Source organism: Salvelinus fontinalis, chromosome 36 (assembly GCF_029448725.1).
Source record: "Salvelinus fontinalis isolate EN_2023a chromosome 36, ASM2944872v1, whole genome shotgun sequence".
Classification (NCBI taxonomy): Eukaryota; Metazoa; Chordata; class Actinopteri; order Salmoniformes; family Salmonidae; genus Salvelinus; species Salvelinus fontinalis.
In genome coordinates this window covers 23,681,585-23,825,763 of record NC_074700.1, presented here as the reverse complement: position 1 = coordinate 23,825,763, position 144,179 = coordinate 23,681,585, and the positions used below count along the sequence as shown (strand labels likewise).

General features: G+C 42.4%; 5 protein-coding genes across 12 annotated transcripts in view; 2 read left to right on the top strand and 3 right to left on the bottom strand.

Annotated features, from left to right (window-relative positions):
* Window positions 1–4,040, top strand: part of LOC129835490 (polyunsaturated fatty acid lipoxygenase ALOX12-like) — a 19,610-nt gene extending 15,570 nt beyond the window's left edge. For all 4 annotated transcript variants that reach the window (XM_055901131.1, XM_055901132.1, XM_055901130.1 and 1 more), the window contains 6 exons: window positions 1,220–1,306; window positions 1,568–1,737; window positions 1,904–2,025; window positions 2,315–2,415; window positions 2,633–2,803; window positions 3,586–4,040. In XM_055901131.1, the coding sequence (XP_055757106.1) occupies window positions 1,220–1,306; window positions 1,568–1,737; window positions 1,904–2,025; window positions 2,315–2,415; window positions 2,633–2,803; window positions 3,586–3,765 (831 nt within the window). In that variant the 3' untranslated portion in view covers window positions 3,766–4,040. The remainder of the gene's footprint in view (window positions 1–1,219; window positions 1,307–1,567; window positions 1,738–1,903; window positions 2,026–2,314; window positions 2,416–2,632; window positions 2,804–3,585) is intronic.
* A 2,354-nt stretch (window positions 4,041–6,394) lies between these two features.
* On the bottom strand, window positions 6,395–9,062 carry LOC129835495 (ribonuclease kappa-A-like). Its single transcript, XM_055901146.1, has 3 exons — window positions 8,771–9,062; window positions 8,225–8,307; window positions 6,395–7,513 (listed from the first exon to the last, which is right to left on the bottom strand). Exons 1-3 carry the CDS (start codon window positions 8,846–8,848, stop codon window positions 7,369–7,371), a joined length of 306 nt encoding a protein of 101 aa, XP_055757121.1. The 5' UTR covers window positions 8,849–9,062; the 3' UTR covers window positions 6,395–7,368.
* A 681-nt stretch (window positions 9,063–9,743) lies between these two features.
* On the top strand, window positions 9,744–19,149 carry LOC129835493 (chromatin complexes subunit BAP18-like). 4 transcript variants are annotated; one of them, XM_055901142.1, is made up of 6 exons: window positions 9,749–10,105; window positions 10,814–10,908; window positions 11,883–11,984; window positions 12,524–12,747; window positions 13,515–13,610; window positions 18,062–19,149. In XM_055901142.1, exons 1-6 carry the CDS (start codon window positions 10,085–10,087, stop codon window positions 18,124–18,126), a joined length of 603 nt encoding a protein of 200 aa, XP_055757117.1. In that variant the 5' UTR covers window positions 9,749–10,084; the 3' UTR covers window positions 18,127–19,149. The 4 variants fall into 4 exon arrangements, with proteins under 4 accessions (XP_055757118.1, XP_055757117.1, XP_055757116.1 ...); XM_055901141.1 differs by having other exon boundaries at window positions 13,512–13,610; XM_055901143.1 differs by lacking the exon at window positions 11,883–11,984 and having other exon boundaries at window positions 9,744–10,105; window positions 13,512–13,610.
* Window positions 19,150–34,318: 15,169 nt separating this feature from the next.
* Window positions 34,319–43,136, bottom strand: LOC129835488 (schwannomin-interacting protein 1-like). The gene is made up of 7 exons (XM_055901127.1): window positions 42,607–43,136; window positions 39,435–39,756; window positions 38,693–38,832; window positions 36,724–36,817; window positions 36,432–36,587; window positions 35,237–35,354; window positions 34,319–34,931 (listed from the first exon to the last, which is right to left on the bottom strand). The coding sequence occupies exons 2-7, from the start codon at window positions 39,684–39,686 to the stop codon at window positions 34,831–34,833; spliced, it is 861 nt and encodes a 286-aa protein (XP_055757102.1). The 5' UTR covers window positions 39,687–39,756; window positions 42,607–43,136; the 3' UTR covers window positions 34,319–34,830.
* A 16,107-nt stretch (window positions 43,137–59,243) lies between these two features.
* LOC129835487 (acetylcholinesterase-like) lies at window positions 59,244–92,784 on the bottom strand. 2 transcript variants are annotated; one of them, XM_055901124.1, is made up of 11 exons: window positions 92,439–92,784; window positions 83,586–84,003; window positions 83,142–83,246; window positions 82,659–82,872; window positions 82,194–82,457; window positions 81,662–81,844; window positions 78,464–78,562; window positions 77,499–77,694; window positions 67,296–67,488; window positions 66,747–66,925; window positions 59,244–60,421 (listed from the first exon to the last, which is right to left on the bottom strand). In XM_055901124.1, the coding sequence occupies exons 2-11, from the start codon at window positions 83,909–83,911 to the stop codon at window positions 60,300–60,302; spliced, it is 1,881 nt and encodes a 626-aa protein (XP_055757099.1). In that variant the 5' UTR covers window positions 83,912–84,003; window positions 92,439–92,784; the 3' UTR covers window positions 59,244–60,299. The 2 variants fall into 2 exon arrangements, with proteins under 2 accessions (XP_055757099.1, XP_055757101.1); XM_055901126.1 differs by lacking the exon at window positions 92,439–92,784 and adding an exon at window positions 92,322–92,384.
* Between the last annotated feature and the right edge of the window lie 51,395 nt (window positions 92,785–144,179).

The window sequence follows — 144,179 nt, the reverse complement described above, 5'->3', positions numbered from 1 at the left end:
CTGTGGGTAACCCCTCTCTCCGTCTCTACTGTAGCTCCTGGTTCCTCACCTGGGGGTGGGGTGGTGTGTGCTGTGGGTAACCCCTCTCTCCGTCTCTACTGTAGCTCCTGGCTCCTCGCCTGGGGGTGGGGTGTGCTGTGGGTAACCCCTTTCTCTGTCTCTACTGTAGCTCCTGGTTCCTCACCTGGGGGTGGGGTGGTGTGTGCTGTGGGTAACCCCTCTCTCCGTCTCTACTGTAGCCCCTGGCTCTTCACCTGGGGGTAGGGTGGTGTGTGCTGTGGGTAACCCCTCTCTCCGTCTCTATTGTAGCTCCTGGCTCCTCACCTGGGGGTGGGGTGGTGTGTGCTGTGGGTAACCCCTCTCTCCGTCTTTACTGTAGCTCCTGGTTCCTCACCTGGGGGTGGGGTGGTGTGTGCTGTGGGTAACCCCTCTCTCCTTCTCTACTGTAGCTCCTGGTTCCTCACCTGGGGGTGGGGTGGTGTGTGCTGTGGCTAACCTCTCTCTCCGTCTCTACTGTAGCTCCTGGCTCCTCATCTGGGGGTGGGGTGGTGTGTGCTGTGGGTAACCCCTCTCTCCGTCTCTACTGTAGCTCCTGGCTCCTCACCTGGGGGTGGGGTGGTGTGTGCTGTGGGTAACCCCTCTCTCCGTCTCTACTGTAGCTCCTGGCTCCTCACCTGGGGGTGGGGTGGTGTGTGCTCTGGCTAACCCCTCTCTCCGTCTCTACTGTAGCTCCTGGTTCCTCACCTGGGGGTGGGGTGGTGTGTGCTGTGGGTAACACCTCTCTCCGTCTCTACTGTAGCTCCTGGCTCCTCACCTGGGGGTGGGGTGGTGTGTGCTGTGGGTAACCCCTCTCTCCGCCTCTACTGTAGCTCCTGGCTCCTCATCTGGGGGTGGGGTGGTGTGTGCTGTGGGTAACCCCTCTCTCCGCCTCTACTGTAGCTCCTGGCTCCTCACCTGGGGGTGGGGTGGTGTGTGCTGTGGCTAACCCCTCTCTCCGCCTCTACTGTAGCTCCTGGCTCCTCACCTGGGGGTGGGGTGGTGTGTGCTGTGGCTAACCCCTCTCTCCGTCTCTACTGTAGCTCCTGGCTCCTCACCTGGGGGTGGGGTGGTGTGTGCTGTGGCTAACCCCTCTCTCCGTCTCTACTGTAGCTCCTGGCTCCTCACCTGGGGGTGGGGTGGTGTGTGCTGTGGCTAACCCCTCTCTCCATCTCTACTGTAGCTCCTGGCTCCTCACCTGCGCTATACTCTGGAGATTAACTGCAGGGGGCGCACTCAGCTCCTCTCAGCCGACGGCATCTTCAAAAGGGTATGTCAGTCTTACCGTTCTATTCCTTGTTTACATTTTAGCAGACACTTACAGTAGAGTGCAAACATTTTTGTACAGGTCCCTCCCCCGTGGGAATTGAACCCATAACCCTGGTGCCACACAGGACCCCAGTATCTTGAGGGCTCAACTGACCCTATATTGTTGTATTGAGGCAGCTTCAGAAACAAACTGTTTTTAAAAACATAGAATAGTTTTGAAATAGACAAGAGTATAATTGATGATGAAATACTGTTCCTCCAGGTGGTGTCTACAGGAGGGGAGGGGCTTCTGATCCTAGCCCAGAATGAGTACAAAGTCCTGACCTACCGCTCTCTGCAGCCCTACCAGGACTTCCAGCAGCGCGGAGCCTCCAAGCTCAGAAACTACTTCTACAGGGAATACAGCCTGATGCTGTGGGACGCCATACACAGGTACATTACCCATCACCACTCCTTTGTGACCACAGAGATATTGTTTATACGCTTGTCGGAGGAAAGCAGGGAGAGAACATGGTCTTCAGGCCTGAAATATGGATATGTTGAAATGAACATTGGGAAAATAAGCTATTTCACTCCTCCCCCCTCTTTCCCTCCCCAGTTTTGTCTCAGGGATGGTGTCACTGTACTACCATTATGACAGTGATGTAGTGGAGGACACTGAGCTGCAGGCCTGGATAAAGGACATCGCTGAGGAGGGCTTCGTTGATGTGCCCAGATTTGGTCAGTCATCCACCACTACCCCCACCTCCTCAGACTCAGGACTGGATTCAATCCGGAAGCGTGGAAGATCTGCATGGCAGAGCGGTTGACATTTAAAGGCAACGGTACCGTGTTCGTGGAATTGCATTCTCAGAAAATGCTGCATATGTCGGCTGAACCCGAAATGACCTTTAAATGTCAACCGTGCTGCAACACAGATCTTCGGCGCTAGGGACGGACCCTTAGTTGATCATGATGATTTCTTACTGGGTAATTTTGACTGATGTGTGTGATGTTTCCTTCCTCTCAGGTCTGGCCAGGGAACTACACAACAAGACAGAACTGATCACACTGCTGAGTGTAGCTATCTTCACAAGCTCAGTACAGCATGCAGCCACCAATAATGGACAGGTACAGTACACACACACAGTCTTGTACAGCTAACCTTGTGGGGGCACACAATTCAGTCCCATTCCAAATCCTATTTTCCCTAACCAGTAATCCTAACCTAGCTCAAATTTTTGTTTGTTTACTATTCTTGTGGAGACTTCTGTCTGGTCCCCACAAGAATAGTAAAAAAAACACACACACACACACCTATTAAGTTACTCATCTCACTCTAACATAGTTTGACTGGTGTGCGTGGGTACCCAACACCCCGTGCACAATGCGCCACCCTCCCCCGACGGACAAGGACGCTGTTACCATGGAGATGATCATGGACACCCTCCCAGACGTCAGCCAAACATGTTTGGAGATGGCGATCACATGGCACTTGGGTCGGCCACAACCGGACGCAGTAAGTTAAAACAACAACAGTGGGTCACATTTATAGTATGAAATGGGATGAAACTAGAATGCAACGCTCGTCTCCCACCTCCTTTCATTTTTCTTTCCCACCTTTGATTATAAACATAGAAACTCTGATCACCAGGCGCAGTGAAAAAAGTAACACTCCTTGTACTTTCAATCATAAAATAAAACCAGAGAGATTCATGTAGCTAAATGTAAATATTTCAAGCTAGGATTCTTCACTTCTCCATTTTGCATTTTCTCTCTAGTCTTGGAATTCCCAGATGTAGGGCAACAGCTCATTGGTACATCTTCAGACAGACTATTTCCTCTCCACTCTCTTTTCATGCTTTTTAGTTCCCCCTCTCTCCCTCCAGGTCCCATTGGGTCAGTACCAGTACCAGTATAGAGCCTTACTCGTCCTCCTTTCGCCCATTTTTCTCATTGGGTCAGTACCAGGAGCAGTACTTTACTGAGCCCCAAGCCCATGCTAACCCTACACAACCTCCTTCTCCCCCTCCCTCCTTCCTTCTCCCCCTCTCTCTCCTTCCTTCTCTCCTCTCTTCCTTCCTTCTCCCCCTCTCTCTCCTTCCTTCTCCCCCTCTCTCCTCTCCTCTCTTCCTTCTCCCCCTCTCTCCTCCTTCCTTCTCCCCCTCTCTCTCCTTCCTTCTCTCCTCTCTTCCTTCTCCCCCTCTCTCTCCTTCCTTCTCTCCTTCTCTCCCTCCTTCCTTCTCCCCTTCTCTCTTCCTCCTTCCCTTCCACCTATCTCCTTCCTTCTCTCTCCCCCAGATCCCATTGGGTCAGTACCGGGAGCAGTACTTCACAGAGTCCCAGGCCCAGGAGGTGATTGGCAAGTTCAGACAGGAACTGAAGGAGATAGAGGAACACATCCTGACCCAGAACGAGGGACTAGAGCTGCCCTATCTTTTCCTCCTGCCCAGCCGCATCGAGAACAGCATCACTATATAATATACTGAACAAAAATATAAACACAACATATAACAATTTTAAAGATTTTACTGTGTTAGTTCATATAAGGAAATCAGTCAATTGAAATAAATGAATTAGGCCCTAATCTATGGATTTCACATGACTGGGAATACAGATATGCATCTGGACACATATATATATTATTTTAAATAGGGGCGTGGATCAGGAAACCAATGAGTATCTGGTGTGACCACCATTTGTCTCATGCAGCGCGACACATCTCCTTTGCATAAAGTTGATCAGGTTTGATTATGGCCTGTGGAATGTTGTCCAACTAATTTCAATGGCTGTGCGAAGTTGCTGGATATTGACAGGAACTGAAACACGATGTCGTACACATCGATCCAGAGCATCCCACACATGCTCATTGGGTTATATGTCTGGTGAGTATGCAGGCCATGGAGGAACTGGGACATTTTCAGCTTCCAGGAATTGTGTACAGATCCTTGCCACACGGGGCCGGGCATTATTATAGTGAAACATGAGGTGATGGTGGTGGATAAATGGCACGACAATGGGCCTCAGGATCTCGTCACGGTATCTCTGTGCATTAGAATTGCCATCGATAAAATGCAATTGTGTTGGATGTTCGTAGCTTATGCCTGCCCATACCATAACCTGTTTACAATGTTGACATCAGTAAACCGCTTGCCCACAACGTCATACGTGTGGTCTGCGGTTGTGAGGCCGGTTGGACGTACTGCCAAAATCTCTAAAATGACATTGGAGCCGGCTTATGGTAGAGAAATTAACATTAAATTCTCTGGCAACAACTCTGGTGGACATTCCTGCAGTCAGCATGCCAATTTCACGCTCCCTCAAAACTTGAGACATTTGTGGCATTGTGTTGTGTGACCTTTTATTGTCCCAAGCACAAGGTAATGATCATGCTGTTTAATCAGCTTCTTGATATGCCACACCTGTCAGGTGGATGAATTATCCTGGCGAAGGAAAAATACCCACTAACAGGGATGAAAACACATTTGTTTCTTTGTATGGAAAATTTCTAGGATCTTTTATTTCAGCTCATGAAAAATGGGACCAACACTTTACATGTTGCGTTTATATTTTTTTGTTCGATGTAATAACATAACCAAAAGCTTACCTTGACTAGGGAAGAGTTCCCGATGTTGAATAGTCATAGCCAGCTAGTTATCTTAGCAACCCTCTCTGTTTGAGCCGGGTGTTTGAGTAGGCTAAACAAGCTAACTGCATTCACTAGCTGTGAAAGTGAACAAAAAATACAACAAAATATAGCTCTCTCTCGCTCACTTGCGTCTCCTTAATTTTGAATAGAAATTAATTTGCTCAAAACTGTTCAACTATTGTCTACTCACCACATTTTAAGCACTGCCCTGCTGGCTAGCTGTAGTTAATGCTTTCAGCACTAGATTAATTCTCTGGTCCTTTGATTGGGTGGACAACATGTCAGTTCATGCTGCAAGACCTCTGATAGGTCGGAGGACATCCTCCGGAAGTTTTCATTATTACTGTGTAAATCTATGGAAGGGGGTGAGAACCACAATTCTCCTAGGTTTTGTATTGAAGTCAATTTACCCAAAGGACGGAAACTAGATGTCCACCAGCTACATCATGGTGCTACCCGGCAAAGTGCTGTTGAGGCTACTGTAGACCTTTATTGCAAAAGTGTGTTTTAATCAATTATTTGGAGGCATATGAATATATTTAGTATAGTTTTAACTTTAATGTTTCAATATTTTTCTTTTTCTGAAATTCACTAATGAGGATGGTCCACCCCTGTGAAGCCTTCACTGATACATACAGTGCAATAACATAGACCATACATACTATATAGATTAAAACCAGGGACTGGAGCTGCCTTACCTTTTCCTACTGCCCAGCTGCATCGAGAACAGCATCGCTATAGAAGAACAGCATCACTATAGAGAACAGCATCACTATAGAAGAACAGCATCACTATAGAGAACAGCATCACTATAGAGCAGGGATTCACAAACTCGGTCCTGCCCCCTCTCACCCCCCAGCTGCACGTTTAGTTTTTTTGCCATAGGACTACACGGCTGATTAAAATAATCAAAGCTTGATGAGTTGGTTATTTGAACCAGCTGTGTAGCGCTAGGGCAAACCCCAAAAAGTGCACCCGGGTTTGGGGGGGGGGGGGGGGGGGGGGGGCAGGACAGAGTTCAGGAAACCGTTGAGAACAGAATCACTTGACCTATTGGGTCTTATCACCATGACCACAAAAATGGACAATGGGTGACATCTCATTCCCAACAGTCTAAAGTGCCTTACCTCTTCCTACTGCCCAGCCGTATAGAGAAAAGCATGTAGACCTCTGTGTAGTCTTATCCTCTCTTTAATGTATGGGGCTCAAACTACACTGGTCGATAGGAGATACACTGTGATTATTACCTGTAACATTTAGAATAACGTAATAAGGTAATGTTCTGTAACTATGCTATTACACTTGGGGATTTTCTTGCCATGTTGCTGTCTATCCAGGGACGGCACTGTAAATTAGCGCAAGCTAATGTGTTATGGTGCAATGCATCTTACTGTTGTAAATTTCTACGTGTCAATGTTATTGCATTTGACCCTACGCAAATAAAACATTATTTTTTAAAACTACTCAACAATCAGGATTTATTACATCAAACTGTATCAAGGCTGGACAAAATTCAAAACTTTTGATTAGATTTCCAAAACTACAAAGCCAAGAGATCTGACTGAACAGTCCATGAGAAAGCAGAGAAATGAACATATTCTGTCCAATAAGTCACTAGATTAGAATAGAACATTCTGAGAAGCACTAGAACACACAAAGAACAGCTTCTGTCACATAACAAGGCACAACATTCTAGAAGTTCTAAAAAACACTAGAAGTTCAAACTTCTGTGCAGCTTCTAAAACAAGTTAAGGCTTCAAACAAATACAACTATAATTTGAGAAATTGCAAGATAATTTTTACCTGAGGGGAAGACAGGCACAGTGAATTAACAGAAAGCAGTTATTATTCCTAATTCTGTAGACACTAGCAAGGAAATAATACAACTCTGGTGATTTGATTTCAGTAGATAAATAATAGCACGGCGTTAGTGATTAACCTATGTATGTGAATGATCAATATATTTGTTAACTCCCAATTCTCCACCCTTCTTCCAAAGTGTGCACTTGCACAATCCCGCCCATGGATTTAAGAGTGCTGGAAACTCCCTCCAGCCAATGCTTACATCAATCCCATGCTTTAAGTCCATGATGGCGACTGTACAAGTGCACACTTGGGAGAAGTGTGGAGAATCAGGACACAAGCCAGACAATAACAATGCTACCATCAGGGCTTGGGTCAATTCCATTTCAATTAAAAAGGTCAACCAAATTCCAATTAAAAATGTTCCTCATTGCAATTTCAGGGTACTTCCTGAATTGTCTGGAATCAGCCCCAACCCTGGCTACCATTCATTCATATTTAAAACAGAACATGTATGGAAAAAGACACTTCTCCAGACAGTGTAAGGCGGTGGTGCTGCAGCCTGCAGTACCATGGCAAGTCCAGCAGGTGGTATCAGTCCTGCAGTACCATATCTAGTCCAGTAGGTGGTGCTAGCGCACCATGTACTCCTTGCGATGGTTGAGTTTAATCTGGCAAAAGGAGAGAGCGGCAACCAGCACATAGATACCCGCTGCGATGAAACAGTTGTATCCAATCTGGTTATAGACGCGGTAGATGGCGTGGGGAGGCTCTTGACTGAGAGAGAGAGGGAGAGAGAGAGAGGGGGACAGCGGTCAAGGTGTGAGAAAAGAAAGAGTGGGAAAGGGACACAGGTGACAAATTGGAAAAACCGAGACACTAAAAACACCGGAGATGCACTTTTGAAGCCCTCTACTCGACAAGGAGCTGAAAGTAATAAATCAAGTAAATCAAAACACAGAGGAAAATTCTACTCAAACTATATTTTAGTATCCGTTTCATTAGTCCACTGTTGACACAGTCACAACATGTTTTGCATGTCAGTCAAGTTTTGGACTTTCAAGAAGCAAAGTGTCTCTTGCCCCATCATCATGATGATGATGATGATGATGATGATGCAATATGTATCGATGTGGCAAGTGACACTTCTTGAAAATCGTACATCTTGAAAACTTGACATGCAAAACATTTTGGCACTGTATCAACCGTAGACTATTCCTTTAAAAAGAAGCAACAGCATCCAGCCTCCTATGGTCAGTTTTGAGTTTCCTCCCCTAATTAATAAGGATAGGATTGAGGGAGAGAAAGCTGACCCAAAACCATCCTGAACATATATACACACTACTCTACTGTGTATCCTCCCCTATGTTACATTAGAGCCACATTTGTGTGTCTCCTGAGTGTGTAACATTTCTGATGCTATTCTTCCACTGTGAGTCATGTGTCCAGAGACTGACTGTGTGACTGCATGTGTGTGTGTCGACTCACTCATTGTGCATGTCTTCCTCTTTGAAAGGGACATCGTCTATCAGCACTGCAGAGTGGGTGGTGAAGAAAATACCCAACATTGCCTAGAGACAGACAGACAGAGCAATTATTTGTAGGGAGCACATGACAGTAGTAGTATGTATGTCTTATGTTGCTTGTATCAGCAGTGCAGAGTGCATAATACTAGAACAAACACCCCGAAGTGAAACTGAACTTCTCAAATCTAGACAGTTTCTTTGACTACAAGAAACATATATAGTCGGTGGCTGTAGGATAACACTACAACCAACACCATCAGTACCTGTCTGTCTAGGTCGTAATGAGGCAAACCAAGCGATAGATGGCTATACAATTCAGCAATAATAAATTAGCTAGTTAACGTTATGTATACTGGGCTGGGGCTCACACATTGTCATATGCAATGCAAAAAAACATTACCATACTATCTCGGTTGTCTATCAATAACCTAGTCATTTAACAATCACTGTACACATTCTGATAATAAGCAACTAAAACCACTGTACTTTAAGTTACAAGTTATATTACCAGCATTATGACTCCCCAGATGCTGATGACAATACCGCAGGCGGCCAACTTGGGACCGCAAAATAAACACGAAACCATCGTTTAACGACTCAAACAACGACGTAAACTCAAAAATAGACTTATCACTACGGGAACTGTCGTAATTCCCAAGTTAAATAGTCGAAAAAAGGCACTTGGGCAGCTGTTTGTCGTCTAACCAGTTGTTCCGAGAAGCTCGAGCTCAGTCACAAGTGTGTCAGGTGACTTGTGGAAACCGGAACAAACGTTTTTCTATGGATATGTTCAAGAATAAAAAACGTTGCTAAAATTGACAGCGATGATGTTTATGGAAATATGTGTATTTAACTAAGAATATTTTTTAAATATTTTAAATTCCACTTATTATTTTTCCGATGAGATAACCACACAAAACAGTTCCAGCGATATGGCCAAATGCTTATGGTGTGTTCGTAAATTCCTTCTGGAGTCCCTGAGTGCACTCTGGCGTTCGTAAATTCAGAACGTTGTCAGATTGTCCGTTCTTAAATACGGAGCGTTTCGCTCTCTGAGTGTTCAGAGCGCACACAGTTAGCATCTCTAAACAGTGGAAAATCTAGAGTGTCGGTGACTGTAACTGTGTTGCTGGCAACAATTTAATAACGTTTTTTTTTGTTGCCGACATTGCATATACAACAGGTGTTGCGTGTTCATAAATTCCTCAATTATTCTTCCCTCTGGCGCACTCGGACGAGAGTGCTCTGAAATCAGAGTAGATTGCCAGAGTGCATTTACGAACGCACCCTTATTAACTGTGTCGAAATGTAGAAATAACGTTTTTGAAACCACACGTAATGTTATTATGTTGCCACTGCTATAAGATAACATGACATTACAATATTTATTTTCCTTTATTCGCTACAATGTTTAAAAGGGGATAAAGAAAATTGAAACATAGTTATGAATTTGGACCAATCGTGAACACATCGCGTGGATTTTGGACCAATCGTCGCTTGGAATTTACCAGCGCACGTTAGGACTTCCGTTTGTCTATTGATGTCGTTTGTGTGTGTTATTTATTTAATTGTACGTAAAAATAGCTGATTATTGCACACAAAACACATGGACTGTGTTACTAAAATGTAACGGGTCATTGAAACCATTAACACATTGCCAACACGAATATCAATATTGTAGGACGCGTCGCGGACGAAGTAGTCCTTTGTTTTGCCAGCCTGCAGTGCAAGCAAGCTAGCTAAACCTGAAACTAAACTAGCATCTCTAAATAGTGTTCTTTCTTGGAAAATCTGAGTCAGTTCAGCAACTACAAAAAGCAAAATGACTTCAGCCTCAACGAAGGTAGGTTGGTTTTAGCCCTAGTTATCTAACGTTATATTTGTTATTTAGCAAGATGCTGAAAAACAAATCTAGCTAACGTTCAAAATAGCAAGCTAACGTCGTTAATTTCAATGTGTAACGTTACCTGTGTAGAATAGCTAGATTTATTCCAAAGAGAAACGTAATGTATTTTACTGTCTTTGCTATACTAAGGAAACTCTTTTGAAAATGCATAATTCGTTTTATGATAAGTCAAGCACCAAGGACGTGGCTGAATGAAAGTTTTGGCAAAGTTGTCCTTTATGCGTGTATATAAGCCACCACATGGTGGCGCTGTCTACATGGTGCAAAAACCCCTCAATTATCTGCTCTTAGAATAAACATTTAATTCTGCATTAGAACAGTACAAAATACCAAATCTGTAAAAGATGGACAAGTCCTGTATTGCTATAATATGCCACCAGGCATTGCCTTGGAGTTGTTATACAGTTGGTCATACATACCAGGGTTGGGTTCGATGCTAGTCAAATCAGATAGTAAACCAAATTCCAATTCAAAATGTTCCTCATCCAAAATCATTGAAGAGAATTGGAATTTTAATGGAATTGACGCCAACCCTGATACATACTGTACACCAAACAACCTTAGCTACTGCATCAAAAATAACATAGGAGAGGATAATTGAAAGGTATTTGTGTTTTTGAGTTGTTTTCTGGGTTCATGTCTCAGGTTGGGGAGATCTTCTCAGCAGCAGGAGCAGCTTTCACTAAGCTGGGTGAGCTGACCATGCAGCTGCATCCCGTGGCTGACTCCAGCCCTGCAGGGTGAGGGGAACACACACAGTAGGGTTGGGCCGATATAGGATTAAACCGAATATTGTGATATTTGACATTGACAATATATTGTGAAGTGCAAGACTATACTCTATTTGAACTTTACAAATCAAAACTGTAGTTTTATCAGTTAGTATGTTGAAAGTTAATTAAGTCATATTTGTTCGCTATATGAAGATCATATATTGAGAATGCAACTATAATATCATAACTGTAGTCGGTATCATTTAGTCATTAGCGGCGCAGAATTATTATATCGGCTATCGCGATATTTGGAATAGCATGTCGTAGAAGAGGTCTCCCCAAATAATACCTAACACACACACATATACACACACACACACACCAAGTTGCATGTAGATAAAGAACTGTATCGATTGGCCTATGTGGCGTTCCATGTCTCTAGTCTACATTATAAGTCTGTCTACTGACCACGACTTGGTTATTTCTGGGCTTGTGTCACTGGTAGTAGACTCTCTGATTCATTTGCTGTGCTCTGTGGAATATTCCTGCCAAGAAAAACACAGAGGAAACATTGCTGCGTCATTACCACGAAGCACATGACACCCTCTCTTAGTCACTGGGCGGTGGAGGTGATCCTCTCAGTCTGAGAGGTTATGAATGCCCATGAGGAAATAGAGCATTAATTGCTGATCACCTACTGAGTGTTACTGGTGTGAAATGGCTAGCTAGTTAGCGGTGGTGATGTCACTCGCTCTGAGACCTTGAAGTAGTTGTTTCCCTTAGGTAACAATGCTTCGTAGGTGACTGTTGTCGATGTGTTCAGACGTTGGGGCAAAGAGAGGAATGGAAGCAACAGTGGTGAGCAGAATGACTGATCTATAATCATAATGGGTAGTTATTTAGGATGCAAGGTGATTTGTAGATCAGGGATTCTGCAATCTGTGCAATCCAACTGCAATGTAGCTTAGTGGATCTGAAACACGCCCTGTGTGTCGTTGCAGAGCTAAGTGGACGGACACTGAGATTGAGCAGCTGAGATCGACCGTGGTGAGATTTGGTGATGACCTGAACTCACTCAGCTCTGTCATCAAGGAGCGTACCGTGTAAGGACACACTCTCCCTCTTCTTCGTCTTTCCCCTTTCTCTCCCTGCCTTCTCATTCCTAATGGCCTCTTATCCAGTTATATTTGTCCCATTCACAAGTATAGTGAAGTGCTTAACTTGCAAGCTCTAGCCAACAGTGCAGTAATATCAAAGTAGTATAACAAATAATAATACAACAAAATAGATCTAATAATGTCTCTCTACGTGTCATTTATTCTCTTTCTCCTTCACCCGGTCTCACTGACTTACCCCTTGTATCTCTTTCTCTCATTGAACACTTCACGTCCAAGTGGTGTCCAGTCGTATCTTTTAAGAGGTAGCTAGCTCCAAAGCTAAGAAGATAGATAGACTATCAGTGACACAGGCCCTGATGAGATAAACCATCACTAGAAGATAATCTGTTGTACTGTCTGTCTACTAGTGCTAAAGATCTGTATCAAATTATGATGGTTTCCTTTTTTTAAAAAGTGTTTGATGACAGATTACTGGTTGAATCCCCACCACCACGCTAACCTCCCACCTTGTCTCTTCTCATCAGGGCTCAGATTAAAACCACAGTCAAGAGGAAGCTCTATGACGAGAGTGGGATGCCCATCTCCACCGACTCCCCAAAGAAGACCGTGAAGAAGACCGCTGTCACCATGGCCACCACGGCTACTCCAACTGTCATCGCTGTGCCAACTGCTCAGGTCGTCTTGCCGGCAGGTCTCCAGGGCAACGTGACCGTGGCTCCTCCCGCTATGAAGAAACAGAAGACCTCAGGTGAGTGGAGATGGATGGATGAAGGAATCATTCAGCTTTGTAGTTATAATCATCTTGGCAATGTTTTTTATTCACTCCACACACTGAAATCTACTTAGGGCACTTAATGAAGACATGAAGTGTGGGAACATCCATTTATTGGCATTTTATCAAAGTGTGATAACTGATGTATTGTTTTTCAACAAAATGTCCATCGGCCTCCCGGGTGGCGCAGTGGTCTAGGGCACTGCATCGCAGTGCTAACTGCGCCACCAGAGTCTCTGGGTTCGCGCCCAGGCTCTGTCGCAGCCGGCCGCGCCCGGGAGGTCCGTGGGGCAATGCACAATTGGGCTAGCGTCGTCCGGGTTAGCGAGGGTTTGGCCGGTAGGGATATCCTTGTCTCATCGCGCTCCAGCGACTCCTGTGGCGGGCCGGGCGCAGTGCGCGCTAACCAAGGGGGCCAGGTGCACGGTGTTTCCTCCGACACATTGGTGCGGCTGGCTTCCGGGTTGGAGGCGCGCTGTGTTAAAGAAGCAGTGCGGCTTGGTTGGGTTGTGCTTCGGAGGACGCATGGCTTTCGACCTTCGTCTCTCCCGAGCCCGTACGGGAGTTGTAGCGATGAGACAAGATAGTAATTACTAGCGATTGGATACCACGAAAATTGGGGAGAAAAGGGGATAAAATGTATATATAAAAAAAAATATCCATATCATATTTCAGAGGTTTTTACATGTAGCTAACCATCCCGTCCTCTCTTCCTGCCTGGGTGTTATAACGTGTTCCAGCAGACGTGACCCTGAGCGCTCTGAATGACTCTGATGTGAACTCTGACCTAGAGGGACTGGGAGAGGGATCCAACTCCAAGAAACTCAACTTCGATCAGGGTGAGAGACACAACGGCCTTCTTTACTACTAGGGATGCACCTATATGTTATTTTTGGCCGATACCGATATCCGATAATTTCCTTGCCAAAAACCCCTGATAGCGATAACCAATATTAAAACTGTTAGCAACATTTTAAGCATTCTAGTACAGTTAAATATTTAACACACACACGGACGCAGAGGTCTAAGGCACTGCATCTCAGTGCAAGAGGTGTCACTACAGTCCCTGGTTCGAATCCAGGCTGTATCACATCCGGCCGTGATTGGGAGTCCCATAGGGCTGCGCACAATTGGCCCAGCGTCATCCGGGTTTGGCCTGGGTAGGCCGTCATTGTAAATAGGAATTTGTTCTTAACTGACTTGCCTAGTTTAAATAAAGGTTACACACTACACTGACCAAAAAGTTATTTTGTTGGCATTTATGTATGTCCGCATTACCAGTAAAACATAATCAAAACCTATTTCTTTCACTTACTTGTTGTGCTGTTACATTGTTCATTTGTTCAGTCGTTTCATTCTCATCCAGGATTTCATCATTCAAGCAGTGAAGTTTCAGCTCTGTCTGTCCGTGGCCTCTTCTGTTGTGGGTCCTCTTCCTCGGTGCCCACTGTCACTGTGTCCGTTTCCATCTTGTCCAGCTGTGTCTGTAACATTTCATGTAAAACCAGTTTCTTGTCTGCATCGAAGTAGCGGTCCTTGTACATAGCATCCGGCATGGTGGCGACACGGTAAAGAGGCTCAGAGAGAATGCCACTGAATCGCATGTTCACAGCCTCTAGTACTTTTGCAAGTTTTAACCCCACGGTCTGCGTGGACAGTTTTGTTGAGCAGGCGTTTCAATGCAATGACAGAGGGTATCACGTCTGCTGCAGTCGATGAGCTTATTTCTCCAGTCAGTTGTTCGACTGGAGCTAGGAGTGTTTCCAAGTTTCAAACAGGTTGTCAAATGCCATTGAAATGGCAGCAGCGGTATGAGAACCAGCACATTCTTGAGCATGCAATACGGCTTTCCTCAGTACCAAATCCTCGACAACACACTGTGCTGTCAGACTCTGCATGCTCATGGGGCTGACATCGCTGGTCCAAATGTCAGCCGTGGAGCTAATAGCAGTGACGCCCATAGAAAGTAGCTCATGGATGTGTTTCAACAATACTGTGTAACTCCGGTAGGGCAACATCTGAAAATAGCGCATTTGGTAGTGTGCACCGGTGCTCGACCAGTCGGCGAAAGCCAACAACATCCATGACAGAGAACAGTGGATTGTCAAGGGCAATGAATTCCATTATCTTGGCTTTAATGGATTTCACCTTTGAGTTGTCTCACTGAAATGTTCTTACTCTTTCAAATGACTGCTGGACTTCAACTTGTTTAGTTGTTGGAAGTGTACACCTAGTATTTTTCTGCTTTTCTGTGTAGAGCTGTATTTTTCTGCTTTTGTTCTGTGTAGAGCTGTATTTTTCTGCTTTTGTTCTGTGTAGAGCTGTATTTTTCTACTTTTGTTCTGTGTAGAGCTGTATTTTTCTGCTTATGATCTGTGTAGAGCTGTATTTTTCTGCTTATGATCTGTGTAGAGCTGTATTTTTCTGCTTATGATCTGTGTAGAGCTGTATTTTTCTGCTTTTGTTCTGTGTAGAGCTGTATTTTTCTGCTTATGATCTGTGTAGAGCTGTATTTTTCTGCTTATGATCTGTGTAGAGCTGTATTTTTCTGCTTATGATCTGTGTAGAGCTGTATTTTTCTGCTTATGATCTGTGTAGAGCTGTATTTTTCTGCTTATGATCTGTGTAGAGCTGTATTTTTCTGCTTTTCTGTGTAGAGCTGTATTTTTCTGCTTATGATCTGTGTAGAGCTGTATTTTTCTGCTTATGATCTGTGTAGAGCTGTATTTTTCTGCTTATGATCTGTGTAGAGCTGTATTTTTCTGCTTATGATCTGTGTAGAGCTGTATTTTTCTGCTTATGATCTGTGTAGAGCTGTATTTTTCTGCTTTTGTTCTGTGTAGAGCTGTATTTTTCTGCTTATGATCTGTGTAGAGCTGTATTTTTCTGCTTATGATCTGTGTAGAGCTGTATATTTCTGCTGTTCTGTGTAGAGCTGTAGTTTTCGTGGCGTCATTACATCATCTACTTATGTTACATAGGAACGCACTTCAGCTTCCACATCGGTTTTGCACATCGGCGTTAAACTAGACCGACATCAGGCCGATGTTGGCATTTTTAGCTAATATCGTCCGATTCCGATATGCTCACCAATATATCGTGCATCCCTAGTTACTACTATTCACTACTGCTGATCGTGATAATACACAGCCTTTGCTATTGACCGATTGAGGGGAACCCAAGAATTAGGCTATTGTTCATTAAGATCAATCTATTTGGCCGGGGTAGGCCGTCATTGTAAATAAGAATTTGTTCTTAACTGACTTGCCTAGTTAAATAAAGGTTTAAAAAATACTGTATCTGAGAACTGTAGGGCAATTCCACGGTAAAGGAATTGTGCGGAGACTCCTGAATTTTCAGTTAAAATGTATGCCAAACAAAAAAACATTGATTTTCGAAATTTAACAAACCATTACAACTCTACGCGCAACGACTGAGCATTTTACAAACGCACGTTTACTGAAAGAACTGCGCAGGTGCCGCGTTTGGTAACAGAAAATCTCCCTCATTATGCGACCAGCGTTTTCCAAAAACTCAGTTACATAACCGCTCTGAATTTAAGATTCAACAAAATAATGGGGCATCAAAATAATGACACATTGACTTTGAAAAAGTTTTTTTTTAGTTATTGAACTACAGTAAGTGAAGTGGGTTTCACCCAGTTACGGAATTATCATGGTTCACTGATCTGTACTAGACAGAAATGCATAATTATAGATATGAATGTCATTGTTTTCATGGCGTTGTATCCTAAATAGGTATATAAATATGCAATATCCTCCTTTGCACAACTGGGGATTATTCTACACACTGGCTATTATTTTAATGAGTAAACAAGACCAAATTTGGTTGGTCCGGACCAAATCTGAACCAATCATAGACGTCTATGTTTCACAAGTTTGGACATCAAAGTTCAGCACAGTAGCGTACTCAACTGTACTGTACTTTTCTTTACTGTCCAAACTTGTGAACCCAACTGTAGTTTGTGACTATGATTTCCCCATTGTAGCTAATTCAATTGCAGAAATTCCATTACTGATTTGGTAATGGAATAAAGTTTTAATCACTTAATTCATAAACAACATTTAATATCATCAAAAACACTTTTTGATAGGTCTACCCATTCTTGTTACTTATGTGAACTTTCATAAAAAATATATGGGCTTAGATATAAACGCAACATGCAACAATCAGCGATTTTACCGAGTTACAGTTCATAAGGAAATCAGTCAATTGATATGAATTCATTAGGCCCTAATCTATGGATTTCACATGACTGGGCTGCAGCCTTAGGTGGGCCTGGGAGGGCATAGGCCAATCAGAATGAGTTTTTCCCCACAAAAAAGTGCTTTATTTCCTTGGTTTCATCAGCTGTCGGGGTGGCTTGTCTCAGAAGCCTGATGTGGAGGTCCTGGGCTGGCATGGTTACACGTGGTCTGTGGTTGAGGCCGGTTGGACGTACTGCCAAATTCTCTAAAACGGTGTTGGTAGAGAAATGAACATTACATTCTCTGGCAATAGCTCTGGTGGACATTCCTGCAGTCAACATGCTAATTGCAGGCTCCCTTAAAACTTGAGACATCTGTGGCATTGGGTTGTGTAACAAAACTGCACATTTTAGTGGCCTTTTGTCCCCAGCACAAGGTGCACATGTGCAATGACCATGCTGTTTAATCAGCTTCTTGATATGCCACACCTGTCAGATGGATGGATTATCTTGGCAAAGGAGAAATGCTCACTAAGAGGGATGTAAGAAAAATTGTGCACAACATTTTAGAGAAGCTTTTTGTGTATGGAAGATTTCTGGGATTTTTTATTGCAGCACATGAAACATGGGACCAACACTTTACATGTTGCGTATATATTTTTGTTCAGTGTTTTTGGTAACGGAATTAAAGCACAAGGCAATGTTTCTTAACTTACAGAAGGTAGAACATTTTCTCAAATGACAGTGGTATATGTTGGCAGGGGTCTGTACTTCACCATTGTTTTTATGTATTTTTCTGGAAGATGTTTAAGACCCCTTTTCCATCTGTTTGACCATAAAACAAAGCCTTGGCTTAAATCAAATGTTGGGGATGGAAAATGGTTGAATGTATATATGCTGTAATTTCCCCCCAAAATAGAGATCCTTAGTTTTCATTTAACATGTTCCTTTTCTTTATCTAGACTATACTTTTTACATCTTGCAGAAACTATACTGTATAAGAGTTTCTGGGGAAAAAGTAAATTCTATGATCTTCCACTATTTTTCAACTAAAGTGTTCCCCCCTGTCGTTTTTCTCTCCAGACAACCTGAACCTCGATTCCGGCCTCATCATGAACTCAAGTGACCTGCCGCTCCTCTCTCGTTGACCTCTCACCATTTGACCTTCAGAAGACCTCTTGGCTCCATCCCAAATGGCACCCTATTTCCTACAGTGTACTACTTTTGACCAGATTCCCATGTACCCTGGTCAAATGCAGTGCACTTAATAGGGTGCAATTTGAGCAGCCCAGGCATCTCTTCTACGAACAACAGCTGAGATCCTTCAGAAGATTTGCTTTGGCAGATCTCTATGGGTGTGTCTAAAAAGGCACCCTATTCCCTATTTAGTGCACCGCTTTTGGCCAGGACCTACGATGCTATTGCTCTGGCAAAATAATTATTTCAGACACAAATTTCTCTTGCATGAGGAATGTGTTGGTGGATGTAAATAGTGTTATTTTCTTGCATACCTAGTGTTTTTGTACCATGCAAAAAGCCACTGTGCAGTGAGTCTAGGGTCCAGGCCGATACGAGTGACCAAGGCCTGTAGTGTGTCAATTGCCACTCTTGGTTTATGGCTATACATGAATTATGATGTTGATACCCATCGTCAAAAATATTCGTTTATCTAGGCAGCCCTGCGAATGTCCCTTTGACAATGCCACAATTGTAAACTGTTGTATACTTAAGCAATAAGGCCTGGTATTTGGCCAATATACCACGGCTAAGGGTTGTTCTTATGCATGATGCAATGCGGAGTGCCTGGCTACAGCCCTTAGCTGTGGTATATTGGCCATATCACAAACCCCAGAAGAGCCTTGCTGCTATTATAAACTGGTTACCAATGTAATTAGAGCAGTAAAAATACATAGTCACCCCTGTGGTATATGGTCTGATATACCATGGCTTTCAGCCAATCAGAATTCAGGGCTCAAACCAGTTTATAATGGATCATTGAGTTATTCATGAAATCCACCACTAAAGACAACTGTTTGAAATTTCTACTGGATAATGTCGCTATGAACTCAGAATTGTTTAGTGTACAGTATTTTCCTTTCTATGAAACACTGTGGCAAATAACATTGATCAAAACATGACCCACCTTCATCCTTCAGTTTCCCCCCCCCCCCCCCCCCAAAAAACCTTTGTCCCTGCCAAACCTTTGTAGTTTTGTATAGAGGCCTCTCTAAAGACAGTGATGATAAAATTACTTGTGTGTCTTGCTGAATTATGGTGAATAAAGTTGAATTTAATACAACTAATGTAGTTGGCAGTAATATTTATCAGTAGTCTTTATTAAAATAAAATGCTTTACAATTGAAGATACTGGTGGACTATTTAAATATTTATTTAAGATAAAGGTGAAACTATTTGTCCATTTACACTGCCACACAATAGCCCCCATTTTTTTTCAAAAGCTATGAATCAAATTAAATATCAACCCTCAAATGAGGGACAGCCACAACATAAATAGTCCACCATGATACAACTAACACAGCGTCTGTTGATAACTCACACCATGATACCACTAACACAGCTTCTGTTGATAACTCACACCATGATACCACAGTGTCTGTTGATAACTCACACCATGATACCACTAACACAGCGTCTGTTGATAACTCACACCATGATACCACTAACACAGCTTCTGTTGATAACTCACACCATGATACCACAGCTTCTGCTGATAACTCACACCATGATACCACTAACACAGCTTCCGCTGATAACTCACACCATGATACCACTAACACAGCTTCCGCTGATAACTCACACCATGATACCACTAACACAGCTTCTGTTGATAACTCACACCATGATACTACTAACACAGCTTCTACTGATAACTCACACCATGATACCACTAACACAGCTTCTGCTGATAACTCACACCATGATACCACTAACACAGCTTCTGTTGATAACTCACACCATGATACCACTAACACAGCTTCCGCTGATAACTCACACCATGATACCACTAACACAGCTTCCGCTGATAACTCACACCATGATACCACTAACACAGCTTCTGCTGATAACTCACACCATGATACCACTAACACAGCGTCTGTTGATAACTCACACCATGATACCACTAACACAGCTTCTGCTGATAACTCACACCATGATACCACTAACACAGCTTCTGTTGATAACTCACACCATGATACCACTAACACACCTTCTGCTGATAACTCACACCATGATACCACTAACACAGCTTCTGTTGATAACTCACACCATGATACCACTAACAGAGCTTCTGTTGATAACTCACACCATGATACCACTAACACAGCTTCTGTTGATAACTCACACCATGATACCACTAACACAGTTTCTGCTGATAACTCACTACTGAGTAAAAGAATAGTGGTAAAGAATATGATCACAGCAATTGATGCCATTCCAGGCTGATGGGTGGATAAAGATGTATTGTAGACAAGTGTGTGTCTGGCGTTAGCAGCACAAGCCATACTGGTAGCCCAGAGACAGGCTAGCTACCAGTAATGATGTGCTGCTAACGCCAGACACACTGGAGACAGGGCAGCTAGCTACCAGTAATGATGTGCTGCTAACGCCAGACACACTGGAGAGAGGAAGAGAGACCAGCAGGCAGACCAAGGGAGAGCCCAAGAGCCAGGCCGACAGAGACGGATAGACCTCTCTTTGGAGCCAGAGACACTAAAAACCGAAGAGACCAGCCAAGTCGACTGTCAGACTGGAGGAAGAGAGTAGAGACCATCCGACCACCTGGCCTTAGTTTGGAGCGAGACGCCACAAGGCAGGTCGACAGGCCTCAGTCTCCAGACTAACTGAGGAGAGAGACCAGTAGCCAGGCCAACCAGCAGGACTACCAGGCCCCTCTGTCATTAGGAGTGTCAGACTGGGAGGGATCAACACTGAATCATGGTATTTTTAATGACTAGATAAATGTAACAATGGAGTGTGGCTTGATTCATTCCTAGAGTAGAAATAACTGGAACATTGTCTTTCCTTTGAGTAATATCGGATTATAAAAGGTCACACTGATAATCAAGTTGTGTTTAGATACATAAAAGTATTTTTTTCCAATGAGAGGAATAACCATTTCGTGCTGAAAAGCTAGCAACAAACTGAATGACAATCTAAAAAGGGGCAAAACACATGACATTGAGATAACAGTAAAACTGTCATGCTGACAACATTACAGATTATACAAACACCACTGACATCAACTGCCAGTGCAGATAAGGGGGGTCCTGCTTAGGAACAGAACAGTGATATCTGTCAGAATTGGAATTGCAGAACTCTTCTTTTGGAATGGGCGTGATTCCAAGGGCTCCCAGTGACAGCACATAATGATTTGGAGTTGCTTTTATATGCCTGCAAAACATGATGTGCTGCTAGAGGGTACCCTGGAGAGAGACAGAGAGAGGGGATTCTCCATGGTATGGAGCTGTGGAGACAAAAAAACAACTGATAAATTACATAACATTGACAAGATTTTCCCACTCATAGTTCAGTATAAGCTCATTCTAGCACTTTCTTTAAATTACACAGAACTGAACCAAGATATTACATATAGGCCTGTAACATAGTTGAAAGACATGTCATTTTTACACTCGTGGCAAATTGCTTCTAGAGTTATATCACAGGAACAGGAGTTGTGAGTAGTACAACAGTAGTTATGCTTTCTTAAATACAAAAATAAAGAGCAAAGAGATAGTGAAATGATTTTCTTGGCAAATGCAATACTGAGTAAATTCGATATAATTGATAGGAATTTAAATTATAACACAAATGTATTTACATAACTTCAATTATTTGAGACCACAAAATGGACGGTGGGAAAGTGGACAAAATGGTGGATGAAGATAACTAACGAGAAGTAGAGAAGACACTTTCTGAACAGTTCACTAACTACACCAAAGGTGCTTACATTCATCTATTCACATTTTACCAGAATGTAAAGAAACCTAGTCCGTAAAAATATATTTTTTAAAAACACAGTAAAAAAAACAACACTATTTGTATAATATTTAATCGTTACCATTTTTGCCTGTTTGACCCTTTTCTCTAGGTTTTTACAGAGGTTGTGTACTGAAAAGACTATTACAAGCAACAATAAAATACAAATACAAGCCAACAGGACCACATCCCCATACATTGAAAATAATTCTGATGACTTCATAATGATTATTGGTTGCAACAACAAAGATCACCTTTTGCCTAGAACATAGTCCAACATATTTACCCCCCCCTTCCCCCACCACCACACCGAAACAATAACATTATGTACTGCAGACTGCCGAACAGATCCACAAAAATAATGTGTTGAAATTAACACATTTAACTCGATATGTAGAATCATAGCTATAAAGTGTGCCAAGCAGTGCCTATTCTAAATGAGAGAGCACCTGAGGAGACAGTGATTCTCATCAAGACAAACTCCCCACCATCTATCCCAATAGTAAAAACAGGAATAGGACTTTTAACATGTCTATTTAAATAAATAAATATAGAGAGATATTTGAGAGAACAGAAAAAGGGCCTGATCATAGAAATGACAGACACCACAATGAAACCGGATTGAAAATGTTCCTGGAACACCCTTAGCAGCAAAGACCAATGGAACATGGTAGGGCCTCGTTGGACCTCACTGTCTTCAAGACAAGATCATCTTCAAATATGAGTAGACTGTGCATGTGTGTGAGGAAATGTGTGTGTGAGAGAGAGAGAGTTTGTGGATGGAAAAGGAGGGGGAGAGGAAAAGAAGGGAGAAAAAGAGAAGTGAAAAGGAGGGAGACATAGAGGGTGAAGAGAGAAATTGCCCCCACAGGTGTGAGCGTGACAATGAAATTGACTAGTGGCGATGCACCTGAGCTCCAACTATCGTAGCAACCACAAGACACCCACCTCAGAGAGAGGGAGGGTGAAAATCAGTGGGCAGAGGATGCACGACAGGCCTCTCTGACTGTGTGGCTACAAGGGGTCAGTTCTTGGCTCTAGCAGTTGAAATAGAACTGATGTGGCCCCCAAATCAGGCTAATCAAACACATAATTGAATATACATTTGAGACAAGTCATACATGCACTACAGTATTGTGTTATCAAGACACAGAAGACACTTGGCAGTTTAAACAGAACTGATGTGTCCCTCAAATCAGGCTAAGCTAACACGATTCCAGTTTAAGAATACAGATAAGAGACAACAAATTCATACATCTTTTGTTGTTTTATCAAGACACATATCTGGAATCCGTGTTGTGTTCCGTTGAAAAAAAGTCAGAGAGTCAACCTAGGAACAGTAATTAGCCAATGAAGCGAATTACTGAAATATGTAAAAATCTCTAAAAGCTACAAAAAGTATTACCTAAGTAGTGCTGGATTTAAAAAATTGTAATTGTAGTGATAGTCGTTGTATTAAGTAAGAAAAATATTTGGTTTTTAGGAAGGGGGGGGGGTAGAAAAAAAATATTGCACACACCACACCCTGTGGTGTGCTTAAACTTTTTACACTTAGAAAAGTTGGATTTCCAAGGCATAAAGTTTACCGAAATGAAACTTTTTCACAGAGATACTATTGATATGAATTCATTTTAACCAAATTAAACACTAATTAACCATACTTTTAGACTTTAAAACAAAATCACAATTTGAACCCTACAATGTGGAAGAGAGAAAACAACTTCAAGGTCAAATAGCAAGCATTTGTCCTAGTCGGGCCAGAGACTAAAACCAACACCTTTTCATTAACTGCAACCTAATTCACAACTTTCATGCAATTAGACATTCAAAACCATGTAAAGAGCAGAAGGGTATAAACTACTAGCTTATTTGAGACTAGTGCCACACGACCACATTCATAGTAGTATTGAAATCAGAAAAAGTAGGCTTATTAAACGACATTTAAACACGCCAGTGATCACATCAGAATGCAGTCATCAAGCATCCGTTTCTGTCTCTCCCTGTTGCCAGATAGGCTCATTCAAAAAGAGTAAGGACAGAAAGAGCAGGGTAGAGAGAGGAGGACTGACAGAGAACAAACGAGAATGAGCAGGGTAGAAGGAAAGGAAGAGAGAGGGAGGGCATGGGAGAGAGAGAGAGATGTACAGGGTAGTAGAAAGAACACATTTTTCAGTCTCTCCCTCTCTGGCCTATACTTGTCACTCTCCATTCAAACCAGAGACCATTTTAAAATACCTGAAACAGAGAGGAGAGGGAAAGAAAAGAAGGAGAAAAAGGGATTCACTTACCTCGGGGGAATGGTTGGGAGCCATAACAATCTGAACACCACCTTCAAATTCAATCCAGCTCACACCTTGTGTGTTAGCAGACTATTTCTCCTTATATTAATGCACCTCTTCAAAATGTCCTAAAGGCCAATTGTTCTCTCTACACACACACACAAGTAGCTTCAACTAAAACTTCACTAATAACACTGACTCTAAACGAGAAAAAAATAACATTTAGATTCTTAAAGAAATTTTGTTTCACTTGGGGAATTACCCAACCTAAAATAATAATACAATTTTTTTTTAAATAATAACGTAAAATAAGCTTTGGGGTCTCCCCTTTCTAATTGGGGGGCTTCCCTTTCTAATTGGGGACGCTTTCTGAACCAAGTCCTAGAATTTTGCCCAAAAACCTTTGGTCCTCTTACACCCCCCCCTCCCAACTACCCCTCCCTCTCTCCATACATCTCCCTTGTAAAAAAAGAGGTCTTCTGACCTCAAATGGGACTTCTTGGATAAATAAAGGTAAAAAATAAATAAATGAAATGCCCCCGTACTACACCCCAAAACATAGTCCCACTTACCCTCCCGCCCCCCCTCCCCTCCGCTTCACCCCCACCGGGCCCCAGGGCAGGCTCCTGTGCTGTGCTGTGTGCAGTCCCTCTCGGCTCTACGCTGAAGCTAGTGAGGAGGCTTGGGAACTTAGTAGGCATAAAAAGGCAAGGGGAGCTGTTACTCTTTTTCCCTCGGCATCACTTTCTACAATAAAAATTGACATTTTCGGAGCCGCAAAAAAATCAGAAAAAAAATCGGGGGGCCGACGAGGTATCGGGGGAGACCGGCGTGAAATTTGGGGGTCGTGGGGTGAAGCGTCCGGCTGGAAAAAATTAATTAGCGAGGGTAAGTTTTTGTCTAGTCTGGGCTACACTAGTGCAAGCTGCAGACGCCACTCGCTTCGATTTCTTGACGTCTTGCCAAGGCTTTCACTCTGCCAACGAAGGGAGAAAGAGAGAGGGAGGGAGAGAGAAGGGAGGGGGGACAAGAGGGAACAGGCTAGACTGCGGAAAAGCACATAGAGAGAGGGAAATAAAAATTAAGGAAAGTGTTGTTGCGCGTTTGTGTTTTTTTTGCCACTCAATGCTGAGTTTCGCAGCAAAAAGTCATTAAAAATAGTAATAAGCCACAAACCACAAATGAACGTCCCCGAGCTGAACAATAAAAATTTGAGATACGACTACTTTCCAAGATTGGCCCGAGTCCCATTTCGCATTTAACAGAAAAGAAAAGGACGAGCGAGCGAGTGAAAAGACGAGGAGAAAAATACAACAAATATTTAAAATTGCAATCGGAGTCTCACCGACCTTTGAGGTGTCCGGCATTGTCGATAGAACAGAAAAGCAGCATTGAAAAAATTTGACTAGGTTCAGTGAGCAGTGGAAGGAAGAGAGCAAGCACACAACGTGGAGAAAATGTAGTACTGGATCTACAGATAGTTTTACTGAGGACAGAGGGCCTCAAATGCACACACACACACACACACACACACACACACACACACACACACACACACACACACACACACACACACACACACACACACACACACACACACACACACACACACACACACACACACACACACACACACGAGTGCACGTACAAACACGCGCACACACAATACGAAAATAAAAGACAAAGGCCTAGAATGCCAGAATAATAAATAGAATGTTGAAACGTCACACACAAGTCTGATATTCTGACTCAAAAGTAAACCATATCATAGTTTGACTTGGCAGAATCCAAATACTTCTGAATAGGCACTGTCTGGTTATTCTGGTAACTGTTGGTAACCGGGACCAGTACAAAAGCTTAATCATTACATTCTAGATTTTTTTTTTAATGCCACAGCATTCAACTGGCAAGCACAAATGAATCCATTCACAGAAAATCATTATTTGCCTACCAGTATATGCCATGTGGTGTAAGCTAAGAAGACAGTCAATATATCCAACCTCAGAACTATCAATGAAATATCAAGTCTAAAATCTTACCCTCAGCAAGCCAAGCACACAACCCAAATCAACTCAGTTGTGAAAATAGCTTCAGATAATATACACACAAACCTCACAAAATGCACCGTGACGCAGAAGCATCAGAAAAAGACTCTACAACTAGCCAGTCAGTCACCTGGGAATAACGTAGCCATGCAAATAGGGCCCATGATACAGCAATGCTCTGTGTCTTACTGTCTGACGTTCTATACTCAAAATTAGGCCATGTTAAAGAAGAGATATATTTCACTCCACATATGGAATGTTGTATGCATTTAATCAACCTCGATTTGAAAGAACACCTGTTTCATAGTAGTGCCATATGATAGCCTGAATATATTGTGGTTCTGTAGAAGTCAAAAGTCTGAGCTGAGTTAGATTGTATATTTTTGTAGGGCTTGTGCTAAAATGGCGCACACGCACACACACGCAATGCACTAGAATAGAAGATACTAGTGGACGTTTTAGCAATAGTATACAGAATTCTGAACCTCAAACAAATAGTGACCAGACACTATATCATACTTTATATATATATACACAGTTTAGATTAAAAGGTTATGGTGTGGTATTCAGTAAAATCCGTGACATATTGTTTAGTACTGTAATGCCTTTTCAAAACCAAGGCAACTGTACACTATATTATTTTGGATTCATAGACACGCATACGTTTTCCTTTACCAGAAAATACATGCAAAGTAGATGAATGATTTGCTCCACGAAATATGAATCTATTCTAGAATGCAGTTGAATGAATGGGACTATTTGAAGTTATGAAAAGGACCAAAGGAAACAATATATTTGTATTGTACAAGTACAGTACGTGGCATCGACCGTGACGCAGTTACAAACGCACGCACCTAGAAGATTCGATATGGAGGTCTGTTTTTAACTAGTATCAATTCAATAATCCCTTCACATTGAGCTGACATTGACCTACCTATTCAATCTATCCTGTGCATTATTCTAAATATTTCATGAAACAAATGCAACTAAATGTACCTCTATCAACCAACAAATTCAAATCTTGAGAATGTGAAATGATGCACAGACTAAAACATTTACGGTTTAAATCTAAAACTTGATGCTTGAACGGGATCATTTATCAGAGGAAAATCTTAAGTAAGCAGGTGGCAACATAGCTACGGTCAAAGAGACAGACAGGCAACTGTCGTCAGCACACGTTACAGGGAACTAGATGGCTATTTAGTATCATTTGCACATCAAAGAAAGTAACAATGTTGCAAGCTAATTCAAATTAAGGGAGCACTGATCTGTTAGCTAGTCGGCCAATTCAACCTTGTAAAGACGTTAGGTAACATTGTATGATGTTAGCTATATCCATATATTCTGTTTAGTGTTTATATGGCACAGTACGGGGGTTGGGTCGAGAAGAAAAATGCTGATTCAGATCATGTCTTTGCGATTTGTTTTCCACTTGCCCCCCCCACCCCACATTTGATCGTTCATACTACACATTTAATTCATTTGAACGATGTATTCAACCCTTTTATAATATTTTGTAATTGAATGCAGTTTTTTTTTTTATGTTCTAGTTCAGCAAATATTTCAATTGAACATACGGAGGGGGGGGTGGAGTAGATTCTCGAGAGGGGTGTCATAAGCGGATTTTGGGGAGGGGTCCGCGAACCAAACCTTTGATACTCTAAAACGTGGGTGTGACAGCGAGGTAGTAAAATCTGTTCTGGAAATAAAATCATTATCCGTAACTTTTAATAAACGTATTTTAGCAACTACATCGACTGGCTTGCTTCCTTCCTTTGACAATGTAAAAAAAAAATCGTTTGCAATTCGCCTCAATCTAGTTTCGGTGTCAAACTAAAGCTTTCAACATCAACTAAACGTGGCTATCCCACCAAAGTCACATTAACGTAATAATAGCCGAATTGCTAGTCATCCTTGCTAGCTACAGTAGATTTAGATTGAAATACTAGGTTACAATTATTGTTGAAAATGTATATTTCATGGCTAACGAACATAAACTACAGTTAGCTTTTGTTTATTTTTAGTTAGTTACTATACTATTACTAACAATGCAACTAGCTAGCTATTTAGCCTGCTAAAATGCGTACCTTGAGAAAATAAATCCTCGTCCGATGAAGAAACGATCATTCTTGCAAAAAAACATAACCCTTCTAAATGCAATTCAAAAAATATAAATTAATTCGTTAAATATGTTTTTCAACCCAGACATTCATTCTCTTGCAGAAGAAGTTTGAAAATGGCGCCAATGCCGTGCATCTGCAGCTCTACACACACTGGTGACACGGAGAAAAAGGGGGAAAAAAATTAATATAAATGTAAACGGTAGAATTATATTTTTTTACAAAATGAATGAGGTGTGTAATCGTTGGCCTAATCCATATTGCTATTCACTTTTGCTTAAAATTGCTCCTATGATTTTATTTAATTTTTTTGTTCAATTGTAATAACCGTCAAAGCTTGTTCTAGTCGTAATGCAGCACGGGAAATGACATAATCGGTTTTGTTTTGAATTTCCAAGCCGGGAAAGGGTGAAATGGGAGGATTTGTCGCCCCCTCTAGCATGAGTTCATCAATGCATTTGTTCACCAACGTATGCCTATGAATTTCACTCCTCAATCGGGCCAGAAGATAGGCGTTGAGCTGTAGAGCAGGGTCCTGCCCCCCCCCCTGCACATTTTGGGGTTTGTCCAAGCACTACACAGCTGATTCAAATAACCAACTCATCATCAAGCTTTGATTATTTGAATCAGCTATGTAGTGCTGGGGGAAAAAACCAAACGTGGATGCAGGACCAAGTTTGGGAAACCCTGGCCTAGAGGACATAAAACGCCTTGACTAGTATGGTAAACTATTTGTTTAACCACCATGTAATATGCATTAGATGTATTTTCAGATAAGAATACGCTGTCTTCAAAATATGTACGCTACTATGTAGTTCTGTGTGTGTGTGTACAAAGATGGAACTCAGCCTTTCAGTTGGGATCCGGCCTGCTACATTCTCCTGTTTCTTAGATGCCTTGCTCAAATGATGAACAATAAATAGCTCTTCATCCAATGTTGATACTTGTTTTTCTGGAACAGAGAGTGAAGGGGGAGAGAGAGCCAGAAAGAGATGGGGAGACTGAGAGGGAAAGAGAGAGAAACTCACAACAGTGGAACTATTTTACTAGAAATTAAAGCATAAATGTCATACCATATCTCTGGTATGCTCCTGTACAAGGCCTCTAGTGGTTCAGAATGGTAGGCCTTATTTCTTCTTCTTTGGTGAGGTTTAACGGCGGTTGGCATACAATATGTTGCATTACCTCCCCCAACTGAACTATAGTATAAATCCATTACACTTTGTGATACAAAATGGTGAAGGGGAACCGGGAAAAATAAAACAATAAAATAAATGTATATTTGTATTTTATTATTGTTTTATTTTTCCCAGTTCCTCTTCCCCATTTTGATGCACAAAATACTAATTCAAACCCCTATACTCATTCAAACCCATTATCTTATTCTACTACTTTAACCCAAGTTGATCCTACCCCAGGCCAACGACCTGAGAAGACCGGGACACTACCACTCAACACACCCTGTGACTTTTCTGAAGTCAAATCTCGTACCCCCAAGTACTTCTATGCAGCTGCTACCACAACATCTATTTTCTGTGACTTACGCTGATTTACTTATGGGTTGTGACCATTGTGGATCAAGGGGATAGTCAGTCAACAACATATGAAATTCCAGAAGGAAACAGTGTGTTTATTTAAATTTTTTGTAGTTTTCCATTCAAACAGCAGATTATTATGTGTACTTACACAACCAAAATGACAGCTTGATCATTTACCCAGAGCTCAGAACTAAAAGCAACAACACCCTTAGCTAGGTCTTTACGGTCCACCAGTCTCACCTCACCTTCATTTGCGCAAACGGAAGGACAGAGTAGAGTAGGTCCCATTATCCATAGTTCCTGACAAGTGCTTGTGACATCACTATGGTCTCTAGATTGTAGAACGTAGATAATTAGATCATTGTTTTTAAATGTTTTTAATTTCTTGTTATAAATATGTGACATGTCTTTGGCTGCTCTCTACCCAGCATTGAAGTTTTCTGATATGTATGAACTGTAAAAAAAAAATATATATTCTAGAATGTATAACCCCATTCCATGTTCAGTCAAGTATATATGAACTGTAATATCTTTCCTGCTAAAATAAAGTATTATGAAAAAAAAACATGTGTGTTTTATATATATATATATATATATATATACAGTGAAGTCGGAAGTAAAAAAAAAAAAAATATATATATATATATATATATATATATATATATATACAGTTGAAGTCGGAAGTTTACATATACATTTAAACTCAGTTTTTCACAATTCCTGACATTTAATCCTAGTAAAAATGCCCTGTCTTGGTCAGTTAGGATCACCACTTTATTTTAAGATTGTGAAATGTCAGAATAATAGTAGAGAGAATGATTTATTTCAGCTTTTATTTTTTTCATCACATTCCCAGTGGGTCAGAAGTTTACATATGCTCAATTAATATTTGGTAGCATTGTCATTCCTCCTGACAGAGCTGGTGTAACTGAGTCAGGTTTGTAGGCCTCCTTTCCCGCACACGCTTTTTCAGTTCTGCGCACAAATTTTCTATAGGATTGAGGTCAGGGCTTTGTGATGGCCTCTCCAATACCTTGACTTTGTTGTCCTTAAGCCATTTTGACACAACCTTGGAAGTATGCTTGGGATCATTGTCCATTTGGAAGACCCATTTGCGACCAAGCTTTAACTTCCTGATTGTTGTCTTGAGATGCTGCTTCAATATATCCACATAATCTTCCTTCCTCATGATGCCATCTATTTTGTGAAGTGCACCAGGCCCTCCTGCCTCAAAGCCCCCCCACAATATGATGCCGCCACCCCCGTGCTTCACGGTTGGGATGGTGTTCTTCGGCTTGCAAGCTTCCCCCATTTTTCTCCAAACATAACGGTTCTATTTTTGTTTCATCAGACCAGAGGACATTTCTCCAAAAAGTACTTATCTTTGTCCCCATGTGCAGTTGCAAACCGTAGTCTGGCTTTTTTATGGCGGTTTTGGAGCAGTGGCTTCTTCCTTGCTGAGTAGCCTTTCAGGTCATGTCGATATAGGACTCGTTTTACTGTGGATATAGATACTTTTGTACCTGTTTCCTCCAGCATCTTCACAAGGTCCTTTGCTGTTGTTCTGGGATTGATTTGCACTTTTCGCACCAAAGTACGTTCATCTCTAAGAGACAGAACGCGTCTCCTTCCTGAGCGGTATGACGGCTGCGTGGTCCCATGGTGTTTATACTTGCGTACTATTGTTTGTACAGATGAACGTGGTACCTTCAGGCATTTGGAAATTGCTCCCAAGGATGAACAAGACTTGTGGAGGTCTACAAAAACATTTCTGAGGTCTTGCCTGATTTTGATATTCCCATGATGTCAAGCAAAGAGAAACTGAGTTTGAAGATAGGCCTTGAAATACATCCACAGGTACACCTCCAATTGACTCAAATGATGTCAGTTAGCCTATCAGAAGCTTCTAAAGCTATGACATAATTTTCGGGAATTTTCCAAGCTGTTTAAAGATACAGTCAACTTAGTGTATGTAAACTTCTGACCCACTGGAATTGTGATACAAGGAATTATAAGTGAAATAATCTGTCTGTAAACAATTGTTGGAAAAATTACTTGTGTCATGACAAAGTAGATGTCCTAACCGACTTGCCAAAACTATAGTTTGTAAACAAGAAATTTGTGGAGTGGTTGAAAAACGAGTTTTAATGACTCCAACCTAAGTGTATGTATACTTCCGACTTCAACTGTATATAGATATATATATTCTAGAATGTACAGTGCCTTGCAAAAGTATTCACCCCCTTGGAATTTTTCCTATTTTCTTGCATTGCAACCTGTAATTTAAATGGATTTTTATTTGGATTTCATGTAATGGACATACACAAAATAGTTCAAATTGGTGAAGTGAAAAAAATATATTTCAAAAAAATATATATTTTTTAAAAAACTGAATAGTGGTGCATATGTATTCACCCTTTTGCTATATATCTGTTATATCTGTTACATACTGTCACTGTCCCTTCCTCCCTCCCTCCTGTCTCCTGTCCCTACCCCTTCCTTCTATTTTGCTGATCTAGACATTTGGTTAAGGCAAACTCTGACTAGGGCAAATTACACACACGCACACGCACACCTCACAACAACCAGGCAATGTAAATAATTTACATCCGTGCTAAATACATTACGCAAATAGCTACTTATTTAATTAATCTACAGATACAGCTACATGCAAAATAGCACTAGCACAGCTACATATGTATGTATGACTGACAACCTGTTAATTCAATACAAAATGATTGTAGAATAGAACGTCAAAAGGAAGTGATATCAAACTCACTCCTGTGATGACGTGTAAACCAGCACACAATCCCAACGCTCCCTGTGTGTATATCACAGTATGTGTGTGCATATCTATGCATGTGTGTGTATATCTATGTGTGTATGTGTATATCTATCTATGTGTGTGTATGTGTGTTTGTGTATATCTGTGTGTGTGTGTGTTTGTGTATATCTATGTGAGTGTGTATATCTATGTGTGTGTGTGTTTGTGTATATCTGTGTGTGTGTGTGTATATCTATGTGAGTGTGTATATCTATGTGTGTGTGTGTGTATATATCTATGTGTGTGTATGTGTGTTTGTGTATATCTCTGTGTGTGTGTGTTTGTGTATATCTATGTGAGTGTGTGTGTGTATATCTATGTGTGTGTGTGTGTGTGTATATATCTATGTGAGTGTGTGTGTGTTTGTGTGTATATCTATGTCTGTGTGTACATCTATGTGTGTGTGTATATCTATGTGAGTGTGTGTGTGTTCGTGTGTATATCTATGTGTGTGTGTGTATATATCTATGTGAGTATGTGTATCTATGTGTGTGTGTGTATATCTATGTGAGTGTGTGTGTGTGTGTTTGTGTGTATATCTATGTGTGTGTGTATGTGTGTGTGTGTGTATATCTATGTGAGTGTGTGTGTGTGTTTGTGTGTATATCTATGTGTGTGTGTGTGTGTGTATATCTATGTGAGTGTGTGTGTGTGTGTGTTTATCTGTGTGTGTGTGTATGTGTTACTCCCTCACAGAACTGTATTATGCCAACAGTCCCAAACAGGAACCTTGTCGGTCGGCTGATCGGTAGATGTTGTTGTCATTACAACCACCATGTATGCAGGCTGATATAATCAACAGCCCCAAGTCATTGAGTTGAGCTGTGCTCACGCTACTTTGTTCTCCTGTTTGGTTTTAGTAATGTCCCTTTCTGTGACTCCTTTGATGATCATCATACATTAAAACATGCAGGAGACAGAACTGAACACAACGAAATGTTTACCGACAACGTTCATCTAAACAAACAATTAAACGTGTCCAAACAACAAGAATAAAAACTAATCGGTAACACTTTGTTTGAACTCTACGTCATAACACTCATTATTATTATTTTATTTAACAAGGCAAGTCAGTTAAGAACAAATTATTATTTACAATGATGGCCTAGGAACAGTGGGTTAACTGCCTTGTTCAGGGGCAAAATGACAGATTTTTACCTTGTCAGCTTGGGAATTCGATCTAGCAACCTTTCAGTTACTGGCCCTACGCTCTAACCACTAGTCTACCTGCCGCCCCTACACTCTAACCACTAGTCTACCTGCCGCCCTACACTCTAACCACTAGTCTACCTGCCGCCCTACACTCTAACCACTAGTCTACCTGCCGCCCCTACACTCTAACCACTAGTCTATCTGCCACCCCTACACTCTAACCAATAGTCTACCTGCCGCCCCGGTAGCCTAGTGATTAGATGATTATTATGCAATCAGAATCAACTTTATTTGGTGTTATATGACGCATAGTTCGAATAATGAGCTAGCAAACAACCATTACATTTCAACACTTGGATGACAATGACATTAGAGCAAGATCAATCGATGGGAAGCAATGGTAATTTATTAATCCCTTATAATATTCCAGTTATTTCCCCCTAAAACACTAAAACATTAACAGTCCAAAACTACACATTTAATTTCCCACAAACAAAAATGACACAGAGGGCAAACAAAACTGGTTGACGTGATGTCATAATGAATGTAAAACTGGGTGTAATGATGTCATTTCAACCAGTTTTGCTCACTGGGTATAAAAAGAAAAAGAAAACGCTGTGCAATTCAATTTAACAGTCTTTAGGAGTGATGCAGTCTCTTCACAGTGATTTGACTCATCCTTTCGTTTGAAGAAGCGGTGTCTAATCCGTCATCGATTAATTGTGACATCACCGACACCAGGATTCCATTTTATGTGATGACGACTCACCATAGAATTAGAATGATTAGAAGGATTCTATAGTGATGGGCCTTCTCATAGAGATAGAAACCTGGAGAGGAATTTCTAGTACGAAATCCGCGGCACAAACTGTCCCCCATCTTTGCCTGGGACTGGGTCAGAGTGATGTCATATCCTGTACCTCCAGCAGCATGGCGTCCTGTTCCATCCTCAGCTGGTCTCGAGCCTGGAGGTGAACCACCAGCTCAGTGCTCAGGTCTGATGACACACACACACACACACACACACACACACACACACACACACACACACACACACACACACACACACACACACACACACACACACACACACACACACACACACACGCACACACACACGCACACAAAATGTAAGGTCAAATGCAGTGTTTAACAGATCATTTGATAAAGGTGAAATTAAGGTAAAATAATGAGGTTGGTATAACTTAATGAAAAAGGTGAAATATACTGCATCTATTAAATATAATGTAGCCTATATCTAATATCAAAGTATATCAAGTGTATTAGCTGAGTGACCCTCACCTTGTATTGCCTTATTAAGAGAGTTTCTGTGAGTGTTGAGTTCTTTGAGACTGGTGGCCTGCAGGTCACTATGGTCTCGCTTTCTATTCTTCCACAGTGGATCATCACACGCTACGCTCTGAGACACAGGGGACAGAGTGAAGGGCAGAATAACTGGTTAGACCCTGAGACACAGGGGACATGGTGAAGGGCAGAATAACTAGTTAGACCCTGAGACACAGGGAACATGGTGAAGGACAGAATAACTGGTTAGACCCTGAGACACAGGGGACATGGTGAAGGGCAGAATAACTAGTTAGACCCTGAGACACAGGGAACATGGTGAAGGACAGAATAACTGGTTAGACCCTGAGACACAGGGGACAGAGTGAAGGGCAGAATAACTGGTTAGACCCTGAGACACAGGGGACATGGTGAAGGACAGAATAACTGGTTAGACCCTGAGACAGAGGGAACATGGTGAAGGGCAGAATAACTAGTTAGACCCTGAGACACAGGGCACATGGTGAAGGACAGAATAACTGGTTAGACCCTGAGACACAGGGCACATGGTGAAGGGCAGAATAACTGGTTAGACCCTGAGACACAGGGGACATGGTGAAGGGCAGAATAACTGGTTAGACCCTGAGACACAGGGGACAGAGTGAAGGGCAGAATAACTGGTTAGACCCTGAGACACAGGGCACATGGTGAAGGGCAGAATAACTGGTTAGACCCTGAGACACAGGGGACATGGTGAAGGGCAGAATAACTGGTTAGACCCTGAGACACAGGGGACAGAGTGAAGGGCAGAATAACTGGTTAGACCCTGAGACACAGGGAACATGGTGAAGGGCAGAATAACTGGTTAGACCCTGAGACACAGGGAACATGGTGAAGGACAGAATAACTGGTTAGACCCTGAGACACAGGGAACATGGTGAAGGGCAGAATAACTGGTTAGACCCTGAGACACAGGGGACATGGTGAAGGGCAGAATAACTGGTTAGACCCTGAGACACAGGGCACATGGTGAAGGGCAGAATATAAGATAACTGAGGATAAAACTGAAGAACCAAACACTGTGGGCCTCGAGGACAGTACGATGATCAGCCCTTAGTCCCTCCTTCCTAACCACTCCAGTAGATGCCAAGGGTTGTATCAGAAGGCAAGGGAAAGCAAGCACCATATTGCTTAAACCTATACTCTCTCTCACCTTCCGTTTCTGTTCTGTTCTCAGCTTGTTTTTGAGTGCACTCAGCGCAGCCTTGAAGCCTGAGGATTTGCTTTTGGTTGCAGCCAGGGACTGGGGCTGCTGGGACACTTGCACGCTGGAACCGTTGGAACCATTCTTTACCGCCATTTTGGAGTTCTGTAGTGGCCAAAACAATATGGTGACAGGGCTTTAAGATCAAGATCTGGAATAAAATAAAACTATTTTCTTTCTGATTGATATGAGTTGTAGCACTCTACCTATGACTGACCTTACCTTTTGAGTGTGTACTTACCTTTGTGCAAATAGTTACCCCAGAATCCTCCTCCTCTTCTTCGCTCCCGCTGTCATTGATGAAGCACAGCTGGAGGTTCATCTGATTTGAAAGACTGAGGAGGACGAACCATTTTTTTGTTGGTGTTAGAATCATAAACAAATCCCACTTGTGTGATGAAACGGAGGGAGAAGCGTAAAGGTCAAAGGTGAGACGCAAACTCACAAACCTTGTTGGCAAGAATCAGTCTAGACTGTAGTTTAATTTTAGTAATCGGTCTAGATGTAGTTTTAGTTTATTCATCGGTCTAGACTGTAGTTTTAGTTTATTAAATCTGTCCAGATGTAGTTTTAGTTTATTAAATCTGTCCAGATGTAGTTTTAGTTTATTAAATCTGTCTAGATGTAGTTTAGTTTATTTGTCACGGATCCCCCCGGTACTGCTGCTCATTCTGTTTACCAGTTCCGGAGGTCTACGTCACTAGCTTTCTAGGCTTCACTGAACGGGATTCATTATCATCAACCCCGGACTGTCTTGTCTAATTACACACACCTGGTTCCATTATCATCAACCCCGGAATGTCTTGTCTAATTACACACACACCTGGTTCCATTATCATCAACCCCGGACTGTCTTGTCTGATAACACACACCTGGTTCCATTATCATCAACCCCGGACTGTCTTGTCTGATAACACACACCTGGTTCCATTATCATCAACCCCGGACTGTCTTGTCTGATAACACACACCTGGTTCCATTATCATCAACCCCGGACTGTCTTGTCTGATAACACACACCTGGTTCCATTATCATCAACCCCGGACTGTCTTGTCTGATAACACACACCTGGTTCCATTATCATCAACCCCGGACTGTCTTGTCTGATAACACACACCTGGTTCCATTATCATCAACCCCGGACTGTCTTGTCTGATAACACACACCTGGTTCCATTATCATCAACCCCGGACTGTCTTGTCTGATAACACACACCTGGTTCCATTATCATCAACCCCGGACTGTCTTGTCTGATAACACACACCTGGTTCCATTATCATCAACCCTGGACTGTCTTGTCTGATAACACACACCTGGTTCCATTATCATCAACCCTGGACTGTCTTGTCTGATAACACACACCTGGTTCCCATTTCCCCTGATTAGTATGTTATATATGTGCCCTCTGCTCCCTCTGTCCTTGTCGGTTATTGTTCCCATGTTCATTGGTGGTGTGAGTACCTATGCAGTGGTGCAGTGGTTATACTGCGTGCTTTATATATATTGTGTATAACAGGTATTGTCCCGTGTCGTTCAACAAGGTTTACCCTCCTCTTCTGTTTGGGTACAGCCCAGTGTTTTTGTATACGTGTTTGTTTCGGGTGTTTTAAAAACCCTTATTGCGTATTCCTCCGCCTGTCTCCAAAATCCTTTATACCAGTGTGACATAGTTTTAGTTTATTCATCGGTCTAGATGTCGTTTTAGTTTATTCATCGGTAAAGATGTCGTTTTAGTTTATTCATCGGTAAAGATGTCGTTTTAGTTTATTCATCGGTCTAGATGTCGTTTTAGTTTATTCATCGGTAAAGATGTCGTTTTAGTTTATTCATCGGTCTAGATGTCGTTTTAGTTTATTCATCGGTCTAGATGTCGTTTTAGTTTATTCATCGGTCTAGATGTCGTTTTAGTTTATTCATCGGTAAAGATGTCGTTTTAGTTTATTCATCGGTCTAGATGTCGTTTTAGTTTATTCATCGGTCTAGATATAGTTTTAGTTTATTCATTGGTAAAGATATAGTTTTAGTTTATTCATCGGTCTAGATGTCGTTTTAGTTTATTCATTCAACCATTGTAAAAAAAACTATTTAAAGACATGTTTATCAATGCCAGGGTTGCTGCATTACTATCTGGCTGGGTACTGGACTTTTACTATACTGTTTAACAACACTATCATAACATTATGTTTCGTAGACAGCGTCATGCTTCGTACCGAGCGGTCAGGGCTGTCACGCGGCTATCGCAGTCCTCCGCCTCTCCTTCGTCCTCCCAGCTCTCTTTACTCTTCCCTCGATCTCTCTCTCCTGGCCGGCTCATGGACAGCATCTTCCCTCGTTCCAGGACACTGGAAGACTGGAGATGAATCAGATTTAGGAAACGCAAGATATGGAGAGTATCCCTTCTATGTAAAACCTAACTTTAGTTACTAACTATTGTGTATGTAGTATCGTTCAACCAGAGATGTAGTGTAGGGTTAACTCACGTAAACGCTGTTTCAGCACCTTTTTTATTTTGAGTGAGTGTTGAGTCACCTATTTTCTATTTCAGAAACATACTTTAAAAGTAAAGGGAGCGGTACTTTATTCACTGTGACCAGCGTTTACCCATGTTATTTTATGTTGAACTACATCACTGCTTTCAATGCAAAACTAGCCACTGAACAGAGCACTTGACTTAATGAAATTCCATTCATGGAAACATTTGTTTGTAACACAGCTTCACTGATACACATAGCACACTTCCCTCCAACAAACAGATCACAGGCCTAAACTGCATCACCTGTCCCCATCCATAAGTAACTGACAGTATTCAAACCCTGACCCTTACCTTCTCCCACCTCATCCCCCTCTGCTCTCTATGTCCCCATCTCCTCTCCCTGTCCAAAAACACCTGCCCCATCCATAAATAACAGACAGCATTCAACTGTAACCCCTGACACACATACACACACACACCTTCGTCTTCTCTCTCTTTTCCTCTTCCTGTTTCTCTAGCTCGGCGATGTGCAGGCTCAGCGCCTCCCAGTGCATTATGGGTAGGCCCAGGTCATCCTCTCCGTACGAGCCCTCCTGCCACAACAACGCTGCTCCCTCTGCATCTTCATCCTCCTCCTCTTCAGCCTCGTCGCTCTCTTTCTCCTCTTCCTCCGTTTCGTCGCTCTCTTTCTCCTCTCCCCACTCCCTCTCTCTCTCCTTTACTCCCTCCATCTCTTGTGTCAGTAGGAGAGAGTTCCAGGGTGGGTAGATTTCACACTGCTCTGGGGAGGAGGGTGTGGTTCTGTTGGTATAACAGAAAGACTAAATAGTTGTTTATTAATACTTTATAAACAGGTTATAAATAAATATATTAACCTACTGTTATAACAACTATATTACACTGCTTGATGTTAGGCCTGCTACTTCAAAATTATGATATGCAAGGAGACAATTTTACTTTGAAGAAGCTATAAACATTATTCAAAGGAACATATTTTAGGATGACTTGAAGTTAGTGACAACAGAGGAGTCAAGATACGTTTGTTTTTAAAAATATTTTATTGAACCTTTAACTAGGCAAGTCAGTTAAGAACAAATTCTTATTTATAATGACGACCTACCCCGGCCAAACCCTAACCCGGACGATGCTGGGCCAATTGTGCGCCGCCCTATGGGACTCCCAATCACGGCTGGTTGCAATACAGCCTGGAATCAAACCAGGGTATGTAGTGACATCTTGAGCACTGAGATGCAGTGCCTTAGACCGCTGCACCACTCGGGAGCCCATGGAAAATGGACATGGAACATTGACATGGAAAATGGACATGGAACATACTGAATCCTTGGAAAACTAATATCAAGAGTTCCAATGTAATAATGATACTATGTTAACAGTGTCTATTATGTGGCAACAGCAGTAGTGTAAAGTACTTAAGTAAAAATACTTTAAAGTACTAAACACCAGTCTCAACGTCAACAGTGAAGATGCGACTCCGGGATGCTGGCCTTCTAGGGCAGAGTTGCAAAGAAAAAGCCACATCTCAGACTGGCCAATAAAAAGAAACGATTAAGATGGGCTAAAGAACACCGACACTGGACAGAGGAACTCTGCCTAGAAGGCCAGCATCCCGGAGTTGCCTCTTCACTGTTGACGTTGAGACTGGTGTTTTGCGGGTACTATTTAATGAAGCTGCCAGTTGAGGACTTGTGAGGCGTCTGTTTCTCAAACTAGACACTGTAATGTACTTGTCCTCTTGTTCAGTTGTGTACTGGGGCCTCCCACTCCTCTTTCTATTCTGGTTAGAGACAGTTTGCTCTGTTCTGTGAAGGGAGTGGTACACAGTGTTGTGTACTGGGGCCTCCCACTCCTCTTTCTATTCTGGTTAGAGACAGTTTGCTCTGTTCTGTGAAGGGAGTGGTACACAGTGTTGTGCACTGGGGCCTCCCACTCCTCTTTCTATTCTGGTTAGAGACAGTTTGCTCTGTTCTGTGAAGGGAGTGGTACACAGTGTTGTGCACTGGGGCCTCCCACTCCTCTTTCTATTCTGGTTAGAGCCAGTTTGCTCTGTTCTGTGAAGGGAGTGGTACACAGTGTTGTGCACTGGGGCCTCCCACTCCTCTTTCTATTCTGGTTAGAGCCAGTTTGCGCTGTTCTGTGAAGGGAGTAGTACACAGTGTTGTGCACTGGGGCCTCCCACTCCTCTTTCTACTCTGGTTAGAGCCAGTTTGCGCTGTTCTGTGAAGGGAGTGGTACACAGTGTTGTACCAGATCTTCAGTTTCTTGGCAATTTCTCGCATGAATAGCCTTCATTTCACAGAACAAGAATAAATTGACGAGTTTCAGAAGAACGTACTTTGTTTCTGGCCATTTTGAGCCTGTAATCAAACCCACAAATTCTGATGCTCCAGATACTCAACTAGTCTAAAGAAGGCCCGTTTTATTGCTTCTTTAATCAATACAACAGTTTCCAGCTGTGCTAACATAATTGCAAAAGGGTTTTCTAATGATCAATTAGCCTTTTAAAATGACAAACTTGGATTAGCTAACACAACGTGCCATTGGAACACAGGAGTGATGGTTGCTGATAATGGGCCTCTGTACGCCTATGTAGATATTCCATTAGAAATCTGCCGTTTCTAGCTACAATAGTAATTCACAACATTAACAATGTCTACACTGTATTTCTGATCAATTTGATGTTATTTTAATGGACCAAAAATGTGCTTTTCTTTCAAAAACAAGGACATTTCTAAGTGACCCCAAACGTTTGAACGGTAGTGTGTGTGTATATATATATATATATATATATAGTGCATTCGGGAATTATTCAGACCCCTTGACTTTTTCCACATTTTGTTATGTTACAGCCTTATTCTAAAATTGATTAAATTGTTCCCCCCCTCACTCTACACACAATACTCCATAATGATGAAGCAAAACAGGTTTTGATAAATTTTAGCAAATTTATTGAAAAAAATTCAAACGGAAATATCACATTTACATAAGTATTCAGACCCTTTACTCAGTACTTTGTTGAAGCATTTTTGGCAGCGATTACAGCCTCGGGTCTTGGGTATGATGCTACAAGCCCACCCATGGCTATACCCCTGCCCAGTCATGTGAAATCCATAGATTAGGGCCTAATGAATTCATTTCAATTGACTGATTTCCTTCTATGAATTGTAAAATCGTTCAATGTTGCGTTTCTTTTTTTCAGTGTATACATTTATATGTCTACTACGGACTCTGACATTGTTCGTCCTAATATTTCTTAATTACATTATTTTACTTTTAGATTAGTGTATTGTTAGGTATCACTGCACTGTTGGAGCTAGGAACACAAGCATTTCGCTACACCCTGCAATAACATCTGCTAAATATGTGTATGTGACCAATAACACTTGATTTGAAGTGTGTACAGTGCAAGACTGCATAATCATATAATTAAATTAAATCAAGTTATATCAAGGAAAAGTGTTTACAAGACTGAAATACTAGAACAGCTACAGTAAGTGAGTGTGTAGGTCTAGGGGAAGCCTAGAGAAAACGAGAAGTGACACATGCCACGTATCGATAGAAGTAGGACATAAGTATATTGTTTAGTTAGCTATTGGGTTACACAATCGATCACTGACTATCAGAATCACTTACCAAATTCCCCCAGTAGAAACTTCTTGACCTGTCAAACCGGGGGAGACGATGATTGTGCCCACATAACTTTCTATCTCTTCCTTGAGCAAAAAATCTTCCTAGTTTCCCTTTATTCTCCTTCCTTCTCTCCCTCCTTACTTTCCAACCTTATTTTCATTCCCCGGTTCCTTAATTCTGAATTTCTTGCTCACTTTAACCGGAGTAGGGCGTTGAACTGCAAGACTATCCAACGTGTGTTCCGCGGCTATGATTGAAATGATCGTTTTTTACAAGTGGCGGAGTTACGTTAGTAGCCTAAAAGTTATAACGGTTTTTAGTAGCCAAGAAAATCCACTAATTTGTGCGCCAAAAGAATAAAAACAAAAGCGTAAACCTTCAGGAATTTCACGGCTTTTCGGCAAGGACACACAGGGAGCAAGAGAGATGAGGGTGGAGAGAAATGACAGGCTGAAGAAGTAACGAAAAAAGGCTAGGTGTCCAATTTCACCGTTTTTAGTGGACTACTGACATTCAAATGATTGAAGAAAGTACATTTGATTGGGTGACTTTAAATTCTGATTGACAGGGAGATGACAGCAAGGAGAACTCAGACAATTGTTCGTAAACTTTGTTTAGTAACTTCGTAGGCTATTCCCTTTTGTACCATTAGTATTTGGGCAAGAAGTCACACGCCAGCAATCCTTACAAGTTGATAATATATGCACACTAATAATTCGATGTTGAAATGATCATGGCAGTAGGCAGGTTATGCAATAGGGTGTAAATACCTTACTCTGTTTATCTTAGTCGATGTAAGGTCAAAATACATCGATTAAATATATTCTGAAAGTGAATAATTTTGTGATTCTAATGCAGTTTCATTTATATGTAGAAGTTTAGGTCTATTGGGATTCTCGCCACAATTTGAATTCTTCCACATGGGGCTGATTTATTTACATGTAATCTATTATCTATATTAATGATTTGATTTAAATCCCACTAAAACCAAGGGATTAGTTAAATGTCATTATGTCATCGTAGTGGAGATGATTTACGATGACTGGTGTGTGTGCGTGCGTGTATGTGTGTGACAAGACAGGAACACACATAGTGACGCCCAGTTTTAGGCCTTAAGGGTGATTCCTCACGTAATCCTCTATTTCTGAGCTTACACTGCCGTCTTGTGGCCGAACTAAGACACTACAACCTCCTTTACGAAACATGTAAAATTGATAGATTGTAATTTATTAGAAACTGGAAGAGGTTAAATGTGTTAAAAATGTATTTTGTCTTGTACATGTACTTAGGATATACTGCAGTCAGAGGGGAAATGAATACTTGTACAAGTGGCCTACAGTACAGTGCAGTCAGGCTCCTGAGTGGCGTTGGCACTGCATCTCAGTGCAAGATGCGTCACTACAGTCCCTGGTTCGAATCCAAGCTGAATATCATCCGGTCATGATTGGGAGTCGCATAGGGTGGTGTACAATTGGCCCAGCGTCACCTGGGTAGGCTGGCATTGTAAGTAAGAATTTGTTCTGACTTGCCTAGTTAAATAAACATTGAATAAAAAAATAGCACAGTTGTCTGAAGCTTATGATTTTGGGAGACTCAGCAATACTTTAAATTTATATTTAACCAGGCAAGTCAGTTAAGAACAAACTCTTTATGTACAATGACAGCCTACCCCAGACGACGCTGGGCTAGTTGTGCATCACCCTATGGGACTCCCAATCAACACTGGTTGTAATACAGCCTGGAATCGAACCAGGGTCTCTAGTGACACCTCTAGCACTGAGATGTAGTGCCTTAGACCGCTGCACCACTTGAGAGCCACGATTTGCTTTTAGCAAAAATGGACCTTCCACAGTAAAGATATACAGTATACTGGGTTGTATAGACTGTAGGTAATATGATTTTGGTTTTCAGTCTGTTTGTTGTGACATTTTCCTCACAAATTATCCGATGTAAATAGATGAAAGATTCAATATGAGAGTTAATATAAAATGACTCTGTATCACAGGTCAGAGAGACTAAAATCAAATACAATTTTATTAGTCATATACACATAAACTCAGCAAAAAAAGAAATGTCCTCTCACTGTCAACTGCGTTTATTTTCAGCAAACTTAACATGTGTAAATATTTATATGAACATAACAAGATTCAACAACTGAGACATAAACTGAACAAGTTCCACAGACATGTGACTAACAGAAATGGAATAATATGTCCCTGAACAAAGGGGAGGTCAAAATCAAAAGTAACAGTCAGTATCTGGTGTGGCCACCAGCTGCATTAAGTATTGCAGTGCATCTCCTCCTCATGGACTGCACCAGTTTTGCCAGTCCTGCTGTGAGATGTTACCCCACTCTTCAACCAAGGCACCTGCAAGTTTCCGGACATTTCTGGGGGGAATGGCCCTAGCCCTCACCTTCTGATCCAACAGGTCCCAGATGTGCTCAATGGGATTGAGATCCGGGCTCTTCGCTGGCCATGGCAGAACACTGACATTCCTGTCTTGCAGGAAATCACGCACAGAACAAGCAGTATGGCTGGTGGTATTGTCATGCTGGAGGGTCATGTCAGGATGAGCCTGCAGGAAGAGTACCACATGACGGAGGAGGATGTCTTCCCTGTAACGCACAGCGTTGAGATTGCCTGCAATGACAACATGCTCAGTCCGATGATGCTGTGACACACCGCCCCAGACCATGACGAACCCTCCACCTCCAAATCGATCCCGCTCCAGAGTACAGGCCTCGGTGTAACGCTCATTCCTTCGACGATAAACGCGAATCCGACCATCACCCCTGGGGAGACAAAACCAAGACTCGTCAGTGAAGAGCACTTTTTGCCAGTCCTGTCTGGTCCAGCGACGGTGGGTTTGTGCTCATAGGCGACGTTGTTGCCGGTGATGTCTGATGAGGACCTGCCTTACAACAGGCCTACAAGCCCTCAGTCCAGCCTCTCTCAGCCTATTGCGGACAGTCTGAGCACTGATGGAGGGATTGTGCATTCCTGGTGTAACTCGGGCAGTTGTTGTTGCCATCCTGTACCTGTCCCGCAGGTGTGATGTTCGAATGTACCGATCCTGTGCAGGTGTTGTTACACATGGTCTTCCACTGCGAGGATGATCAGCTATCCGTCTTGTCTCCCTGTAGCGCTGTCTTAGGTGTCTCACAGTACGGACATAGCTATTTATTGCCCTTGCCACATCTGTAGTCCTCATGCCTCCTTGCAGCATGCCTAAGGCACGTTCACGCAGATGAGCAGGCACCCTGGGCATATTTCTTTTGGTGTTTTTCAGAGTCAGTAGAAAGGCCTCTTTAGTGTCCTAAGTTTTCATAACTGTGACCTTAATTGCCTACCGTCTATAAGCTGTTAGTGTCTTAACGACCGTTCCACAGGTGCATGTTCATTAATTGTTTATGGTTTATTGAACAAGCATGGGAAACAGTGTTTAAACCCTTTACAATGAAGATCTGTGAAGTTATTTGGATTTTTACGAATTATCTTTGAAAGACAGGGTCCTGAAAAGAGGACATTTCTTTTTTTGCTGGGTTTATTTAGCAGATGTTATTGCAGGTGTAGAGAAATGCTTGTGTTCCTAGCTCCAACAGTGCAGTGATACCTAACAATACACTAATCTAAAAGTAAAATAATGCAATTAAGATGCATAGAAATATTAGGATGAGCAATGTCGGAGTCAGAGTGAATACATACAGTACCAGTCCAAAGTTTGGACACACCTACTCATTCCAGACTTTCCTTTATTTTTTACTATTTCTACATTGTAGAATAATAGTGAAGACATCAAAACTATGAAAAAACACATATAGAATCATGTAGTAACCAAAAAAGTGTTAAACAAATCAAAATATATTTTATAGCCACCCTTGATGACAGCTTTGCACATTCTTGGCATTCTCTTAACTAGCTTCATGAGGTAGTCACCTGGAATGCATTTCAATTAACATGTGTGCATTGTTAAAAGTTAATTTGTGGAATTAATTTCCTACTTAATGCGTTTGAGCCAAACAGTAGTGTTGTGACAAGGTAGGGGTGGTATACAGAAGATAGCCCTATTTGGTAAAAGACCAAGTCCATAAAATGTCAAGAACAGATCATTTAAGCAAAGAGAAACAACAGTCCATCATTATTTTGAGACATGAAGGTCAGTCAATCCAGAAAATTTCAAGAACTTTTAAAGTTTCTTCAAGTGCAGTCGCAAAAACCATCAAGCGCTATTATGAAACTGGCTCTCATGAGGACCGCCACAGGAAAGGAAGAACCAGAGTTACCTCTGCTGCAGAGGACAAGTTCATTAGAGTTAACTGCACCTCAGAAATTGCCGCCCAATTAAATGTTTCACAGAGTTCAAGTAACAGACATCAACATCAACTGTTCAGAGGAGACTGCGTGAATCAGGCCTTCATGGTCTAATTGCTGCAAAGAAACCACTACTAAAGGACACCATTAGACCGATGGATATCTGTCCTTTGGTCTGATGAGTCCAAATTTGAGATTTTGGTTCCAACCGCTGTGTCTTTGTGAGACGCAGAGTAGGTGAAGGTATGATCTCCATAGGTGTGAAGCATCTCCATACCATGAAGCATGGAAGAGGAGGTATGATGGTGTGGAGGTGCTTTGCTGATGAAACTATCAGTGATCTTGTCGGCTCTTAACCAACCATGCTATTTTGTTTGTCTTTTTTTTATTTATTTTTTTATAAATTTTATCCCATTTATCTCCCCAATTTTCGTGGTATCCAATCGCTAGTAATTACTACCTTGTCTCATCGCTACAACTCCCGTACGGGCACGGGAGAGACGAAGGTCGAAAGCCATGCGTCCTCCGAAGCACAACCCAACCAGCCGTACTGCTTCTTAACACAGCGCGCCTCCAACCCGGAAGCCAGCCGCACCAATGTGTCGGAGGAAACACCGTGTACCTGGCCCCCCTTGGTTGGCGCGCACTGCGCCCGGCCCGCCACAGGAGTCGCTGGAGCGCGATGAGACAAGGATATCCCTACCGGTCAAACCCTCCCTACCCCGGACGACGCTATGCCAATTGTGCGTCGCCCCACGGACCACTGCGCCACCCGGGAGGCCCTATTTTGTTTGTCTTTTCGTGGTGTACGTAACTTGTTTTGTGTATAATGTTGCTGCTACCGTCTCTTATGACCGAAAAGAGCTTCTGGACATCAGAACTCACCTCGTCCAGTTATTTTTCAGTCGGATGTGAGGGATATACTACTGACGCCCGACCAGGCCCAGATCCCCGTGATTCGCTGGAAAAGGAAATGTAGGTTTCGCAGAAAGAGATCGGATGCCTTGTGAGGATCAGGCGACGAGTGGCTAATCTGCCCATGCCTTTCGTTCTGCTAGCTAACGTTCAATCACTGGAAAATAAATGGGACGAATTGAAAGCACGTATATCCTACCAACGGTAGATTAAAAACTATAATATCTTGTGTTTCACCGAGTCGTGGCTGAACGATGACATTTAAGAACATACAGCTGGGTTATACACTATCGTCAGGACAGAACAGCAGCCTCTGGTAAGACATGGGGCGGGGGCCTATGCGTTTATGTAAACAACAGCTTGTGCATGATATCTAAGAGTATCTCATGATAAGCTGTAGACCACACTATCTACCTAGAGAGTTTTCATTTGTATTTTTCATAGCTATCTACATACCACCACAGACCGAGGCTGGCACTAAAACCACACTCAATGAGCTGTATTCCGCCACAAGCAAACAGGAAAACGCTCATGCAGAGCCGGCGCTCCTAGTGGCAGGCGACTTTAATGTAGGGAAACTTAAATCAGTTTTACCTAATTTCTATCAGCATGTTAAATGTGCAACCAGAGGGAATAAATTCTAGACCACCTTTACTCCACACACAGAGACACGTACAAAGCTCTCCCTCACCCTCCATTTGGCAAATCTGACCATAACTCTATCCTCCTGATTCCTGCTTACAAGCAAAAATTTAAGCAAAGACCACCAGTGACTCGGTCCATAAAAAAAGTGGTCAGATGAAGCAGATGCTAAACTACAGGTCTGTTTTGCTAGCACAGACTGGAATATGTTCTGGGATTCTTCCGATGGCATTGAGGAGTACACCACATCAGTCACTGGCTTTATCAATAAGTGCATCGAGGATGTCGTCTCCACAGTGACTGTACGTAAATACCCCAACCAGAAGCCATGGATAACAGGCAACATTCGCACTGAGCTAAAGGGTAGAGCTGCCACTTTCAAGGAGCGGGACTCTAACCCGGAAGCTGACAAGAAATCCCGCTATGCCCTCCGACAAACCATTAAACAGGCAAAGCGTCAATACAGGAAGAAGAACGAATCGTACTACACCGGCTCTGACGCTGGTCGGATGTGGCAGGGCTTGCAAACCATTACAGACTACAAAAGGGAAGCACAGCCGAGAGCTGCCCAGTGACAAGAACCTACCAGACGAGCTAATTAACTTGTATGCTCGTTTCGAGGCAAGTAACATTGAAACATAAATGAGACACCTCATAAATCGCTCCCTCTGCAACTGGATCCTGGACTTCCTGACGGGCCGCCCCCAGGTGGTAAGGGTAGGTAACAACACATCCACCACGCTGATCCTCAACACGGGGGTCCCTCAGGGGTGCGTCCTCAGTCCCCTCCTGTACTCCCTGTTCACTCATGACTGCATGGCCAGACACCATCATTAAGTTTGCTGATGACACAACAGTGGTAGGCCTGATCACCGACAACAATGAGACAGCCTATAAGAGACCTGACCGTGTGGTGCAAGGACAACAACCTCTCCCTCAATGTGATCAAGACAAAGGAGATGATTGTGGACTACAGGAAAAGGAGGACCGAGCACGCCCCCATTCTCATCAACGGGGCTGTACTGGAGCGGATTGAGAGCTTCAAGTTCCTTGGTGTCCACATCACCAACAAACTAACATGGTCCAAGCACACCAAGACAGTCGTGAAGAGGGCATGACAAAATCTATTCCCCCTCAGGAGACTGAAAAGATTTGGCATGGGTCCTCAGATCCTCAAAAGGTTTTACAGCTGCACCATTGAGAGCATCCTGACGGGTTGCATCACTGCCCGATACGGCAACTGTTCGGCCTCCGATGCAAGGCGCCACAGAGGGTAGTGCGTACGGTCCAGTACATCACCAGGTCCAAGCTTCCTGCCATCCAGGAGCTCTATACCAGGCGGTGTCAAAGACCCCAGCCACCCTAGTCATAGACTGTTCTCTCTGCTACCGCATGGCAAGCAGTACCAGAGCGCCAAGTCTAGGTCCAAGAGGCTTCTAAACAGCTTCTACCCCCAAGCCATAAGACTCCTGAACAGCTAACCAAATGGCCAAGCAGGACCATTTGACTAAGAAGGAGAGTGATGGAGTGCTGCATCAGATGACCTGGCCTACACAGCTACACGAACTCAAACCAATTGAGATGGTTTGGGATGAGTTGGACCGCACAGTGAAGGAAAAGCAGTCAACAAGTGCTCAGCATATGTGGGAACTTTTTCATGACTGTGGAAAAGCATTCCAGATGAAAAGGATGGCTACTTTGAAGAATCTCAAATATAAAATATTTTTTGATGTAACACTTTTTTGGTTACTACATGATTCCATATGTGTTATTTAATAGTTTAGATGTCTTCAGTATTATTCTACAATGTAGAAAATTGTAAAAATAAAGAAAACATCTTGAATGAGTAGGTGTGTCCAAACTTTTGACTGGTATTGTATATACAGTACATTCGGAAAGAATTCAGACTCCTTGACCTTTTCCCACGTTTTTACATTACAGCCTTATTCTAAAGTGGATTCAATATTTTTTCCCCTCATCAATCTACACACAATACCCTATAATAAAAAAGTGAAAAAACAAAAACACCATATTTACATAAGTATTCAGACCATTTGTTATGAGACTCAAAATTAAACTCTTGTGCATCCTGTTTCCATTGATAATCGTTGAGATGTTTCTTCAACTTGGAGTTTACCTGTGGTACATTCAATTGATTGTACATGATTTGTAAAAGCACATACCTGGATGGCATACCAGTGGAAGTATACAAACATTTTTTTGATATACTCAAAGGACCATTATTAGCTTGTTTTAACCACTCCTATATAAATGATAGATTATCAGACACGCAACAAGAAGGTGTGATATCATTATTACTGAAACAGGACCCAAGTGGTATATATAAAGATCCAGTCCATTTAAAAAATTGGAGACCTCTTACACTTCAGTGTTGTGATGCAAAAATCCTAGCAAAATGCTTGGCGCATAGAATAAAAAAAGTTTTGTCAGATATTATTCATCCTAATCAGACAGGTTTTTTACATGGACGATACATTGGAGATAATATAAGGCAAGTACTGGAAACAATAGAACACTATGAAATATCGGGGACACCAGGCCTGGTTTTCATAGCTGATTTTGAAAAGGCTTTTGATAAAGTACGACTGGAGTTTATATATAAATGCCTAGAATATTTCAATTTTGGGGAATCTCTTATAAAATGGGTAAAAATTATGTATAGTAACCCTAGGTGTAAAATAGTAAATAATGGCTACATCTCAGAAAGTTTTAAACTATCTAGAGGAGTAAAACAAGGTTGTCCACTATCGGCATATCTATTTATTATTGCCATCGAAATGTTAGCTGTTAAAATTAGATCAAACATTAATATTAAGGGATTAGAAATCCAGGGCCTAAAAACTAAGGTGTCATTGTACGCTGATGATTCATGTTTTCTTTTAAAACCACAACTAGAATCTCTCCACGGCCTCTTAGAGGATCTAGATACATTTGCTATCCTCTCTGGATTAAAACCAAATTATGATAAATGTACCATATTAAGTATTGGATCACTAAAAAATACACATTTTACATTGCCATGTAGTTTACCAATTAAATGGTCTGACGGTGATGTGGACATACTCGGTATACAAATCCCAAAAGAAAGAAATGATCTCACTCCAATAAATTTTTATAGAAAGTTAGCAAAAATAGATAAGATCTTGCTACCATGGAAAGGAAAATACCTGTCTATTTGTGGGAAAATCACCCTGATTAACTCTTTAATCATATCACAGTTTACCTATTTGCTTATGGTTTTGCCTACACCTAGTGACCTGATTTTTAAATTATATGAACAAAAAATATTCAATTTTATTTGGAACGGCAAGCCAGATAAAATTAAAAGGGCCTATTTATATAACGAATATGAATTCGGAGGGCAGAAATTATTAAATATTAAAGCATTAGACCTCTCACTAAAGGCATCAGTCATACAAAAGTTATACTTAAATCCAAACTGGTTCTCTAGTAGATTGGTATGAATGTCTCATCCTATGTTCAAGAAGTGCCTTTTTCCCTTTATTCAGATTACACCTGCTCACTTTCGGTTGCTTGAAAAGGAAATAATCTCCAAAATATCTTTATTTTTTAAACAAGCCTTAGAAAGTTGGTTGCAATTTCAGTTTAATCCACCTGAAAGGACGGAACAAATAGTACAACAAATCTTGTGGTTAAATTCAAATATAGTAATTGATAAAAAAACTGTCTTTATCGAAGAAATGTTTAAAAAAGGTATAATTTTTGTGAATGATATCATAAATAGGACTGGTGGAGTAATGTCACACATGCAGCTAACACAGACATATGGAAATGTCTGCTCTACCCAAAATTACAACCAATTAATTGCAGCATTACCACAAAAATGGAAGAGGCAGGTGGAAGGGGATAAAAGTAAGGAACTTGTATGTCGGCCTTATATTAAAGAACATAAATGGTTAAAGAAAAGTGTGATAAATAAAAACATATACCAATTTCATTTAAGGACCAAAAAACTTACAGCTGTGCCATATAAATTGCAAAATATTTGGGAAGAGATTTTCGATGTACCCATTCCATGGCACATGGTTTATGAATTGATACGCAAAACAACGCCGGATTCAAAACTTCGAATTTTTCAATTTAAATTATTGTACAAAATTCTTGCAACTAATAGAATGTTATATATATGGGGGATACAATCTTCCCAGCTCTGTAGATTCTGCTATGAGGAGGCAGAGTCATTAGACCATTTATTTTGGTATTGTCCGCATGTAGCTCGTTTTTGGTCACAGGTCCAGGAATGGTTGAAGAATTGCAACATTTGCGTAGAACTAATGCTACAGATAGCAATACTGGGGGATTTGAAAAGCCATAGTCAATCAATCAATAATATAATAATTATTTTAGCAAAAATATTTATTTTTAATTTACAATCCGTGGAAGCTATGGGAATAGGAAGATTCAAATCTTTTGTGAAGCATCACAGCACAGTTGAAAAATATATGGCAAATAAAAATCCGAAATGGATGATGTTGGAAGATAGATGGGAAAGGTTGAGTGGAGCTGAAGGGTGGGACTAATAACAAGATAAACAATGTAGGGCATACGGGATCTGTGAAATGTGTATAGGTGCGGAGCTATTGTGAAATAGCACAGTTACAAGTGGAAATCAAACTGGATGGACAACAGAAATAGAGGAAGGACTAAGAACAAACAAGAGAGAACTATTATAAAGTAGACTGTGTCTATAAAATGTGTATAAGATGTATAAATTGAAGGTAAAAACAGAAATGTTTATCCGTTTACTCCAATTGGGGGATCGGTGGTAGGGTTTGCGGGGAATAATAATAAAGGTATACTCTTTAAAAAAAGTATGTATGTCTATGTAGGTATGTGTATGTATATATGTGTATATGTATGCATACGTGAATGGATATATATATTTACCCAAAAAATATGGGGGATTGGAAATGATGCAGACAATTACATTGGAAGCAACATTCTTTCCGCAATATTAAGCTGATCCACACCACAAAAAAAAAAAAAGCACATACCTGTCTATATAAGGTCCCACAGGTGACAGTGCATGTCAGGCCTTCAGGGTAGTGGCCAGACGGAATCCACTCCTTAGTAAAAGGCACATAAAAGCCCCCTTGGAGTTGCAAAAAGGCACTTAGACTCTCAGACCATGAGAAACAAGATTCTCTGGTGAAACCAAGATTGAACTCTTTGGCCTGACTGCCAAGCGTCACGTCTGGAGGAAACCTGGCACCATCTCTACTGTGAAGCATGGTGGTGGCAGCATCATGCTGTGGGGATGTTATTCGGCAGCAGGGACTGCGAGACTAGTCAGGATCGAGCGAACGATGAACAGAGCAATGTACAGAGAGATCCCTGATGAAAACCTTCTCCAGAGTGCTCAGTACCTCAGACTGGGGCGGAGGGTAACCTTCCAACAGGACAACAACCCTAAGCACACAGGCTGTAACTTAACAAAATGTGGAAAAAGTCAAGGGGTCTGAATACATATGTCGGCTCAATCGTAAATTACCTTTACACATATATATATATATATTCACACAACTGGTGATCGAAGTCAGCGTGCGACCGAAGTCGGCCTGCCACAAGGAGTCGCTAGAGCGTGATGGGACAAGGACATCCCGGCCTCAAGCGCTGCGATGCAGTGTCTTAGACCGCTGCGCCACTCGGGAGGCCCCTTACCTTTCTATCACACAATCTGTAATGCTTCAGCAGTACAAACCTGAGAGAGATGGAGAAAAGAGATGTAATATACTATAACATAATGATATTATTCTGTATGACTGGTAAGAGAGGAGAGAGAGACCGAGAGAGAGTAAGGAAAGAGAGAGGCGAGAGCGAGAAAGAGAAATACTCAGTATGACTGGTAAGAGAGGAGAAAAAGTGATACTCAGTATGACTGGTAAGAGAGGAGAGAGAGAGATACTCAGTATGACTGGTAAGAGAGGAGAGAGAGAGATACTCAGTATGACTGGTAAGAGAGGAGAAAGAGAGATACTCAGTATGACTGGTAAGAGAGGAGAGAGAGAGATACTCAGTATGACTGGTAAGAGAGGAGAAAGAGAGATACTCAGTATGACTGGTAAGAGAGGAGAGAGAGAGATACTCAGTATGACTGGTAAGAGAGGAGAAAGAGAGATACTCAGTATGACTGGTAAGAGAGGAGAGAGAGAGATACTCAGTATGACTGGTAAGAGAGGAGAAAGAGAGATACTCAGTATGACTGGTAAGAGAGGAGAGAGAGAGATACTCAGTATGACTGGTAAGAGAGGAGAAAGAGAGATACTCAGTATGACTGGTAAGAGAGGAGAAAGAGAGATACTCAGTATGACTGGTAAGAGAGGAGAGAGAGAGATACTCAGTATGACTGGTAAGAGAGGAGAGAGAGAGATACTCAGTATGACTGGTAAGAGAGGAGAAAGAGAGATACTCAGTATGACTGGTAAGAGAGGAGAAAGAGAGATACTCAGTATGACTGGTAAGCAGCAAGGTGTCTTTATTTTGTTGCAATTTCACAAACAACAAGCTAGCATTCATGAATACATACTTCTACAAAAGCCATTCTAATGTATTATTTAAAGTACTAGTGACCATAACAAATGAGGATGCAGGAGTAGTAGTAGTACTAGTATACTGTATATACTATATAAAGTAAATAGTATACTGTATATACTATATAAAGTAAATAGTATACTGTATAAACATAATAATAATTTGGTCGGTGCTTATAGTTGTTCTAGTTGGAAATGTGTTTTTTGCATTCCCAACTACCCCTGAGACACCCTCGGAGAGTGGGGTCATGGCCAGGGTCATAATCTATATACTAGTATACTGTAGTAATAATCTAGTAGTACTAGTATACTGTCTATACTGTGTATACCATTATACTATACTCTATGTACTAGTATACTGTAGTAATACTGTTGGATTGAAAAAAAATGTATATAACAAAAGATAAATAAATAAATAAGAGAAAAATAAATAGAACATAAGATAAATAAATAAATAGAACAATTCAAATCAAAAGATGTCACACACACACACACACACACACACACACACACACACACACACACACACACACACACACACACACACACACACACACACACATTGATTTATCCAGGTATAGCCTCCCTTTCATTGTTAATGGTAATAATATCCATCCATCATCATCATCACACAATAAATGTCAATGCATTTAAATATCAAATATATTTTCATCATATGTGTTATATTATTGCTAACGGCAACTGTAATCTCAAAGCTATAATATTTGATAATAGTAGTCGTAATAATCGTAATAATAATCAAAATACAAATCAGTACATCAGGGAATATATCGCGACAGAAAATAACAGTCATACATTTGGAGTAGAATACAGAGAAAGGGGGTGGGTGCTCGGGACATGCATCAGGGGATATTATTGGAGGAGAAAGGTTAAGCAGACTCTCTTTAATGGACAAGAGGTGCTTGAGCAGCTGTCACTCACTCATCATCGGAACACTCATGCACACAGCCATTCATACACACCAGTGGAGGCTGCAGAGGGCAGAACGGCTCATAATAATGGCTGGAGCAGAGCAAATGGTTTGGCATCAAATACCTGGAAACCATGTGTTTGATGTATCTGATACCATTCCACCTATTCCGCTCCAGTCATTACCATGAGCCCGTCCTCCCCAAGTAAGGTGCCACCAGCCTCCTGTGATACACACATGCATTATTTTCAGTCAAACAAAGTGGACATGTCCCAAATAGCATCCTATTCCCTACATAGTGCACTACTTTTGACCAGGGCCAACTACCTTTGACCAGGGCCCTATCGGAATAGGGTGCCATTTGGGACTCATCCAGAATCTAAATAATTAGACAGTCTTTCACTTTTTACAATTCTTTTCAATATACATTATATATATATATTTTTTTTAAAGCTAGACTACTCTACTCCAGTCATTAAATAGGAGTTCTACATGCCAGGTAAATAAACCAATCACAATGCTTCACAGGAAGACCCACTGACCAATCACAAGGCTGATCCTGATTTCTTCCACAGTGTCAACGGACGCGAGTTCAAATCAATATGACCTCACGCACATATGACATCACAAATAGACGACGTCACACACCATCACACAGATGGACACAGACAGACATACGAATAGACAGACAGACAGCTGTAGAGTTATACAGACAGAGGTGGACAGAGGTTCAGACTGACAGTAAACATACACAGTCAGTCAGGCTGATGGACTTATCACAAAGCCCTCGAGAGAGCAGCCAAACTCACAACAGTCCATTATACTGACACAGTAGTCGGTGTAAACCTGAAGCATGCAAGTGTAACACTAAAATAACATACTGAAAAAGAGGAATCAAAACCCACAGAGGTATTATGAATATGTCCCATTAAAGATCAATAACTGTGGTACAGACAGGAGGAGCACAGAACCCTGTTTTATTATTTTTCTATCCCTCTCTTCCCTTTCTATCTCTTTGTTCCTCCATCTCTCGCTCTCTCCTCCCCCTCTACCTGATCTCTCTCTCATCTCACCCCTCTTCCTCTCCACCCTCTCTCTCCTTCAAACCCAGCCACCGCAGTATACAGCACAGCCAGGCCTGTCACTCATAGCCAGTGAAGGGCAGACGCAGCGTCCTGCTGTTTCACACACGCTCTAAGTGAATTACACACACACACACACACACACACACACACACACACACACACACACACACACACACACACACACACACACACACACACACACACACACACACACACACACACACACACACACACACACACTCTGAGTGTATTACTTCAGCCTCCATTAGACTAACGAGAACGTTCATCCTCTGGGGACACGGAGAGATGGATGGATGGAAGAGAGAGAGATGGATGGATGGAAGAGAGAGATGGATGATGGAAGAGAGAGATGGATGGAAGAGAGAGAGATGGATGGATGGAAGAGAGAGAGATGATGGAAGAGAGAGATGGATGGAAGAGAGAGATGGATGGAAGAGAGAGAGATGATGGAAGAGAGAGATGGATGGAAGAGAGAGATGGATGGAAGAGAGAGATGGATGGAAGAGAGAGATGGATGGAAAAGAGAGAGAGATGGATGGAAGAGAGAGAGAGATGGATGGATGGAAGAGAGAGAGATGGATGGATGGAAGAGAGAGAGATGGATGGATGGAAGAGAGATGGAGAGATGGATGGATGGAAGAGAGAGAGATGGATGGATGGAAGAGAGAGAGATGGATGGATGGAAGAGAGAGAGATGGATGGATGGAAGAGAGATGGAGAGATGGATGGATGGATGGAAGAGAGAGATGGATGGATGGATGGAAGAGAGATGGATGGATGGAAGAGAGAGAGAGATGGATGGATGGAAGAGAGAGAGATGGATGGATGGAAGAGAGAGAGATGGATGGATGGAAGAGAGAGAGATGGATGGATGGAAGAGAGATGGAGAGATGGATGGATGGATGGAAGAGAGAGATGGATGGATGGATGGAAGAGAGATGGATGGATGGAAGAGAGAGAGAGATGGATGGATGGATGGAAGAGAGAGATGGATGGATGGATGGAAGAGAGATGGATGGATGGAAGAGAGATGGAGAGAGAGATGGATGGATGGAAGAGAGAGAGAGATGATGGATGGATGGAAGAGAGAGATGGATGGATGGATGGAAGAGAGATGGAGAGATGGAAGAGAGAGAGATGATGGAAGAGAGAGGGAGATGGATGGATGAGAGAGAGAGATGGATGGAAGAGAGAGATGGATGGATGGATGAGAGAGAGAGATGGATGGAAGAGAGAGAGATGGATGGATGGAAGAGAGATGGAGAGAGAGATGGATGGATGGAAGAGAGAGAGAGATGGATGGATGGAAAAGAGAGAGAGAGATGGATGGATGGATGGAAGAGAGAGATGGATGGATGGAAGAGAGAGATGGATGGATGGAAGAGAGAGAGAGAGATGGATGGATGGAAAAGAGAGAGAGAGATGGATGGATGGATGGAAGAGAGAGATGGATGGATGGATGGAAGAGAGATGGAGAGAGAGATGGATGGATGGATGGAAGAGAGAGAGAGATGGATGGATGGAAAAGAGAGAGAGAGATGGATGGATGGATGGAAGAGAGAGATGGATGGATGGATGGAAGAGAGATGGAGAGAGAGATGGATGGATGGAAGAGAGAGAGATGATGGAAGAGAGAGGGAGATGGATGGATGAGAGAGAGAGATGGATGGAAGAGAGAGAGAGATGGATGGATGAGAGAGAGAGATGGATGGAAGAGAGAGATGGATGGATGAGAGAGAGAGATGGATGGATGGAAAAGAGAGATGGATGGATGAGAGATGGATGGAAGAGAGAGAGATGGAGAGATGGAAGAGAGAGATGGATGGATGGATGAGAGAGAGAGATGGATGGAAGAGAGATGGAGACATGGATGGAAGAGAGAGAGATGGAGAGATAAGAGACAGTGAGGTGTAAAGAGTGGGGAGTGGAAAGGGGAGAGAGATGTATAGGAATAGAGAGAAAGATGATGGGAGGGAGCGAGATAGGAATAGAAGAGAGAGAAGGAGGGATGGATGGAGAGGGGGATGGAGGAGCGAAACACATCAACCGTTGGTACAGAGACAACATCAGTAGTACACACACACACACACACACACACACACACACACACACACACACACACACACACACACACACACACACACACACACACACACACACAATATAATATTAAGCACTAAAACAAACATGGGGGTTAGCTTAGCTACATATAGGTGATTGACAGAGGTATGTGAATATATGCAGACAAGTGCATACACAGTTCATAAACACACTATGGATTGAAAACCAATACTAAAGCAGAGTTCAGCGATCAACAAGATGGACATGTAACATAACACATGATTACATACAGTGTAACACACACACACACACACACACACACACACACACACACACACACACACACACACACACACACACACACACACACACACACACACAAACTGTTTCAGTGCAGTTCTTTTCTAACCCAGAACACAGGGATTTACATGGCTCCAGATTCCTAGACTAACATAACAGTTGATCAGTGGTTTTAGGTTTTACATTTGGACCCACACAGACTCAATCCCAAATCACACTCTATTCCCTATGTAGTACTCTTCCTAGTGCACTACTTTGACCAGAGCCAAGTGGTGCACTATTTGAGACAGCTGAAGACACTACACAGAGATACAATGAACAGCACTATATTACCAGAGGGAAGGATATATGAGATCAAGACATGTGAACAGATACATAGACAGACAACACTAGCTGTTTTAAATAAAGATCATTTCAAATGAGCAGATCATGAAACTTGTATCAACTGGAAAATAATAAAGTTAAGTAAAAAAAAAAGTGAGGTGGGTGGGACCCAGAGGTTCAGTCGTACCACACACACACACACACACACACACACACACACACACACACACACACACACACACACACACACACACACACACACACACACACACACACACACACACACACACACACACACACACACCTATTTAAACTCTTCATCAATGACCACCTCCTTCCATAACTCCTGTCTGATGGATAGTCTTATGGACCTGCTATAACCTCCCAATGGAAACCAGAAAAAACACATTGAGTTAAATATAATAACCTCAACATATCAAGCCTCAACATACCAAGCCTCAACATATCACATGAAGACATGTAGGATAATATGGAAGGACATGGTCGGCATCTCTCTCACTCTCCCCTCTCCTCAGAGGTCAGTGCAGCGCTCCTGCTTGCTGTAATGGTCGAACTGGCTCTTCCAATGCATCATGTAGGAGGACCAACGATGGAACTCCACCTTCCACTGACGCTCTGCCTCGTCTATGTTATCTGGGGAGGAAGAGAAAGCGAGGGAGGAGAAAGGGAGCGAGAGAGATATTATTACAAGTGAAAGACAGAGTTCCCACTCTCACCCACAGATGGAATCACACACTATCAGTCAGAGTCCTAGTCAGAGAGGAACCCAGGGTGGGAGACCCTGTTTTTCTGACCAGATGTCATAGGTTAGGGTCAGAGGATTACCAGACATGAATACTGAGGAAGGAGGAGGGAATACTGAGGAAGGAGGAGGGAATACTGACAAAAGAGGGAATACTGATGAAGGAGGAGAGAATACTGAGGAAGGAGGATGGAATACTGAGGAAGGAGGAGGGAATACTGAGGAAGGAGGAGGGAATACTGAGGAAGGAGGAGGGAATACTGATGAAGGAGTGGGGAATACTGGCGAAGGAGGAGGGAATACTGATGAAGGCGGAGGGAATACTGGCGAAGGAGGAGGGAATACTGATGAAGGAGGAGGGAATACTGACGGAGGAGGAGGGAATACTGACGAAGGAGGAGGGAATACTGATGAAGGAGGAGGGAATACTGACAAAAGAGGGAATACTGATGAAGGAGGAGAGAATACTGAGGAAGGAGGATGGAATACTGACGAAGGCGGAGGGAATACTGACGAAGGCGGAGGGAATACTGATGAAGGCGGGGGGAATACTGATGAAGGAGGAGGGAATACTGATGAAGGAGTGGGGAATACTGGCGAAGGAGGAGGGAATACTGATGAAGGCGGAGGGAATACTGACGGAGGAGGGAATACTGATGAAGGAGGAGGGAATACTGACGGAGGAGGGAATACTGATGAAGGCGGAGGGAATACTGACGAAGGCGGAGGGAATACTGAGGAAGGCGGAGGGAATACTGACGAAGGCGGAGGGAATACTGGCGAAGGAGGAGGGAATACTGATGAAGGCGAAGGGAATACTGGCGAAAGAGGGAATACTGATGAAGGAGGAGGGAATACTGAGGAAGGAGGAGGGAATACTGATGCAGGAGGAGGGAATACTGACGGAGGAGGGAATACTGACGAAGGCGGAGGGAATACTGACGAAGGCGGAGGGAATACTGATGAAGGAGGAGGGAATACTGAGGAAGGAGAAGGGAATACTGGCGAAGGCAGAGGGAATACTGATGAAGGCAGAGGGAATACTGATGAAGGCGGAGGGAATACTGACGAAGGCAGAGGGAATACTGATGAAGGCAGAGGGAATACTGGCGAAGGAGGAGGGAATACTGAAGAAGGAAGAGGGAATACTGACAAAGGCAGAGGGAATACTGGCGAAGGAGGAGGGAATACTGATGAAGGCAGAGGGAATACTGGCGAAGGAGGAGGGAATAATGAGGAAGGAAGAGGGAATACTGAGGAAGGAAGAGGGAATACTGGCGAAGGCGGAGGGAATACTGATGAAGGCGGAGGGAATACTGGCGAAGGCGGAGGGAATACTGAGGAAGGCGGAGGGAATACTGGCGAAGGTGGAGGGAATACTGAGGAAGGAGGGAATACTGATGAAGGAGGAGGGAATACTGACGAAGGTGGAGGGAATACTGAGGAAGGAGGGAATAATGAGGAAGGAAGAGGGAATACTGAGGAAGGAAGAGGGAATACTGGCGAAGGCGGAGGGAATACTGAGGAAGGCGGAGGGAATACTGGCGAAGGCGGAGGGAATACTGAGGAAGGCGGAGGGAATACTGGCGAAGGTGGAGGGAATACTGAGGAAGGAGGGAATACTGATGAAGGAGGAGGGAATACTGACGAAGGCGGAGGGAATACTGAGGAAGGAGGGAATACTGATGAAGGAGGAGGGAATACTGAGGAAGGAGGAGGGAATACTGAGGAAGGAGGAGAGAATACTGATGAAGGAGGAGGGAATACTGATGAAGGAGGAGGGAATACTGATGAAGGAGGAGGGAATACTGATGAAGGCGGGGGGAATACTGGCGAAGGCGGAGGGAATACTGGCGAAGGCGGAGGGAATACTGGCGAAGGAGGAGGGAATACTGATGAAGGAGGAGGGAATACTGATGAAAGAGGAGGGAATACTGATGAAGGAGGAGGGAATACTGACGGAGGAGGGAATACTGACGAAGGCGGAGGGAATACTGACGAAGGCGGAGGGAATACTGATGAAGGCGGGGGGAATACTGATGAAGGAGGAGGGAATACTGACGAAGGCGGAGGGAATACTGACGAAGGCGGAGGGAATACTGGCGAAGGAGGAGGGAATACTGATGAAGGCGAAGGGAATACTGGCGAAAGAGGGAATACTGATGAAGGAGGAGGGAATACTGATGAAGGAGGAGGGAATACTGAGGAAGGAGGAGGGAATACTGATGCAGGAGGAGGGAATACTGACGGAGGAGGGAATACTGACGAAGGCGGAGGGAATACTGATGAAGGCGGAGGGAATACTGATGAAGGAGGAGGGAATACTGAGGAAGGAGGAGGGAATACTGAGGAAGGAGAAGGGAATACTGGCGAAGGAGGAGGGAATACTGAGGAAGGCAGAGGGAATACTGATGAAGGCGGAGGGAATACTGACGAAGGCAGAGGGAATACTGATGAAGGCAGAGGGATTACTGGCGAAGGAGGAGGGAATACTGAAGAAGGAAGAGGGAATACTGACAAAGGCAGAGGGAATACTGGCGAAGGAGGAGGGAATACTGATGAAGGCAGAGGGAATACTGGCGAAGGAGGAGGGAATACTGAGGAAGGAGAAGGGAATACTGGCGAAGGAGGAGGGAATACTGAGGAAGGCAGAGGGAATACTGATGAAGGCAGAGGGAATACTGGCGAAGGAGGAGGGAATACTGATGAAGGCAGAGGGAATACTGGCGAAGGAGGAGGGAATAATGAGGAAGGAAGAGGGAATACTGGCGAAGGCGGAGGGAATACTGAGGAAGGCGGAGGGAATACTGGCGAAGGCGGAGGGAATACTGAGGAAGGCGGAGGGAATACTGGCGAAGGCGGAGGGAATACTGAGGAAGGCGGAGGGAATACTGGCGAAGGTGGAGGGAATACTGAGGAAGGCGGAGGGAATACTGGCGAAGGCGGAGGGAATACTGAGGAAGGCGGAGGGAATACTGGCGAAGGAGGAGGGAATACTGATGAAGGCGAAGGGAATACTGGCGAAAGAGGGAATACTGATGAAGGAGGAGGGAATACTGATGAAGGAGGAGGGAATACTGAGGAAGGAGGAGGGAATACTGATGCAGGAGGAGGGAATACTGACGGAGGAGGGAATACTGACGAAGGCGGAGGGAATACTGATGAAGGCGGAGGGAATACTGATGAAGGAGGAGGGAATACTGAGGAAGGAGGAGGGAATACTGAGGAAGGAGAAGGGAATACTGGCGAAGGAGGAGGGAATACTGAGGAAGGCAGAGGGAATACTGATGAAGGCGGAGGGAATACTGACGAAGGCAGAGGGAATACTGATGAAGGCAGAGGGATTACTGGCGAAGGAGGAGGGAATACTGAAGAAGGAAGAGGGAATACTGACAAAGGCAGAGGGAATACTGGCGAAGGAGGAGGGAATACTGATGAAGGCAGAGGGAATACTGGCGAAGGCGGAGGGAATACTGAGGAAGGCGGAGGGAATACTGGCGAAGGTGGAGGGAATACTGAGGAAGGCGGAGGGAATACTGGCGAAGGCGGAGGGAATACTGAGGAAGGCGGAGGGAATACTGGCGAAGGCGGAGGGAATACCGAGGAAGGCGGAGGGAATACTGGCGAAGGTGGAGGGAATACTGAGGAAGGCAGAGGGAATACTGGCGAAGGTGGAGGGAATACTGAGGAAGGCGGAGGGAATACTGGCGAAGGCGGAGGGAATACTGAGGAAGGCGGAGGGAATACTGGCAAAGGCGGAGGGAATACTGAGGAAGGCGGAGGGAATACTGGCGAAGGTGGAGGGAATACTGGTGAAGGTGGAGGGAATACTGAGGAAGGAGGAGGGAATACTGGCGAAGGCGGAGGGAATACTGAGGAAGGCGGAGGGAATACTGGCGAAGGTGGAGGGAATACTGACGAAGGCGGAGGGAATACTGACGAAGGCGGAGGGAATACTGACGAAGGCAGAGGGAATACTGGCGAAGGAGGAGGGAATACTGATGAAGGCTGAGGGAATACTGGCGAAGGCGGAGGGAATACTGAGGAAGGAAGAGGGAAGGAAGGGGAGATTAAATATAAGAGTTATAAATTAAAGATGATAGTTTGCGATAGTTTGACTATGATTGGTGTTAAAACAATTCTAATTAAATTATTAAATGAAATCATACTCTACCTTAACCACAATGTATTTAAAAATGCATTGGTTTGTTATGAAAAATTATGCTATTAAACATTCGCTTTTAAAGTATAACTTTTTAATGTATATAAACAAGGTGCATATAAATGTAACAATTCAAAACAAATACAATCTGAACAACATAATAATAGAATATTGCACCATATCAAAGAAAAATAAATAACAATGTGCAAAACTGCAGCATCCCACTTAAAACATTAAACTGGTCCCTCTTTTCTCTCTCTTCTTTGTTGCCATGTTATAACCAGCAGCACACAGCAATGCTGACCATATTTTGCTTTTATGAGAGATTTGCATTCAGAAATGCAAGCTGCCTCACTTTTGAGGGGCTGATGCGGTTTCTTCTCTCAGTAATTATTTGTCCCGTTTTCGAGAAGACGCTCTCAGAGGGAACGGATGAGGCCATTATGCAGAGTCTCCCTGTCATGACTTTAGTAAGCCGTGGGTAGACAGAGGCCTTGTTCTTCCACCAGCTCAGAGGATCTGCAGATCTTAGGGCTCCTCCAAATAGGATCGGACCTCCATTATGGCATCTGCTGAGGGATTCCTTCGTGCTGCATCCCCAGTTGTTCTCTCGTCAAACAGCATCCAAACAGCAGATGTTTGTGGCACTACTGCTGGTGCTTCTGCTCTATCTGCTCCCTCTTCTTCCTGTTGCCCCGGTGCCTGAGTCAGCTGACTGCTGGGGCCATCCCTCCCTCTTCTTCCTGTTGCCCTGGTGCCTGAGCCAGCTGACTGCTGGGGCTGTCCCTCCCTCTTCTTCCTGTTGCCCTGGTGCCTGAGCCAGCTGACTGCTGGGGCCATCCCTCCCTCTTCTTCCTGTTGTCCTGGTGCCTGAGCCAGCTGACTGCTGGGGCCGTCCCTCCCTCTTCTTCCTGTTGCCCTGGTGCCTGAGCCAGCTGACTGCTGGGGCCGTCCCTCCCTCTTCTTCCTGTTGCCCTGGTGCCTGAGCCAGCTAACTGCTGGGGCTGTCCCTCCCTGCTGCTGAGGTTATTCTTTGAAGAGCCTCATCAATCGCTTTGGCATCACTGAAGGCTAACTTCTTACACCTGGGGTCAAATGCAGCAGTTTCTGATAGCACGTGATTATATTCCATTCTGTGGAACTTTCTGTCCATTGATGAACATAGGGTGTCCATCAACTCTGTCACATGTCCTGTGGTTATATTTGCTTCTCTCTGGCGGCTGGCTGTGATTCGCTACAGACGAATGAAAGTTCATTTCAGTTGCCTCTTCGTTAATTTTCCTGCCCCCTCAAAAAAACGTTATGTGAAAAAGTAGATTTTCAGCCCGGGCCTAATGCGTTTAAAAAAGACCAAATTTTTCACAACTTTTTGTTCAACTTCTGTAAGTGCCTCTACTGCTCTATGCCACTACGCAAATGCAATGATATGCAATGCTTTACTATAAAAGTGATTTATTTTGCTCGTGGGTTCTGGTACCTCAGAACTCCTCAGGTCACCCCCCTCTCACACTCCCCTTTTGTGCCCCACCTCCCAAATTGACAAATTAACCACTGGATGCAACATCTGGTTCCCAAGAATGTGTGCATGGCATTTAGATTCCGGAACTAACCTAAAATCTATGACATCATTGTCTTATACTTCTTCATCCAATCTGACTCTGGGTCAGTTTAGCAGGGAGGGGATTAGCTATAGTTCGCAATACTGACCATAAACAAAGTTCCACTGCAAAACCAAACAATCTACACCATCTCACCCCCTCACTCGCCCCTTCTCTCTCACCATCTCACCCCCTCACTCGCCCCTTCTCTCTCACCATCTCACCCCCTCACTCGCCCCTTCTCTCTCACTGTCTCTCCTCCCGCCCCCCCCCCCTCTCCTGTCTCAGTTATTTTTATAGTTCTGTCAGTCAGTTGAGTATTTTTCTCTGTAAAAGACAGTTAGCTGCACAGAGCTCCCTCAGAATACTCATCAACCCTCTGTATAAATCAGTTGAATATATACTTGCAGCCCAATAATTAATTCAATAGTGAATATGCGTGTGTAACCCCCTTACCGGTGATATTGAGGAGGCGTGGCAGAAAGCGGTTCCAGAATGCACACAGCTGGTTCCGCAGGCCCTTGTGGATCTTCAGAGATTCTGTGTTCAGCCCCACGTGTTTTTGCTCACTGTTGGTGAACTGCGGCCACCTCTGCCTGCTATCCACACTGCCGTCAAAATTGATGTTGGGGTTACTGGAGAGAGAGGTGGAAGGAAGGAGTCAGAGAGAGAGGAAGAAAGATATGTCCCCTTTCTCTCTCTCTCTCTCTCGCTCTCCCCCTTTCTTTCTATCTTTCTTTCTTTCTTTCTTTCTATCCCCACCTCTTTCTCTCTCTCTCCCCCCTCTCTTTCTCTCTCCCCCCTCTCTTTCTCTCTCTCCCCCCTCTTTCTCTCTCTCCCCCCTCTCTTTCTCTCTCCCCCCCTTTCTTGCTCTCTCCCCCCTCTTTCTTGCTCTCTCCCCCCTCTCTCGCTCTCTCCCCCCTCTCTTTCTCTCTCTCTCCCTCTCTTTATTCGCCCGCTCTCTCTCTCTCTATCCCACCCACCCTCTCTCTCTCTCTCTATTACCCGGTGCGTGCGAAGTTAGCCCAGTATCTCATCATGCGTCGGCTCAGTTTCTCCTCCTCGGCTGTGTAGTTGAGTCTCTTCTCCAGTGGCATGCCGAACACAAACTCTATCTCGTAACCATGGATAACGCCCATCCACCCAGGCCACGCCAGGTTAGATGCACGGTGGTCAAACAGGTACAGGTACACTCCACCTATAGAGTTTGGGGTAGAGCATACAATAAAATAGGACACCAGAATGAATCCCTGACCAAGATGGCTGCCTAGAGCTATGCAGGTCTATGACATCAACCACTCTGGTGTATTATACTTTATATCTGTAACAGGCAAAGGTACACCACCTGGGATCAATGGAGGTATAGGAGAGGCAATGGTAGAGCATGGTGCTTGTAACACCAGAGTAGTGGGTTTGATTCCTGGTGCCACTCATTCATCAAATGTATGCACGCACGGCTGTAAGTCACTTTGGATAAAAGCGTCTGCTAAATGGCATATATTATATTATAACACAGGACTTTGAGTTAGACTTTTTGTTTGAACAACATCAATTAAATTATGAGTGAAATAGTTTTCCTTCCAAAAAATGGCAATTTAGTATGTTAAAAACCAGCTTTCTGTGTTGGAATGAAGTGGGCGTATAGATACACACGGCGAGGCGTGGCTTAACGTGGCCACGCCCCCGAGGAGGGTACAGACACAGGTTACTCCCTTCACTCCCATGTTAAATGTATCAGGTTACTCCCTTCACTCCCATGTTAAATGTATCAGGTTACTCCCTTCACTCCCATGTTAAATGTATCAGGTTACTCTCTTCACTCCCATGTTAAATGTATCAGGTTACTCCCTTCACTCCCATGTTAAATGTATTAGGTTACTCCCTTCACTCCCATGTTAAATGTATCAGGTTACTCCCTTCACTCCCATGTTAAATGTATCAGGTTACTCCCTCCACTCCCATGTTAAATGTATCAGGTTACTCCCTCCACTCCCATGTTAAATGTATCAGGTTACTCCCTTCACTCCCATGTTAAATGTATCAGGTTACTCCCTCCACTCCCATGTTAAATGTATCAGGTTACTCCCTTCACTCCCATGTTAAATGTATCAGGTTACTCCCTTCACTCCCATGTTAAATGTATCAGGTTACTCCCTCCACTCCCATGTTAAATGTATCAGGTTACTCTCTTCACTCCCATGTTAAATGTATCAGGTTACTCCCTCCACTCCCATGTTAAATGTATCAGGTTACTCTCTTCACTCCCATGTTAAATGTATCAGGTTACTCCCTTCACTCCCATGTTAAATGTATCAGGTTACTCCCTTCACTCCCATGTTAAATGTATCAGGTTACTCCCTTCACTCCCATGTTAAATGTATCAGGTTACTCCCTTCACTCCCATGTTAAATGTATCAGGTTACTCCCTTCACTCCCATGTTAAATGTATCAGGTTACTCCCTTCACTCCCATGTTAAATGTATCAGGTTAGTCCCTTCACTCCCATGTTAAATGTATCAGGTTACTCCCTCCACTCCCATGTTAAATGTATCAGGTTACTCCCTTCACTCCCATGTTAAATTAACTACTTTACTCATAACCCAACAATGGCTGAATTCTATGAGAATTCTATGAAAATTTTGTAAATGGTCATTTTTAAGATACTTTCATGTCGTCTTTTAAATCAACAAACTACATCATACCTAAAAACACTGATTCTATCCGTAAAAATGTTAGCGTGAACAGATGTACATTTCATGCGACAGTCTGTCACGATTATCAGCCAAAGAGCCAATTCCAATGGACTTTCTTCAGCTAGCTAAGGATAGCTGACTAACCCTGCTTTCATAGCTAAGATGCCCACAAGCTGCTGCGTACCGTTTTGTTTGAACAATAGTAGGAGAAATGACCATCAAATGAAGTCATCAACTGCCCATGGACCAGATTAGACGAACCTCATGGTTTCAGGCTATACGACGCAATGATGATGGAAAGCTGTGGGCTCCGGTTACTCAATACATTTGTGTGTTTCGAAGCACTTCATTCACGGTGTGTCGCTAGCTAATACTTGTTCGTATCTAACTAGCTATGTGTATTGCCTGTGTAACCCTGGAGATTCCACCATGTAGGTGTAGACATCACCATAGTCTACTAAGGTTGTCTCCCCAGCTGGTCTCCAGCAGCATACCACCCTGCATACCACTGCTGGCTTGCTTCTGAAGCTAAGCAGGGTTGGTCCTGGTCAGTCCCTGGATGGGAGACCAGATGCTGCTGGAAGTGGTATTGGAGGGCCAGTAGGAGGCACTCTTTCCTCTGGTCTAATAAAATATCCCAATGCCCCAGGGCAGTGATTGGGGACACTGCCCTGTGTGTAGGGTGCCGTCTTTCGGATGGGACGTTAAACGGGTGTCCTGACTCTCTGAGGTCATTAAATCCCATGATCCCATGGCACTTATCGTAAGAGTAGGGGTGTTAACCCCGGTGTCCTGGCTAAATTCCCAATCTGGCCCTCAAACCATCATGGTCACCTAATAATCCCCAGTTTACAATTGGCTCATTCATCCCCCTCCTCTCCCCTGTAACTATTCCCCAGGTCGTTGCTGCAAATGAGAACGTGTTCTCAGTCAACTTACCTGGTAAAATAACGGTAAAATAAATAAAATAAAAAAGTTGAAAGGACATATAGTCAGGCCAACAAGAATCAACTTTTCTAGATACCTAGACCTAGACTGCAGGCAAAGACAGGAAGCAGTTACACGGCATATCTAAGACTAGTAAATTAGATCCAGATTAATTTCTCTCACTAGCCTGCCAGCTAACGTCAGTTAACAGTGAGGTCAGTATAATACCACAGCTGTACTGTCATTGTTAACAGTTAACAGGTCAGTATAATGTGACAGCTTCACTGTCAGTGTTAACAGGTCAGTATAATGTGACAGCTTTACTGTCAGTGTTAACAGGTCAGTATAATACGACAGCTTTACTGTCAGTGTTAACAGGTCAGTATAATGTGACAGCTTTACTGTCAGTGTTAACAGGTCAGTATAATACCACAGCTTTACTGTCAGTGTTAACAGGTCAGTATAATACCACAGCTTTACTGTCAGTGTTAACAGGTCAGTATAATGTGACAGCTTTCCTGTCAGTGTTAGCAGGTCAGTATAATGTGACAGCTTTACTGTCAGTGTTAACAGGTCAGTATAATACCACAGCTTTACTGTCAGTGTTAACAGGTCAGTATAATGTGACAGCTTTACTGTCAGTGTTAACAGGTCAGTATAATACCACAGCTTTACTGTCAGTGTTAGCAGGTCAGTATAATACCACAGCTTTACTGTCAGTGTTAACCTTTTGCCAATAGGTGGCGCAATTAGCATTTTTTATTTCTGGGTGTCACCAAATTAAACTGCCTCGTGCTCAATTCTTGATCGTACAATATGCATATTATTAATTCTATTGGATAGAAAACACTTTCTAGTTTCTATAGCCGTTGGAATTTTGTCTGTGGGTGACCCAGAACTCTTTCTACAGCGAAATCCATGACAGGTACTGCGATGGTCTGAGAGCGAAGCTCTGATTTCAGATCAGTTTTGAAAGTCTGTGAATATCCTATGGAACGACATGAACTGCACCCGCCTTCCCCTGGATGTCAGTAACCAATGAGAAGTGGAATGGGCTTGCTGCGTAGCTCTCAGAGGTTATAAAAGGCCAAGGAGCGAGAGGAGCCTTCCTTTCGACGCTGAACATTGCGCGAAGTGGACCTCAGGATGCCATTTTCAAACGTTAGATGTATCCATCTGTAATTTAATTAGACATAGGTGTTAGAAGCATCATAACGAAGCTATTTTAAACCGAGTTATATCAGATTATGCGAGTATATTGCTATTTTTCGGAATTTCAACAGTATTGCGCCTTGAGGATTTGGACACGTTGGTGCAAAATAGCTATGGCTAGCTAGTGTTAGCTGCTATATCAGAAGTTGAATGCAACGTTTTACAACCAAGCAACGATTCTTTTGGACAAAGAACCACCATGGCAAGATTCTGATGGAAGCTCGTCGAAAAGTAAGAGCTATTTATGATGTTATTCCGTTTTTATGTGGAAAAATGTAAACTCAATAATGGTGAATAGTGACGCCGTTATTGCGTCACTAGTCTGGCTGTAACGCACACTGTATGTCTAGTAACGTTAATTTTAAAAATCTAACTCTGCGGTTGCATTAATAACTAATACATCTTTCATTTCATGTCCAACCTGTATTTTTTTTGTCAAGTTTATGAATAGTTTTTGATAAAAATATTTGTATTTTCAAAATGGCGCCGGCCAGATTGCTTGAGTGGTTGAACACTATTTCCATTGTGTAAGCACGATTTGTGCCGCTAAATATGCACATTTTCGATCAAAGTCTATATGGATTGTGTAATATGATGTTACAGGAGTGTCATCTGAAGAATTCTGAGAAGGTTAGAGAAAAAATGTATATATTTTGGCGATGTTGAGTTATCGCTCTCTTTGGCTAGAATCAATGCTCTGGTAACGTTTGCATATGTGGTATGCTAATATAACGATTCATTGTGTTTTCGCCGTAAAACACTTAAAAAATCTGAAATGTTCTGAATTCACAAGATCTGTGTCTTTCCATTGCTATGTGCTGTGTATTTTTAAGAAATGTTTTATGATGAGTAAATTGGTAATACACGTTGCTGTCTGTAGTAATTCTAGGAGCTTTGGTGAGATTTGTGATGCTGGCTGCAATGGCAAACTATGATTTATACCTGAAATATGCACATTTTTCTAACAAAACCTATCCTATACCATAAATATGTTATCAGACTGTCATCTGATGAGGTTTTTTCTTGGTTAGTGGCTATCAATATCTTAGTTTAGCCGAATTGGTGATAGCTACTGGTGTTGAGAAAAAATGGTGGACAAAGAAAAAGGGTGTCTTTTGCTAACATGGTTAGCTAATAGATTTACATATTTTGTAAACCCTGTAAAACATTTTAAAAATCTGAAATGGTGACTTTATTCACAAGATCTGTATCTTTCATTTGGTGTCTTGGACTTGTGATTTAATGATATTTAGATGCTACTATTTAAATGTGACGCTATGCTAGTGATGCTAGTCAGTGTGGGGGGGGTGGGGGGTGATCCCGGATCCGGGTTTCTGAGGCGGTAAAAGTTAACAGGTCAGTATAATACCACAGCTTTACTGTCAGTGTTAACAGGTCAGTATAATGTGACAGCTTTACTGTCAGTGTTAACAGGTCAGTATAATGTGACAGCTTTACTGTCAGTGTTAACAGGTCAGTATAATACCACAGCTTTATTGTCAGTGTTAGCAGGTCAGTATAATGTGACAGCTTTACTGTCGGTGATAGCAGGTCAGTATAATGTGACAGCTTTACTGTCAGTGTTAACAGGTCAGTATAATGTGACAGCTTTACTGTCAGTGTTAACAGGTCAGTATAATACCACAGCTTTATTGTCAGTGTTAGCAGGTCAGTATAATGTGACAGCTTTACTGTCAGTGATAGCAGGTCAGTATAATGTGACAGCTTTACTGTCAGTGTTAACAGGTCAGTATAATGTGACAGCTTTACTGTCAGTGTTAACAGGTCAGTATAATACCACAGCTTTACTGTCAGTGTTAACAGGTCAGTATAATGTGACAGCGTTACTGTCAGTGTCAACAGGTCAGTATAATGTGACAGCTTTACTGTCAGTGTTAACAGGTCAGTATAATACCACAGCTTTACTGTCAGTGTTAGCAGGTCAGTATAATACGACAGCTTTACTGTCAGTGTTAACAGGTCAGTATAATGTGACAGCTTTACTGTCAGTGTTAACAGGTCAGTATAATGTGACAGCGTTACTGTCAGTGTTAACAGGTCAGTATAATGTGACAGCTTTACTGTCAGTGTTAGCAGGTCAGTATAATACGACAGCTTTACTGTCAGTGTTAACAGGTCAGTATAATGTGACAGCTTTACTGTCAGTGTTAACAGGTCAGTATAATACCACAGCTTTACTGTCAGTGTTAACAGGTCAGTATAATGTGACAGCTTTACTGTCAGTGTTAGCAGGTCAGTATAATGTGACAGCTTTACTGTCAGTGTTAACAGGTCAGTATAATACCACAGCTTTACTGTCAGTGTTAGCAGGTCAGTATAATGTAACAGCTTTACTGTCAGTGTTAACAGGTCAGTATAATGTGACAGCTTTACTGTCAGTGTTAACAGGTCAGTATAATGTGACAGCTTTACTGTCAGTGTTAACAGGTCAGTATAATGTGACAGCTTTACTGTCAGTGTTAACAGGTCAGTATAATGTGACAGCTTTACTGTCAGTGTTAACAGGTCAGTATAATACGACAGCTTTACTGTCAGGTTAACAGGTCAGTATAATGTGACAGCTTTACTGTGAGTGTTAACAGGTCAGTATAATACCACAGCTTTACTGTCAGTGTTAGCAGGTCAGTATAATGTAACAGCTTTACTGTCAGTGTTAACAGGTCAGTATAATGTGACAGCTTTACTTTCAGTGTTAGCAGGTCAGTATAATGTGACAGCTTTACTGTCAGTGTTAGCAGGTCAGTATAATACGACAGCTTTACTGTCAGTGTTAACAGGTCAGTATAATACGACAGCTTTACTGTCAGTGTTAACAGGTCAGTATAATACCACAGCTTTACTGTCAGTGTTAACAGGTCAGTATAATACCACAGCTTTACTGTCAGTGTTAACAGGTCAGTATAATGTGACAGCTTTACTGTCAGTGTTAACAGGTCAGTATAATGTGACAGCTTTACTGTCAGTGTTAACAGGTCAGTATAATACCACAGCTTTACTGTCAGTGTTAGCAGGTCAGTATAATACCACAGCTTTACTGTCAGTGTTAACAGGTCAGTATAATACCACAGCTTTACTGTCAGTGTTAACAGGTCAGTATAATGTGACAGTTTTACTGTCAGTGTTAACAGGTCAGTATAATACAACAGCTTTACTGTCAGTGTTAACAGGTCAGTATAATACGACAGCTTTACTGTCAGTGTTAACAGGTCAGTATAATACGACAGCTTTACTGTCAGTGTTAGCAGGTCAGTATAATGTGACAGCTTTACTGTCAGTGTTAGCAGGTCAGTATAATGTGACAGTTTTACTGTCAGTGTTAACAGGTCAGTATAATGCCACAGCTTTACTGTCAGTGTTAGCAGGTCAGTATAATGTAACAGCTTTACTGTCAGTGTTAGCAGGTCAGTATAATGTGACAGCTTTACTGTCAGTGTTAACAGGTCAGTATAATACCACAGCTTTACTGTCAGTGTTAACAGGTCAGTATAATACCACAGCTTTACTGTCAGTGTTAACAGGTCAGTATAATGTGACAGCTTTCCTGTCAGTGTTAGCAGGTCAGTATAATGTGACAGCTTTACTGTCAGTGTTAACAGGTCAGTATAATGTGACAGCTTTACTGTCAGTGTTAGCAGGTCAGTATAATGTGACAGCTTTACTGTCAGTGTTAACAGGTCAGTATAATACCACAGCTTTACTGTCAGTGTTAGCAGGTCAGTATAATGTAACAGCTTTACTGTCAGTGTTAACAGGTCAGTATAATGTGACAGCTTTACTGTCAGTGTTAACAGGTCAGTATAATGTGACAGCTTTACTGTCAGTGTTAACAGGTCAGTATAATGTGACAGCTTTACTGTCAGTGTTAACAGGTCAGTATAATACGACAGCTTTACTGTCAGGTTAACAGGTCAGTATAATGTGACAACTTTACTGTCAGTGTTAACAGGTCAGTATAATGTGACAGCTTTACTGTCAGTGTTAGCAGGTCAGTATAATGTGACAGCTTTACTGTCAGTGTTAACAGGTCAGTATAATACCACAGCTTTACTGTCAGTGTTAGCAGGTCAGTATAATGTAACAGCTTTACTGTCAGTGTTAACAGGTCAGTATAATGTGACAGCTTTACTGTCAGTGTTAACAGGTCAGTATAATGTGACAGCTTTACTGTCAGTGTTAACAGGTCAGTATAATGTGACAGCTTTACTGTCAGTGTTAACAGGTCAGTATAATACGACAGCTTTACTGTCAGTGTTAACAGGTCAGTATAATACCACAGCTTTACTGTCAGTGTTAACAGGTCAGTATAATACCACAGCTTTACTATCAGTGTTAACAGGTCAGTATAATGTGACAGCTTTACTGTCAGTGTTAGCAGGTCAGTATAATGTGACAGTTTTACTGTCAGTGTTAACAGGTCAGTATAATACCACAGCTTTACTGTCAGTGTTAACAGGTCAGTATAATACCACAGCTTTACTGTCAGTGTTAACAGGTCAGTATAATACCACAGCTTTACTGTCAGTGTTAACAGGTCAGTATAATACCACAGCTTTACTGTCAGTGTTAACAGGTCAGTATAATACAACAGCTTTACTGTCAGTGTTAACAGGTCAGTATAATACCACAGCTTTACTGTCAGTGTTAACAGGTCAGTATAATACGACAGCTTTACTGTCAGTGTTAGCAGGTCAGTATAATGTGACAGCTTTACTGTCAGTGTTAGCAGGTCAGTATAATGTGACAGTTTTACTGTCAGTGTTAACAGGTCAGTATAATACCACAGCTTTACTGTCAGTGTTAGCAGGTCAGTATAATACCACAGCTTTACTGTCAGTGTTAACAGGTCAGTATAATACCACAGCTTTACTGTCAGTGTTAACAGGTCAGTATAATACCACAGCTTTACTGTCAGTGTTAACAGGTCAGTATAATGTGACAGCTTTACTGTCAGTGTTAGCAGGTCAGTATAATGTGACAGCTTTACTGTCAGTGTTAGCAGGTCAGTATAATGTAACAGCTTTACTGTCAGTGTTAACAGGTCAGTATAATGTGACAGCTTTACTGTCAGTGTTAACAGGTCAGTATAATGTGACAGCTTTACTGTCAGTGTTAACAGGTCAGTATAATGTGACAGCTTTACTGTCAGTGTTAACAGGTCAGTATAATGTGACAGCTTTACTGTCAGTGTTAACAGGTCAGTATAATGTGACAGCTTTACTGTCAGTGTTAGTAGGTCAGTATAATACGACAGCTTTACTGTCAGTGTTAACAGGTCAGTATAATACCACAGCTTTACTGTCAGTGTTAGCAGGTCAGTATAATGTGACAGCTTTACTGTCAGTGTTAACAGGTCAGTATAATACCACAGCTTTACTGTCAGTGTTAACAGGTCAGTATAATGTGACAGCTTTACTGTCAGTGTTAACAGGTCAGTATAATACCACAGCTTTACTGTCAGTGTTAACAGGTCAGTATAATGTGACAGCTTTACTGTCAGTGTTAGCAGGTCAGTATAATGTGACAGCTTTACTGTCAGTGTTAACAGGACAGTATAATACCACAGCTTTACTGTCAGTGTTAGCAGGTCAGTATAATGTAACAGCTTTACTGTCAGTGTTAACAGGTCAGTATAATACCACAGCTTTACTGTCAGTGTTAGCAGGTCAGTATAATGTGACAGCTTTACTGTCAGTGTTAACAGGTCAGTATAATACCACAGCTTTACTGTCAGTGTTAGCAGGTCAGTATAATGTTAACAGCTTTACTGTCAGTGTTAACAGGTCAGTATAATACCACAGCTTTACTGTCAGTGTTAACAGGTCAGTATAATGTGACAGCTTTACTGTCAGTGTTAGCAGGTCAGTATAATGTGACAGCTTTACTGTCAGTGTTAACAGGTCAGTATAATGTGACAGCTTTCCTGTCAGTAACACAGAGTGGCAGCATACGTATCATGCAAATAACTTGTTGTTGTGACAGTCAAGTATGTGAATAACAACGTGTGACGCTGCTGAAAACGTTTATTGAAATGACATAAAAGTGTCAGTGGTTTGCTTAGGATGACGCCAAATCTAGTCTAATTACATGGGATTACTGTACTCGGGGGCGTGGTCACCTTAAGTCAAGCCGGTATCAAAAATATTAATGTGAGTAGTTGAGGGTTCAAAAAAATTCAAAAATTCTCACATTTTTTCTTTGCCACAAATAGGAGTGTAGGATGAGCCAACAACATTATTTGGGTATGAGTTAACGGAATTTGAACTTTTAAAAGTAAGATTTTCACTGAACAGTTACTTTAAAAACCAACCAGACATTAAATAACATATTTGAAAAAACATTCTTGAACAATTCTTACTTTGTGAGTTCCCGTCCTTGGTCATGGCCCCAGCGTTGCCCGCCTGTTGTCCATTGTTGGCACCCAGGTTAGAGTGGAGCTGGGAGTAGGTCCTGGCAAAGTGCTGCAGAGGGCAGATGACATTATGGTCTCCGACCACGTCATCCAGGGAGTCTCGGTTCTTCACTCCATTGTTCTCATCGAACCAGTCAGTGTACTGTAACACAAAACTTTATTAGACTGGTATTCAAACCGGGGACCTTCATACAACACTCACACCGGGGACCTTCATACAACACTCAAACCGGGGACCTTCATACAACACAACTTTATTAGACTGGTATTCAAACCGGGGACCTTCATGCAAAGCAACTTTATTAGACTGGTATTCAAACCGGGGACCTTCATGCAAAGCAACTTTATTAGACTGGTATTCAAACCGGGGACCTTCATACAAAGCAACTTTATTAGACTGGTATTCAAACCGGGGACCTTCATACAAAGCAACTTTATTATACTGGTATTCAAACCGGGGACCTTCATGCAACACTCAAACCGGGGACCTTCATGCAACACTCAAACCGGGGACCTTCATACAAAGCAACTTTATTAGACTGGTATTCAAACCGGGGACCTTCATACAAAGCAACTTTATTAGACTGGTATTCAAACCGGGGACCTTCATACAAAGCAACTTTATTAGACTGGTATTCAAACCGGGGACCTTCATACAAAGCAACTTTATTAGACTGGTATTCAAACCGGGGACCTTCATACAAAGCAACTTTATTAGACTGGTATTCAAACTGTGGACCTTCATACAAAGCAACTTTATTAGACTTCTTAATTCACTAATCACATACATCCAGCAACCCTCAAGGTGCCAGATCAATTACCGCTTTTTTTCAGAGCCCGGCTTAACCTGGGTTTCCAACCAGCAACCTTTTGGCTACAGGTCCACCTCCTTATCCTGCTGGTCCACCTACCTGCAGCACCACAGCCTCCTGGCCGATTTCGTTGGCGTGCGGGACACTCAGCTTCACGCTCTCCAGGAAGTCCTCACGGGAGATCAATGACTCGTTGTCCTATGGAGGGCCAATGAAAGATTAGGGTGTAATTGAATTAGTGTCATTGGAACGCACACACACACACACACACACACACACACACACAGACACAGACACACACACACACACACACACACACACACACACACACACACACACACACACACACACACACACACACACACACACTAGGGCTGTGACGATACCAGCATCAAAATATTTGTTCCATGGCAAAAATGAAAACATGAAGCAGCTCAAACTCTTTGGTCCTATAAACCTTCTGTATGTAACATATTGTATGTATGTATATTGTTCTGTATGTAACATATTGTATGTATGTATATTGTTCTGTATGTAACATACTGTTTGTATGTATATTGTTCTGTATATAACATACTGTATGTATGTATAGTGTTCTGTATATAACATATTATATGTATGTATATTGTTCTGTATGTAACATACTGTATGTATGTATATTGTTCTGTATGTAACATATTATATGTATGTATATTGTTCTGTATGTAACATATTATATGTATGTATATTGTTCTGTATGTAACATACTGTATGTATGTATATTGTTCTGTATGTAACATATTGTATGTATGTATATTGTTCTGTATGTAACATATTATATGTATGTATATTGTTCTGTATGTAACATACTGTATGTATGTATATTGTTCTGTATGTAACATACTGTATGTATGTATATTGTTCTGTATATAACATACTGTATGTATGTATATTGTTCTGTATGTAACATATTGTATGTATATTGTTCTGTATGTAACATATTGTATGTATATTGTTCTGTATGTAACATACTGTATGTATGTATATTGTTCTGTATGTAACATATTATATGTATGTATATTGTTCTGTATGTAACATACTGTATGTATGTATATTGTTCTGTATGTAACATATTGTATGTATGTATATTGTTCTGTATGTAACATACTGTATGTATGTATATTGTTCTGTATGTAACATATTGTATGTATATTGTTCTGTATGTAACATATTGTATGTATATTGTTCTGTATGTAACATATTGTATGTATATTGTTCTGTATGTAAGATACTGTATGTATGTATATTGTTCTGTATGTAACATATTATATGTATGTATATTGTTCTGTATGTAACATACTGTATGTATGTATATTGTTCTGTATGTAACATACTGTATGTATGTATATTGTTCTGTATGTAACATATTGTATGTATGTATATTGTTCTGTATGTAAAATATTGTTTGTATGTATATTGTTCTGTATGTAACATATTATATGTATGTATATTGTTCTGTATATAACATATTATATGTATGTATATTGTTCTGTATGTAAAATATTGTATGTATGTATATTGTTCTGTATGTAACATATTGTATGTATGTATATTGTTCTGTATATAACATATTATATGTATGTATATTGTTCTGTATGTAACATATTGTATGTATGTATATTGTTCTGTATATAACATATTATATGTATGTATATTGTTCTGTATATAACATATTATATGTATGTATATTGTTCTGTATGTAAAATATTGTATGTATGTATATTGTTCTGTATGTAACATATTGTATGTATGTATATTGTTCTGTATATAACATATTATATGTATGTATATTGTTCTGTATGTAACATATAGTATGTATGTATATTGTTCTGTATGTAACATACTGTATGTATGTATATTGTTCTGTATATAACATATTATATGTATGTATATTGTTCTGTATGTAACATATAGTATGTATGTATATTGTTCTGTATATAACATATTATATGTATGTATATTGTTCTGTATGTAACATATAGTATGTATGTATATTGTTCTGTATGTAACATACTGTATGTATGTATATTGTTCTGTATATAACATATTATATGTATGTATATTGTTCTGTATGTAACATATAGTATGTATGTATATTGTTCTGTATGTAACATACTGTATGTATGTATATTGTTCTGTATATAACATATTATATGTATGTATATTGTTCTGTATGTAACATATAGTATGTATGTATATTGTTCTGTATATAACATATTATATTGTATGTATATTGTTCTGTATGTAACATATTATATGTATGTATATTGTTCTGTATGTAACATATTGTATGTATGTATATTGTTCTGTATATAACATATTATATGTATGTATATTGTTCTGTATGTAACATATAGTATGTATGTATATTGTTCTGTATGTAACATACTGTATGTATGTATATTGTTCTGTATATAACATATTATATGTATGTATATTGTTCTGTATGTAACATATAGTATGTATGTATATTGTTCTGTATATAACATATTATATTGTATGTATATTGTTCTGTATGTAACATATTATATGTATGTATATTGTTCTGTATGTAACATATAGTATGTATGTATATTGTTCTGTATATAACATATTATATTGTATGTATATTGTTCTGTATGTAACATATTATATGTATGTATATTGTTCTGTATGTAACATATTGTATGTATGTATATTGTTCTGTATATAACATATAGTATGTATATATATTGTTCTGTATGTAACATACTGTATGTATGTATATTGTTCTGTATATAACATATTATATGTATGTATATTGTTCTGTATATAACATATAGTATGTATGTATATTGTTCTGTATGTAACATATTATATGTATGTATATTGTTCTGTATGTAACATATTATATGTATATATATTGTTCTGTATGTAACATATAGTATGTATGTATATTGTTCTGTATATAACATATAGTATGTATGTATATTGTTCTGTATATAACATATAGTATGTATGTATATTGTTCTGTATGTAACATATAGCTGGGAAAATAAATACATGTGACTCTGGATGACAACATAATGAGGGCTGTTTCCAACATTAGAGCTGTTTTCCTAAAGAAGTGAAATCCGCTTCGTGTTTTGTTCCTTGAAACGATACTAAGGAATATCGAGATACTGGTATCGTCATGGCCCTAACACACGCGCACGCGCACACACACACACACACACACACACACACACACACACACACACACACACACACACACACACACACACACACACACACACACACCTTGCTGAAGCCGGGGGCTCCGTAGAGGAGGAAGAAGGAGCCCTCGTCCTGGTTGACTCCCAGCAAGATTTGGGTGTCTTTGATGTTGCCTGATGACAGCATGGCCTCTGGGTTGTCAGGAAGGACCACGCCATCGATGACCGGCACGAAGGAGAAACGGAAGATGGCCGACCATGGCATGACCTGGGAAAAAAAGGTAAATAATATCAAATAAACCACAGGGACCCTATTCACTAGAACTGTACTACTTGTTCATGATCAAATATAAATGTCAAGACAAAACCTCGACTGTTTATTTCTCTATTTAGTCTAATTTAGAACACATTCCTCACATATGTAAAATTAAGTGTAAATGCACACATAAACAAACATTTTAAAGTAAAATAAACATATATACACAAAGGTAAACATAAACGCAAAGCTTTATACAAAATGTTAAGCTTTGCGTAAAACGGAAATATAAAAAGGTAAACATGAATTTCAAACTTTCCGTAAGATGTAAAAATATACGGAAAACGTCAACGTAAATGACCTGCCACTCCTGGTCGATGAGGTCCTGGGGGGGCTTGTTACGGAGACAGTCCACCAGCTCTGTGTCGTTACCCCCAGAGGGACAGCCCACCAGTTTCCCCAACATGGCAGCTCTCCGCTGGGCTTCAGCGGGCGTAACAGTGGCCCAGGGACAGTTAGGGACTCCACTCTGGAGGATGGCTCGGGTGAAGGTGGGGCGGCTGTCTGGGGACAGGAGGTGTATTCCTACAGAGACTGCTCCTGCACTCTCCCCAAATATGGTCACCTACGAGTAGCAGTAGTTCATAATATTAATATTGCATTTGTAGAGAGCATCTCCCAAGCACGCAGGCATGAACGCACACACACACACACACACACACACACACACACACACACACACACACACACACACACACACACACACACACACACACACACACACACACACACACACACACACACACAAACTCTTTGTTATCATTACCTGCTTGCGGTTGCCCCCAAACATATGTATGTTATCCTGGACCCACTGGAGGGCCATGCGTTGGTCTAGGAGCCCCACATTCCCAGGGGCCTCCGAAGAGCCAGGAAGAGCCAGGAAACCAAAGGCCCCGACACGGTAGTTCATGGACACCACCACCACCTTCTCAGAGTGGGCCAGGTAACGTCCATCATACACATCCAGGGACGAGGAGCCACTGTAGAACAATACAAAACAATATACCATTATTGCCCATATGTTACATGGAACTTTGTCTCTGGATAGAGAGCACGTTGTCTTTTGTTCATTTATCAATCAGATATCACACACACCAAGCACCCCTGGATGGAGAGCATGTTGTGCCTTGCACAAGGGCACAATTGTAGTTAAGGGATTGTTGTTAGGATGTGAACTCAGAAGCCCTGTAGTTGCCAGATCAAACCCTCCAGTTACAGGGCCATCTGCTTAGCCCACTGGGCTACCTACCTGTAGAAGCCTCCACCGTAGATCCACACCATCACGGTGAGGTTGTGAGGTCTGGGGGAGGTTGGGACCCAGACATTGAGGTATAGGCAGTCCTCACTCATCTCCCTGTTGGAATCAGATCAAATCAAACTGGCTTTAGTGAACATTGTGGCCTTGCTAGCTACCATCACAACTGGTATTATTTAAAATCCATTGAAAATCACAAAACACACTTTACAGTAAAATAATGAAAGGAAGTAAAAGAGAATAACATGAAAACCAAATGGCCCCGTTTCCTACATAGTGCACTACTTTTGACCAGAGTCCTAAGAGCCCTAGTCAAAAGTAGTGCACTAAATAGGGAATATAGTGCATTAAGGGACGCACAAAGAGGATGTCTTAAACAATGAACCAGTTAGGGTTCCACATCTCAGAACCCTGGAAAATGTTAAAGTAAATGTAAACCTGTTCGGGTTCCACATCTCAGATCCTTGGAACCCGGGGAAAGAGGTGTCAATGAACTGATAGCAGGCGTTGGGGTAGGAGCTAGCGTCGAACACTCCCGACCACGGCTTCTTGGGCTCCGCCTTACGGAAGCGCTTCTTGCCCAGCGGGGGCTCGGCGAATGGGATGCCGAGGAAAGCGGTCACGTGACTCCTGTCGGGCGTCGGTAGGCGGATGCCGCGTAAGCTTCCTGCACGCGTTGTCACGATGAGTTCCGGAGAATCGCTCTGGGAACAAGAGAGTGAGGCGAGGAGCGAGAGGAGGAGGAAGACGGTGGAGGTCTTCATGATGTTGTTGTTTTCTGTGTTGTTTACTTCCTGGTTCTGGTCTCAGGTAGTCAGAAGTTTGCGGACTCTGTTCTGTCTGGAGTCCCTCAGATCTAGATAAAGAGAAAGAGAAAAAGAGGAAGAAATAATGAAAGATAAATATAGATATTTGGAAAAAGGGAGAGGGAGGCTTGGAAAAAGACAGGGGCTTGATAGGGATTTACGAAGCGACTGCGTGAGGTCGGCTTTAAAAAGACAAGGGAAAGGAAATAACTTAAAGCAATATTCAATATTGAAGGAAAACATGACACTATAGGAGTCAAATGAATCAGACCAACTCAGCTGATACGGCCGCAAGGATCTCTAAACACACACACGTGAAGTTGTAGGTTGTTGTACAGGTTTTGCGATGTGTGGTTGCCATAGCAACAGGATTAGTTTGGGTACATTTAAATTTATAACTGTCATTTTAGTGTTAGTTTCCATACATTTATAACTGTCACTTTAGTGTTAGTTTCCATACATTTATAATTGTCACTTTAGTGTTAGTTTCCTTACATTTATAACTGTCACTTTAGTGTTAGTTTCCTTACATTTATAACTGTCACTTTAGTGTTAGATCCATACATTTATAACTGTCACTTTAGTGTTAGATCCATACATTTATAACTGTCACTTTAGTGTTAGATCCATACATTTATAACTGTCACTTTAGTGTTAGTTTCCATACATTTATAACTGTCACTTTAGTGTTAGATCCATACATTTATAACTGTCACTTTAGTGTTAGTTTCCTTACATTTATAACTGTCACTTTAGTGTTAGATCCATACATTTATAACTGTCACTTTAGTGTTAGATCCATACATTTATAACTGTCACTTTAGTGTTAGATCCATACATTTATAACTGTCACTTTAGTGTTAGTTTCCATACATTTATAACTGTCACTTTAGTGTTAGATCCATACATTTATAACTGTCACTTTAGTGTTAGTTTCCATACATTTATAACTGTCACTTTAGTGTTAGTTTCCTTACATTTATAACTGTCACTTTAGTGTTAGTTTCCATACATTTATAACTGTCACTTTAGTGTTAGTTTCCTTACATTTATAACTGTCACTTTAGTGTTAGATCCATACATTTATAACTGTCACTTTAGTGTTAGATCCATACATTTATAACTGTCACTTTAGTGTTAGATCCATACATTTATAACTGTCACTTTAGTGTTAGTTTCCATACATTTATAACTGTCACTTTAGTGTTAGATCCATACATTTATAACTGTCACTTTAGTGTTAGTTTCCTTACATTTATAACTGTCACTTTAGTGTTAGATCCATACATTTATAACTGTCACTTTAGTGTTAGATCCATACATTTATAACTGTCACTTTAGTGTTAGATCCATACATTTATAACTGTCACTTTAGTGTTAGTTTCCATACATTTATAACTGTCACTTTAGTGTTAGATCCATACATTTATAACTGTCACTTTAGTGTTAGTTTCCATACATTTATAACTGTCACTTTAGTGTTAGTTTCCTTACATTTATAACTGTCACTTTAGTGTTAGTTTCCATACATTTATAACTGTCACTTTAGTGTTAGTTTCCTTACATTTATAACTGTCACTTTAGTGTTAGATCCATACATTTATAACTGTCACTTTAGTGTTAGTTCCTTACATTTATAACTGTTACTTTAGTGTTAGTTCCTTACATTTATAACTGTTACTTTAGTGTTAGTTCCTTACATTTATAACTGTCACTTTAGTGTTAGTGTAACAGTCCTGACCTATTTATGTTAGTTTTTATGTGTTTATGGTCAGGGCATGTGTTTTGGGTGGGCAGTCTATGTTATCTGTTTCTATGTTGGTTTCGGTTTGCCTGGTATGGCTCTTGATTAGAGGCAGGTGGTTTGCATTTTCCTCTAATCAAGAGTCATATTTAGGTAGGGCATTATCACTGTGTGTTTGTGGGTGATTGTCTCCTGTGATGTCTCTTGTGATGTCTTCGTGTCGTTATCGATGTTTTTCACATATGGAGCTGTTTGGCTGTTCGTTTTGTTTCGATGTCGTCTGTTGCCTGTTCGTGAGTTTACGTTCCAGTTATGTAAGTTTATGTTCAGGTTTTCGTTCTACGTCGTTTTGTTATTTTGTAGTTTGAAAGTGTTTTGTTTAGTTTTCGTGTTGCCATCTGCATCATTGTAATTTATAATAAAGATGGCATATTTCCCAGACTCCGCATTTTGGTCAGAAGATCCTTCTCTCCTCACCTCATCTGAGGATGAGGAGAGCGACAGCTCTAACAGAATCACCCACCAAAATACAGAGACCAAGCGGTATGGGAAAAATGCTCGACGGAGCAACAAGGACTTTTGGACTTGGGAGGAGATCCTGTCTGGTAGAGGACCCTGGGCGCAAACTGGAGGAAATCGCTGCTCTCGTGAGAAGAGTGAGGCAGCCACAGCCCAGGAGCGCTGGTATGAGGAGGCAGCTAGGAGACGTGGATGGAAGCCGGAGATTCAAGCTCGTAACCGGAATTATGAGGGGACACGTCTTGCACGGAAGCCCGAAAAGCCCGTGAGTAACTCCCAAAAATTTCTTGGGGGGGGGGCTAAGGGGTTGTGGGCCAAGGGCAGGTAGGAGACCTGCGCCCACTTCCCAGGCTAACCGTGGAGAGCGGGAGTACGGGCAGACACCGTGTTACGCAGTAGAGCGCACGGTGTCTCCTGTACGTGTGCATAGCCCAGTGCGGGTTATTCCACCTCCCCGCACTGGTAGGGCTAGATTGGGCATTGAGCCAGGTGTCATGAGGCCGGCTCAACGCGTCTGGTCTCCAGTGCGTCTCCTCGGGCCGGCATACATGGCACCTGCCTTACGCATGGTTTCCCCGGTTCGCCTGCATAGCCCAGTGCGGGCTATTCCACCTCGCCGCACTGGCAGGGCGACCGGGAGCATTCAACCAGGTAAGGTTGGGCAGGCTCAATGCTCAAGAGAGCCAGTACGCCTGCACGGTCCGGTATTTCCGGCGCCACCTCCCCGCCCCAGCCTAGTACCTACAGTGCCTATATTACGCACTAGGCTACCAGTGCATTTCCAGAGCCCTGTTCCTCCTCCACGCACTCTCCCTATAGTGCGTGTATCCAGTTCGGTGCCTCCAGTTCCGGTCCCACGCACTAAGCCACCTGTGCGTCTCCCAAGTCCTGTACACACTGTCACTTCTCCCCGTACTAGTCCTGAGGTGCGTGCCCTCAGCCAGGTGCCACCAGTGCCGGTACCACGCACCAGGTATAGAGTACGCTTTGAGAGTTCAGTGTGCCCTGTCTCTGCTCCCCGCACTAGTAGGAAGGTGCTTATCATTAGCACGGTGCCTCCAGTTCCGGCACCACGCACCAGGTCTACAGTGCGCCATATCCGGCCAGAGCCATCCGTCTCCCCAGCGCCATCTGAGCCATCCGTCTCCCCAGCGCCATCTGAGCCATCCGTCTCCCCAGCGCCATCTGAGCCATCTGTCTCCTCAGCGCCATCTGAGCCATCCGTCTCCCCAGCGCCATCTGAGCCATCCGTCTGCCAGGAGCCTGCAAAGCCGCCCGTCTGCCATGAGCCTGCAAAGCCGCCCGTCTGCCATGAGCCTACAGAGCCGTCAGCCAGACAGGAGCCGCTAGAGCCATCAGCCAGACAGGAGCCGCTAGAGCCGTCAGCCAGACAGGATCTGCCAGAGCCGCCAACCAGACAGGATCTGCCAGAGCCGCCAAACAGACAGGATCTGCCAGAGCCGCCAACCAGACAGGATCTGCCAGAGCCGCTAACCAGACAGGATCTGCCAGAGCCGCCAGCGAGCCATGAGCAGCCAGAGCCGCCAGCGAGCCATGAGCAGCCAGAGCCGCCAGCGAGCCATGAGCAGCCAGAGCCGTCAGCGAGCCATGAGCAGCCAGAGCCGTCAGTGAGCCATGAGCAGCCAGAGCCGTCAGAGAGCCATGAGCAGCCAGAGCCGTCAGAGAGCCATGAGCAGCCAGAGCCGTCAGAGAGCCATGAGCAGCCAGAGCCGTCAGAGAGCCATGAGCGTCGAGAGCCGTCAGCCTGCCATGAGCGTCAAGAGCCGTCAGCCTGCCATGAGCGTAGAGAGCCGTCAGTCTGCCATGAGCGTCGAGAGCCGTCAGCCAGCATGGACCTGCCAGAGCCGTCCAAACAGGACCTGCCAGAGTCCTTCAGCCGGGATCTGCCCCTTGTCCCGGTGCTGCCCCTTGTCCCGGTGCTGCCCCTTGTCCCGGTGCTGCCCCTTGTCCCGGTGCTGCCCCTTGTCCCGGTGCTGCCCCTTGTCCCGGTGCTGCCCCTTGTCCCGGTGCTGCCCCTTATTCCAGTGATGGTCCTTATCCTGGTGCTGCCCCTTGTTCTGGTGCTGCCCCTTGTCCCGGTGCTACCCCTTGTCCCGGTGCTGCCCCTTGTCCTGGTGCTAGCTGTTCATTTAGGGGAAGGTAGTGTTAGGGTGGGCATTAGAAGGGGTAGAAAGAAGAGGGGAGTGACTATGGTGGTACGGGGACAGCGTCCTGAACCGGAACCACCACCGTGGTCAACTGCCCACCCGGACCCCCCCCTGGACTTTGTGCTGGTGCGCCCGGCGTTCGCACCTTGGGGGGGGGGTACTGTAACAGTCCTGACCTATTTATGTTAGTTTTTATGTGTTTATGGTCAGGGCATGTGTTTTGGGTGGGCAGTCTATGTTATCTGTTTCTATGTTGGTTTCGGTTTGCCTGGTATGGCTCTTGATTAGAGGCAGGTGGTTTGCATTTTCCTCTAATCAAGAGTCATATTTAGGTAGGGCATTATCACTGTGTGTTTGTGGGTGATTGTCTCCTGTGATGTCTCTTGTGATGTCTTCGTGTCGTTATCGATGTTTTTCACATATGGAGCTGTTTGGCTGTTCGTTTTGTTTCGATGTCGTCTGTTGCCTGTTCGTGAGTTTACGTTCCAGTTATGTAAGTTTATGTTCAGGTTTTCGTTCTACGTCGTTTTGTTATTTTGTAGTTTGAAAGTGTTTTGTTTAGTTTTCGTGTTGCCATCTGCATCATTGTAATTTATAATAAAGATGGCATATTTCCCAGACTCCGCATTTTGGTCAGAAGATCCTTCTCTCCTCACCTCATCTGAGGATGAGGAGAGCGACAGCTCTAACAGTTAGTTTCCATACATTTATAACTGTCACTTTAGTGTTAGTTTCCATACATTTATAACTGTCACTTTAGTGTTAGTTCCTTACATTTATAACTGTCACTTTAGTGTTAGATCCATACATTTATAACTGTCACTTTAGTGTTAGTTCCTTACATTTATAACTGTTACTTTAGTGTTAGTTCCTTACATTTATAACTGTTACTTTAGTGTTAGTTCCTTACATTTATAACTGTCACTTTAGTGTTAGTTTCCATACATTTATAACTGTCACTTTAGTGTTAGTTTCCTTACATTTATAACTGTCACTTTAGTGTTAGTTTCCATACATTTATAACTGTCACTTTAGTGTTAGTTCCTTACATTTATAACTGTCACTTTAGTGTTAGTTTCCATACATTTATAACTGTCACTTTAGTGTTAGTTTCCATACATTTATAACTGTCACTTTAGTGTTAGTTCCTTACATTTATAACTGTCACTTTAGTGTTAGTTTCCTTACATTTATAACTGTCACTTTAGTGTTAGTTTCCATACATTTATAACTGTCACTTTAGTGTTAGTTCCTTACATTTATAACTGTCACTTTAGTGTTAGTTTCCATACATTTATAACTGTCACTTTAGTGTTAGTTTCCATACATTTATAACTGTCACTTTAGTGTTAGTTCCTTACATTTATAACTGTCACTTTAGTGTTAGATCCATACATTTATAACTGTCACTTTAGTGTTAGTTCCTTACATTTATAACTGTTACTTTAGTGTTAGTTTCTTCACATTTATAACTGTCACTTTAGTGTTAGATCCGTACATTTATAACTGTCACTTTAGTGTTAGTTTCCATACATTTATAACTGTCACTTTAGTGTTAGTTTCCATACATTTATAACTGTCACTTTAGTGTTAGTTTCCTTACATTTATAACTGTCACTTTAGTGTTAGTTTCCTTACATTTTGCATCATTCCATTACTAGATTATAAATTTGACTTTCTTTCCTCTTGTCACGCCCTGACCTTAGTTATCTTTGTTTTCTTTATTATTTTGGTTAGGTCAGGGTGTGACGAGGGTGGTATGTGTGTTTTTGTCTTGTCTAGGGTTTTGGTATGTCTAGGTGTGTGTGTGTAGTCTAGGTGTGTGTGTGTGTAGTCTAGGTGTGTGTGTGTAGTCTAGGTGTGTGTGTGTGTGTAGTCTAGGTGTGTGTGTGTAGTCTAGGCATTATGTAGGTCTATGGTGGCCTGGATTGGTTCCCAATCAGAGGCAGCTGTTTATCGTTGTCTCTGATTGGGGATCCTATTTAGGTTGCCATTTTCCAGTTTGGTTTGTGGGTTATTGTCTTTGTGATGTTGCATGTCTGCACTCGTTGTTTATAGCGTTCACGTTCGTTTTTGTTGTTTTGTATTAGTTTGTTATGTGTTCTTCGTTTTCATTAAAGAACGTGACACCTCTCATGTTCCTGTGGTTGTTCCTGAGGATTACTAGCAATAGTGGATCATATTAGGCTAATGTATTTGAATCATTATGGAATGCAGGAAGATGATTAGGGTACATTTATAGGACTACTCTTCAACCCCTATTGTACACTCTTCTCACCTTCCAATATTTCATGGATTGAACAATCGAATGACAACTTTCAGGATGAATCAAACCACTATTTTTGATTGGCCAATATATTGTGTGCATAAAAACACATTCCTAACCCTAAATAATATACAAGATCAGAGTATTTTTAAATCTACCAATTATCACTGAAAAGGAGACAAATATGCATGTATTTACATGGCTTCTTTTCATTGTCCATAATATTCTTGATCGTTCTCTCCATACGTTCTTGTGTCTGTCGAGAACATTCCAATTAAAAAGGTACACCAAATGTAAAGGGATGGCTTTAGATAAATGTGTTGAAAACCCTATTGATTGAAAACTCCACGAGAAAATCTGTTGGCCAGCACAGGGTTTTCAGCGGATGGATAAAATGTATTCGGCGCGTGCAAGTGAACCACGCCTGCAAAGCCTGTTATGCACCTGCATAAGATAATAATAACAACTACTGACAAGTGCGTAGGAAGGCGTGTGCGTAGTAAAGGCGTCCAGGTGGTAGTCGAGGTAAACAAGATTTTGTTTTAGTCAAAAGACTTTACGTGTGGCCTCTCTCTCTCGCTCTCTGTGTGCCCACGCGCCACTCACAAGACGCCACCCTCCTGCTTTTAATCTAATTATAGAGCACATATCTTTCCATCAATCTAGGCCTATCTATCAATCTATCTCTATGGAGTAGCCTATATCTTGTAACATGTAGATTAGACATATAGCCTATAGTCTGAAGATGATATGGGTTATAGCAGCAAACCAAGCCATCTTGTTGTGACAGTAGCACCATAGACAGACATTATGCAACATCAAGGAGCATCACACGCACGCACGCACGCACGCACGCACACACACACACACACACACACACACACACACACACACACACACACACACACACACACACACACACACACTCCAGGTAGAGTCCTGGTTACCCAGCTACATTACCCTGCTGCTGTGTGTGTGTTATGTCACTGCCAGCAGAGGTAAACATACATCAGACATTCCTGACATGGCCAGGAAATGTCTGTCTATCCTGATCTTTCCAACATGGCACAGGATCACAGCCATTAGGCTAGACTATGAAATTGGTTGCAATGGTAAGCCCAATGACGCTATTAAACGGAAAGACATGGAAGGAGACAGTCATGAGCTAATGGACAATGAAAGATAATAGGCCTAATAATAATAATAGTAGTAATATTAATAGCAGGCCTACAATAAACACTGATTTGGCCTACATATTCCGTGTTGCTCAACGCACAGATTTGACAGATAATAATAAGCCTAGCTATATAATCCTGTATGTTGCGTTTCGCATCCAGTGTTCATGTAACAAACACGACGCCCACTGTCTATAAAATCTATTACAAACACAACAGACGAGACATCGGCAATGTATGAACCAAACAGATGTGTGCGAGGAGAGGAACGCCAACAAACACACGTGTCTCGCTCAGTGGTCTCACCATGGAAGGCGCGTCACACACACGACGACAGCACAGTAGCTATACCCCACCACACTCACGCACTGTCACCCCACCCCCTCTCTCCCTCCCACCTCTCTCGCTCTCTTTCCCACCATATCCAATTGCATGATCATGTTGCCGGGGTGAATGAATATCCCACATTCGAATGTTCCAATTCTATTTCACTCACCGACGAGAATGACAGAGGCGCGAGGCTAGATCGTGTCATTTCCAGCAAAATGTCTATAAAAGGAGTTCGAGCCGAACCGAGCGCACCACTGGGCTCATGGTGTGCGTTTTACCTTACCTGGCTAGTTAGTAGCCTAGTGGGTCCAACCCGGCTAAGGACGCTGCTTCGCAGAATCCCGTGGGAGACAAGCGACCCTCCTCGCACTGTCAAACCTATTTAGACGACGTTAAACCCAGTGTCCTCAGCACAGTTAGGGGGTGAGGGAGGGTTTTGTAGTCGGGGAGCAAAGACGCGCGGTTTAAGTACGGTCTTTGCTGTTCTGTCAGCCCTAGGTGTTTGTTTAATGTGCCCGTCTCTCTCTCTCTCTCTCTGTATTGAGTGGGGGTAGTGACCCTTACTATGCTGCTAGGACGACGGGGGAGACGGCCGCTGATAAAGCGCTCCACGAATGAGAAAAAAATGAAAAGTAGTAGGCTACTCAGAGGAAGTCTCGCGAGAAGTCCCACTGCTCCTCTCAATTCAAGGGGCTTTATTGGCATGGAAAACGTGTGTTTACATTGCCAAAGCAAGTGAAATAGATAATAAACAAAAGTGAAATAAACATTTTTTTTTTTTACAATAAACATTACACTCACAAACGTTCCAAAACAATAGAGACATTTCAAATGTCATATTATGGCTATAAACAGTGCTATAACAATGTGCAAATAGTTAAAGTACAAAGGGGAAAATAAATAAACATAAATATGGGTTATATTTACAATGGTGTTTGTTCTTCACTGTTTGCCCTTTTCTTGTGGCAACAGGTCACACATCTTGATGCCACCTACCTCCAGTTCATATTTTTTGTGTGTGGTGCACCTGGAATCAGCGCACTCACTCATTATAAATGAGTTCCCAGGTCTAAACCAAAAATGTCTTCTTCAGTTTAAGTGTCAGAGAGACAGATAGTAATTATAAAAGTAAGTATAAACCTATTAAACTGTCTTAAACGATCTGAATGAAGCCTTGACATACCGGTGTGATAAATGCTAGATAAAGTGAAGTGTAGCGCGATGTGCTTTTCTGGCACAAAATGGCTGCCACTCGTTACATCACCAAAGTGAAGGGAAAATCTAGAGTAACAACTGGTCAGCAAACCCATGTTGGATTTAGAGTGGTAAGGGTTAGGGGTTAGGGAGTTAGGGTTATGGAGATGCCATTCATGTCCATTTAATCAATCACACCCCGGTGCTTGATAGTGGAGGAGTTGGATCTATCAGGAGCACCTCTTAAATCACTTTGAGTAACTTGGTGGAATACACACTGTACTGCATATCCCATCCATTATTAAAATCAAATCATATTTTATTGGTCACTTACACATATTTAGCAGATGTTATTGTAGTGCTATGCTACATTGTATGCTACATTGTGAGACTTTGGCTCTTTTGGGTTCAGAGAGTAGGCTAGCTTGATACACAACAGCATCTCAAAACATTATTAAGTTCAACATTCAAACCAATTATAATACAGGTAGATTTTTGTTGAGTCATACATTCTCACTAAAGACTATGTCCAAAATGGCACCCTTTTTCCAGTGCACTGCTTTCGACCAGTGCCCATAATGCTCTGGTCAAAACTGGTGAACTATATAGGGAAGTAGTACCACAAATTTACTGGCAGAGACATGACTTGCCTTTATTTCCTGTTGTCTGTGTTAGGTAATACAGTAACTCTACACAAAGGTTTAGCATTAAATTATTACTGAATTAGTTTAATGATTACTGGAAACACAAACCTACCAGGGTCTACAAAGAGACACAATAGGTGTGTGTGTGTGTGTGTGTGTGTGTGTGTGTGTGTGTGTGTGTGTGTGTGTGTGTGTGTGTGTGTGTGTGTGTGTGTGTGTGTGTGTGTGTGTGTGTGTGTGTGTGTGTGTGTGTGTGTGTGTGTGTGTGTGTTTGCGAGGCGGTTGCCACAGAATCCGAAGATGATAGACCACTGTCCCACACTTCCCGATTCAATCATTCATATTTGTGTTTTCATAAGTACCATGCTAGAAGATAGAATAGCCCAGATAACCTGCATCAATGCTACCATGGACACGACACAACCAAGTTACATTGCCTGACTGTCACTGACTCCTCCATTGTCAGAGCATAAAACGCAATAATCACAGAAATGAGGTGATGATGATGTGTGCATTGGTAACAGTGTTTGTTATTTTATGGTTCAAGATTGCTCTGAGTATCTTCCCATCTTGTCCCAAGTCTTTTGGTTCCAATCCATTAAGTATTATGCAAAATAATGACACTTACGCGCCTTATGACAACGGCTACGTGACCCAGGTAGGTCAGAACACACACACACACATACACGCACACGCACACACACGCACACGCACACACACACACACACACACACATTAATGGGTCCAAGGGTTAGACAGACTCATACTGGACACGACACCCCAAGGCTAAACCCTGCCATTCAGACCTGGGGGAGCCAGAGGTGTGTGTAGAGTTCAGGTGTGTGTAGAGTACAGTACACCAGTCTGACAGAGAGGTACATCCACCAGTGAGTGGATCAGGACTAAGGATCGTAGAGAGAGAGATACCTGGACCTAGACGATCATCATCATGACCATAACCAGCATTAGCCGCTCCTGGATCTATGGGCTAATCATCTGCCTGTTTATCACTGCTGGTGAGAACGCTTACTCTGCTGATCGGCACTTTACAATAGGAAACCAATTATTGCAGTTTAGAACTGTTTATAACGGGTTCAACATATATCATCTGTTCGATATAACAATTTATCACAGTTTATAACATGTTCAATATTAAAGTTCTAAAGTGTTAAATATTACACTATGTAACCGGTTTGATAATACAATTTAAGAAAGTCTAAATGCTGTTTTTAAAATACAGTTTATAATTTGTTCAATATGACAGTTTATACAAGTCTATAACCTGATTAATAATAATAACAGGAAACATTTTCAAAATGTTTGTTATTGAAAACGGATAACAATCCTCCTGGATCTCTTTGCCAGCTGTCTGCCTGTGTATTCACTCTGCTGATCAATAACACAGGGGTTTATGGGATTTTATAGCATGTTCAATATTCACATTTATAACATGATCAATATTATACTTTTTCTATAACGAGTTCGATATTACAGTGTATAACCTGTTCAGTATTACAGTTTATAGAGTAAGTCTTTAACCTGAACAATATTAGTTTATGAACATTTATAACCTGTTAAATATTAGTTTATGAAAGTTTATAACCTGTTCAATATTAGTTTATGAAAGTTTGCAACCTGTTCAATATTAGTTTATGAAAGTTTATAACCTGTTCAATATTAGTTTATGAAAGTCTATAACAGGGGCACTCAACTACCCGTCACACAACTTTACTAGGTAGCAAAGGTCCGGATAGATATTGTCATTATCGGCATAGTAACAAACCCCCAACTTGTGACCGATGCGACCCCAAACTGTTCAAATCAAATTTCATTTGTCACATGCGGCGAATACAACGGGTTTAGACTTTACCGTGAAATGCTTGCTTACAAGCCCTTCCCAACTATGCAGAGGTAAAAATTATTAATAAAAAGACAAATAGTAACTGACACAAGAGGAGTAAAAGAGCCCTCTTATTGGCAGAAATAAAACGTTGCAGCTAATTTCATGCAATTCTACACATTTTGCCATTGGGCAGAGAGAACATTTAACAGTTTAAAGATAATTTCCTGCAATTCTACACATTTTGCCATTGGGCAGAGAGAACATTTAACAGTTTAAAGCTAATTTCCTGCGATTCTACACATTTTGCCATGTCTTAAGATACCTGAGTGAGTCAACAAAATCAATGTGGGCCCCCTGGGGGTCGAGGCCCCAATGGACACGTAATAACTACAAGACCTAGACAGCTGGTATCTAGCATGGGCTAGTTGATCAGCTGGGCATTTTAAATAGTTCTCTAAGATCTGTCAGTGAATGACATAATGAGGAAAACTGTACTACCACATTTTCGAAATTGAACCTTGTGCATTCTACTATTACAATTCTCAACTGCATTAAATTGAAAGACTGACAGTGTTTTTAAATAAAAAAATATATAAGTCGGGATCCGCGGCCCGTATTGACCCCGTTCTGGATCCGGATCCAGATCGCGGTCCGCCTTTGAGTGTGGCTGGTCTATAAGTTGTCCAATATTAGTTTTTGAAGGTATTCCACTCTGTAAAGCGGGTTATTGAAAAACTGATGATATGAGAGGGCTGCTTAGGTGTTGAAAATATAAACCCATTAGTATTCAAGGTTCTTGACACTCAAACCGGTGGCACCTACTACCATACCCCGTTGTCTTGCCCATTCACCCTCTGAACAGCACACATACACACTCCATGTCTCAATTGTCTCAAGGCTTAAACATCTTTCTTTAACATGTCTCCTCCCCTTCATCTACACTGATTGAAGCTTTCACCTAGATTCACCTGGTCACCTATGTCATGGAAAGAGCAGTTGTTCTTAATGTTTTGTGTCCTCAGTGTATAAAGTATGTCAACATTATTAAAATGACCAGTGTTCAATGACTATTTATTTATTATATTTATTGAACCTTTATTTTATCAGGGAGTCATACTGAGACCAAGGTCTTTTTAAAGATGAATATACATATTTTTTAAACGCAGCAGAAAGAAAAACACGGTCATAAAAAACAAACACATTCATCCGTATTAATGTCCTCAATCAGCTTTCTGAAATTCCCTACACCGCACCAAAACATCAAATTTAAGAATATTTTGAAGATTGTTCCACAAATATGGTTCAATAAAACTAATAGCTTATTTACCTAACGCAGTAGAGACCTAAGGAATTTCCAGAGTTAGACTTCCCTGAGACCAGGTGTGGTAACTCGTATGTCTAAAGTTCAGTTATAATGTTAAGTAGAGTAAAAGGGCTTACAAATTAAAACATAGCAATGTATCAACCTACGTGACATCAAACCACAAACCAAACCTACCACAAACCAACTTTCTGCTAGAGAATGCAGTGAGGAGTACTACAATTGTCTCCCGTAATAAAGCGCAGTGCGCTATGATAAACTGCATGTGACGGCTTTAATGAAGTGGCAGCTGCGTTCATATAGATGACGTCACCATAGTCTAGGACTGATGGGAACATCGGCTGAACGATCTGCTTTCTACTATTTAACGAGAGGGAGGAACTATTTCTATAGAAGAAGCCCATTTTCAGCCTCCTGAGTGGCGTAGTGGTGTAAGGCTAGCTGTGCCGCTAGAGATTCTCGGTTCGAGTCCAGGCTCTGTCGCAGGGAGAGACTGGGAGACTGTCGCGACTGGGAGACCCATGGGGCGGCGCACAGTTGATTGGCCCAGCGTCGTCCGGGTTAGGGGAGGGTTTGGCTGGCAGGGATGTCCTTGTCCCATCGCGCACAAGCGACTCCTGTGGCGGGCCGGGCGCAGTGTACCGTGCCAGCGCCTCCGACACATTTGGTGCTTCCAGGTTAAGTGGGCATTGTGTCAAGAAGCAGTGCGGCTTGGTTGGGTTGTGTTTCGGAGGACTCTCGACCTTCGCCTCTCCAGAGTCCGTACGGGATTTGCCGTGATGAGACAAGAGTTATTTACATAATTATTCAGACCATTTGCCAAGATTGTGGTAAATTCAATTGATTGGACATGATTTGGAAAGGCACCTGTCTACAGTGCATTTGGGGAAGTATTCAGACCTTTTCCACATTTTGTTATCTTCTTCCTTGTTGCCTTATTCTAAAATGGATTCAATTGTTTTTTTCCCCCTTCATCAAGTCAACACACAATACCCCATAATGACAACTATAAAACAGGTTTTAGACATTTTTGCAAAAAAAAGAAAAACGGAAATATCACATTTATATAAGTTACTCAGGACTTTGTTGAAGCACTTTTGGCAGCGATTACAGCCTTGTTATGACGCTGCAAGCTTGGCACCCTTGTATTCGGGGAACACCTGTATTTGGGGAACACCTGTATTTTGGGAACACCTGTATTTTGGGAGTTTCTCCCATTCTTCTCTGCAGATCCTTTCAAGCTCTATCAGGTTGAATAAGGAGTGTCGCTGCACAGCTATTTTCAGGTATCTCCAGACATGTTTTATCAAGTTCAAGTCCGGGCTCTGGCTGTGCCACTCAAGGACATTCAGAGACTTGTCCCGAAGCCACTCCTGTGTTGTTTTGGCTGTGTGCTTAGGACTCGTTGTCCTGTTGGAAGGTGAACCTTCGCCCCAGTCTGAGGTCCTGAGGTGTCTGGAGCAGGTTTTCATCAAAGATCTCTCTGTACTTTGCTCTGTTCATCTTTCCCTTGATCCTGACTAGTCTCCCAGTCCCTGCCGCTGAAAAACATCACCACAGCATGATGCTGCCACCACCATGCTTCACCGTAGGGATGGTGCCAGGTTTCCTCCAGACGTGACGCTTGGCATTCAGGTCAAAGAATTCAATCTTGGTTTCCACAGACCAGAGAATCTTGTTTCTCATGGTCTGAGAGTCCTTTAGGTGCCTTTTGGCAAACTACAAGCGGGCTGTCATGTGCCTTTTACTAAGGAGTGGTTTCCATCTGGCCACTCTACCGTAAAGGCCTGATTGGTGGAGTGCTGCAGAGATGGTTGTCCTTTTGGAAGGTTCTCCCATCTCCACAGAGGAACTCTGGAGCTCTGTCAGAGTGACCATCAGGTTCTTAGTCAACTCTCTGACCAAGGCCCTTCTCCTCCGATTGCTCAGTTTGGCCGGGCGGCCAGTTCTAGGAAGAGTTTTGGTGGCTCCAAACTTCTTCCATTTAAGAATGACGGAGGCCACTGTGTTCTTGGGGACCTTCAATACTGCAGCAATGTTTTGGTACCCTTCCCCAGATCTGTGCCCTGACACAATCCTGTCTACAAACAATTCCTTCGACCTCATTGCTTGATTTTTGCTCTGACATGCACTGTCAACTGTGGGACCTTATATAGACAGGTGTGTGTCTTTCCAAATCATGTCCAATCAATTGAATTTAGCACAGGTGGACACCAATCAAATTGTAGAAACATCTCATGGATGATCAATGGAAACATTTTTAATTTTGCCCAAAAATCTTTAAACCTGTTTTCACTTTGTCATTATGGGGTATTGTGTGTAGATTGATGAGGAAAAAATGTGAAGTTAATACATTTTAGAATAAGGCTGTAATGTGGAAAAAGTCAAGGGATCTGAATAGTTTCCGAATACAGTGTATGTAAGGTCCCACACTTGACAGTCTTCTGACAGGTGACATCACTCTTACACAATGGTCACCCCTCAACCAAATTCTTATTCACAATAATGGCCTGAAAAAAACAGAGATAGACAGAAATCCCATTTAATTGATTAATAGTTTGAATTCTATATACAAGTCCATGGATACAGTACCATACAATTCTAGGGCAGCCGATATGTAACTTGTGTTTCACTTCCTCATGATCACAGCAGGTTGAATTGCCATTGTTCAAGACAGCTTGGCAATGTAGCTGCAATAAATCAGTTTTTAACCGTGATCGCTGATTGTGATAATATATTACTCTAAAATACTACAGAAAATTAGAACTACCTGGACTGATGACGCATCAATGCAACACATGGGCGTATTATACTTTGCTTGAAAAATGTACACTACCGTTCAAAAGTTTGTGGTCACTTAGAAATGTCCTTGTTATTGAAAGAAAATCACGTTTTTGGTCCATTAAAATAACATCAAATTGATCAGAAATACAGTGTAGACATTGTTAATGTTGTAAATTACTATTGTAACTCGAAACGGCAGATTTCTAATGGAATATCTACATAGGCGTACAGAGGCCCATTATCAGCAACCATCACTTCTGTGTTCCAATGGCACGTTGTGTTAGCTAATCCAAGTTTATCATTTTAAAAGGCTAATTGATCATTAGAAAACACTTTTGCAATGATGTTAGCACAGCTGGAAACTTGTATTGATTAAAGAAGCAATAAAACTGGTCTTCTTTAGACTAGTTGAGTATCTGGAGCATCAGAATTTGTGGGTTGAATTACAGGCTCAAAATGGCCAGAAAAAAAGAACTTTCTTCTGAAACTCGTCAGTCTATTCTAGTTCTGAGGAATGAAGGCTTTTCCATGCGAGAAATTGCCAAGAAACTGAAGATCTCGTACACCGCTGTGCACCAGGAAATCTTAAGTCTTATTACATCCAGCCGGGAGGAACTGTTGGATATAAGAGCAACGTCTCAACTTACCAACATTACGACCAGGAATACAACTTTCCTGAAGTGATGGTTGGTGATAATGGGCCTTTGAACGCCTATATAGATATTCCATTAAAAATCTGCTGTTTCCAGCTACAATAGTCATTTACAACATTAACAATGTCTACACTGTATTTCTGATCAATTTGATGTTATTTTAATGGACAATTTTTTTTGCTTTTCTTTCAAAAACAAGGACATTTCTAAGTGACCCCAAACTTTTGAATGGTAGTGAACATCATTTTGATTCACTATTTCCCCCAGTGAAATCAAAAGAGTGGTTTTGTCTCCATGTTTTTTTATCAAGAACATTTAGAAAGTTTTTGTCTTTGAGAGAACATGTGACTGATTAAGATGTTGTTACTTAAAAATGTATAAAAATATGTTATATATGGAGTATATATACAGTATTTATATTGAAAAGACTGCAGATACACATATAGAATTATGTGTAAAAAAAGCTTACTGTGACTTCTGTTGTTACTGCAGTTTCTGCAAGCAGTACCTCAAAGGCATCTACAGAAATCTCTTCAACCTCAGAACAACTTTCAATTACAGAAATCCCTGTAACTGCTACAGAAAATCCAAGCACCACTGATGCTGTAACTACAGCCGAAACAAGTACTACTGATGCTGTATCTACAGCCGAAACAAGTACTACTGATGCTGTATCTACAGCCGAAACAAGTACTACTGATGCAGTAACAACAGCCAAACCAAGAACTACTGTTGATGTAACTACATCCAAAAAAGGCACTGTTGATGTTGGTACTACTTCCAATCCAGGAACTCCTGATGTTGTAACTACAGCCAATCCAGGAACTCCTGATGTTGTAACTACAGCCAATCCAGGCACTCCTGATGTTGTAACTACAGCCAATCCAGGCAAACCCGATGCTGTAACTACAGTAAATTCAGGCAAACCTGATGTTGTAACTACAGTCAATTCAGAAACACCTGATGTTGTAACTACAAAACATACTGGCACATCCAATGTTGTAACTACAGCCAATCCAGGCACTCCCGATGTTGTAACTACAGCCAATCCAGGCACTCCAAATGCTGTAACTACAGCCAAACCTGATGTTGTAATTACTGCAAATCCAGGGACTACTGAAGTTGTAACTACAGCCAATCAATGCATTTCTGATTTTGTAACTACAGCCTATTTAGGCACACCCAATGTTGTAACTAAAGCCAATCCAGGCACTTCCAATGATGTAACTACAGCCATTTCAGGCACACCTGTTGTAAATACAGCCAATCCAGGCACACCTGATGTTGTAACAACAGCCAATCCAGGCACACCTGATGTTGTATCTACAGCTAATCCAGGCACTCCTGACGTTGTAACTACAGCCAATGCATTTAAATCCGATGTTGTGACGACAGCCAATCCAGGCACTCCTGACGCTGTAACTACAGCCAATCCAGGCACTTCGAATGATGTAACTACAGCCAATCCAGGCACTCCTGACGCTGTAACTACAGCCAATCCAGTCACTCCCAATGCCATTACTACAGCCAATACAGGCACACCTGATGTTGTAACTACAACCAATCCATGCACTCCTGATGCTGTAACTACAGCCAATCCAGTCACTCCCAATGCCATTACTACAGCCAATTCAGGCACTTCCGATGTTGTAACTACAGCCAATCCAGGCACACCTGATGTTGTACATAGAGCCAATCCCGTTACACCTGATGGTGTATCTACTGCAAATCCAGGCACACCTGATATTGTAACTACAGCCAATTCAGGCACAGCAGATGCTATAACTACAGCCAATCAAGTCACACCCGATGTTGTATCTACAGCCAATCCAATTACACCTGATGTTGTAACTACAGTATATTCAGCTACAACTAATGTTGTAACTACAGCCAATCCAGGCTCTCCCGATGTCGTAACTACAGCCAATCCAGGCACTCCCGATGTTGTAACTACAGCCAATACAGTCAGACCTGATGTTGTAACTACAGTCAATCCAATTACACCTGATGTTGTAACTACAGCCAATCCAGGCACACCCGATGTTGTAACTACAGCCAATCCAATTACACCTGATGTCGTAACTACAGCCAATCCAGGCACACCTGATGTTGTAACTACAGCCAATACAGTCACACCTGATGTTGTAACTACAGTCAATTCAGGCACACCCGATGTCGTAACTACAGCTATTCCATGCTCTCCCGATGTCGTAACTACAGCCAATCCAGGCACACCTGATGTTGTAACTACAGCCAATCCAAGCACACCTGATGTTGTAACTACAGCCAATCCAGGCACTCCCGATGTTGTAACTACAGTCACACCTGATGTTGTAACTACAGCCAATCCAGGCTCTCCCGATGTCGTAACTACAGCCAATCCAGGCACACCTGATGTTGTAACTACAGCCAATCCAAGCACACCTGATGTTGTAACTACAGCCAATTCAGGCACTCCCGATGTTGTAACTACAGTCACACCTGATGTTGTAACTACAGCCAATCCAGGCACACCTGATGCTGTAACTACAGCCAATACAGTCACACCTGATGTTGTAACTACAGCCAATACAGTCACTCCTGATAGTGTATCTACAGTCAATTCAGGCACTCCAAATGTTGTAACTACAGTCACACCTGAGGTTGTAACAACAGTCAATTCAGGAACTCCTGATGTTGCATCTACAGCCAATCTAGGCACTCCCAATGCTGTAACTACAGCCAATCTAGGCACTCCCAATGCTGTAACTACAGCCAATCCAGGCACACCTGATGTTGTAACTACAGCCAATCCAGGCACACCTGATGTTGTAACTACAGCAAATCCAGGGACTCCTGATGTTGTAACAACAGTCACACCTGATGTTGTAACTACAGTCAATTCAGAAACAACTGATTTTGTAACTACAGCCAATCCAGGCACTACCAATGCTGTAACTAGAGCCAATCCAGGCACACCTGATGTAGTATCTACAGCCAATCCAGGCACACTTGATGTTGTATCTACAGCCAATCCAGGCACACCTTATGGTGTAACTACAGCCAATTCAGGGACTCCTGATGTTGTAACTACAGTCACACCTGATGTTGTAACTACAGTCAATTCAGAAACAACTGATTTTGTAACTACAGCCAATCCAGGCACAACCAATGCTGTAACTAGAGCCAATCCAGGCACACCTGATGTAGTATCTACAGCCAATCCAGGCACACCTGATGTTGTATCTACAGCCAATCCAGGCACCCCTGATGTTGTAACTACAGCCAATTCAGGGACTACCAACGCTGTAACTACAGCCAATACAGTCACACCTGATGTTGTAACAACAGCCAATTCAGACACTCCTGATTTTGTAAATACAGCCAATCCAGGCGCTCCCGATGTTGTAACTACAGCCAATCCAGGCACTCCAAATGTTGTAACTACAGTCACACCTGATGTTGTAACTACAGGCACTTCAGGCACTACCAACGCTGTAACTACAGCAAATACAGTCACACCTGATGTTGTAACAACAGCAAATTCAGGCACTCCTGATTTTGTAAATACAGCCAATCCAGGCGCTCCCGATGTTGTAACTACAGCCAATCCAGGCACTCCAAATGCTGTAACTACAGCCAAACCTGATGTTGTAAATACTGCAAATCCAGGGACTACTGAAGTTGTAACTACAGCCAATCAATGCATTTCTGATTTTGTAACTACAGCCAATCCAGGCACTTCCGATGTTGCAACTACAGCCAATCCAGGCACTCCTGATGTTGTAACTAAAGCCTATTTAGGCACACCCAATGTTGTAACTACAGCCAATCCAGGCACTCCTGACGCTGTAACTACACCCAATCCAGGCACTTCCAATGATGTAACTACAGCCAATCCAGGCACTCCTGACGCTGTAACTACAGCCAATCCAGGCACTTCCAATGATGTAACTACAGCCATTTCAGGCACACCTGATGTTGTTAATACAGACAATTCAGGCACTCCCAATGCCATTACTACAGCCAATACAGGCACACCTGATGTTGTAACTACAACCAATCCATGCACTCCTGATGTTGTAACTACAGCCAATCCAGTTACACCTGATGTTGTAACTACAGCCAATCCAGTCACATCGGATGTTGTATCTACAGCCAATCCAATTACACATGATGTTGTAACTACAGCCAATCCAGGCACACCTGATATTGTACATACAGCCAATCCCGTTACACCTGATGGTGTATCTACTGCAAATCCAGGCACACCTGATATTGTAACTATAGCCAATTCAGGCACACCCGATGCTATAACTACAGCCAATCAAGTCACACCCGATGTTGTATCTACAGCCAATCCAATTACACCTGATGTTGTAACTACAGTATATTCAGCTACAACTGATGTTGTAACTACAGCCAATCCAAGCTCTCCTGATGTTGTAACTACAGATCATCCAGGCACACCTGATGTTGTAACTACAGCCAATCCAGTCACACCCGATGTTGTAACTACAGCCAATCCAGGCACACCTGATGTTGTAACTACAGCCAATCCAAGCACACCTGATGTTGTAACTACAGCCAATCCAGGCACACCTGATGCTGTATCTACAGTCAATTTAGAAACAACTGATTTTGTAACTACAGCAAATCCAGGCACACCTGATATTGTAACTACAGCCAATTCAGGCACAGCAGATGCTATAACTACAGCCAATCAAGTCACACCCGATGTTGTATCTACAGCCAATCCAATTACACCTGATGTCGTAACTACAGCCAATCCAGGCACACCTGATGTTGTAACTACAGCCAATACAGTCACACCTGATGTTGTAACTACAGTCAATTCAGGCACTCCCGATGTCGTAACTACAGCTATTCCATGCTCTCCCGATGTCGTAACTACAGCCAATCCAGGCACACCTGATGTTGTAACTACAGCCAATCCAAGCACACCTGATGTTGTAACTACAGCCAATCCAGGCACTCCCGATGTTGTAACTACAGTCACACCTGATGTTGTAACTACAGCCAATCCAGGCTCTCCCGATGTCGTAACTACAGCCAATCCAGGCACACCTGATGTTGTAACTACAGCCAATCCAAGCACACCTGATGTTGTAACTACAGCCAATTCAGGCACTCCCGATGTTGTAACTACAGTCACACCTGATGTTGTAACTACAGCCAATCCAGGCACACCTGATGCTGTAACTACAGCCAATACAGTCACACCTGATGTTGTAACTACAGCCAATACAGTCACTCCTGATAGTGTATCTACAGTCAATTCAGGCACTCCAAATGTTGTAACTACAGTCACACCTGAGGTTGTAACAACAGTCAATTCAGGAACTCCTGATGTTGCATCTACAGCCAATCTAGGCACTCCCAATGCTGTAACTACAGCCAATCTAGGCACTCCCAATGCTGTAACTACAGCCAATCCAGGCACACCTGATGTTGTAACTACAGCCAATCCAGGCACACCTGATGTTGTAACTACAGCAAATCCAGGGACTCCTGATGTTGTAACAACAGTCACACCTGATGTTGTAACTACAGTCAATTCAGAAACAACTGATTTTGTAACTACAGCCAATCCAGGCACTACCAATGCTGTAACTAGAGCCAATCCAGGCACACCTGATGTAGTATCTACAGCCAATCCAGGCACACTTGATGTTGTATCTACAGCCAATCCAGGCACACCTTATGGTGTAACTACAGCCAATTCAGGGACTCCTGATGTTGTAACTACAGTCACACCTGATGTTGTAACTACAGTCAATTCAGAAACAACTGATTTTGTAACTACAGCCAATCCAGGCACAACCAATGCTGTAACTAGAGCCAATCCAGGCACACCTGATGTAGTATCTACAGCCAATCCAGGCACACCTGATGTTGTATCTACAGCCAATCCAGGCACCCCTGATGTTGTAACTACAGCCAATTCAGGGACTACCAACGCTGTAACTACAGCCAATACAGTCACACCTGATGTTGTAACAACAGCCAATTCAGACACTCCTGATTTTGTAAATACAGCCAATCCAGGCGCTCCCGATGTTGTAACTACAGCCAATCCAGGCACTCCAAATGTTGTAACTACAGTCACACCTGATGTTGTAACTACAGGCACTCCAGGCACTACCAACGCTGTAACTACAGCCAATACAGTCACACCTGATGTTGTAACAACAGCCAATTCAGGCACTCCTGATTTTGTAAATACAGCCAATCCAGGCGCTCCCGATGTTGTAACTACAGCCAATCCAGGCACTCCAAATGCTGTAACTACAGCCAAACCTGATGTTGTAAATACTGCAAATCCAGGGACTACTGAAGTTGTAACTACAGCCAATCAATGCATTTCTGATTTTGTAACTACAGCCAATCCAGGCACTTCCGATGTTGCAACTACAGCCAATCCAGGCACTCCTGATGTTGTAACTAAAGCCTATTTAGGCACACCCAATGTTGTAACTACAGCCAATCCAGGCACTCCTGACGCTGTAACTACACCCAATCCAGGCACTTCCAATGATGTAACTACAGCCAATCCAGGCACTCCTGACGCTGTAACTACAGCCAATCCAGGCACTTCCAATGATGTAACTACAGCCATTTCAGGCACACCTGATGTTGTTAATACAGACAATTCAGGCACTCCCAATGCCATTACTACAGCCAATACAGGCACACCTGATGTTGTAACTACAACCAATCCATGCACTCCTGATGTTGTAACTACAGCCAATCCAGTTACACCTGATGTTGTAACTACAGCCAATCCAGTCACATCGGATGTTGTATCTACAGCCAATCCAATTACACATGATGTTGTAACTACAGCCAATCCAGGCACACCTGATGTTGTACATACAGCCAATCCCGTTACACCTGATGGTGTATCTACTGCAAATCCAGGCACACCTGATATTGTAACTATAGCCAATTCAGGCACACCCGATGCTATAACTACAGCCAATCAAGTCACACCCGATGTTGTATCTACAGCCAATCCAATTACACCTGATGTTGTAACTACAGTATATTCAGCTACAACTGATGTTGTAACTACAGCCAATCCAAGCTCTCCTGATGTTGTAACTACAGATCATCCAGGCACACCTGATGTTGTAACTACAGCCAATCCAGTCACACCCGATGTTGTAACTACAGCCAATCCAGGCACACCTGATGTTGTAACTACAGCCAATCCAAGCACACCTGATGTTGTAACTACAGCCAATCCAGGCACACCTGATGCTGTATCTACAGTCAATTTAGAAACAACTGATTTTGTAACTACAGCAAATCCAGGCACCCCTGATGTTGTAACTACAGTCACACCTGATGTTGTTACTACAGTCAATTCAGCAAAAAATAATTTTGTATCGACAGCCAATCCAGGCTCTCCCGATGTCGTAACTACAGCCAATCCAGGCACACCTGATGTTGTAACTACAGCCAATCCAGGCACACCTGATGCTGTATCTACAGCCAATCCAGGCTCTCCCGATGTCGTAACTACAGCCAATCCAGGCACACCTGATGTTGTAACTACAGCCAATCCAGGCACACCTGATGTTGTAACTACAGCCAATACAGGTACACCTGATGTTGTAACTACAGCCAATCCAGGCACTCCCAATGTTGTAACTACAGCTAATCCATGCTCTCCCAATGTTGTACCTACAGCTAATCCAGGCACACTTGATGTTGTAACTACAGCCAATCCAGGCACTCCCAATGTTGTAACTACAGCTAATCCATGCTCTCCCAATGTTGTACCTACAGCTAATCCAGGCACACCTGATGTTGTAACTACAGCCAATCCAGGCACACCTGATGTTGTAACTACAGCCAATCCAGGCACACCTGATGTTATAACTACAGCCAATCCAGTCACACCTGACGTTGTGACTACAGCCAATCCAGGCACACCTGATGTTGTAACTACAGTCAATTCAGAAACAACTGATTTTGTAACTACAGCCAATCCAGGCACCCCTGATGTTGTAACTACAGTCACACCTGATGTTGTTACTACAGTCAATTCAGAAAAAAATTATTTTGTAACTACAGCAAATCCAGGCACCCCTGATGTTGTAACTACAGTCACACCTGATGTTGTTACTACAGTCAATTCAGAAAAAACTGATTTTGTATCTACAGCCAATCCAGGCTCTCCCGATGTCGTAACTACAGCCAATCCAGGCACACCTGATGTTGTAACTACAGCCAATCCAGGCTCTCCCGATGTCGTAACTACAGTCACACCTGATGTTGTAACTACAGTCACACCTGATGTTGTAACTACAGGCACTTCAGGCACTACCAATGCTGTAACTACAGCCAATACAGTCACACATGATGTTGTAACTACAGTCAATCCAGGCACTCCTGATAGTGTATCTACAGTCAATTCAGGCACACCTGATGTTGTAACAACAGTCACACCTGATGTTGTAACAACAGTCAATACAGGAACTCCTGATGTTGTAACTACAGCCAATCCATGCTCTCCCAATGTCGTAACTACAGCTAATCCAGGCACACCTGATGTTGTAACTACAGTCACACCTGATGTTGTAACTACAGTCAATTCAGAAACAACTGATTTTGTAACTACAGCCAATCCAGGCACTACCAATGCTGTAACTAGAACCAATCCAGGCACACCTGATGTAGTATCTACAGCCAATCCAGGCACACCTGATGTTGTATCTACAGCCAATCCAGGCACACCTGATTTTGTAACTACAGCCAATCCAGGCACTACCAATGCTGTAACTAGAGCCAATCCAGGCACACCTGATGTAGTATCTACAGCCAATACAGGCACACCTGATGTTGTAACAACAGCCAATTCAGGCACACCCGATGTCGTAACTACAGCTAATCCAGGCAGACCTAATGTTGTAACTACAGGCAATCCAGGCACACCCGATGTTGTAACTACAGTCAATTCAGGCACTCCTAATGTTGTAACTACAGTCACACCTGATGTTTTAACAACAGCCAATCCAGTCACACCTGATATCGTAACTACAGCCAATCCAGGCACACCTGATGTTGTAACTACAGCCAATCTAGGAACTCCCAATGCTGTAACTACAGCCAATCCAGGCACTCCCGATGTCGTAACTACAGCCAATCCAGGCTCTCCCGATGTCGTAACTACAACTAATCCGTGCATACCTGATGTTGTAACTACAGCCAATCCAGGCACACCTGATGTTGTAACAACAGCCAATTCAGGCACTCCTGATGTTGTAAATACAGCCAATCCAGGCTCTCCCGATGTCGTAACTACAGCCAATCCAGGCTCTCCCGATGTCGAAACAACAGCTAATCCAGGCACACCTGATGTTGTAACTACAGCCAATCCAGGCACACCTGATGTTGTAACTACAGCCAATCCAGGCACACCTGATGTTATAACTACAGCCAATCCAGTCACACCTGACGTTGTGACTACAGCCAATCCAGGCACACCTGATGTTGTAACTACAGTCAATTCAGAAACAACTGATTTTGTAACTGCAGCCAATCCAGGCACCCCTGATGTTGTAACTACAGTCACACCTGATGTTGTTACTACAGTCAATTCAGAAAAAACTGATTTTGTAACTACAGCAAATCAAGGCACCCCTGATGTTGTAACTACAGTCACACCTGATGTTGTTACTACAGTCAATTCAGAAAAAACTGATTTTGTATCTACAGCCAATCCAGGCTCTCCCGATGTCGTAACTACAGCCAATCCAGGCACACCTGATGTTGTAACTACAGCCAATCCAGGCTCTCCCGATGTCGTAACTACAGTCACACCTGATGTTGTAACTACAGTCACACCTGATGTTGTAACTACAGGCACTTCAGGCACTACCAATGCTGTAACTACAGCCAATACAGTCACACCTGATGTTGTAACTACAGTCAATCCAGGCACTCCTGATAGTGTATCTACAGTCAATTCAGGCACACCTGATGTTGTAACAACAGTCACACCTGATGTTGTAACAACAGTCAATACAGGAACTCCTGATGTTGTAACTACAGCCAATCCATGCTCTCCCAATGTCGTAACTACAGCTAATCCAGGCACACCTGATGTTGTAACTACAGTCACACCTGATGTTGTAACTACAGTCAATTCAGAAACAACTGATTTTGTAACTACAGCCAATCCAGGCACTACCAATGCTGTAACTAGAACCAATCCAGGCACACCTGATGTAGTATCTACAGCCAATCCAGGCACACCTGATGTTGTATCTACAGCCAATCCAGGCTCTCCCGATGTCGTAACTACAGCCAATCCAGGCTCTCCCGATGTCGAAACAACAGCTAATCCAGGCACACCTGATGTTGTAACTACAGCCAATCCAGGCACACCTGATGTTGTAACTACAGCCAATCCAGGCACACCTGATGTTATAACTACAGCCAATCCAGTCACACCTGACGTTGTGACTACAGCCAATCCAGGCACACCTGATGTTGTAACTACAGTCAATTCAGAAACAACTGATTTTGTAACTGCAGCCAATCCAGGCACCCCTGATGTTGTAACTACAGTCACACCTGATGTTGTTACTACAGTCAATTCAGAAAAAACTGATTTTGTAACTACAGCAAATCAAGGCACCCCTGATGTTGTAACTACAGTCACACCTGATGTTGTTACTACAGTCAATTCAGAAAAAGCTGATTTTGTATCTACAGCCAATCCAGGCTCTCCCGATGTCGTAACTACAGCCAATCCAGGCACACCTGATGTTGTAACTACAGCCAATCCAGGCTCTCCCGATGTCGTAACTACAGTCACACCTGATGTTGTAACTACAGTCACACCTGATGTTGTAACTACAGGCACTTCAGGCACTACCAATGCTGTAACTACAGCCAATACAGTCACACCTGATGTTGTAACTACAGTCAATCCAGGCACTCCTGATAGTGTATCTACAGTCAATTCAGGCACACCTGATGTTGTAACAACAGTCACACCTGATGTTGTAACAACAGTCAATACAGGAACTCCTGATGTTGTAACTACAGCCAATCCATGCTCTCCCAATGTCGTAACTACAGCTAATCCAGGCACACCTGATGTTGTAACTACAGTCACACCTGATGTTGTAACTACAGTCAATTCAGAAACAACTGATTTTGTACCTACAGCCAATCCAGGCACTAACAATGCTGTAACTAGAACCAATCCAGGCACACCTGATGTAGTATCTACAGCCAATCCAGGCACACCTGATGTTGTATCTACAGCCAATCCAGGCACACCTGATTTTGTAACTACAGCCAATCCAGGCACTACCAATGCTGTAACTAGAGCCAATCCAGGCACACCTGATGTAGTATCTACAGCCAATACAGGCACACCTGATGTTGTAACAACAGCCAATTCAGGCACACCCGATGTCGTAACTACAGCTAATCCAGGCAGACCTAATGTTGTAACTACAGGCAATCCAGGCACACCCGATGTTGTAACTACAGTCAATTCAGGCACTCCTAATGTTGTAACTACAGTCACACCTGATGTTTTAACAACAGCCAATCCAGTCACACCTGATATCGTAACTACAGCCAATCCAGGCACACCTGATGTTGTAACTACAGCCAATCTAGGAACTCCCAATGCTGTAACTACAGCCAATCCAGGCACTCCCGATGTCGTAACTACAGCCAATCCAGGCTCTCCCGATGTCGTAACTACAACTAATCCGTGCATACCTGATGTTGTAACTACAGCCAATCCAGGCACACCTGATGTTGTAACAACAGCCAATTCAGGCACTCCTGATGTTGTAAATACAGCCAATCCAGGCTCTCCCGATGTCGTAACTACAGCCAATCCAGGCTCTCCCGATGTCGAAACAACAGCCAATCCAGTCACACCTGATGTCGTAACTACAGCCAATCCAGGCACACCTGATGTTGTAACTACAGCCAATCTAGGAACTTCCAATGCTGTAACTACAGCCAATCCAGGCACACCTGATGTCGTAACTACAGCCAATCCAGGCACACCCGATGTCGTAACTACAGCCAATCCAGGCACACCTGATGTTGTAACTACAGCCAATCTAGGAACTCCCAATGCTGTAACTACAGCCAATCCAGGCACACCTGATGTTGTAACTACAGCCAATCCAGGCACAACTGATGCTGTAACTACAGCCAATCCAGGCACACCTGATGTTGTAACTACAGTCACACCTGATGTTGTAACAACAGTCAATACAGGAACTCCTGATCTTGTAACTACAGCCAATCCATGCTCTCCCAATGTCGTAACTACAGCTAATCCAGGCACACCTGATGTAACTACAGTCACACCTGATGTTGTAACTACAGTCAATTCAGAAACAACTGATTTTGTAACTACAGCCAATCCAGGCACTACCAATGCTGTAACTAGAGCCAATCCAGGCACACCTGATGTAGTATCTACAGCCAATCCAGGCACACCTGATGTTGTATCTACAGCCAATCCAGGCACACCTGATTTTGTAACTACAGCCAATCCAGGCACTACCAATGCTGTAACTAGAGCCAATCCAGGCACACCTGATGTAGTATCTACAGCCAATACAGTCACACCTGATGTCGTAACTACAGCCAATCCAGGCACACCCGATGTTGTAACTACAGTCAATTCAGGCACTCCCAATGTTGTAACTACAGTCACACCTGATGTTTTAACAACAGCCAATCCAGTCACACCTAATGTCGTAACTACAGCCAATCCAGGCACACCTGATGTTGTAACTACAGCCAATCTAGGAACTCCCAATGCTGTAACTACAGCCAATCCAGGCAATCCCGATGTCGTAACTACAGCCAATCCAGGCTCTCCCGATGTCGTAACTACAACTAATCCATGCATACCTGATGTTGTAACTACAGCCAATCCAGTCACACCTGATGTCGTACCTACAGCCAATCCAGGCACACCTGATGCTGTAACTACAGCCAATCCAGGCACACCTGATGTTGTAACTACAGTCACACCTGATGTTGTAACAACAGTCAATACAGAAACTCCTGATGTTGTAACTACAGCCAATCCATGCTCTCCCAATGTCGTAACTACAGCTAATCCAGGCACACCTGATGTAACTACAGTCACACCTGATGTTGTAACTACAGTCAATTCAGAAACAACTGATTTTGTAACTACAGCCAATCCAGGCACTACCAATGCTGTAACTAGAGCCAATCCAGGCACACCTGATGTAGTATCTACAGCCAATACAGTCACACCTGATGTCGTAACTAATGCCAATCCAGGCACACCCGATGTTGTAACTACAGTCAATTCAGGCACTCCCAATGTTGTAACTACAGTCACACCTGATGTTTTAACAACAGCCAATCCGGTCACACCTGATGTCGTAACTACAGCCAATCCAGGCACACCTGATGTTGTAACTACAGCCAATCTAGGAACTCCCAATGCTGTAACTACAGCCAATCCAGGCACTCCCGATGTCGTAACTACAGCCAATCCAGGCTCTCCCGATGTCGTAACTACAATTAATCCATGCATACCTGATGTTGTAACTACAGCCAATCCAGTCACACCTGATGTCGTAACTACAGCCAATCCAGGCACACCTGATGTTGTAACTACAGCCAATCCAGTCACACCTGATGTCGTAACTACAGCCAATCCAGGCACACCCGATGTTGTAACTACAGCCAATCCAGGCACTACCAATGTTGTAATTACAGCTAATCCATACTCTCCCAATGTTGTACCTACAGCTAATCCAGGCACACCTGATGCTGTAACTACAGCCAATCCAGGCACTCCCAATGTTGTAACTACAGCCAATCCAGGCACACCTGATGCTGTAACTACTGCCAATTCAGGCACACCTGATGTTGTAACTACAGCCAATCCAGGCACACCTGATGCTGTAACTACAGCCAATCCAGGCACACCTGATGTTGTAACTACAGCCAATCCAGGCACTCCCAATGTTGTAACTACAGTCACACCCGATGTTTTAACAACAGCCAATCCAGGCACACCTGATGTTGTAACTACAACCAATCCAGGGACTCCCGATGTTGTAACTACAGCCAATCCAGGCACACCTGATGTTGTAACTACAGCCAATCCAGGCACACCTGATGTTGTAACTACTGCCAATCCAGTCACACCTGATGTTGTAACTACAGCCAATCCAGGCACACCTGATGTTGTAACTACAGCCAATCCAGGCACACCTGATGTTGTAACTACTGCCAATCCAGTCACACCTGATGTTGTATCTACAGCCAATCCAGGCACTACCAATGCTGTAACTACAGCAAATCCAGGCACTCCCGATGTCGTAACTACAGCTAATCCAGGCACTCCTGATGTTGTAACTACAGTCAATTCAGAAACAACTGATTTTGTAACTGCAGCAAATCCAGGCACCCCTGATGTTGTAACTACAGTCACACCTGATGTTGTAACTACAGGCACTCCAGTCACACCTGATGTTGTAACAACAGCCAATTCATGCACTCCTGATGTTGTAACTACAGCCAATCCAGTTACTCCCGATATCGTAACTACAGCTAATCCAGTTACTCCCGGTATCGTAACTACAGCTAATCCAGGCACACCTGATGTTGCAGCTACAGCCAATCCAGGCACACCTGATGTTGCAGCTACAGCCAATCCAGGCACTCCCAATGTTGTAACTACAGTCACACTTGATGTTTTAACAACAGCCAATCCAGTCACACCTGATGTCGTAACTACAGCTAATCCATGCTCTCCCAATGTTGTAACTACAGCTAATCCAGGCACACCTGATGTTGTAACTACAGCCAATTCAGGCACTCCCAATGTTGTAACTACAGCTAATCCAGGCACACCTGATGTTGTAACTACAGCCAATCCAGGCACACCTGATGTTGTAACTACAGCCAATCTAGGAACTCCCAATGCTGTAACTATAGCCAATCCAGGCACTCCCGATGTCGTAACTTCAGCTAATCCATCCTCTCCCAATGTTGTAACTACAGCTAATCCAGGCACACCTGATGTTGTAACTACAGCCAATCCAGGCACACCTGATGTTGTAACTACAGCCAATCTAGGAACTCCCAATGCTGTAACTATAGCCAATCCAGGCACTCCCGATGTCGTAACTACAGCTAATCCATGCTCTCCCAATGTTGTAACTACAGCTAATCCAGGCACACCTGATGTTGTAACTACAGCCAATCCAGGCACTCCCGATGTTGTAACTACAGCCAATCCAGGCACACCTGATGCTGTAACTACAGCCAATCCAGGCACTACTGATGCTGGACCTATAGCCGGACCAGGTACTGCTGATTCTGGAACTACAGCCGGACCAGGTACTGCTGATCCTGGAACTACAGCCGGACCAGGTACTGCTGATCCTGGAACTACAGCCGGACCAGGTACTGCTGATCCTGGAACTACAGCCCTACAAGGTACTGCTGATCCTGAAACTACAGCCGGACAAGGTACTGCTGATCCTGAAACTACAGCCGGACAAGGTACTGCTGATCCTGAAACTACAGCCGGACAATGTACTGCTGATCCTGAAACTACTGCCGGACAAGGTACTGCTGATCCTGAAACTACAGCCGGACCAGGTACTGCTGATCCTGAAACTACAGCCGGACCAGGTACTGCTGATCCTGGAACTACAGCCGGACCAGGTACTGCTGATCCTGGAACTACAGCCGGTCCAGGTACTGCTGATCCTGAAACTACAGCCGGACAAGGTACTGCTGATCCTGAAACTACAGCCGAACAAGGTACTGCTGATCCTGAAACTACATCCAGACCAGGTACTGCTGATCCTGGAACTACAGCCGGACAAAGTACTGCTGATTATGAAACTACAGCCGGGCCAAGTACTGCTGATCCTGGAACTACAGCCGGACAAGGTACTGCTGATCCTGGAACCTCAGCCGGACCAGGTACTGCTGATCCTGAAACTACAGCCGGACCAGGTACTGCTGATCCTGGAACTACAGCCGGACCAAATCAAATCAAATCAAATTTTATTTGTCACATACACATGGTTAGCAGATGTTAATGCGAGTGTAGTGAAATGCTTGTGCTTCTAGTTCCGACAATGCAGTAATAACCAACAAGTAATCTAACCTAACAATTCCACAACTACTACCTTATACACACAAGTGTAAAGGGATAAAGAATATGTACATAAAGATATATGAATGAGTGATGGTACAGAACGGCATAGGCAAGATGCAGTAGATGGTATAGAGTACAGTATATACATATGAGATGAGTAATGTAGGGTATGTAAACATAAAGTGGCATAGTTTAAAGTGGCTAGTGATACATGTATTACATAAAGATGGCAAGATGCAGTAGATGATATAGAGTACAGTATATACATATGAGATGAGTAATGTAGGGTATGCAAACATTATATTAAGTGGCATTGTTTAATCACCAGGTACTGCTGATCCTGGAACTACAGCCGAACCAGGTACTGCTGATCCTGAAACTACAGCCGGACAATGTACTGCTGATCCTGAAACTACAGCCGAACCAGGTACTACTCATGCTGGAACTATTGCATTTCTCTCTCTCCCACTCTCTCTCTCTCTCTCTCGTAGGTAGTTTCAGACCCGTACTATGCTGTTAGCACGACAGGGGGAGGATACTGATAAAGCCCTCCACCAATGAGAAAAACAAGGAAAGGTAGAAAGGAAAAAATGAAGTCAGATGAAGTCTGGCGAGAAGAAACACAGCTACCACTATATCTCCTATCTGACAGCAGGCCTACGTTTGCTTGTCAATACACTGACCACACTTTATTACTAAGGTATGAAGACTATGTTCTGATATTTGTATATATATATCATATATATATATATATCCCTCTCTCAGGGTAAGAGGGAGGTGGGGAGGGAAGCAGAGGGAGAGAGAGAAATAACTTTGTCAGGGTAAGAGGGAGGTGGGGAGGGAAGCAGAGGGAGAGAGAAATAACTTTGTCAGGGTAAGAGGGAGGTGGGGAGGGAAGCAGAGGGATGCAGAGGGAGGCAGGGATGGTTAAAGGTGCTGATCCAGAGCTATTATCTAATTGCTGCTTCTATGCTGATTGGCTGAATACATCTCTCTCTCTCTCTCTCTCTCTCTCTCTCTCTCTCTCTCTCTCTCTCTAATAAATTTAAATAAATGCACACCGTTGATGAGTAATAGAGAGGTAGAGTAAGTGTGTGTCTGTGCCTGCGGTAGAGTATGTGTGTGTCTGTGCCTGCGGTAGAGTAAGTGTGTGTGGTGTGGTGTGTGTACTTGTGCAAAGTTGACTGATACTGCTGAGTTAGAGGGAGGGAGGGAGATATATTTTCTAATTAAAGAGAGTGCCTAGACTTACCCTGCCAGCACGCCTGCCCTCTCCTTTCTGCTGACGGCACACTGCGAAAAACACATCGCTAAAACACTAACATTCTTGTCCTTCAGGAACACATCGCTAAAACACTAACATTCTTGTCCATCAGAAACACACATCCATGCTCATGTACATACCCTTGCACGTGCACACATACACACACACAACCTTTCCTCTCTTATTTCATTTACATTTCCTTTTAGCTACAATCACCAACTCACTGTTTTTCTCTAACAAGCAATTTTGGGATCTGTGTTGAAACGTATCTATAGCAGAACAGCAATAATCAAATGCTCAAATATATTTACAGAACTTCTGATCATTTTCTTGCCTTAGTACTTGACTTACAGTGCATTCGGAAAGTTTTCAGACCCCTTCACTTTTTCCTCATTTTGTTATGTTACAGCCTTATTCTAAAATACATTCAATAGTTTTTTCCCCTCATCAATCTACACGCAGTACCCCATAATTACAAAGCAAAAACTGTTTTTCTATTTAGGGAGTTTCTCCTATTCTTCTCTGCAGATGCTTTCAAGTTCTGTCAGGTTGGATGGGGAGCGTCACCACACAGCTATTTTCAGGTCTCTTCAGAGATGTTCGATCGGGTTCAAGACCGGGCTCTGGCTGGGCCACTCAAGGACATTCAGAGACTTGTCCCGAAGCCACTCCTGTTTTGTCTTGGCTGTATGCTTAGGGTCGTTGTCCTTTTGGAAGGTGAACCTTCACCCGAGTCGGAGGTCCTGAGCGCTCTGGTGCAGGTTTTCATCAAAGATCTCTCTGTACTTTGCTCCGTTCCTCTTTCCCTCGATCCTGACTAGTCTCCCAGTCCCTGCCGCTGAAAAACATCCCCACAGCATGATGCTGCCACCACCATGCTTCACCGTAGGGATGGTGCCAGGTTTCCTCAAGACGTGACGCTTGGCATTCAGGCCAAAGAGTTCAGTCTTGGTTTCATCAGACCAGAGAATCTTGTTTCTCATAGTGTGAGAGTCCTTTAGGTGCCGGTTGGCAAACTCCAAGAGGTCTGTCATGTGCCTTTTACTGAGGAGTGGCTTCCGTCTGGCCACTCTACCAGAAAGGCCTGATTGGTGGAGTGCTGCAGAGATGGTTGTCCTTCTGGAAGGTTCTCCCATTTCCACAGAGGAACTCTGGAGCTCTGTCAGACTGACCATCAAGGCACTTCTCCTCCGATTGCTCAGTTTTGCCTGGCGGCCAGCTCTAGGAAGAGTCTTGGTGGCTCCAAACTTCTTCCATTTAAGAATTATTGCGGCCACTGTGTTCTTAGGGACCTTCAATGCTGCAGAAATGTTTTGGTACCCTTTCCCAGATCTGTGCCCTGACACAATCCTGTCTTGGAGCTCTACGGACAATTCCTTCAAACTCATGGATTGGTTTTTGCTCTGACATGCACTGTCAACTGTAGGACCTTAAATAGACAGGTGTGTGCCTTACCATGTCCAATCAATTGAGTTTACCACAGGTGCACTCCAATCAAGTTGTAGAAACATCTTCAGGATGATCAATGGAAACAGGATGCATCTGAGCTCAATTTTCGAGTCTCATAGCAAAGTGTTCTGAATACTTATGTAAATAAGCTATTTCTGTTTTTTTATTTTTAATACATTTGCTAAATGTCTAAAACCCTGTTTTTGCTTTGTCATTATGGGGTATTGTGTGTAGATTGATGAGAAAAAACATCTATTTAATCAATTTTAGAATAAGGCTGTAAATTATAATTGTTTGGAAAAAGTGAAGGGGTCTGAATACTTTCCGAATGCACCGTACACATAAATAAATTAGCATTGGTCTAAGTGTGAAGGCTCTTCTCTTCAGTTCCATCCATAGAACCAGAATCCTTCTACTCTATTTCTATCATTCAAAACCCCTTCAAAATCTGAATTCTAGAACCTTTGGAGTCTCAAAGGTTCTGTTGGGAAATTGTAGGTCTGTTTTGCCTGCTGGCCTTGATAGAGACATGTGAAGGTTGTGCAGAAGGAAGGCAGTGCAAAGTGGATGACCGTGAATGCTTGTGATTGATTATGTGCCTCCTTGGAGACTGAACTATACAGCCTCTCCTTCAGCTCAAATATAAATTCAGCCTTACTCAATAACAACTATTACCCAATACACAAACACACAGAGACACACCCACTGAGGGAAAGAGAGAGAGAGAGAGAAAGGAGGAGAAAGAAGGAGAAGGGAAGGGAAGAACAGAAGAAGTCAGAGGGAGAAGAAATTAAGTGGGAGAGGGAGCAACAGAAGGAGAAAGAGGAAGAAGATAAGGGAGGAGAAGAGAGAGAGATTCAGGTTGGTGACAAGTATACTGTATGTAATGCAACAGAGATGGAGAGGGCAGGGATAAAGAGGAGGGCTTAGTGAGGGAGAGAGACATGGGAAAAGAAGACAGAGGGAAAAGAGGGAGGGAGGTTGAAGGAAACATAGATGGAGAAGATGAGAGCAGAGAGAGGGAGGTGTGTGTGTGTGTGTGTGTGTGTGTGTGTGTGTGTGTGTGTGTGTGTGTGTGTGTGTGTGTGTGTGTGTGTGTGTGTGTGTGTGTGTGTGTGTGTGTGTGTGTGTGTGTGTGTGTGTGTGTGTGTGTGTGTGTGTGTGTGTGCGTTGTAGTTGATGTAGGTAGGGGTAAAGTGACTATGCATAGATAATAAACAGCGAGTAGCAGCAGTGTAAAAACAAAAAGGGGGGGAGGGGTGTCAATGTAAATTGTCCAAGTGGCTATTTGATGGCAGTCTTATGGCTTGGAGGTAGAAGCCTGTTAGGGAGCCTTTTGGACCGAGACTTGGCGCTCCAGTACCGCTTGCCGTGCGGTAGCAGAGAACAGTCTATGACTTGGATTAATGGAGTCTTTGACAATTTTTTTGACCTTCCTCTGACACCGCCTAGTATATAAGTCCAGGATGTCAGGAAGCTTGGCCCCAGTGATGTCCTGGGCCATACGCACTACCCTCTGTAGCGCTTTACGGTCGGTTGCCAAGCAGTTGCCATACCAGGCGGTGATGTAATCGGTCAGGATGCTCTTGATGGTGCAGCTGTATAACTTTTTGAGGATCTGGGGACCCATGCCAAGTCTTTTCAGTTTCTTGAGGGGGAAAAGGTGTTGTCGTGCCCTCTTCATGACTGTCTTGGTGTGTTTGGACCATGATGGTTTGTTGCTGATGTGGACACCAAGGAATTTGAAACTCTCGACCCGCTCCACTATAGCGCCACCAATGTTAATAATTGGGTCCTGTTCGGCCCTCCTTTCCCTGTGGTCCACGATCAGCTCCTTTGTCTTGCTCACATTGAGGGAGAGGTTGTTGTCCTGGCACCACACTGCCAGGTCTCTGACCTCCTCCCTATAGGCTGTCTCATCGTTGTCGGTGATCAGGCCTACCTGTTGTGTCCTCAGCAAACTTAATGATGGTGTTGGAGTCGTGCATGGCCACGCAGTCGTGAACAGGGAGTACAGGAGGGGACTACGCACGGTGGGTGAACAGGGAGTACAGGAGGGGACTGAGCACGCACCCCTGAGGGGCTCCAATGTTGAGGATCAGCGTGGCAGACGTGTTGTTGCCTACCCTAACCACCTGGAGGCGGCCCGTTAGTAAGTCCAGGATCCAGTTGCAGAGGGAGGGGTTTAGTCCCAGGGTCCTTAGCTTAGTGATGAGATTTGTGAGCACTACGGTGTTGAACGCTGAGCTGTAGTCAATGAACAGCATTCTCACATATGTGTTCCTTTTGTCCAGGTGGGAAAGAGTAGCTTATGTAGCTAATGTGTCTCTAAACCCACAAGGGGGCTATAGGGGGGGAAATACCCTGGCTGAAATTGAAGGAGAGAGCGAGAGAGAGAGAGAAAGAGAGAGAGAGAGGGAGGGAGGTAAGGAGGGTATGGAGGCCATATTTCTACCCTGCTCTCTCTTTTCCAGAGCCGAGAAATACCCTGGCTGAAATTGAAGGAGAGAGCGAGAGAGAGAGAGAGAGAGAGGGGGAGAGGGAGGGAGGTAGGGAGGGTATGGAGGCCATATTTCTACCCTGCTCTCTCTTTTCCAGAGCGAGAAATACCCTGGCTGTGCCTTTAGTGGTTCTGTTTTAATCAGCAGCGGTCCCATCAGCACCATGGGATCCATATATCTACAGCCCTTGCTCTAAGAGTGGTGGTCTGGGGAGAGGGAGGGATGGGGGTAGAAAAAGGGAGGGAGGTGGGGAGAAAGAGCCCTGTCAGAGACAGTGAGAAAGAGAGGGAGGGAGAGGAGGGAGGGAGAAAAATAGCTTCCTTAGGGTAAGAGGGAGGTGGAGATAGAAGGAGGGATGCAGAGGGAGAGAGAGAAATAACTTTGTCAGTGTAAGAGGGAGGTGGGGAGGGATGCAGAGGGAGAGAGAAATACCTTTGTCAGTGTAAGAGGGAGGTGGGGAGGGATGCAGAGGGAGAGAGAAATACCTTTGTCAGTGTAAGAGGGAGGTGGGGAGGGATGCAGAGGGAGAGAGAAATAACTTTGTCAGTGTAAGAGGGAGGTGGGGAGGGATGCAGAGGGAGAGAGAAATACCTTTGTCAGTGTAAGAGGGAGGTGGGGAGGGATGCAGAGGGAGAGAGAAATAACTTTGTCAGTGTAAGAGGGAGGTGGGGAGGGATGCAGAGGGAGAGAGAAATAACTTTGTCAGTGTAAGAGGGAGGTGGGGAGGGAAGCAGAGGGATGCAGAGGGAGAGAGAAATAACTTTGTCAGGGTAAGAGGGAGGTGGGGAGGGAAGGAGGGATGCAGGGGGAGAGAGAGAAATACCTTTGTCAGGGTAAGAGGGAGGTGGGGAGGGATGCAGAGGGAGAGAGAAATAACTTTGTCAGGGTAAGAGGGAGGTGGGGAGGGAAGCAGAGGGATGCAGAGGGAGGCAGGGATGGTTAAAGATGCTGATCCAGAGCTATTACCTAATTGCTGCTTCTATGTTGATTGGCTGAATACATCGATCTCTCTTTCTCTGGCTCCTGCTGGCTGGCTCGCCCTGTCTTCCTCTCTCTCTCTCTCTGCACTACCTTTGACCTCCCTTTCTCATTTGCCACCTCTCTTGCACTCTCTCTTTCTTCCTCTCTCTGTTGCGCCATCCAGCTCTCTCTTCCTCCCCCTCTTATTGCTCCAGCACCACTAGTCCTCCCTCCTCCCTCTGTCCTCTCTGTTCATCCTTGACTAACCTACTGCAAATGAAGGATGACGATGTCTTGTTATGGTAGTCCTGGGAATCTTATGACATAGAATCATTACAATTTCCATATGGTGATACAGAGGATGAATATAGGTAGCTAGATAGATAAATCAAATTTGATTTGTCACATACACATGGTTAGCATATGTTAATGGGAGTGTAGCAAAATGCTTGTGCTTCTAGTTCAAACCATGCAGTAATATCTAACAAGTAATCTAACCTAACAATTTCACAACAACTACCTTATACACACAAGTGTAAAGGAATGAATAAGAATATGGACAGAAAAATATATATGGATGAGTGATGACCGAATAGACAGACAGACAAATATGAGAGACAGACAGACAGACAGACAGACAGACAGACTTGAGAAATAGACAGACAGATAAATATGAGAAACAGACAGACAGACAGACAGACAGACAGACAGACAGACAGACAGACAGACATGAGAAATAGACAGACAGACAAATATGAGAGACAGACAGACAGACAGACAGACAGACAGACAGACAGACAGACAGACAGACACACAGACAGGCAGACACATATGAGAAATAGACAGACAAATATGAGAATTAGACAGACAGACAGACAGACAGACAGACACATATGAGAGACAGACAGACAGACAGACAGACAGACAGACAGACAGACAGACAGACAGACAGACAGACATGAGAAATAGACAGACAGACAGACAGACACATATGAGAAACAGACAGACAGACATGAGAAACCGACAGACAGACAAATATAAGAATTAGACAGACAGACAGGCAGACACATATGAGAAATAGACAGACAGACAAATATGAGAATTAGACAGACAGACAGACAGACAGACAGACAGACAAATATGAGAAACAGACAGACAGACAGACAGACAAACAGATATGAGAAATAGACAGACAGACAAATATGAGAAATAGACAGACAGACAGACAGACAGACATGAGAAATAGACAGACAGACAAATATGAGAAATAGACAGACAGACAGACAGACATGAGAAACTGACAGACAGACAGACAGACAGACAGACAGACAGACAGACAGACTTGAGAAATAGACAGACAGACAGACAGACAGAAAGACAGACATGAGAAATAGACAGACAGACAGACAGACAGACAGACAGACATGAGAAATAGACAGATAAATAGGTACAGCCTTCTTCTAAAATGGATAAGATATATTTGTTTTAACTTATTTACATAAGTTTTCAGACCCCTTGCTATGAGATTAGAAATTGAGCTCAGGTGCATCCTGTTTCCATTGATCATCCTTGAGGTATTTCTACAACTTCAATGGAGTCCACCTATGGTACATTCAATTGATTGGACATGATTTGGAAAGGCACATACCTGTCTATATAAGGTCCTACAGTTGACAGTGCATGTCAGAGCAAAAAGCAAGCCATGAGGGCGAAAAAATTGTCAGAAGAGATCCGAGACAGGATTGTGTCAAGGCACAGATCTGGGAAAGGGTACCAAAACATTTCTGCTGCATTGAAAGTCCCCAAGAACACAGTGGCCTCCATCATTCTTAAATGGAAGAAGTTTGGAACCACCAACACTTCCTAGAACTGGCCGCCCGGCCAAACTGAGCAATCGGGGGAGAAGGGCCTTGGTCAGGGAGGTGACCGAGAACCCAGTGGTCAATCTGACAGACCTCCAGAGTTCCTCTGTGGAGATGGGAGAAACTTCAAGAAGGACAACCATCTCTGCAGCACTCCCAGAATCAGGCCTTTATGGTAGAGTGGCCAGGCGGAAGTCACTACTCAGCAAAAGGCACATGACAGCCCGCTTGGAGTTTGCCAAAATGGACCTAAAGGACTCAGACCATGAGAAACAAGATTCTCTAGTCTGATGAAATCACGATTGAACCCTTTAGTCTGAAGGCCAAACGTCAAGTGATGTTTTTTCAGCGGCAGGAACTTGGAGACTAGTCAGGATCGAGGGAAAGATGAATGGAGTAAAGTACAGTGAGATCCTTGACGAAAACCTGCTCTGAACGCTCAGGACCTCAGACTGGGGTGAAGGTTCACCTTCCATCAGGAAGGACACAGATAAGATAACGCAGAAGTGGCTTCGGGACAAGTCTCTGAATGTCCTTGAGTGGCCTGCCAGAGCCTGGACTTGAACTCGATCGAACGTCTCTGGAGAGACTTGAAAAAAGCTGTGCAGCGACGCTCCCCATCAAACCTGACAGAGCTTAAGAGGATCTGCAGAGATAATATGATAAACTTTCCAAATACAGGTGTGCCAACCTTGTAGCGTCATACCCAAGAAGACTCAAGGCAGTAATCGCTGCCAAAGGTGCTTCAACAAAGTACTGAGTAAAAGGTCTGAATACTTATGTTAAAACCTCTTTTGGGTTTGTCACTATGGGGTATTGTGTGTAAAAAACAAGAATTTAATCGATTTTAGAATAAGGCTACGACGTGGAAAAAGTCAAGGGGTCTGAATACTTTACGAATGCACTGTAGGTAGATAGATATATATACTGTAGTATCAGTGAAAAGTTTGGACACACCTACTCAAGTGTTTGTCTTTATTTTACTATTTTCTACATTGTATAATAATAGTGAAGACATCAAAACGATGAAATAACACATATGGGATCATGTAGTGAACATAAAAGAGTTAAACAAATCTAAATATATTTTATATTTGAGATTCTTCAAAGTAGCCACCCTTTGCCTTGATGGCAGCCTTGCACACTCTTGGCATTCTCTCAACCAGCTTCATGAGGTAGTCACCTGGAATGCATTTCAATTAACAGTTGTGCATTGTTAAAAGTTAATTTGTGGAATTTATTCCCTTTTTAATGCGTCTGAGCCAATCAGTTGTGTTGTGACAAGGAAGGGGTGGTTTACAGAAAATAGTCCTAAATGGTAAAAGACCAAGTCCATATTATGGCAAGAACAGCTCAAATAAGCAAAGAGAAACGACAGTCATTCATTACTTTAAGACATGAAGATCAGTCAATGCAGAACATTTCAAGAACTTTGAAAGTTTCTTCAAGTGCAGTCGCAAAAACCATCAAGCGCTATGATGAAACCGGCTCCCCTGAGGAACGCCACAGGTAAGGAAGACCCAGAGTTACCGCTGCTGCAGAGGATAAGTTCATTATAGTTACCAGCCTCAGATTGCAGTCCAAATAAATGCTTCACAGAGTTCAAGTAACAGACACATCTCAACATCAACTGCTCAGAGGAGACTACGTGAATCCGGACTTCATGGTGGAATTGCTGTAAAGAAACCACTACTAAAGGACACCAATAAGAGGAAGAGACTTGCTTGGGCCAAGAAATACGAGCAATGGACATTAGACAGGTGGAAATTTGTCCTTTGGTCTGATGTCCAATTTTGAGATTTTTGGGTCCGACCGCCGTGTCTTTGCGAGATGCAGAGTAGGTGAAAGGATGATCTCCACATGTGTGGTTCCCACTCTGAAGCATGGAGGAGGAGGTGTGATGGTGTGGGAGTGCTTTGCTGGTGACACTGTCAGTGATTTATTTAGAATTCAAGGCAAACTTAAGCAGCATGGCTTCCATAGCATTCTGCAGCGATACGCCATCCCATCTGGTTTGCGCTTAGTGGGACTATGATTTGTTTTTCCACAGGACAATGACCCAACACACCTCCAGGCTGTGTAAGGGCTATTTGACCAATACGGAGAGTGATGGAGTGCTGCATCAGATGACCTGGCTTCCACAATCACCCAACCTCAACCCAATTGAGATGGTTTGGGATGAGTTGGAGCGCAGAGTGAAGGAAAAGCAGCCAACAAGTGCTCGGCATATGTGGGAACTCCTTCAAGACTATTGGAAAAGTATTCCTCATGAAGCTGGTAGACTGAATGTCAAGAGTGTGCAAAGCTGTCATCAAGGCAAAGGGTGGCTACTTTGAAGACTCTCAAATATAAAATATATTTTATATTTTATTTGTTTAACACTTTTTTGGTTACTACATTATTCCAGATGTGTTATTTCATAGTGTTGATGTCTTCACTGTTATTCTACAATGTAGAAAATAGTAAAAGTAAAGAAAAACCCTTAAATGAGTAGGTGTGTCCAAACCTTTGACTGGTACTGTATATGATAGAATCATACATAAATAGATACTGTACATACATAGATTTCAAATCACATTACTGTCTTTCAATTGACTCCAGCAGATATTTTTAGCATATATTCAGTGCCACTAGGAAAACTGGGGAAGTTTTCCTGTTTCCACCTGCTTTCTATCACTCCAAGCTCTAGCCATGTGTGCAGTGAACATCTGTGGATGAATATAGGGCTTGGAGTGGAGTGACAGGTGATACTGAAGCTGCATGGTGAAAAGCTAAAATATCAACGAGAAGTAGGTGGCGTCAGAGGTTATCAGAAAGGAGTGACCATGTTAATAAATAACTTGTTTCGGAAACATTAGGCATTGAGGTTGCTATGGAGGAATCACAAATACACAAGTCGAGTGTCACAATATGACTCTTATCAAAGATTGGGAGAGAGAGAAACCATAAAATAGAGATCATGTTGATAAGAGAAGTACACACGCACTCATACATCCAATAACAAACTACTCCATAGGGGGCAGCATTGCTCCCTTGTTCATTTGCTTCCATCCCGTAATTAGAGAGAGAGAGCCTCGGCCAGCTGGTTCTGGACAGCAACACACAGCAACACAGGACAGCAACACAGTTAGACACAACCAAATTATGAGAAAGCAAAAAGATAACTATTTGACACACTGGAAAGAATCAACAAGAAAAGTAAGTATTTTGGAATGCTATTTGGCCCTAAACAGAGAGTACACAGTGACAGAATACCTGACCACGGTGACTGACCCAAAATTAAGAAATTCCTTGACTATGTACAGACTAAGTGAGCATTGCCTTGCTATTGAGAGGCCACCACAGGTCTACCTGGCTCTTGAGAGAAGACAGGCTATGTGCACACTGCCTACAAAATGCGGTGGAAACTGAGCTGCACTTCCTAACCTCCTGCCAAATTTAAAATCAAATCAAATCAAATGGTATTTGTCACATGCGCAAAATACAACAGTGAAATGCTTACTTACAAGCCCTTAACCAACAGTGGAGTTATGTATGACCATATTAGAGACACATATTTCTCAAAGACCCACAATGAATTCAATAACAATTCAAACAGTGATAAACACCCATATCTGTCATTCAAAATACCACAAAATGTGCAATCACAGCAGCAAAATATGTGGCCCGTTGCCATGAGAAAAGGGCAACAAGTGGAGCACAAACAACATTGTAAAAACCACCAATATTTATCTGTTTATTTATCTTTCCCCATTATTCATTCACTCTTAGAATAAAACAGGTTCCAAAGGTGACTTTGGCTGTCCCCATAGGAGAACCCTTTTTGGTTCCAGGTAGAACATTTTTGGTTCCATGTAGAACCCTCTGTGGAAAAGGTTCTACGTGGAACCCAAAAGGGTTCTTACCTGGAACAAAAACGGGTTCTTCAAAGGGTTCTCCTATGGGGACAGCTGAATAAACGTTTAAGGTTCTCGATAGTGTACTACAGCTGTTTGCACATTGTTAAAAATACTGCACATAGCTGATAACGATATTTCAAGTGATATATTATTTGTTTGAAACCTTTGTGAGTACAATGTTAACTGTTCATTTCCAATAGTTTTGGTTGATGTTGTTTTGTTACTTCTCACTTTTGTTACTTGTTTATTTCAGAGAGAGATGGGCGGGTGGGTATGCGAAAAGCGGGTGAGAGGTAGAGAGGGGGTAGACAGAGAGATAGAGAGAGAGGGAGGGTGGGTGTCCAACAAGTGACAGAAGAGCATTGCAGAAGAGAATAGCTGTAATAAAACACAGCAAAATGAAATTCTGAACAGTTTATCTGATGTCTATCCTAACACACAATGTGACCCACTTTTTGCACAAATGTGGAAGGAATCAGTCGGAACATGGACTAACAGCTTTCAAAGATAATGGGGCTATTTTGGGTTTAGAGTCTGTTTTTCAAAGCAATCTTTAAAACAATCTCTCTCTCCTCTCTCTGCCCCCTCTCTCCTCCTTCTTCTGAACTGTCGTTTTTCTGAGCCATGAAAATCAGATTCAGTCTTCATCAGTGAGAATATAGGATTACAAATCAACAGACATCACAAGATAAAATATGAACACATAAACATGAATGTTAAGCCGACTGAGACTTTCAATCACCATCATTTCAATTTTGTGCTCGTAGTTTTACTTTTTTGCGCTTTAATATTCTTTGAAAAGCATTATATAGGTAAAAAAAATCACTAGGGGTGTGGTGACAATCATAAACAATGCTATGTGGTCACATAGCCCATCAATGTGTCCTAATGGCACCCTATTCCCTAAATAGTGCCTATTTTTTGACTAGATCCCTATGGGCCCCAGGGTCAAAAGTAGGACACTATATAGGGAATAGGGTTCCATTGGGGATGGGCACTGTACCTTGTCATAAACAATGTTATGGCCACTTACAGAGAGATACATCAATGTCCTTTGGAATATGTCTTTCTTCAGCCCTCATATAATTTGATGGTTATGGATGATTGCTTTGATGATTGCTTTTACTGCAGTCATAAAGTCATAGGTTGTGATTTGGCAAGATACAAATACATATTTAAATATGGTCATGTCCTTTGTAACTGTTTGTTGGGATGACAGATTGGCCAAACATTAGATAAGTATAAGGCCCAACACCATCGCCCTTTCTAGTGAAGACAGATAGCACAGAGACCCTTCCTGCCTCCGTCCCTCTCAGCTACAACTGAGACTCACCCTCTCTGACTCACCCTCCCTTTCCCATTCGTTAACTCGTCATCTCATTCCTTCCTGTACGTCACAGAGGTAAAATAGAAACGCAGTGGAAACTATGGACGCATAGACTCTTGAGAAACACACACACCACCCCAATAGAACTTACTGATTAAGATCAATGTACTTGGCTGTACATCAGATATGACGGAGAAGTGTTAAAAGCCTACGTGGAGCCCTGGTTGAGACAGACAGCTAGGTGCACACCATACTACACTCTTCAAGATAACTGCTCACCAGGGCCACACCAAAAATGGCTGAGAAAAAGATAGTACAAACATGGTATGTTTATTTGTGTCCAACACAACTTTATTAACGAGTGTAGACATTATATAAACCAAATGTTCTCATATTGTGTTTGAAATGTAGTATAAAAACTAAAAACATTTTATAAATGAGTTCCCAGGTCTAAACCAAAAATGTCTTCTTCAGTTTAAGTGTCAGAGAGACAGATAGTAAAAGTATAAACCTATTAAACTGCCTTGAACGATCTGAATGAAGCCTTGACATACCGGTGTGATAAATGTTAGATAACGGCAATAAAGTGAAGTGTAGCGTGATGTGCTTTCTGGCACAAAATGGCTGCCGCTCGTTACATCATCATAGTGGAGGGAAAATCTAGAGTAACAACTGGTCAGCAAACCCATGTTGGATTTAGAGTGGTAAGGGTTAGGGGTTAGGGAGTTAGGGTTATGGAGATGCCATTCATGTCCATTTAATCAATCGCACCCCTGTGCTTGATAGTGGAGGAGTTGGATCTATCAGGAGCACCTCTTAAATCACTTTGAGTAACTTGGTGGAATACACACTGTACTGCATATCCCATCCATTATTATATCTAAGACCTAAAGAAATATTTGTATTTATTAGGGATCCCCATTAGCTGCTAAGTATTAGGATTAGGGTTAGGTCAAGGCAGCAGCTACAAACACATTAAGGCGCTTACATCACACATAAAATGAAAGATAAAACACTACATCATATAACATTATTACACCACTACATACTGTATATACACAATACAACATGTATAATACAACAATATTAAAATGTACATGTGTGTAGAGTGCGCGTGTCTGTACCTGTGTGTGCGTCACTTCACAGTCCCCCATTTGTGTTTTTTTAAATCTGATTCTGCTGCTTGCATCATTTACCTGATGTGGAATAGAGTTCCATGTAGTCATGGCTCTATGTAGTACTGTGCGCCTCCCATAGTCTGTTCTGGATTTGGGGATTGTGAAAAGACCTCTGGTGGCATGTCTTGTGGGGTATGCATTGGTGTCTGATCTGTGTGCTAGTAGTTTAAACAGACAGCTAGGTGCATTCAGCTTGTCAACACTTCTTACAAAAACAAGTAGTGATGAAGTCAATCTCTCCTCCACTTTGAGCCATGAGAGATTGACATGCATATCATTAATGTTAGCTCTCCGTGTACATTTAAGGGCCAGCCGTGCTGCCCTGTTCTGAGCCAATTGTAATTTTCCTAAGTCCCTCTTCGTGGAACCTGACCACACGACTGAACAGAGTCCAGGTGTGACAAAACTAAAGCCTGTAGGACCTGCCTTGTTGATAGTGTTGTTAAGAAGGCAGAGCAGTGCTTTATTATGGACAGACTTCTTCCTCCCTAGCTACTGTTGTATGGATATGTTTTGACCATGACTGTTTACAATCCAAGGTTACTCCAAGCAGTTTAGTCACCTCAACTTGCTCAATTTCCACATTATTTATTGCAATATTTAGTTGAGGTTTAGGGTTTAGTGAATGATTTGTCCCAAATACAATGCTTTAAGTTTTCAAAATATTTAGGACTAAGTTATTCCTTGCCAACAATTCTGAAACGAACTGCAGCTCTTTGTTAAGTGTTGCAGTCATTTCAGTCGCTGTAGTAGCTGACGTGTATAGTGTTGAGGCATACGCATACATAGACACACTGGCCTTACTCAAAGCCAGTGGCATGTTGTTAGTAAAGATTGAAAAGAGTAAAGGGCCAAGGCAGCTGCCCTGGGGAATTCCTGATTCTACCTGGATTATGTTGGAGAGGCTTCCATTAAAGAACACCCTCTGTGTTCTGTTAGACAGGTAACTCTTTATCCACAATATAGCAGTCGCTATAAAGCCATAACACATGTTTTTCCAGCAGCACTAAAGTCTGACACAACAGCCCCCACAATCTTTTTGATCAATTTCTCTCATCCAATCATCAGTCATGTGTGTATGTGCTGTGCTTGTTGAATGTCCTTCCTTATAAGTGAGCTAAAAGTCTGTTGTCAATTTGTTTACTGTAAAATAGCATTGTATCTGGTCAAACACCATTTATTCCAAAAGTTTACAAAATTACTTTTGCTTCCCTCCAGGCCTGAGGCCACACACTTGCTAGTCGGGTTAAATTGAAGATAAGGCAAATAGGAGTGGCAATATCGTCCGCTATTATCCTCAGTAATTTTCAATCCAAGTTGTCAGACCCCGGTGGCTTGTCATTGTTGATAGACAACAATATTTTTTTCACCTCTTCCACACTCACTTTATGGAATTTAAATTTACAAAGCTTGTCTTTCATAATTTGGTCAGCATTTGTTGCTGGCATGTCATGCCTAAGTTTGCTAATCTTGCCAATGAAAATATCATTAAAGCATCTGGCATTATCACTGGGTGTTGTGAGGAATGAGTCATCTGATTCAATGAATGATTGAGCTGACTTTGCCTTTTTGCCTAAAATGTAATTTAAGGTGCTCTAAAGCTTTTTAGTTTCATTTTTTATATAATTTATCTTTGTTTCATAGTATATTTTCTTATTTTTATTCAGTTTAGTCAGATGATTTCTAAATTTGCAGTACGTTTGCAGTACGTTTGCCAATCGGTGGTGCTGCCAGACTTATTTGGCAAACCTTTCGCCTCATCCCTCATCCCCAAATGTTTTATTCCTCGTCAATCCAAGAGGATTTAACAGTTTTTACAGTAATATTCTTAATGAGTGCATGCTTATTTGTAACTGGAATAATGAATTTCATAAATCTGTCAAGTGCAGTGTACGGTTGATCCTCATTACAAACCATTCTTTACATCAACAACATAGGAATCACTACAAAATGTAGTGTATGACCTCTTATACACTATACTAGGCCCAGCCTTTGGAACGTTGTTTTTCCTAGATATGGCTACTATATTGTGATCACTACATCCGATGGATTTGGATACTGTTTAAAAGCAAATTTCTTCAGCATTAGTAAATATGTGATCAATAAATGTTGATGATTTCATTCCTGTGCTGTTTGTAACTACCCTGGTAGGTTGACTGATAACCTGAACCAGGTTGCAGGCACTGGTTACAGATTTTACAGAGTGTGCAGCCTGATGAAAGCCAGTTAATATTTAAATCACCCATAAAATATACCTCTCTATTGATATTACAAACAGGACATTGTCAAGCATTTCACACATATTATCCAGATACTGACTGTTAGCACTTGGTGGTCTACAGCAGCTTCCCACAAGAATGGGCTTTCGGTGAGGTAAATGAACCTGTAGAACCATATTACTTCAACAGTATTTAACAGGAGGTCCTCTCTAAGCTTGACAGGAATGTGGTTCTGAATATACATGGCAACACCTCCACCATTGGCATTTCTGTATGTTCTGTAGATGTTATAGCCATGTATTGCTACCACTGTATTGTCATATATTATCTAAGTGAGTTTCAGAGAATATGAATATCATCTGTTACTAGCAAGTTATTGACTTCATGAACCTTGTTTCTTAAGCTACGTATGTTAACGTGGGCTGTTTTTAGCGCTTTTCTGGTTTGATTGATTGTTTTCATTGCTTTAGTGAAAAGAAAAATACATTGCAACAATTAACCACTTGAGCAATGTTTAGTACAATGTACGGAACCTAATTTATGTCCCTCTAACTGCCCTTAATGCCTCTGCTGATCCTACAGCTATTGTATGCAGTAGTCATGTGTCACGTTCCTGACCTGTTTTCTGTTGTTTTGTATGTGTGTGATGGTCAGGGCGTGAGTTTTGGGTGGGCAGTCTATGTTTTCTGTTTCTATGTTGGTTTTGGGTTGCCTGGTATGGCTCTTAATTAGAGGCAGGTGTTTTGCGTTTTCCTCTAATTGAGAGTCATATTAAGGTAGGTTGTTCTCACTGTTTGTTTGTGGGTGATTGTCGCTGTGTCTGTGTTTTTTGCACCACACGGTACTGTCTCGTCTCGTTCGTTCGGTCGTTCCTGTTCATGTGTTCTTCGTTTCATGTAAGTTCGTAGTTTAGGTCTGTCTAGTTCGTTTTGTTATTTTGTATATTAGTCAAGTGTATTTCGTGTCTGTTCTTCGTCTTGCAATAAAGTCATTATGTATTCACAACCCGCTGCGCCTTGGTCTACTAACTCACCGAAAGACAGCCGTTACATCATGTCCCTATTAACTATACTGTTAGCACTGAGGCGATGTGTCCTAGTAGGAAGTCCACGTGTGCAGCTCACCCTGTTAGCACTGAGGTGGTGTGCCCTAGTAGGAAGTCCACTGTGTGCAGCTCACCCTGTTAGCACTGAGGCGGTGTGCCCTAGTAGGAAGTCCACGTGTGCAGTTCACCCTGTTAGCACTGAGGTGGTGTGCCCTAGTAGGAAGTCCACTGTGTGCAGCTCACCCTGTTAGCACTGAGGCGGTGTGCCCTAGTAGGAAGTCCACTGTGTGCAGCTCACCCTGTTAGCACTGAGGCGATGTGCCCTAGTAGGAAGTCCACGTGTGCAGTTCACCTTCCACTAACATAAACAACATGAGCATGTCTACTTCTGCTAAGCTTCCCAGGTAATCAATAGACAGAAAAAACAGGGCTAACATATTTAGTCTATTCCTATTCTATTCTAGGGTCACCCTAGCCTTCCTGCTTACCTTTATAATGTTTATAATGCTGTTGTGTATCAAGATGGCCGACTCTCTGAACCCAAATGAGCCAGTCTCACAATGGAAAAACGTCAAAGTTCAACGTTCCAACAAATAACACAGCTAGATGTTTGCTGGGTCGTACACTTTCATTATGGCAATGTCCCAAATGACACCCTTTTTCCACTGCACTACCCCATAGGGCTATATAGGGAATAGGGTTAAATCGATACAACTGAATTATAATGGTTTGATCACATATCGTAAATGCCTTCCACCCCGCCAATCTTAAGTGTTTCTGATAACCCTTGTCTTTCAGAGTGCTGATAAGATTGATAAGGGGTACGACCGTTTTAGGTCATGTGGGGAACGTACTGTCTCTCTCCAGTTATCTGTGTGAAAGTTGCACAATAACTTTACACAGGTACACTGTAAAGGAAACCTAACTCAAAGGAATCTGTTTGGAACATAGTGGGAAATGTGAAACCTGTAGCGAAAAACTACACTCAGTCCTATTACACCATTTAACAAAGAAACCTATGACGCTATGAAATCCCTGTTATAGGCTACCAATGAGGTCCTTTTGGCCACGCCTTTGTCTCATATGTCTCATAAGCAGTATTTCACAATTTACTGGTAGAGACACGACTTGCCTTTATTTCCTGTTTTCTGTGTTAGGTGATACAGTAACTCTACACCCAGTTTAACTGTTAAGTATTACTGGATTAGTTTAATGATTACTGGAAACACAAACCTACCAGGGTCTACAAAGAGACACAATAGGTGTGTGTGTGTGTGTGTGTGTGGACGTGTTTAACTATTCTTGTGGGGACCAGAAGTCCCTACAAGAATAGTAAACAAAGTAAAAATTGACCAGCTGGGGACATTTTGTTAGTCCCCACAAGGTCAAATGCTATTTCTAGGGGGTTTAGGGTTAAGGTTAGAATTAGTGTTAGGGTTAGAATTAAGTTAAATATTAAGGTTAGGAGCTAGGGTTAGGTTTAGGGTTAGGATAAAGTTTAGGTTTTTGGGTTAGGGTTAGGGTTAGGGTTAAGGTTAGGGTTAGGTTTAGGGTAAGAATACGGGTTAGGATTAGGGTTAGGTTTAGGGTTAGGGGTAGGGAAAATAGGATTTTGAATGGGTGTGTGTGTGTGTGTGTGTGTGTGTGTGTGTGTGTGTGTGTGTGTGTGTGTGTGTGTGTGTGTGTGTGTGTGTGTGTGTGTGTGTGTGTGTGTGTGTGTGTGTGTGTGTGTGTGTGTGTGTGTGTGTGTGTGTGTGTGGCGGTTGCCACAGAATCCAAAGGCGATGTCACCAAAATAGACCACTGTCCCACACTTCCCGATTCAATCATTCATATTTGTGTTTTCATAAGTACCATGCTAGAAGATAGAATAGCCCAGATAACCTGCATCAATGCTACCATTGACACGACACAACCAAGTTACATTGCCTGACTGTCACTGACTCCTCCATTGTCAGAGCATAAAACGCACATAATCACATAAAAAACATTTTAATAAAGGACAGCCTAGTGGTTAAGAGCGTTGGACCAGTAACCGAAAGGGCGCTGGTTCGAAACCCTGAGCCGACTAGGTGAAGAATCTGTCCCTTGAGCAAGGCACTTAACCCTAATTGCTCCTGTAAATTGCTCTGGATAAGATTGTCTCCTAAGCGACTAAAATGTTTATTAAAAATAACAATCTCGTTAATGTAACATTCTGATATATAGATTCATACAACAAAATAATACATGGATCTGGTAGTGCATGGATCAGGGTCGACAGGTAGCCTAGCAGTTAGAGCGCTGGGCCAGTAACCAAAAGGTTGCTGGTTTGAATCCCTGAGCCGAGTAGGTGAAAAATCTGTCGATGTGACCTTGAGCTAGGCCCTTAACCCTAGTTGTTCTGGATAAGAGTGTCTGCTAAATGAGGAAAATGTAAAAAATCTTTAACTAACCTGTCTGACTATAATAACCTAGTTAAAAGAGCACCTGCTGCTCCCATGATGACAGGGGCAGGCGTGTTAGTGCATTTATGGTTCAAGATTACGCTGAGTATCTTGTCCCAACTATTTTGGATCCAATCCAGTAAGTATTAGGCAACATTATGACACTGACACCCCTTTACAACAATAGCTACACACACACACACACATTAATGGGTCCAAGGGTTAGACAGACTCATACTGGACACGACACCCCAAGGCTAAACCCTGCCATTCAGACCTGGGGGAGCCAGAGGTGTGTGTAGAGTTCAGGTGTGTGTAGAGTACAGTACACCAGTCTGACAGAGAGGTACATCCACCAGTGAGTGGATCAGGACTAAGCATCGTAGAGAGAGAGATACCTGGACCTAGACGATCATCATCATGACCATAACCAGCATTAGCCGCTCCTGGATCTCTGGGCTAATCATCTGCCTGTTTATCACTGCTGGTGAGAACGCTTACTCTGCTGATCGGCACTTTACAATAGGAAACCAATTATTGCAGTTTAGAACTGTTTATAACGGGTGCAACATATATAATCGGTTCGATATAACAATATATAAGAGTTTATAACATGTTCAATATTAAAGTTCTAAAGTGTTAAATATTACACTATGTAAACGGTTTGATAATACAATTTAAGAAAGTCTAAATGCTGTTTTTAAAATACAGTTTATAATTTGTTCAATATGACAGTTTATACAAGTCTATAACCTGATTAATAATAACAACAGGAAACATTTTCAAAATGTTTGTTATTGAAAACGGATAACAATCCTCCTGGATCTCTTTGCCAGCTGTCTGCCTGTGTATTCACTCTGCTGATCAATAACACAGGGGTTTATGGGATTTTATTGCATGTTCAATATTCACATTTATATATTATACTTTTTCTATAACGAGTTAGATATTACAGTGTATAACCTGTTCAGTATTACAGTTTATAGAGTAAGTCTTTAACCTGAACAATATTAGTTTATAAAAGTTTATAACCTGTTCAATATTAGTTTATGAAAGTTTATAACCTGTTCAATATTAGTTTATGAAAGTTTATAACCTGTTCAATATTAGTTTATGAAAGTTTATAACCTGTTCAATATTAGTTTATGAAAGTTTATAACCTGTTCAATATTAGTTTATGAAAGTCTATGACAGGGGTACTCAACTACCCGTCACACAACTTTACTAGGTAGCAAAGGTCCGGATAGATATTGTCATTATCGGCATAGTAACAAACCCCCAACTTGCGACCCATGCGGCCCCAAATTGTTCAAATCAAATCAAATGTATCACATGCGCCGAATACAACAGGTGTAGGCTTTACAGTGAAATGCTTGCTTACGAGCCCTTCAACTATGCAGAGGTACAAATAACTAATAAAAAGACAAATAGTAACTGACACAAGAGAAGTAAAAGACCCCTCTTATTGGCAGAAATAAAATGTTGCAGCTAATTTCCTGCGATTCTACACATTTTAACATGTCATATGATACCTGAGTGAGTCAACAAAATCAATGTGTGCCCCCTGGCGGTCGAGGCCCCAATGGACACGTAATAACTACAAGACCTAGACAGCTGGTATCTAGCATGGGCTAGTTGATCAGCTGGACATTTTAAATAGTTCTCTAAGATCTGTCAGTGAATGACATAACGAGGAAAACTGTACTACCGCATTTTCGAAATTGAACCTTGTGCATTCTACTATTACAACTCTCAACTGCAATAAATTGAAAGACTGACAGTTGTCAAATAAATAAAGATATATACAGTACCAGTCAAAAGTTTGGACACAGCTACTCATTCAAGGTTTTTTTATTTATTTAAAAAAAAAGATCTTCTACATTATAGAATAATAGTGAAGACATCAAAACACATGGAATCATATAGTAAACAAAAAAACAGTTAAACAAATCAAAATGTATTTTAGATTTGTCAAAGTACCCACCCTTTGCCTTGATGACACATTGAGTTCTATCTGTCAAGTAATTTTAAACTAATTACACGCAGCCTCGGGCAATTGAGGAAAGCCCCTGAATTAGCAGGGAGTGATCCTTAGTATCGAAGGCCTTTGACAGGTCAATGGCAGCACAATGTTACCTTTTATCCATACAGTTAAGCATATCATTTATAACTAGGGATGCAGCAAAGATAGTGCTATGATCTGGTCTAAAACCTGAAGTTCAAAAAGATCTTTGCTGAGAATTAATCAAGGATTCTAGCATTTTAGCTAGGCAAGAAAGAAACAGGGCGATAATTATATAGGTCACAAGGGCCACCACCTTTGTGAAGGGGGAGTACATGGGCCGCCTTCCAATCCAGATATAATAGTCAGGTAAAAAAATATGGGTTAATGATTCAGCAATCAGGGGGGCAGAGTGTTGCAGCAAAAATGGATCAAGCATATCAGACCAAGTGGATTTTTTTATTTCAATCTTGAGCAAGGCATCATCACAGATAGTAAATTGTTGAAATGAAAACAAAGAATCAGTAGAAGTTGATGGGTTTACCATTGAGTCAACTAGAGGCAGCAGAGGGGCGGTAAATCCCAGTAACAAATAAATGTATATTCTGGTTTATGGACACATCTATACATAGGGAAGCAGTCTCTAAGGTGCACGGTATAGTACTGAGTGGTAGCCGGCTAGTAACAGTGACTATAGCTCAGGGCAGGGTACTAGGCGGAGGCCAGCTAGTGGTGACTAATCTGATGGCCTGGAGATATAAGCTGTTTATCTCTCCGTCCCAGCTTTGATGCACCTGTACTGTCTCCTCCTAGATGGTAGTGGGGTGAACAGGCTGTGGCTCGGGTGGCTGAGGTCCTTGATGATTTTTCTTGGCCTTCCTGTGTCACCGGGTGATGTAGATGACAGATGATGATGACAGAAGTGAATGCTACGAGGCGATAGTTATTTAGTTCAGTTACCTTCGCTTTCTTGGGTACAAGAACAATGGTGGACATCTTGAAGCAAGTGGAGACAACAGACTGGGATATGGAGAGATTGAATGTGTCCGTAAAACACTCCAGCCAGCTGGTCTGCACATGCTCTGAGGACGCGGCTATGGATGCTGTTTTGGCCGGCAGCCTTGCGAGGGTTAACGCGCTTAAACGATTTACTCACGTCGGGAACAGAGAACGGGAGCACACAGTCCTTGTGAGCGGAGGTGGCCCTCGGTGGCGGCACGATGTTGTTTTCCTCGAAACGGGCGAAGAAGGTGTTTAGTTTTTCTGGGAGCGAGGTGTTGGTGTCCACGGCATGGCTGGCTTTCCCTTTATAATCTGTGATTGTCTGGAGTCCCTGACACATACGTCTCGTGTCTATTCCATCGAATTGCAACTTCACTTTGTCCCTGCACAGTCATTTTTCCTCTTTGATTGCCTTACAGAGGTCATAGCTGGTCTGTTAATACACGTCCATATTCCCAGTTCCCTTGCCATGGTTAAATGCGGTGGTTTCACACAGACTATGGCCCCAGTTCTTCTTCCTCTTCTTTGCTGTCAGAGTTTTGGTGCAGCCCCCGGGATGAATAGAGCTGCTTCTGGAAGTTCAAACCAAGGATCCCGGTGAGTGACCACCGAACTAAATTCACCCAAAGTTATTTTCAGCTGTAGGTAAAAGTGTAGAGCGGTGACGCACCAACACATCCAACAGAAGACAAGGATAAACCCCCAGCTGGACAGCACAGAGGCGGGGCCCAGAAGGGTCCAAGCATGAACCCTTCCCCTTCTCTCACATCTCCTGTCTACTTCAAAGCTTCTCCTATCAGCAGCAGGGTTGAACCAAATGGTACTCAGACTTGTGCCGGATACAGAGACTCAGTTGGGTACCGATGAAGACTGAGGATGACTACAGCTCAGTAAAGGAGCTTCTCCACTGGAAAGCAATGAACTGAACACAAAGTACCTCAAAAACTAATTTCCTCAAGGAAACGATGTAAACGGACTTAAAATGACATGGTTAAAAGTGTTGAGATGTGTGTATAATAAGACCTTGTATTTAGGATGTGGATGAGATATTACCCTCACTTGTCCAAGTAAAAATATGCTGTTTGGTATCTGTGTGACCACACAGTCTTCACATCGATCGTTGGTTCCAGACAGGATATATGTAATACGAGTATGTAGCTCGATCCTACATTTTCTGTGAATGTGAGTGTGTAACCTGTAGGCTATACGTTACTTGTATTATTACTATCTACACTGAACAAAAATGTTTCATGAGCTGAAATAAAAGATCCAAAAAATGTTCGCACAAAAAAACATATTTCTCTCAAATGTTGTGCACAAATTTCTTTACATCCCTGTTAGTGAGCATTTCCCCTTTGCCAAGATAATCCATTTAACTGACAGGTGTGGCATATCAAGAAGCTGATTAAACAGCATGATCATTACACAGGTGCACCTTGTGCTGGGGACAAAAAAAGGCCACTCTAAAATGTGCAGTTTTGTCACAAAATACCACAGATGTCTTAAGTTTTGAGGGAGCATACAATTGGCATATTGACTGCAGGAATGTCCACCAGAGCTGTTGCCATAGGATTTTATGTTCATTTCTCTACCATAAGCCGCCTCCAACGTAGTTTTAGAGAATTTGGCATGATGCCCAACCAGCCTCACAACAACAGACCACTGATGTCAACATTGTGAACAGAGTTCCCCATGGTGGTGGTGGGGTTATGGTAGGTAACGATATCCTGAGGCCCATTGTGAGGACAATTTTTTTGAAGGTATCTGTAACCAACAGATGCATATCTGTATTTCCAGTCATGTGAAATCCATAGATTTGGGTCTAAGGAATTTATTGCAAATGTACTGATTTCCTCATACGAACTGTAACTCACTAATATCAATGAAATTGTTACATTTTTCAGTATACATTTCTCTGACAATCCCCATCTTATTTCGTTCAAAAATATCAAGAATAACTGTTTGTATGATTTTAGGCCAATCTCCATTCAAATCAAATCAAATCTAAATGTATTTGTCATATGTCGAATACAAAAGGTGCTAAATACATACAAAAATTGTAGCCTATTATATTAATTAATAATATTAGGTTGCCGTCACAACCTCCATTATTAATTCATCCTGTACATTAATTGCTTTACCCTGGTTATTTCAAAATAAATCTTAATTTGATAAAATATCTACTGTCTCCAAGAATGCATTGCCATGTCCTTTAAGAACTGAATTGCCTTCAGAATTATAAATTAACAGTAGATATAATTGTAACTACTTTATAGTTTCTTGCTGACTTATGGCAAGTGGTGCCCTGTTTAGTAATCTTATAGTAATAAGCATAAGATTAAGTACTACACAAGAAATGTGAGAAATAACACAAAAAACTAAATACTGCAAAGTTGTCTAGGAGCTAGGCACAAGGCGACCATGTCTATTGGTGCCATCTTGTTGTCTTATTTACAGATGTTATTAGACAAAGACAATATGTTTGATACCCCTGGGGCGGCAGGGTAGCCTAGTGGTTAGAGCGTTGGACTAGTAACTGAAAGGTTGCAAGATTGAATCACCGAGCTGACAAGGTCAAATCTGTCGTTCTGCCCCTGAACAAGGCAGTTAACCCACTGTTCCTAGGCTGTCATTGTAAATAAGAATTTGTTCTTAACTGACTTGCCTTGTTAAATAAAGGTTAAAAAAAATACAAATAGAATAATTCAGGAGTTTGACAATGAAGCCCTTTATCTACTTCCCCAAAGTCATTTTAATGTCTCTGTGTGCAGTTTGAAGGAAGTTGCTAACTGTCATTAGGGAATTGCTAACTAGCTTTAGCGCATTGACTGGAAGTCTATGGTAACTGCTTGCATGCTAGTAGATACCGTAGACTTCCAGTCATTGCGCTTATGCTAGTTAGCATTGGCTGACGAAACTACCTCTAACTTCCTTCATACTGGATGCCATTTCTGCATCCAACATCACTACTGTGGTAGGAAAATCGGTTTGGGAGGCGAGATGCATGATGTCAAAGAGGTGCCTGGTGTTGTCTGAAGAGTGTCTGCCTATTATAATACCTGTTTGATTGGAATGTATTATTATGGGATGTACTGTTTTGAATCTGCTGGATATTGCTAACAATTTTTACATCTGTGTTAATCAAAGAAAATCGGACGATAACTACTGCAGTCTGTAGAATATAAAAATATTTGAGTAGGACAGTGATTAAAGCGGTGTTCATGGTATGCAGTAAGTTATAAGAGCAATACACTTGTGTAGCAATATTCGAAATATTGGGGAATTATCCGTCCTGAAAAGGCGCTTTACCTGTAGAAATTAACGGAATCTCTAAGGAGTTACGGTCTGGGGAGGAAATAGCTGGAAGTTGGATATACTTAAGATATGGTTACATAAAAGTGAAGAAATTATGTAATATATGAGTATATAAAACTTGATAAGACTGCATATACAAATCATATAAAATGATGCAGCAATAGTCTTCAGTGTATATAAAGCCTTATTGTGACTTCTGTTGTTACTGCAGGTTCTACAAGCAGTACCTCAATGGCATCCACAGAAATTGCTACATCTACAGAACAACTTTCAACTACAGAAATCCCTGTAACAAGTACTACTGATGCTGTAAATACAGCCAATCCAAGTACTACTGATGCTGTAACCACAGCCGGATTAAGTACTACTGATTCTGTAAATAACACCCAACCAAGTACTACTGATGCTGTAACTAACACAGAACCAAGTACTACTGATGCTGTAACTAACACCCAACCAACGACTACTGATGCTGTAACTACAGCCCAACCAAGTACTACTGATGCTGTAACTACAGCCCAACCAAGTACTACTGATGCTGTAACTACAGCCCAACCAACTACTACTGATGCTGTAACTAACACCCAACCAAGTACTACTGATGCTGTAACTAACACCCAACCAACTACTACTGATGCTGTAACTACAGCCCAACCAAGTACTACTGATGATGTAACTAACACCCAACCAAGTACTACTGATGCTGTAACTAACACCCAACCAAGTACTACTGATGCTGTAACTAACACCCAACCAACGACTACTGATGCTGTAACTACAGCCCAACCAAGTACTACTGATGCTGTAACTAACACCCAACCAAGTACTACTGATGTTGTATCTAACACAGAACCAAGTACTACTGATGCTGTAACTACAGCTGAACCAAGTACTACTGATGCTGTAACTAACACCGAACCAAGTACTACTGATGCTGTAACTAACACCCAACCAAGTACTACTGATGCTGTAAC

Excerpts from the sequence above, each read along its gene's own strand:
- LOC129835493 (XM_055901141.1), top strand. The coding sequence starts at position 10,085 with ATGACTTCAGCCTCAACGAAG. Across the intron at positions 10,909-11,882 it reads GCTGACTCCAGCCCTGCAGG|AGCTAAGTGGACGGACACTG; the intron begins GTGAGGGGAACA and ends GTGTCGTTGCAG. Across the intron at positions 12,748-13,511 it reads GAAGAAACAGAAGACCTCAG|CAGACGTGACCCTGAGCGCT; the intron begins GTGAGTGGAGAT and ends AACGTGTTCCAG.
- LOC129835487 (XM_055901124.1), bottom strand. The coding sequence starts at position 83,911 with ATGAAGACCTCCACCGTCTTCCTCCTCCTCTCGCTCCTCGCCTCACTC. Across the intron at positions 78,563-81,661 it reads GAGCCCCCGGCTTCAGCAAG|GACAACGAGTCATTGATCTC; the intron begins GTGTGTGTGTGT and ends GGCCCTCCATAG. Across the intron at positions 67,489-77,498 it reads CAAGGACGGGAACTCACAAA|GTGGAGTGTACCTGTACCTG; the intron begins GTAAGAATTGTT and ends CAAACTCTATAG.
- LOC129835495 (XM_055901146.1), bottom strand. The coding sequence starts at position 8,848 with ATGGTTTCGTGTTTATTTTGCGGTCCCAAGTTGGCCGCCTGCGGTATT. Across the intron at positions 8,308-8,770 it reads TCTGGGGAGTCATAATGCTG|GCAATGTTGGGTATTTTCTT; the intron begins GTAATATAACTT and ends GTCTGTCTCTAG. Across the intron at positions 7,514-8,224 it reads GAGGAAGACATGCACAATGA|TCAAGAGCCTCCCCACGCCA; the intron begins GTGAGTCGACAC and ends TCTCTCTCTCAG.
- LOC129835488 (XM_055901127.1), bottom strand. The coding sequence starts at position 39,686 with ATGGAGGGAGTAAAGGAGAGAGAGAGGGAGTGGGGAGAGGAGAAAGAG. Across the intron at positions 36,588-36,723 it reads GGGTAACTATTTGCACAAAG|AACTCCAAAATGGCGGTAAA; the intron begins GTAAGTACACAC and ends TGGCCACTACAG. Across the intron at positions 34,932-35,236 it reads TCTTAATAAGGCAATACAAG|ACCTGAGCACTGAGCTGGTG; the intron begins GTGAGGGTCACT and ends GTGTGTCATCAG.